This window comes from Gossypium hirsutum, chromosome A09 (genome assembly GCF_007990345.1).
Source record: "Gossypium hirsutum isolate 1008001.06 chromosome A09, Gossypium_hirsutum_v2.1, whole genome shotgun sequence".
Classification (NCBI taxonomy): domain Eukaryota; kingdom Viridiplantae; phylum Streptophyta; class Magnoliopsida; order Malvales; family Malvaceae; genus Gossypium; species Gossypium hirsutum.
In genome coordinates, this window is record NC_053432.1 from 38,198,721 (window position 1) to 38,342,899 (window position 144,179).

The 144,179-nt window shown below is 36.7% G+C and overlaps 1 protein-coding gene across 1 annotated transcript; it reads right to left on the reverse strand.

The window, feature by feature from the left end:
- Positions 1-117,419: 117,419 nt before the first annotated feature.
- LOC107940643 (protein PSK SIMULATOR 3) lies at positions 117,420-118,971 on the reverse strand. Its single transcript, XM_016874077.2, has one exon. The coding sequence runs from the start codon at positions 118,816-118,818 to the stop codon at positions 117,466-117,468; it is 1,353 nt and encodes a 450-aa protein (XP_016729566.1). The 5' UTR covers positions 118,819-118,971; the 3' UTR covers positions 117,420-117,465.
- Between the last annotated feature and the right edge of the window lie 25,208 nt (positions 118,972-144,179).

Here is a 144,179-nt window from a genome sequence, read left to right on the forward strand (position 1 = left end):
TCTTCCCCAACACTTACACGCCACCTTTATAGCTCCCTAGTGGCGTCACTTAGCCACTTTACCAGAGGATCTTTTGTGTTACATTTTACCCAAAAATTTTAATAAGGCCACCTATCCTGTAACGCCCCATACCCGAGATCGTCGCCGGAGTCGAACACGAGGTGTTAACAGGCTTAATTCATTACTTAAACAGCTCAAACAATTTATTTTTAAAATTTCCAGTTAAACTAGCAATCTGCGTCACAGTTGCTTAAAAATTATTATCTCGAGTTACGAAACTTGAAATCAAATTCTGTCAATTTTCCTTGAAAATATACTCATTTATATATATACTAATATTTTTATAGAATTTTTGGTCGAGCCAATTAGTACAGTTTATTAGTTAAAGTCTTCCCTGTTTTAGAGTTTGACTGCTCTGACCTCTGTGTATTACGAATCAAATATCTCCGTGTAAAAAGTTTCAATGACTCTACCATTTGATTCTAATAAAACTAGACTCAAAAAGGAATCTGTACATATAAATTATGACTTCTAATTATCTTTCAACAATTTATGGTGAATTTCCAAAGTCAGAACAGGGGATCCAGAAATTACTCTAGCCCTGTTTCACAAAAAATTAAACATCTCATAAAATATAACTCATATACCTGTTTTGTTCCATCCATATGAAAATAGACTCATAATTATTCAATTCCATATATTATTCATCATATAATTGTATCTCTACTATTTTTAGTGATTTTTCAAACTCACGTCACTACTGCTGTCTGAATCTATTTTATGGTAAATTTTACCTATTTCATGGTTTCCATGGATTAGCTAGCAATTTGACATACATAACACGAAATATGATCATGATTAGCCATTCCAATGGCTAATCATTACCAAGCATTTCCATACCACTCAATAACCATATGATAAGACCATATATACATAATTATTATAATGTTATACATGCCATACTCAAAATATACAAGCCATTATGCCAAGATGGTATACGGATAGTGTGAGCGAGCCTCCGACCGTTCCCGATTTCTGAGCTGGCTTGTCAAAAGTACAAGGAATGAAAAGGAGGGAGTAAGCATAAATGCTTAGTAAGTTCACATGCAAATAGCAAGTAACACAACTATATAAGCAAACATAAAACATCATTTGCATAATCATCACCGAGACATTCATATCACATTTTCATTTATCATCTTACCATATTGTTGTTATATCGAGTTTTCAACCCGAGGGTAAAGTACATACCTGTTCAAAGTATTCATTTCACAACACTTACCAATACGTCCCTTTCATCTCGAGTATTCCTCCATTTGAGTAGAATTTTACCCGTTGAACACATCGGAATATAATTCAGATACATGGAAAGTTTGCACATAAGTGCCACATATGTAGCCAAGCTACCATGTAACCCGCCCATAAGTGAACTCGGACTCAACTCAACGAGCTCGAGCGTTCACATCCATAAGTGAACTCGGACTCAACTCAACGAGCTCGGATGCCTAGTTACATCTCTCGAACTCGGACTCAACTCAACGAGTTCGGACATTCGCATCCATAAGTGAACTCAGACTCAACTCAACGATTTCGGATGCCCAAATATCCTAGTGACATGTCACTTGTATCCTAATCCACTCCTAAGGTTCAACGGGACCTTTTTCCCAGTCATGTGTCTCAACCATCTTCTACGGAATGCCGTTACCGATACTCGGTAGTATTTCACATTTTCCAAGTATATCACATAAATTGACATATTAACAAACAATTATCACGGTATAATATTTCATAATAATTATCATATCATTTAAATAACATTAAAACATTTAAAATAATAACCATGTTGCCAACATTTACATATGAACTTACCTCGTATGCGAAAATAGCTACTTTTACCATTTCGTCCACAACTTGGTATTTTCCCCATTTTAGCCCGAATTTCAGTTTTCCTTGCTCTATCATTTAAAATATAGTCTAATTAGGACTCACATTATTCAAATTGACCCAAAATCATATTTTGGAAAAATTACAAATTTGCCCCTAAACTTTTGCATATTTACACTTTTTCCCCAAAGCTCGTAAATTAAACTTCAGCCTATTTTCTTATGTTTTATGACATGCTGATCATTTTTCCCTTCTATGGCAACATCAAATTCTCACTCTAACATGTACTTATGACTATTAGGTATTTTTACCGATTAAGCCCTTTTGCTCGTTTTCATTTAAAACCGAGTAGTACAAGTTGTCTAACATAATTTAAAACCTCATATTCTATCATAAAACACCAAAATACACAAATTTCACCTATGGGTATTTTTCCAAATATGAACCCTAGGTTGAATTATTGCTAGCATAAGCTTAATCGAGCTACCGGGACTCCAAAAACGTAAAAATCATTAAAACGAGGCTAGAACGGACTTACAATCGAGATTGGAAGCTTGAAAAATCCTATCCATGGTTTCTCCTTGCTATATTCAGCCATGGGGTTGAAGATGAGCAAAATTGGCTTTTAATTTTGTATTTTAATTCATTTTACCCCTAAATGACCAAAATGCCCTTACTACTAAACTTTCCAAAAATTCCATCCATGTCCAATTTTTTGTCCATAGACTTAGAAATTGGTAAAATTCTATTTAAGACCTCCTAATTAATATTTCAAAACAATTTCATACTAGAAACTTCTAGAATGCAAGTTTTACAAATTATTCGATTTAGTCCCTAATTTCAATTTAAGCACTTTATGCATAAAATTTCTTCACGAAATTTTCACACAATCATGCAATTATATCATAGACCTCAAAATAATCATAAAATAATTATTTCTATCTCGGATTTTGTGGTCACGAAACCACTATTCCGACTAGGCCCAAAATCAAGATATTACATATCCAAGGCCCCTAACTTCTTAAGTCCAAAATTCAAAAATTCCACCGGGTTTTGGCCAGCACATAGGTCTTCCATAAGCCCATTTACCTACTCAAATTATGAATTCCACAACCAAATACCAAATTTTAAAAACTTTACCAAAATATCGAGAATCGTGAAAAAACCCGAAAATCAGGATGTTACAACTCTACCCTCCTTAAAGAAATTTCGGCCTCGAAATTTACCTGATGCAAATAGTTGAGGGTACTGCTGACGCATTGCCTCTTCGGTCTCCCAAGTAGCTTCTTCCTTGCCATGGTTCCTCCAAAGTACCTTCACTAATGAGACTAACTTCCTTCTCAACACCTTGACGCCGCGATCAAGTATTTGCACAGGTTCCTCTTCGAAAGTTAAATCCGACTGTACTTTGATTTCTGCAACTGGCACGATATGAGTTGGGTCCGAACGATATCGCCTTAGCATGGACACATGAAAAATGTCATGAATACGATCTAGCTCTGGAGGTAACTCTAGTTGATAAGCCATCGGCCCTATCCGCTTAATAATTCGGTAAGGCCCAATAAACTGTGGGCTTAACTTACCTTTCTTACCAAATCTCAATATCTTCTTCCAAGGTGAAACTTTCAAAAAGACCATGTCCCCTACCGTATATTCAATATCCTTACATTTTAGATCGGCATAAGACTTTTATCGATCCGCTGCCTCCTTTGACCGATTCCTGATCACCTTAATCTTGTCTTCAGTATCTGTTACCAACTCTGGCCCAAGTACTTGCCTTTCCCCCAATTCTGCCCAACAAGTAGGCGAACGACACCTTCGCCCATATAGTGCCTCGTAAGGAGCCATCTGAATACTTGCTTGGTAACTGTTGTTATACGCGAACTCTGCCAATGGCAAATAGTCCTCCCAGCTGCCCCTAAACTCAATAGCACAACCTCTCAACATGTCTTCTAAAATATGAATGACCCTCTCTTACTGCCCATACGACTGAGGGTGAAAAGCCGTACTGAAATCCAATCACGTTCCCAACGCCTCATGCAACTTCTGCCAAAACTGAGATGTAAACCTTGGGTCTCAGTCAGAAATTATCGATACTGGCACTCCATGCAACCGTACTATCTCTGCCACATACAACTTGGCCACTTCTGAAGTCAGTAATTAGTTCGGACAGGTATGAAATGGGCAGATTTCGTGAGCCTATCCACAATTACCCAAACCAAATCCTTCTTAGAAGGTGTCAATGGTAACCCACTTACAAAATCCATAGTTACCCTTTCCCACTTCCAAAGTGGTATCTTTACCGGCTGTAACAATCCTGAAGGCAGTTGGTGTTCGGCCTTCACTTGTTGACATGTTAAACATCTCCCCACAAATTCGGTCACTTCTTGCTTTAGCCCAGGCCACCAATATAGCTCTCGCAAGTCTCGATACAACTTACTCACTTCTGGATGCATCGCACAAGGTCCATTATGTGCCTCTTTCAACATCATCAATCTCAAGTCAGAGTCTTTCGGCATACAAATTCTTCCTCGAAAACAAAGAACTCCCTCGCTATTTATCCAAAAGTCTGGATTCTCCTCCTTCTCCACTTGTTGAAACTGAGAAACCAATGACTCATCTTCCAACTGTTGCTTCTTAATCTGTTCTATCCAAGTCGGTCTCACTTGTAACTCTGCCAATAAGCTTCCATCGTCATACAAACTTAGACGAGCAAACATTGCCTTCAACTCCGCCACAGTCCTTCGACTTAACGCATCAGCCACGATATTTGCCTTTCCTGGATGATACTCGATCGAGCAGTCATAGTCCTTTAACAACTCTATCCACCTTCGCTGTCTAAGATTCAGCTCCTTTTGAGTCAGCAAGTACTTAAGACTCTTGTGATCTGTATAGATAATGCATCTCTCCCCATACAAGTAATGCCTCCATATCTTAAGCACAAAAATCACCGCTGCCAACTCCAAGTCATGTGTAGAATAGTTTACCTCATGAGGCTTAAGCTGTCGTGAAGCATAAGCGACCACCTTACCCTCTTGCATCAACACGTAGCCCAAACCTACATGTGACGCGTCGCTGTAAACAGTGAAATCCTTACTAGACTCTGGTTGAATCAACACTGGCGCTTCTATCAAAACCTTCTTCAGCTTCTCAAAAGCCTCTTGATGCTTATTCGTCCAAAGAAAAGGTGCTCCCATCCTTATAAGTTTTGTTAACGATGCTGCCAACATAGAAAATCCTTCCACGAATCTCTGATAATAACCTGCCAACCCCAAAAAACTTTGGATCTCTGTTACTGACCCCGGTGGCTTCCATTCCAGAATTGCCTCAATCTTTCGAGGGTCCACCTTGATCCCCTCAGCAGACACAACATGCCCCAAGAAAGTGACTTCTTTTAGCCAAAACTCGCACTTACTAAACTTTGCATAAAGTTGCTTTTTCCTTAGCACTTGTAGCACAACACGAAGATGCTCATCATGCTTCTCTTTCGTTTTCGAATACACCAAGATATCGTCAATAAAAACGACTATGAACCGATCCAAGTATGGCTGGAACACCCGTTTCATTAAATCCATGAATGCTGCCGGTGCATTAGTCAAACCAAAAGGCATTACCAGAAACTCGTAATGACCATATCGAGTCCTGAATGTCGTCTTATAAATATTCACTTCTTTAACTCTCAACTGATGATATCCTGACCGAAGGTCGATCTTAAAAAATATCGAGGCTCCTCTTAGTTGATCAAACAGATAGTCGATTCTTGGTAATGGATACTTGTTCTTGATGGTCAGTTTATTCAACTGTCGATAGTCAATACACATTCACATAGTCCCATCTTTCTTCTTTACGAACAACACTGGTGCGCCCCACGGGGATACACTTGGTCTTATAAACCCTCTATCCAACAGTTCCTGAATCTGAGCTTTCAATTCTACCAACTCCTTAGGTGCCATCCTATAAGGCGCAATGGACACAGGAGCTATTCCAGGTAACAAGTCGATTCCGAACTCGACTTCTCTGCTCGGAGGTAATCCAGGAAGTTCCTCTGGGAATACATCTTGAAATTCCTTAATGGCCATAACCGACTCTACCGTTATCTCCTCCAGTTCAGTTTGACTTACAAAAACCAAGTACGCCTCACAACCTTTCCGCATCAACTTCTCAGCCCTTAAAGCCGAAACAACATTGGACAAATAATCCCTTTGTTCCCCTATGACCATTATCTCCTCATCTTTAGCATTTCTTAGTACCATTCTCTTTGCAGCACAATCCAACATTGACTTATGCTTAGTTAGCCAGTCCATTCCCAAGATAAGATCAAAATCCCCAAATGACAGCTCCATCAAATCTCCTTCAAAAATCTTACCTTGTGTCTCTAAAGGCACCGCCCTAAAGAGTTTATCTACCTTAACCGAGTGCCCTAAAGGGCTTATCACTGATACCCCACTCACTGTCTCCTCAAGAAGCACACCCAATTCCCCAGATACATCACAACCAACATACGAGTGAGTGGAACCCACATCAATCAAAGCAGAGCAAGGCGTACTATGAATGAAGAACGTATCGTTTATAACATCAGGAGCGTCACCCTCCTCACGACGTCGTGCAGCATAAACCAATGCCGGCTGTCGAGCTTCAGCATGTCCAGCACCCCTGCCAGGTGCCCCACGTCCTCATCCATTACCATTGCCACCTCTACCTTGCCCACGACCTCTCTGTGGTTGTGGTCCTCCTCGCTGTGGTTAGACATCCCTTTGCTCTGTAGCTAGTTCCTGAGCTGTTCTCCGAGAACATTCTCTGAACTTATGCTCCTTAGACCCACATCAAAAACATGCTCCAGTTCGTTTCCAGCACTCCCCCATATGCACCTTACCACAGTCCCTGCAAGCCTGCGGTCTAAAAGTATTTACTGAAACTGCTCGAACCGGTTCCTCCATCCTTGCTCTTTTAACGTTCCGATTCGTAGCACTCTAGGGTCTAAAATCCCTCTTAAATCTGGGTCGATCCTTCTCACGATTCTGCCACTCAGTCCATTTTACCTCCTCGGCTATCTTAGCCTTCTCTGCCAATGTAGCAAAAACACACTCCTTCTGTGGAGCTATTAATATCCTAAGCTCATCGCGGAGGCCATCCTCAAACCGAACACTGCGCTCATACTCAGTTGCAACTATCTCGTTGGCATATCGACTCAGCCTCAAAAACTCTGCCTCATACTCCGCGATAGTCTTATTACTCTGAGTCAGATTCAAAAATTCCTTCCGACGAGCATCCACATAACTAGCTCCAACATACCTCCCCTTAAAAGCAGTTTTGAACAATTCCCAGGTTACTCGCTCAATTAGGGTACTCTCCCTTACGTTGATCCACCATCGGTATGCCTCGTCACGTAGCAGCGACACAGCCCCTTCAACTTTTGCTCCACAGAGTAATCTAAATCGTCCATAATCCGCTCTGTTGCCTCTAGCCAATACTCCGCAACATTTGGGGCTACTCCAGATACGCCCTTAAAAACTTCTGCTCTGTTAGCCCAAAGTCACTCGGAGATGGATCCCCTATTTACTGTCCCAGTGCTAGCTCCAGCAACTCTTTCTAAAACCCTTAACATGGCTTGGGACAAAGCATCATCCCCCACAACCCGATCATAAGACCCAATCTCTGTTGCCTATGGCACAGATGCCTCCTCAGCTGGCCTATGCCCTGAGGATGAAGATTCAGCTTGCACCCTTCCGCGACCACGTCCGCGGCCACATCCACGAGTTCTTCTTGTACTCATATCGACTTATCTGATTACGAATTTTATAATATTAGTATAATGTTCAATTTTTTATTACGAGATGTCTTATGGAAATATAACAGTTCAAGGATTGTTTCTGCATCGTCGTAGCCTAGCTATAGTTTTCATTCCCACTGTTTTACAGTTCTACCCTTATCTAAAGTATCATAGTAGGGTCTCAGTTCTATTTACAGCATCAAATCATTATCACATATCGTAAAGAGAATATACTTACAGACTTGGTGCAGGGGATTCAGTGTGCCACTTTCTTCTCCAAACCAAAAACCACAAACCATGTATTTAATCACAGAAAATAGATTTTCTTAAAATTTGCAAAAAATATCTTTGTTTTGAAATTCTTGATTTTAGACCCGTTTTTAAAAACCAAAAAAAACTTAAACCATTTTATCATGTATACCTTTATAAAACATTTTTGAGAAGATCTTTTCAAAACCATTTCCAAAAAATACCCTTCTTGGTAAATTTTTTTCGAAAAGTTTTTTTTCGGACTCGATCCACAGCCGAGTTGTTGCAACCGAGCTCTGATACCACTAAATGTAACACCCCAAACCCAGCCCAGACGTTATGGTTGAATCTGACGTGCCACATTGAAGTTAAAAATCCATGTTTTGTTTTAGTGCTTTAAAAATTGACTTTTGTTAAGCTAACAAAGTGAATGGGAGCTGGGCACCAGGTAGGAATCCGTAACAGAGGAGGTGAGCCATGAAGGCTGCTTAAGTACCAAGCTCTTCGAATGGATCCAATCCTAGACATGCCCACAACCATTGCCACACTTGGTTAAATCGAGTTGTAATTTATTTAAGTTGAAATCTTTGATAAATCGAATAATTGTGGCATGGTGTTATTTTGAAAACAATTATCATTTTGAAAACACGTCCTAAGTCTAGCCCATTTATTAACAAACAGATTAAAGTTATTAAAAATAAAATAATCCCAGAAAAGAAAGAAAATCAAGTCAAAATGGCCTTATTACAACCCAAAAATAAATAATAAATAAAGCAAACTTTATGAAAACCAAACAATTATTCAAAAGCCCAAAGGCGATCACCGTGGCCACTCTGAATCCCCTCCGGCTCCAAGTCCCCAAATCAAGGATCACCTACAAGGTTAAGGAAATAGGGTGAGTTTGGAAACTCAATGTGTAACAAGCCCCTTTCAGAGCCCAAAGCAATATTAGCCTGCTAGGCATAAGACCAACTTCAATCTCAGCGTATACTGGGCCGAAGCCTTTACTGTAAACGGTATGGCCCATAGGCCCATTTCAATATCACATGTAATATCAATGAATGTATGCAAGCCCATTTGGGGAGACTACTCAACCCACCATCCGGTACTCTCCACCCGTACCAACCAACACACCATGTGGGGAATAACTCAACCCACCCAACCAACACACCACTGGCAGCATAGCTGCTTTATCATATATCTGGAGGCCTAGCCTCTTTAATAACTCGGGCAAAGCCCTTTTCGGTAAACTGGGGCAAAGCCCTTTTCAATAAACTGGGGCATAAGCCCTTTTCGGTAAACTAGGGCATAAGCCCTTTTCAATAAACTGGGGCATAAGCCCTTTTGCACTTCCTCCATCCATATAAAAACCCAACCCAATGCATTTATGAATTCATCATGTGCATTTCATACATATCATGTGCATACCATATCAATCATGTATATCATATCCCACGTATCAAATTTATAATTAAACCCTAGGGGTATAATGGTTATTTTTACCTAGGGGAAAACAGTCATTTTCATATTATAAAGGTAGTTTCATAATTTTATCAAATATTAGGGTTTTCCATGTTCATTATTAGTTACTAACCATTCATATGTTTTAAACAGTGATTCTGGCCCATTTTTCATGATACCGAGTTATTGGGCCAAAAACCCCTAATGGGCCCTACATAGCCGATTTTGTCATCTAGGCCCATTTAGCCTATATTCCATAATTTTGTTACCAGTTTTAATGTACAATTTAATAGGTTTTCATTTTCTACCAATTTATCCAAATGGGCCCGAAAGCCCATTGGGCCCAACTTCAGCCCCTCGAGGCCAAACTTACCGTAATGCCAAAAATCGTTCTCTTACCTGTTCCAACGATCCCGATCATCAACTTTGTGAATCTAACTAACCAATGAGCGTTCGCTCACTCACAAGTCCTCGAAATGCCAGAATTTCGGCATTTTGACTTTTCGGCATTTATCGTTTTAAGCTATGAAAAAGGGTTCGTTACACACATGTTTTGCGATATTCCTCGACGAGATCTCCTACACAATTTCTCCTATAATCAACAGTTAATAGATCAGCTCACAATAATTGAACCAAATCTAGAACCATCTAATATCAACACTTACACATTCGGCCACCCTCTATAATGGCCTTAAGAACCTTACCTTTGCCGAAATTGATGACTAGCTCTAGCCACTCCGATGATCCAAGCTAATCCAAGTTGACCCTATGCCTTGCTGCTCCTCCAGTAAACAAACAATAAAAAGATTAAAAGAAAAACCCAATAGATCCTATACCCACATCGGCCATCTCTTAAACTATAGGGGTTTCGGCTTTTGTCAACAGTTACTATAGGAATCGTTTAGAGTTCGAGCACTTACCACAGTCTCTCTTCTTGAATCCATTTATGCTTAAAAGATAAAGGGATTGGCCACCAAAAAGTGAAAAGAAAAAGAGGTTTGCTGGTCAACAAGAAATCTGCACCACCTAGCTTCACAGATTTCAGCTTTTGCGATATTTCGGTAGTAGTGGTGGTAAGAAAAATAATAGGTGAACGAAGGGGAGTAGTGGGCTGGTTTTGGAAAAGAAAAAAAAAGAAAAGATGAAAGGGGGGAAGGTAGATTCGGCTGGAAAAGAAAAGAGAGAAAAAGACTACACCAAAAGGAGAAAACGGCACACCCTAATTCCTGTTGCCGAAAATCCCTAATTAAAACCCCTCTGCCGAAATCCCCTCTCTAATCCCCTCAATTCGGCTAAGCTCTATCCTCCTCTCAAATACTTAAAATCTCTACCCTTATCCCTTCTTAATTCATGCATTTGACTGATTCAAACTCTCCCACAGAGTTCCATCCAGCTTTAAACTCTAGCATGCACAAGCATAAAAATAACATTACCTTTGCCATCATAGGGAATCGAACCCAGGTCTTCCCCCAACACTTACACGCCACCTTTATAGCTCCCTAGTGGCGTCACTTAGCCACTTTACCAGAGGATCTTTTGTGTTACATTTTACCCACAAATTTTAATAAGACCACCTATCCAAGGCCCCTAACTTCTTACGTCCAAAATTCAAAAATTCCACCGGGTTTTGGCCAGCACATGGGCCTTCCATAAGCCCATTTACCTACTCAAATTATGAATTCCAAAACCAAATAAAAAATTTTAAAAACTTTACCAAAATATCGAGAATCGCAAAAAAACCCAAAAATCAGGATGTTACAATTTTGGTGAAATAATTTTAGCGATTTCATGCCTAATTGTGAAAAATGACTAAATCGCATAAAGGGCAAAAGTTTTGTTTTGCTAGATAAATATGTTAAATAGCTAGAGAACCAAAATTTAGGGTGTTTAAAGTGAAAATAGACACTAAATAGGGTGGTTGGCCGGCAATAGAGAGAAAGAGTTTGAAAAGTCAAAGTTTGTGGGTATTAGGTAGCTTATTTGGCATTAAAATAAAATAAAAAAGAAAAAGATGTCATCTTTTCATCTTTCTTCCTTCCCCCACCGAAAATACCTGCAAAATAGGGGTTTTGAAAGCTGAAAATTTCAGAAACTTCCATCCCTTGCAAGTAAGTCATTTTGATGATCATTTTTGTTGATCTTTGTGTTTTTGGGACCCTTGTAGCATGAGCTAGCTAATAGGGGATTATTTTGCAAAATGGTTGAAAGTCTAGGGTTTTACCTTGTGAATCTTTATGTTGTATTTTATGGAAGAAAATGAGTCATGGTTGTGTAATAAACAACTTTTGTAAAGGGATTTTCATGAAAACACTTAAAATGGACCATTTTGAAAAGATGGAAAAATGAATGATAAGTATGAGTAATAATGAGAATTGTGGGCTGCTCCTAGTATAGAAAGAATTCGGCTAGGCTTGGGTAGTGAGAAAATTTGATAATTATGAAATGATGATTAAAATGGTGGATTTTATCATTATAGATTAAGCAAACAGGGATTCAAGCTTAAATTGGAAAACACAAGGTTATGGACTAAAATGGAATAATTGGCCGAAATTTTCCTTCGAGGTAAGTTCATATGATAATAATAATGCAATGTTATAATTTAATATTAATTGCTTTATTATTATTATCATATAAATTATATGATTGATTATACGGATATTTTTTATGAAGATTGGACAAGTAAGTACATAAGCAAATAATGTGATGTTGTAGCATATTTTAATGCTTTGATAATATGTACATTTAAATGTTTTATTTCTATCATGAAAGTATAAAATGTATGATGGAAGAATAAATGACATTATGAGCAAGTGTGTCAATATTGAGTTAAACAAGAAACCCGGTTTGAACCTCAGGAATAGTATAGGATACACGGGATATGTCATGAGAATCATGTTGGTATATTGCTTATTATTTTCATATGGACTAATTAAGCGTAAAGCTTACTCCCTTCCTTTTTATTTCTTTAGTGTTGCCAGGTCGGTGGGGTTGGAAAGTGTCGGAGCTAGCAACACACTATCAAGCTATTATTGTTGGGGTATTTATAAACCTTAGGTGTATTTGAGTGAGTGGCATGTATAGGGACTTAGTTATTATGATGTGTATTCTTCTAATTTGGTCAAGATTTTGGCTTAAATTGATTCGTTGTGTTTAGCCATGAGACGTGGCTTACAAGGGTGATGGCTTGTAAGCCTATTTATCCAAGCTATGTGTTGATGCCTTGCGATGTGGTCATGTGATTATATTTGTTTGATATGAATTGTTAGTGTTACAGTATGTATGCTTGATGAATGTCTGATGACCAAACGAAGTGGTCATAATCAGAGAATAAAAGTGTGATTTGGCAATAAGTCAATAATGCTGGAAAACGAAATTGGAGTGGAATGGCTTATGCAGGCATGTCATTTGTGAATGTGAAATAATGTCATGCAGGAGGTATAAATGTGTAAGTGATAATCAAAATGACATGCTCAATTGATTGTAAATTTGTGTGTTTAGACTTGGTATAAAATGAGTAAGCAAAACACATGTATGATAACATATGAATGTTACAATTAAGTCTTAATGGATGATGTTTAATCATTTACTTGATGCTACATTATATGTGTCTATAATGTATTTAAGTATGTGAGGTATTAATGGTAACAAAATGGCTTGGAAAATAGCCTAAGTGTTAGCCACACGGGCAGAGACACGGCCATGTGTCTCAACTGTGTGGAGAACACGGCCTAGCACACTGGCGTGTGGTCGGGCAGTGTGGTTCAATTTGTTTTGCTGACGTCATAAATATAGAGTTACACGGCCTGAGGACACGGGCGTGTTGAAGACACACGGGCGTGTCCCTGTGTCCACACGGGTGTGTGACCCTGTTTCATGAGAAATTTTCTAGGTTTTTCTAAAACTTTCCAAAGTTCTCAGTTTAGTCCCAAACCACCTTTAATGCATATTTATAGCCTCGGTAGCTTATGCAAGGGACATTATGCATGTGATTGAATATTTTAATTTAAATGAAATTTTATGGCCCGATTTCAAGAAATTGTGTACGTTTAAGTCTGGTAATGCCTCAAACCCTGTCCTGGCATCAGATACGGGTAAGGGATGTTACATTTAGTGGTATCAAAGCTATGGTTTAGTTGGTTCTCGGACTAAACTAGCATGCATGAGAGTCTAGCTATACATGCCACCAATCTGTGATAGTGCGATGTCTCCTGACGTGATTGAGAATTACCTTGTTTAGACAAAGGTACCCTCCAACCGAGCTACACCGGCCATGTTCAACATGAAGCTAAGGTATTGAGGTAAAGTACAATTATGATGAGCCTAAACTCAGGAAAGTATGAATAAAAGTCCATGATATACACGTAATAACATGTGAGATGAAAGTTCATGTTACAATGAGTACTATGCTTGTGTGATGTTCCTATGATACTTGACTTGTTTGATTAAGTGATTGTAATAAAAAGAAATTCATAAAGGTATGAATAAAGGTTTACAATATCATGTTACGGATAAAAATGTCATTGTCTCGATTGGACATTGAATGTTGATAAATTTCAATAATATCTTTAAATGAGATAAAGGAATACATTGTGATAAGCTTATCCATGTTTAGTTGAAAGTACTATGATATATATGATTGATTTGCTCTAGTCAATGTATTTATTTGAGTAACTTGCCCACCTTATTGATGGAACGGATGTTCATGTATACTTGTTTGGACAACTATAATGGGCAAACTGGTATAGCTTAAGTAAATGTGCTAAATTGATTGAATTGAGTTACATGATTGTAATGATATATATATGATGATTTACAAGATGAAAGTTTAGATTGTGATATGCTTATTCATGTTTTTTTGGCACCCATGTGATGTCATGTTTATGACTTGTTTGAGTAAATGAAGATGATAAGTAAAGTTGTTCAGAATCCATAGAATGCATGCATAAATACACTTGTTTAGATAAGATAACTGGAAAGTTCTTGTCTTACGAACGTGAATAATAATTTACCTAAAGTGAATGATATGCTTGTGAAAATGTTACTTTGATAAGGAACTAATTTTATATGTATATGAGTATGAGAAACGAGTTAGGGACCTTACGACCTCACCCCCTTACCAAAGTGGTATTTTGTAAAGGAATTTCATGAGATTCGTATTGAATAAGTTCATAAGTATTAGACCTAAGAGTTCAATTTTAGAATGATTACGAATATGATTAAAGATTGAGATGGGTTAATGAGTAGAGGCAGAATTAAAATGGTATCGGGATGGTCTAAAGAATCTCTCGAATTATGCAATATCACAGTTGGTAAAGAAGTTAGCTTCGATGAATCGATCTATTTAGAAATAGTTGAAGGAATAATATTTAAAAGATAAGATATCTGAGTATGGCTGTTATAACTAAAATAGATTTTGACAGTCTCTTTTGGGGCATTCTATGTGAATATTTATTCTCAGAGGTATTCCTGTGGCTATCTATCCTCTAATGAAATTTTATTGTATGGGAATGTTTTCTAATCATGATGTATAGACTAAGGTATTGATAGCCTGATTAGTTCATAATCAGCACTACTCTATTTCTCTTTGGCATTCTATTATATTTCATCTATTGGAACCTTATAAGAAAATACACATGATGTTATGATTCTGTTTCTTCTAACCGATGTTCGGTTAGATACATATATGGGAAGGTATATTATCCTTGTTGCATTTGAAATGGTCTTTCATTAGTATGATAAGTGAACTTTGAATGATTATATGTTGAATCGTTCTATTGACTGGAAGAGAGGATTTCTTGAAATGTCATTTATTGGTGATTAAGACTAACTCGGTGGTTCAATCGATATTGGTTACTGTTTGAAAGACTAAATGAGGTATTCATATATGGGAATAAAATTTCATTTCTTTACGGGTAAAAGACGGATAGTCTGAATGAAAAGTGTATATTCCCTAGCAGACTTTGATATGATTTAAAGTTGCTATGAATGATAAAGTTATTACCTTGTGAAAGTTGAATGAACTATTGCATGTTAGTAAAGCTTAGAATAGACGAGAACATTGTTAATCAAAACATTAGACTTGGTTTAGCCTACATCGGACAAAAGATTTTTTATTTTTTTGTTATGTGTCGTTAAACGGATTGTGATATGTTTTAGGACAAAAAGGCAATGTGATAGCTTAATGTATCCGCTGTCATAGAAAGATTTGAGTTTGAGATAGCGTAGATGGTCTGAGATTGTTGTTGTATGATCTTTGAGAAAAGGAAAATGTGGTTACAAGTGCTTGAGTAAAAAATCCAAAGCTGATATAGAAGGTCACAAGAAAACTCAAAGGAGTAATGTATTGATGTTCGAGTTTGGAACTCGACATTTTTTATCTTAGTACTTGAATAAATGAAATGTTATCATAATTAGAGTTGACTATCAGGTAATGTCAAAACGATTTTCGCCAGTGGTGGTAATGGAATGGAAATGAGAATGAGATTACTATAGATTTCATATCAGGATTATTCCTATCTTTGAAAGAGAAAGATGTTATGTAACTTGTTGTTATGTAATGGATGAATCTGCAAATCATGTCTGTATGTACTGAATTTTCGTTCATTAGACTTATGGAATTAAGTATCTTTGAAATTCTTGAATTTTTTAAACTGCTAGATTTTGTTAATCGAATTGAGATCTGGGATTTATTTCGTGAATTATAAAAAAAAATAGAAGCTAAATGAGGTTTTGAATTTTTAATGACGACTAGAGGTTGAATTAGTAAACTATCAGGCTGTATAAATGATAGAGAACTTAAGGCCATGATGATGGGGCTGGCTGCCCCATTTGGAACCCGAGAGGATTCAAGTATGATGTGTATATATATTTCTATGAGGGTATGGATTCGACCCTTATATACATGAATTTTTTTATAGAAGTTGAGATTCGATTAATGCATCTTATAACCAGAATTGTTCATGACTGTAGTAGGAGAAATTAAAGAGCTAAGTATTAAGCATAGCCTAAGTAATAGGTCTTCAGCAATGATTATGAGATAGGGGAGTTTATGTGATAACTAAACCACATTTCTGGTAAGATTTTCGGGGATGAAAATCCTTAAAGAGGGGAAGAATTATAGCAATCTGATTTTGGGTCTTGTCAGAATAGTGGTTTCAGAACCACTATTCCAGGGCCAGAGAAATTATTTTTAATCTTATTTTATATGTTGTAGCATGATTATATGAGTGCATGAAAATTTTGGTGAAATTATTTTAGTGATTTCATTCTTAATTACGAAAAATGACTAAATGCATAAAGGTAAAAAGTTTTGTTTTGCTGGCTAAATATGTTAAATAGCTAGAGACCAAAATTTTGGGTGTTTAAAGTGCAAATAGACCCTAAATAGGGTGCTTGGCCAGCCATAGAGAGAAAGAGTTTGAAAAGTCAAAGTTTGTGGATATTAAGTAGCTTATTTGGCATTAAAATAAAACAAAAAGAAAAAGATGTCATCTTTTCATCTTTCTTCCTTCCCCCACAGAAAATACCAGCAAAATAGGGGTTTTGAAAGATCAAAATTTCAGCAACTTTCATCCCTTGAATGTAAGTGATTTTGATGATCATTTTTGTTGATCTTTGTGTTTTTGGGACCCTTGTATCATGAGCTAGCAAATTGGGGGGATTATTTTGAAAAATGATTGAAAGTCTAGGGTTTTTCCATGTGAATCTATATGCTGTTTTCTAATTTTTTTTGAAGAAAATGAATCATGGTTGTGTAATAAACAACTTTTGTGAAGGGATTTTCATGAAAACACCTAAAATGGACCATTTTGTAAAGATGGCAAAATGAGTGATAAGTATGAGTAATAATGAGAATTGTGGGCTGCTCCTAGTATAAAAAGAATTCGGCTAGGCTTGGGTAGTGAGGGAATTCGATAAAAATCAATTTACGAGCCTAGGGGTAAAATAAAAAAATTGTGAAAGTCTAAGGCGAAAAGGTCATTTTTACAAAGTATAAATTATGAAATGTATTGGTTAATATAATGATTAAAATAGTGGATTTTATCATTATAGATCAAGAAAACCAGGATTCGAGCTTAAATAAGAAAGTACGAGGTTATGGACTAAAATGGAATAATTGGCCAAAATTTTCCTTCGAGGTAAGTTCATGTGATAATTATAATGCAATGTTATAATTTAATATTAAATGCTTTATTGTTATTATCATATAACTTGTATGATTGATTATACGGATATTTTTTATCAAGATTTGACAAGTAAGTATATAAGGAAATAATGTGATGTTGTAGCATATTTTAATGCTTTGATAATATGTACATTTAAATATTTTATTGCTATCATGAAAGTATGAAATGTATGATGGAAGAATAAATGACATTATGTGCAAGTGCGTCGACATTGAGTTAGACAAGAAACCCCATTTGAAGCTTAGGAATACTATAGGATACACGGGATATGTCATGAGAAGCATGTTGGCATATTGCTTATTATTTTCATATGGACTTACTAAGCATAAAGCTTACTCCCTCCCTTTTTATTTCTTTAGTGTTGTCAGGTCGGCGGGGTTGGAGAGCGTCAGAGGTAGCAACACACTATCAAGCTATTATTGTTGGGGTATTGATAAACCTTAAGTGTATTTGAGTGAGTGGCATGTATAGGGACTTAGTTATTATGATGTGTATTCTTCTAATTTGGTCAAGATGTTGGCTTAAATTGATTCGTTGTGTTTAGCCATGAGACGTGGCTTACAATGGTGATGGCTTGTAAGCCTATTTATCCAAGCTATGTATTGATGCCTTGCGATGTGGTCATGTGATTATATTTGTTTGATATGAATGGTTAGTGTTATGGTATGTATGCTTGATGAATGTCTGATGACCAAACGAAGTGGTCATAATCATAGAATAAAAGTGTGATTTGGCAATAAGTCAATAATGCTGGAAAACGAAATTGGTGTGGAATGTTTGTGTGTTTAGACTTGGTATAAAATGAGTAAGCAAAAATACATGTATTATGACATATGAATGTTACAATTGAGTCTTAACAGAGGATGTTTACTCATTTACTTGATGCTACATTATATGTGTCTATAACGTATTTAAGTATGTGAGGTATTAATGGTAACAAAATAGCTTAGAAAATAGCCTAAGTGCTAGCGACACGGGGAGAGACACGGCCATGTGTCTCAATCGTGTGGAGGACACGGCCTAGCACACGGGTGTGTGGCCGAGCCTGTGGTTCAATTGGTTTTGCTGACGTCATAAACAGAGAGTTACACATCCTGAGGACATGAGCATGTTGAAGACACACGGGAATGTCCTGTGTCCACACGGGCGTGTGACCCTGTTTCATGAGAAGTTTTCTAAGTTTTCCTAAAACTTTCCAAAGTTCTCGATTTTGTCCCAAACCGCCTTTAATGCATATTTAGAGCCTCAGTCTCTCGTGTAAGGGACATTATGCATGTGATTGAATGCTTTTAATTTAAATGAAATTTTATGGCCCAATTTCAAAAAATGCAACAAGTGAGTTTTTCACACATGAATCATATAACATTTATGACATTCCACTCTCATTTATCCAATTCAGATTCGATTTTCAACATCATTCAAACAATTTCATTATAATAATATTAGGGTCCCAATGAACTATAGCAAACACAACTCGAATACACGGTCACCTACACCACACCAGGGAGCATTGTAATGCTAACAAGGGAATTGAAAAGCGATTAGGGGCACCAAAGTGCTAACAGGGACATTAATGTGTGAACAAGGGCACTGAAGTGTGAGTAAGGGCACCGAAGAGCAAACTGGGGCACTAAAGTGTAATGTATAAGCACTGAAGTGCAAAACTATACAAGCATGTATTCTAACCCTATTGACATATCAATTGTAACCTAATTGTTTACTACGTTCAAACAGGCATTTAAACGGGATTCATAACATTTATACTTCATGATTTCAGGATAAATATCATAACCATGTCACAATCATTCCATATCTCACATGAATCATATTCTATAAAAATACATGGTTTACAAATAGATCATTAATCCTTTCTCACTTTAGTACTAATTTATAAATGTTTCAAAATTTCAAACTCTATAACTATAAACAGATTTTCATATTTCAAAAAAAAATTCAAATACATTTCAAATCATGTAATATCATCTTATGCCTCTCGTACATTTATATTGTAACACCCCTTGCTTGTATCTGTTATCGGATTAGGGTTACGAGATGCTACAACATTTAACCAGAAAAGATATGAAAATCCACTTTGATATTTATTGCAAAACAATCATTAATAAATATTCAAACAATAATCATATCATTTATACAAAAATAGGGCTTAAATCAAGCCTACAAAGCTTCAAAATCAAATTAGAAACAAGTAGGGACTAATTTGAAACAAAATAGAAAAGTATGGTAAAAACAGAAAATAGAGCTCACAAGACCGTATGGCCAGGCCGTGTGACAGGCCAAGGCTGTGTGGTGCAATGGGACTTAGCCATGTTGTTCAACCATGTGAGAGGACTAAGACTGTGTAGGTGGAGGCACATAATCGTGTCTCCAGACTGTGTAATAGGTTGTGGTCATGTAAACCAATTGACACCTAAATCAAATAGAGCACATGGTCATGAAACATGCCCATGTGAAGCACACAATCGTGTGTCAAACTGTGTGGCAGCCCGTGTGAACCTAAATGTCCCTTCAAATGCAAGTCATACAATTTCATGCTTACTTAGGCTGCAAGTATACCATTAACAAATCATTTCACTTGTTCAAATCACACCAAAAACATACCAAATCATGCCATTTACCCAATTCTAACCAGTATTCCATGAGGCACCATCACAAATAATAATCATATCATACCCATTTTCTAAAGTATTCTAGCTTACCTAACAAGATCATATAAAATGTCAAACATCATCATTTCTTGTAACAACCAACACGTCATATACTAATGTGTATCTTGGAATACATTTGACCACATGAACCAAGTCACTTAATCAACTAAACAATTCAACATCAACTAACAAGGTACAATACCACAACCAAGTATCAAATTACCAAATATGTATAAGTATATATCTTTGACAATCACCATTCCATATACCATGCTATTAACCTTTCAAAACAATTCCAACCATTATATCATCACATACCAATCCATGATCAACCACATGATTAACCTCAAACACACAACTTATATGTAACGCCCCAATTTTTGGGAATTCTGTGAGTGTTGGCAAATTTTAAATTTTGGTGTTCTGTCTGCTTGGCGTAGATTTAATCAGGTTTGTGGGTCTCTAGAAGGCTCAAGTTTAAGTTAAAATTCGGTAATTTTAGTTAATTTTAATTCTATAGAAGAAGGGGTTCTGGTTAGCTGGGCTTTAAGGTATTAACTGGGTAAAATAAAACACAGGGAAGCCCGTGGTAAGTTGGCTTGTGGAGTCACTTGGGGGCTTGAGAGCTGGCGTGTGGATGACCAAGGAGAGCAAAGGTTCGAGTCACAAGGTAAGCAAATTGGTGATATTAATTTTTATGTACAGAAAAGGTAAGCAGTGGAACTAAAGTGAAACGCTATTAGGAAAAGATTTAGGAGCTGATAAGGGAAAGGATTTAGGAGCTAATAAGGGAGAGGCTTTAGGAGTTGATAAAGGAGAAGATTTAGGAGCTGATCAAGGAGCAGGATTTGGCCGGCAAAGGGCCTCTAGCATGGGAAAATTCAGCTAGGTTAAGTGTCAGTATAAATTCGGCATGTAGGGGAAAGTTGTGCCGTTTGCTGACCATTCTCCTCTTCTTTCATTTCTCCTCTTCTCTTTAACTTTTTTCTTTTTCTTCTTTTCCTCCATAGCTGAATCTCTCTAACCACCTGTGCATCTCCATCTTTTTCTTTAGACGTTTCTAAAACCTTCATAACCATTGCCATAAAAAGTCGAAATCCTGAAAACTATACTTTCTTTTGTGCCGATTTCTCCTAGCCAATTTTATTATCTTTTCCATCATTCTTGACCGATTCTCTAGTTCTCTAAACCTCAAGGTTCTGTCAACAAGACATTAGCAAAACCCTCCTATTTCATCTTTCTTTACACAGCTTCAACAAAAGCCGAAAACCCCACTCTCTTAGGGACTTGGCCGAATAGTGAGATCACTGAAGGCTCGACTTTTGTTATCATTTGAGGGCTTAGATTGGCATCAGAATTGAGTAGAAATTAATTGGGATCATTGACCAAAGGAACCGGTGGTAAGTCTTTTCAATCTAGTCTTTATTTCGTATTTTAGAAAAGCCGAAACCCCTAAAGGTTAGGCAGGCTGTCGACTTGGACTTGTAGCCCTAAGGGGTTGTGATAACTGCTTTGCCTTGATAATAATGTGATCTAGAGGCTGCTGATCAAGGGCTTGGACAAGTGGAGCAACAAGATCTAAGTTTAGTCGCAAACTTCGACAAAGGTAGGATTGCTAGTGTCTAAGTTGTTATGGCCGAATAAGGTAAGGAGTTATTATGTAGTTCGTTTCGGTAGTTAGATTAATGTGGTAGTAATATAATTGTAGGTAGTTCGTGCATGGATCTCGTCAAATGAATCGTCATAAAATAGGTGTGTAACTGATACCCTTTCTTAGTCTAGATCGGCAAAAGTCGAAAAGCTGAAATGCTGAAAACTGGTATTTTGTAGATTTACGAGTGTGCAAATCCTCGTGTGGTAAATCGATTAATGTTTTTGGTAAGCTGCAATGTTTGGACTGCAAAGTGCATGATTTCTATGCCCTCGATATTTTGGGCTTAATGGGCCAAAATAGGAATAATGGGCCAACAGGCCCAATTCGGTAAGAACCCTCAGTAAGTGATTCTGTTAGTACGTGAAAGGTAGGAATATGCATGAAAAAACCTAAAATAGATAAATTACTGAAATACCTTTAAAAAGTGGAAAAGTTACAATTTTACCCATAGGAGATAAAGTACCGAAATACCCTTAGGAGTAAATTGACCTAAATGCAAGTTTGACTGTTGTTATTTACTGCATGCCATGTTGTTATTATCTGATGCATGGGACTGGGATATTGATGGAGGAAGTACTGAAAGTGGCTTGTCCACGTATTGGAGGCTTTGCCTCAATTTACTGTTAACTGAGCAGCTAGGCTGCAACTGTGGAGTGTAAGGCTGGGTGGGTTGAGTTATTCCCCACATGGAGTGTAGGGCTGGTACGGGTGGAGTGTAGCGGCTGGTGGGTTGAGTAGTCTCCCCAAATGGGCTTGCATATGTTTATTGATGTTGCTTGTATTTTGAAATGAGCCTATGGCCCGTACTGTTATCTGGATAAGGGGCTAAGGCCCAGTTTATTGTGATCTGAAAAGGGCTCTGGCCCAATTTCACTGTTAACTGAATGGGCTTAGGCCCAATGGGCTTGAGCTGACTTGGGCTTTGAATGGGCTTTCCTTACACACTAAGTTTCCAAACTCACCCCTTCTTTAACCTTGCAGATGGGCCCTGATGTGAGTGTCTTGGAGCCGGAGGGGATTCAGAGTGGCCATGGTGAACGCTTTTGGGTTTGAAAAAGAGACTAGTTTTCTTAAGCTATTTTTATTTACTATTTAATTTTTGGGTTGTAATAAGGCCATTTTAACTTTATTTTCTTCTTTGATTTTCTAGGATTATTTTATTTTAAATAACTTCAAATTGATGGATAATAATTCAAATGGGCTAGACTTAGGGCGCGATTTCAAAACGATGCTTGTTTTAAAATAACACGACGTCACGAATATTCGATTTACCAAAGATAACCACTCAAAGAAATTTCAATTTGTTATAACCAAGTGTGGCAATGGATGTGGGCATGTCTAGGATTGGATCCAATCGAAGAGCTTGGTACTTAAGCAGCCTTCATGGCTCACCTCCTCTGTTACGGATACCTACCTGGTGCCCAGCTTCCATTCACTTGGTTAGCTTAACAAAAGTCGACTTTTTAAAACACTAAAAAGGGAACATGGGTTTTTAACTTCAATATAACACGTCAGATACGGCCATAACGTCTGAGCCAGGATTGGGGCGCTACATTTAGTGGTATCAGAGCCCAGTTGCAACAACTCGACTGTGGATCGGGTCCAAAAAGGGGTTTTCAAAACTTTATGCCTAAAAGGGTATTTTTGGAAAAACCTGACTTTTGAAAATAAAATTTTTGTTTAAAGGAGATAATGTCCGAACTTGTTTTTTTTAACACAAATGGTTGGAAAATGGATTTCAAAAAGCCTAAATCTTTTGAGTTTATTTCAAAACTGATGAGGTGGCACACTGAATCCCCGGCACCAAGGCTGTAAGTACCTTTCTGTTTTACATACTGAACTGTACTATAGTTAGTACTAAGCCTTAGCGATAATACTATAGATAATGTAGCATAAAGGCTACAAAACTGAGACTGTAGGGTAAACTAAGCCCTAGGAAACTGAGACAGTAGCTAAACTGTGGTTATGAGAGAACAACTCTGAAACCTTATCTGTTCATAAGATATTCTGTAATAAACAGTGGAAACAGTAAACTAACTGCATAAAATTTGTAATCAGATAAATTGATATGTGTACAAGAGCTACTCGGGGAAGAGGCCGTGGTCGAGGCCGAGGTAGTACTCAAGCTGGATCTTCGTCTTCTAAGCACATACCTGCTGGGGTAGCACGACCACCACCGGTGGATGAGAATGGGCCATATGATCGGGCCGCAGGGGATGACGCTCTGTCTCAGGCCATGTTAAGAGTTTTGGAAATGGTGGTCGGAGCTAATATCGGGCCCATGAATAGGGGATCCATTTCTGAGCAACTCCGGGCCAACGGAGCGGAAGTCTTTAGGGGTGTATCTGGAGTAGCCCCAAATGTGGCTGAGTACTGGCTGGAAGCCACGGAGTGGATTATGGATGACCTGGAGTGCTCAGTGGAGCAAAAGTTAAAAGGGGCGATGTCCTTACTGCGGGACGAGGCATATCAGTGGTGGATCACTGTGAGAGAGGGTACCCTAGCTGAGAGGGTAACTTGGGAGTTGTTTAAGCAGTCCTTCAAGGCGAAGTATGTCGGAGCTAGCTACGTGGATGCGCGAAGGAAGGAATTCCTGAACCTAACCCAGGGTGGTAAGACCGTTGCTGAATATGAGGTAGAGTTTCTGCGATTGAGTCGATATGCTAGTGGTATTGTCTCTACCGAATATGAGCGCAGTGTTCGCTTTGAGGATGGCCTCAGGGATGAGCTAAGGGTGCTCATAGCTCCGCAAAGAGAGCGCGATTTTGCTGCACTGGTAGAAAAGGCTAAGATAGCCAAAGAGGTGAAGCAAGCCAAACAACGGAACCGTGACAGGGATCAAAACTGGTTCAGGAGAGATGCTGGACCGGCTGGTGCTGCAAACCGGAATGTTAAGAGAGCTAGGATGGAGGAACCAGTTCGAGCGGTTCCAGTGAACACTATTAGATCACAAGTTTGTGGAGATTGTGGTAGAATGCATCTAGGGGAATGTTGGAAACGTTCTGGGGCCTGTCTTCGTTGTGGATCAAAGGAACATAAGATCAGGGATTGTCCTAGGAGGCCAACTCAGGCTCAAGTGGTTGAACAAAGGGCTGTGCAACCTGTCCAACCAGCGTGAGGTAGATCGTCGCAACCGAAAGGTCGCGGCCAAGGTCACAGTGGTAATGGCCATGGACGTGGGGCACCTGGCAGGGGTACTGCTAACACTGAGGCTCGTCAGCCAGCTTTGGTATATGCTGCTCATCGCCGCGAGGAGGGTGACGCACCTGATGTCATAACTGGTACGTTTTTTATCTCTAACGTACCCTATACTGCTCTGATAGATGTGGGGTCAACTCATTCATATGTAGCATGTGATATTTCTGGGGCATTGGGTGTTCACTTTGAGGAGATTGTGTGTGGGGTAACTGTGATAAGTCTGTTAGGTCACTCAGTTAAAGGAGAGAAACTCTTCAGGGAGGTGCCTTTAGAGACTCAAGGTAGGATTTTCTGTGGAGACTTAATAGAGTTATCGTTCGGAGAATTTAATTTGATCTTAGGGATGGATTGGCTGACCAGGCATAGGGCAACACTGGATTGTCCAGCTAAGAGGATGGTGTTAAGGACTATTGAGGATAAGGAGGTAATGATTATTGAGGAACGAAGAGATTATTTGTCCAATATGGTATAGGCTTTAAGGGCTGAGAAACTGATGCGTAAGGGATGTGAGGCGTACTTGGCTTTTATAAATCAAGTTGAAACTGGGGATCTGACAGTGGATAAGGTCAGGACCGTAAAGGAGATCCAAGATGTTTTTCTGGAGGAGCTTCCTGGATTGCCTCCGAATCGGGAAGTGGAGTTTGGAGTCGATTTGTTGCCTGGAACAGCTCCAGTATCCATTGCACCCTATAGAATGGCACCGAAGGAGTTAGTGGAACTGAAAGCTCAAATCTAAGAGTTGTTAAATAGGGGCTTCATTAGACCTAGTGTGTCTCCATGGGGAGCACCGGTCCTGTTTGTAAAGAAAAAGGATGGGACAATACGCATGTACATCGATTACTGCCAGTTGAACAAACTGACGATAAAGAACAAATACCCACTGCCAAGGATTGATGATTTATTTGACCAACTTAGAGGAGCTTCGGTATTTTCCAAGATTGACCTTCGATCTGGATACCATCAGTTAAGGGCAAAGGAAGTGGATATTCATAAGACAGCATTCAGGACTCGATATGGTCATTACGAGTTCTTGGTTATGCCGTTTGGGTTGACGAACACACCTGCCGCTTTCATGGATCTGATGAATCGAGTGTTCCAACCTCATTTGGACCGATTCATGGTAGTTTTCATCGATGATATTCTGGTATACTCGGAAACCGAGGAGAAACATGAAGAGCATCTACGTATTGTGCTGCAAGTGCTGAGAGAGAAGCAACTGTATGCAAAGTTTAGTAAGTGTGAATTTTGGTTGCGAGAAGTGGCTTTTCTAGGTCATGTGGTTTCTGCTGAAGGAATTAGAGTGGATCCCCGAAAAGTTGAGGTAGTTCTGGGATGGAAGCCACCAAAATCAATATCGGAAATTCGGAGTTTTCTGGGTTTGGCAGGCTATAACCAAAGGTTCGTAGAAGGATTTTCTCTGATTGCTGCACCATTGACGAAACTGTTAAGGAAAGGGGTAGCATTTGTCTGGACTGAGAATCAGCAAAAAGCTTTTGACCATTTAAAAAAGGTATTGACTGAAGCACCAGTGTTGATTCAACCGAAGTCTGGGAAGGACTTCACTATGTACAGCGATGCATCGCATGTGGGGTTAGAATGTGTATTGATGCAAGAGGGTAAGGTGGTCGCTTATGCTTCGCGACAGCTTAAGCCTCATGAAGTGAACTACCCTACGCACGATTTAGAGCTAGCAGCAGTGATCTTCGCATTGAAAATCTGGAGACATTACTTATATGGAGAAAAGTGTATATGATACACAGACCATAAGAGCCTAAAGTATCTGTTAACTTAGAAGGAGTTAAACCTTAGGCAACGAAGATGGGTAGAGTTGCTTAAGGATTACGACTGTTTGATTGAGTACCACCCAGGTAAGGCTAACGTGGTGGCTGATGCGTTGAGTCGAAGGGTTGTTTCTGATTTGAGAGCCTTGTTTGTACGTTTGAGTCTGTTTAATGATGGAAGTCTGTTAGCAGAATTGCAAGTGAGGCCTACTTGGACTGAGCAGATTAAAGAAAAATAGTTGAAGGATGATTCGTTGGTTCTTCGGTTTCAGCAAGTTGAGAAGGGTGACAATGAGGATTTTGAACTGAATACTGAAGGAGTTTTATGCTTCCGAGGAAGAATTTGTGTTCCGAAGGACTCTGAACTTGAGACAGTCAATATTGAAGGAAGCTCATGGGGGACTTTGTGCCATGCATCTTGGAGGGAATAAGTTGTATCACGACTTACAAGTATTGTACTGGTGGCCTGGGCTTAAACGAGAAGTAACGGAATTCGTGGGGAAATGTCTGACATGCCAGCAAGTGAAAGCTGAGCATCAATTTCCTTCTGGATTACTGCAACCAGTGAAAATTCCATTGTGGAAGTGGGAAAGAGTCACTATGGACTTTGTGAGTGGGCTACCTTTGACACCCACCAAGAAAGATTCTGTGTGGGTAGTGGTGGATAGGTTAACAAAATCTGCCCATTTCATACCAGTTCATACTGATTACTCCCTGCAAAAGTTGGCTAGGTTGTATGTGGCAGAGATAGTGTGAATACATGGAGTGCTAGTGTCGATTATTTCCGACCGAGACCCTAGGTTTACATCTCGGTTCTGGAAGAAGTTGGAGGAGGTATTGGGTACACGCTTGGATTTCAGTATTGCCTCTCACCCACAGACAGATGGACAGTCGGAGAGGGTTATTCAGATTTTGGAGGATATGTTAAGGGGTTGTATCATCGATTTTCGCGGGAGTTGGGAGGACTATTTGCCATTGGCGGAGTTTGCATACAATAATAGCTACCAAGCAAGTATTCAGATGGCTCCATATGAGGCACTTTATTGGCGGAGATGTCGTACGCCTTCGTGTTGGACAGAGTTGGGTGAATGACAAGTGCTTGGACCAGAGTTGGTGGTAGATACCGAGAGTAAGGTTAAGTTGATAAAAGATCGATTAAAGGAGGCATTTGATAGATAGAAGTCGTGTGCGGATCTAAAGATCAAAGAGATAGAGTTTGCTGTTGGGGATATGGTTTTCTTGAAGGTTCCACCTTGGAAGAAGATCTTGAGATTCGGCAAGAAGGGCAAATTGAGTCCGCGGTTTATAGGGCCTTATCGGGTTCTTAAGCGGGTCGGGCCAGTAGCGTATCAGTTAGAGTTACCAACAGAGTTGGACAGAATCCATGACGTCTTTCATGTGTCTCTGTTAAGATGATATCGATCGGATCCCTCACATGTTGTGCCAGTGGAGGAGATTGAAGTAAGGACTGATTTGACCTTTGAGGAGGAGCCTGTGCAGATATTGGCACGAGATGTTAAGGTTCTCAGAAGGAAATCTGTTCCGTTAGTGAAAAGAGACTATGCGTCAACAATACCCTCAACTATTTGGATCGGGTAAATTTTGAGGCCGAAATTTCTTTTAGGGGGTAGAGTTGTAACGCCCCAATTTTCAGGAATTCTGTGAGTGTTGGCAAATTTTAAATTTTGGTGTTCTGTCTGCTTGGCATAGATTTAATCAGGTTAGTGGGTCTCTAGAAGGCCCAAGTTTAAGTTAAAATCTGGTAATTTTAGTTAATTTTAATTCTATAGAAGAAGGGGTTCTGGTTAGCTGGGCTTTAAGGTATTAGCTGGGTAAAATAAAACACAAGGAAGCCCGTGGTAAGTTGGCTTGTGGCGTCACTTGGGGGCTTGAGAGGTGGCTTGTGGATGACCAAGGAAAGCAAAGGTTCGAGTCGCAATGTAAGCAAATTGGTGATATTAATTTTTATGTACAAAAAAGGTAAGTAGTGGAACTAAAGTGAAAGGCTGTCAGGAGAAGATTTAGGAGCTGATAAGGGAGAGGATTTAGGAGCTGATAAGGGGGAGGCTTTAGGAGCTGATAAAGGAGAAGATTTAGGAGTTGACCAAGGAGCAGGAGTTGGCCGGCCAAGGGCCTCTAGCATGGGAAAATTCGGCTAGGTTAAGTGCCAGTATAAATTCGGCATGAGGGGGAAAGTTGTGCCGTTTGCTGACCATTCTCCTCTTCTTTCTTTTCTCCTCTTTCTTCAAATTTTTTCTTTTTCTTCTTTTCCTCCATAGCCGAATCTCTCTAACTACCTGTGCATCTCCATCTTTTTCTTCAAACGTTTCTAAAACCTTCATATCCATTGCCATAAAAAGCCGAAATCCCAAAAACTATACTTTCTTCTGTGCCGATTTCTCCTAGCCAATTTTATTATCTTTTCCATCATTCTTGACCGATTCTCTAGTTCTCTAAACCTCAAAGTTCTGTCGACAAGACCATAGCAAAACCCTCCTATTTCATCTTTATTTACACAGCTTCAACAGAAGCCGAAAACCCCACTCTCTTAGAGACTTGGCCGAATAGTGAGATCACTGAAGGCTTGACTTTTGTTATCATTTGAGGGCTTAGGTCGGCATCAGAATTGAGTAGAAATTAATTGGGATCATTGACCGAAGGAACCGGTGGTAAGTCTTTTCAATCTAGTCTTTATTTCGTATTTTAGAAAAGCTGAAACCCCTAAAGGTTAGGCAGGCTGTCGACTTGGACTTGTAGCCCTAAGGGGTTGTGATAACTGCTTTGCCTTGATAATAATGTGATATAGAGGCTGCTGATCAAGGGCTTGGACAAGTGGAGCAACGGGATCTAAGTTTAGTCGCAAACTTCGGCAAAGGTAGGATTGCTAGTGTCTAAGTTGTTATGGCCGAATAAGGTAAGGAGTTATTATGTAGTTCGTTTCGGTAGTTAGATTAACGTGGTAATAATATAATTGTAGGTAGTTCGTGCGTGGATCTCATCAAACTAATCGTCATAAAATAGGTGTGTAACTGACACCTTTTCTTAGTCTAGATCGGCAAAAGTCGAAAAGCCGAAATGCCGAAATATCAATCCATACCATTCATCATTTCACAAATTTACAATGAACTTTTACTACAATTACAAAGAAGCCCTTAAATGACATTTTTATCAAAAAATCACTTTAAAGAACTTGTTTATTTATCAACAAGGACCCATAATCTTTCATAAAAGATCAAGAATCACACAACAGTATTCATGGCACAACCCTAAATCTTTAACAGTTTTGCAAACTGATCCTCGGGCTAGCTAGATTAAGCTACAACGATCTCGAAAACATAAAAATCATTAAAAACAGGACCTAGAATCACACCATGCAAAGACTTGAACTTGCAAAAATTTCAAAGCTTGAATATGGCTTCTTTTTTCCTTAATTTTGATGGATAAAATCTTAAGGAAGATGATACTACACTTTTATTTGTTTTAATTTTAAGTTGACTTATAAATTTACCCTTTTAACCTTGGTTATTTACTTTAATATTCACTTAAACCATGTCTAATATCGTCCACTAACCATATGAATGGTATTATTACCATTTAAGTCACTCACATTTAAGTTTCATAGCTATATAACACCTTTAGGTACTAGAACTTCACTTTTGCACATTTTATGGTTTAGTCATTTTCAAATAATTAAACATGCAAACATCAAATTTCTTAACGAAATTTTTATACAACCTTTCTAATATTCCATAAACATTAAACTTATAATAAAATAATAATTTACTCATCAAATTTGTGGCCTCAAAACTACTATTTTGATTTCACTAAAATCGTGTTGTTACATTATCAATTAAAATGTTTGAATGTATATACAATATATATAATTCAAAAAAATATCATCAAAATACATAAAACAATACTGCATGAACTTTCCAGGGCTAAACAACAAAGATGGAAATATCAGGGACTAGCCAACATTTCTCTTTTCCGCTATCATCTACCAGTTCCTGATCTATACAGTAATTTTGTAACAACCCGTTTTTATTCAAATCGGAACAGTGGTTTTGGGACCACATATCTGAAGTTGAAATAACTTTTTTATTATTATTTTAATGTTTACAGCATGATTGAATAATTGTGTGAAAATTTCGTTTAGAAATTTTATCGTTTGGGTGTTTAATTCGACAAAAAGGACTAAATCGCATAAAGTGTGAAAGTGATGTTCTATTAGTTAAAGGTATTTAATAGATAAGGAATCTTAAATTAGAGGTCCTTATGTTGTAATTAGACCATGATTAGTGTTAGTGGACAAATATGGACATGATTAATGAATTTTAATGAATTAATAACAAGGTTAATTTGGTAATTTGTAAATATAAGTTAATTAAATGAAACAAACATAATTTTAAGGCTTCCATCTTCTTCTAGCTGAATTTAAAGAAAAAAAAGATGTCATTTTTGTGCTTTGAAGGTTCGACCATGGTATCTTGAGCATGTAAGTGATTTTTTACTCTATTTTTAATGATTTCTATGTTTTTGTGATCGTTGCAACTAGGTCTAGCTAGCCCAAGGACTAATTTGCAAAATTTTTAAAGATTTAGCATTTTTCCATTGATGAATACATGTGTGTTTTGATGTTTGATGATAGATTATGAATGGTTTTTGATAGATAAACAAGATTTGTTAAGTGATTTTTAGTGAAAATGCAAATTAGGGACTTAAATTGTGAAATATGGAAACTTTGTGGTTAAAATGTAAAAAAAATGGAAAATATGGGCTGATAGGGACCTAATTGTAATTCAGCTAACATGGGTTGTGGTTGAATTGCATTAATTTGTGTTTTTTATGAAATAAAGACTAAATTGTAAAAGATGTGAAACTTCACATTGGGGCAATTGTGTAAAATGCCTTAAAGTGAATTTTGGACTAAATTGAATAGAGAGATGATTAAATAAGTTAACTTTGATTATATATAGATCAAGAAAACTAAAACTCGGATCTAGATCGAAGGAAAAACAAAGTTCTCGACTAATGGACCAATTTAGCCGTTTTTTACATCCGAGGTAAGTTCGTATGTTATAAGTATTGTTATAATTATGTTTTAAATGCTTTGATATTGTATAAACTGTGAACACGAGATTACAGACATTTCAACAATGATTCAACGATGATTTGGTACTGAAAATCCTGGTTGAACCTTAGGAATAGATTAGGATACGAATGACATGTCATTACGGAATACATTGATTTGGCTTCGGGCCATGATATCGGCACTTTAGGTGCAAGTTACATTGATTTGGCTTCAGGCCATGATATCGGCACTTCGAATGCGAGCTACATTGATTTGGCTTCAGGCCATGATATTGGCAATTAGGGTGTCAGACTCCTAAGTATCCAAATTTTATTTCAAATGGTTCAACGGGTATATTTGAATATGTGAATTGTTGAGAAATAGATATGTACCAGTACAGGTATGTACAGAAAACTATTCGAACAATGAGTAAAAGGAAGTTGTTAGCCTGTGATTAATTATGTGATTAAATTTCATGTTAACTTTGTGATTAATGCTTTGATGCAATTTATGTCATATATTTTTAAATGTAAATGAATGGTGAGACTTGCTTATTTTTTTTATACGAGCTTACTAAGCTATAAATCTTACTTTGTTTATTTTCCAATGTTTTATAGTGAATTCAAAGCTAGCTCAGACTTGGGGATCGTCGGAGACATCGTCACGCTATTCTATTATCACTTCGGTACCTTTTGAGCTTATGTTTTAAGTATATGGCATGTATAGGGACTTTGGTCATTTTGGTTGTGTTGGTAATGAATTTAGCCATTTGAATTGGCTTGTAAATAAATGTTTTAGATTGTATATATAGCCATGAGTGATGGCTCATTCTTGGTTATTTTGGTATATTTGAATCATGTATATATATGTGTCTATGTCTTGTGAAATGTGTTGAATGATGGTTGTGTGATGCTTAATGGTAATAGCCATTATGAGTATCAAATGATTGATTTGTGTATATTGGTTTGCTTATGAAATTAGGCTAAATGATGCATATTTGGAAGTGTATATTTTGTTGAATGGCATATGTGATTTTGATCCAAACGGTATGGTATATTTTGTGTCTTGTGTGTATTGAGAAAAGTGGTATAGATTATGCATGAATTGGTTGGTTAAAATGTAATGTTATGCTATGTCTTGGTGCCAATTGGGTTGATGTAGGTGTGCACAAATTTGGGTGGCAAATTGGCTTGGTAAATAGCCTATTTTTGTCCACACGAGCAGAGACACGGGCGTGTGTCTCAGCCGTGTGTGATACACGGTTATGTACACGGCCGTGTGTCCCCTAGTGTTGAAATTAGAATCAAGTCAATATGCTCCACACGGCCTCACACACGGGCGTGTGACTTGGCCATGCAGCATAAGTTAGTATACCCTACAGGTTTGGCATGGCCTAGCACACAGCCTGGCACACGAGCGTGTATGGCAATTTTTAGGGCAAACAGGCTAGTCACACGGGCATGTGTGTTGGCCGTGTGACCCAAGTCAGAGAGTTACACGGGGTCGGACACAGGCTGGGACATGGTCATGTGCTCCCATTTCGAATGTCCACACAGCCTGTGACACGGGCGTGTCTGTTGGCCGTGTGAGAGACACGGCTAGGCCACACGGACGTGTGTCCCCTATTTTTGAGAAAATTTCTAACTGTTCAAAAAGTTTCCAAAGTTATCGGTTTAGTCCCGAACCACTCCCAATGCATGTTTAGGGCCTCGTAGGCTCGTATTAGGGACAAAATGTTTGGTTGTGAATAGAACGTATATGATTTGATTAATTGTATGTTTAAAATGTGGTATAAGTCCGGTAATGCTCTGTAACCCTATTCCAGCGTTGAATACGAGTGAAGGGTGCTACAAATTTTATTTTAATTATCAGTTTCAAATGTTTTATAACAATTCATTTTATGCATATGACTTTTTATTGACATATTTCACAATTACCCTAAGCTTCTTCATTTTATTCAGTTTAGCCTCTAAAATCGAAATAAGTTTATTTTTCACAATTAGGCCCAAATCTATTATGACGAATTCATTATCATCCCTATAAAGCCCTCAAGTTTTAAAATTTATAGAATTTTCAAGGTAATTTCAATAATTTAATAATTTAGTCCCTAAACTCAAAACTATTCAAAATTACTTTACAAAATAGTCTTATTTCATCATCAAGCTTTAAACTCAAACATAAACATCAAGAAAACTTCAAGAACATCAATAGAAAGTTTTCAAAACTTTTAACAATTTCACAAAATAATCCCCGGCCTAGCTAGATTAGCTACAACAATATCAAAAATATAAAAATTACTAAAAACGGGTAATTGATGGACTTACATGCAAAGAAATAAAGGGTAGAACATTTAATGTAACAACCCATTTTTCAGTGAAAATCAGAACAGTGGTTTTGGGACCACAAATTATTTTCAAAAATAAAATTTATTTTTATTTTATTACATGGTCCGTAATATGTTAGAAATTTCATGTGAAAATCCCGAGAAGAAAATTTTATTGATTATGTGCTTAATTAAGGAAAGGACTAAATCGCATAAAATGAAAAGGTTGAATTCTAATAGCTAGAAGAATTAAATATCTATGAAATTCAAAACTTGAGGTCCTTATATGGTAATTAGACCATTAAAGAATAGTATCTAGATATTTTGGTGACTCATCCATGGAAATTTAGAAAAAGGGCAAGGACTAAATTGGAAATTGAATTAATTTAATTAATTAAAAAGATGATAAAAGATATAATCTTATATTTCTCATATTCTTCCCCAAAAATACATGGAAACCCTAAGAGAGAGAGAAGAAACTTTCATGGCTTAATTGGGTAAGTTTCCTTGTCCCGTTTTTAGTAATTTTTATATTTTTGAAACTGGAATAGCTTAATCTATTTGTTTGGGGGATCAAATTGAAGAGTTATCAAAGTATGGAAATTAGGTCATCGATGTATATGTTGAAAATTTGAAATTTATGGTAGAAAATGAAAGGTTGTTGATAGATAAATAACTTTTACAAAGTCATTTTTTATGATAACATGATTTAGGGACTAAAATGTAAAGTTGTGAAAATTGATGAAAAATTTTGAAATTTATAGAAAATATGTGCTGTAAATTTTCTGTTGAAATTTTGGTTAGGCTTGGAATAGGGAGTAAATTGCATAAATTTCATTTTCCGAGCTTAGGGACAAAATTTAAATTTATGGAAAAGTTAGGGGCAAAATGGTAATTTTTCCTAAGACATAAATTAAGCCAAATGAATATGAAATGTGTGAAATTGATGATTAAATTTATTTATATAGATCCGGACAACAAATTTGAGGTTAGATCGAGGGAAACAAAAGGTTTCGGATTAGTAGATTTTATATGCGAACCAGTGTCGAGGAAAGCTCGTGTAACTTAATTGAGCATGTAAATATGTTGAATTGAATGTTGTATTTGTATAGAATGTGATTCATATTTATGTGAATTAATTGGATGTTATAATATAAGAATTGAATACATGTTTGATATAGTTTGAAAAGGGTTAAGTTCTGTTTGAATATCGAATTTCGATGGACAAATGTGATTTCCCCTATTGAATGAGGTCTTGCATTTGTTGCTGATGGGATTTAGCTCAGACGAATAATTCTATTGACCTCATTACAGAAAGGGTTTAGTCTGGACTGGTGATCCTATTATATGATATATGGCTCGAGAGTGTGCTTTATGATTAAGTGCCTTAATAGGTAATCCTGAATATGAACTGACGGGTTATTGAATTGTACACCTTAAGTGTACTATTTGAGCATCCATCGGAATTTCAATGGTTCAACGGAAAAAATACTTGACATGATATTAGAATTATGATATGAAATGAATAATGTCTTGAAATAATACAGCATGATGAGCTCATCTATGTTTACTTGATGTATATGAAAATTTTGTGACTAACATGTTTGATTGAGTGCATGTGTTTAGGAAATTTTGCCAAGTTGATGGAAAACATGATTTTGTATGCTTAGATTTAACAAACGAGATTGGTAAATTTAGTTTTCATTATACGAACTTACTAAGCCTATAATGCTTACTCTGTTTTAATTTCCCCTACTTTATAGTGCTGCGAAAGTTGGAGATCATTGGTGTAACACCCCTTACCCGTATCCGACGCCGAGACAGGGTTCGAGGTGTTACCGGACTAACACATAAACATTCACACAAAGCTGGGCCCTAAAATTTCGTTCAAAATTAAAAAATTTCAATTGCATGCAAATTGTCCCTTATAAGGGCCTACGACGCCCTAAACATGCATCGGAAGCGATTCAGGACTAATCCGAGAACTTTTAGAGTCTTTTCGACACTTAAAAAATTTTCTTGTTTTGGAGAGTCACACGCCCGTATGGGTACGCCGTGTGGTCACACACGCCCCTATGGCTTGAGACACGTCTGTGTCCTCAACCCATGTAACTCTCTGACTACGACGTCATCATAAAAATAGAGTCACACGCCCGTGTGCTTAAGCCGTGTGCGAATTAAATTCTTGAAATTAAGTGTAGACTTCACACGGCCTGGGCACACGCCCATGTTCTAAGGTCATGTCCTCCACACGGCTGAGACACAAGACCGTGTCTCTGCCTGTGTGTTTTCTACTAGGCATTCTGTTTAACATTAATTAGGGTACAGGGGACACACTGCCAGAACACACGCCCTTGGGGCAAGCCGTGTGTCACACACAGTCTAGACACATGCTCGTGTGTCTACCCGTGTAGACAAATTTAAGGCTATTTTCCAAGCCAATTGCCACCCTTATTTGTAAAACGCATTCATAGTAGTCATCATCATTCAACCATTAACAACCAATAGCCATATCATAAAGGAATTGGCATATACATGTATAGATGAATAGGTTTACAACCCAATAATCATTGTGAGCCATATCTCATGGCCTTATACAAAATGAATCATAATACCGTCAAAAGCCAACACATTGGCTAAAAAATATGACATATGACAAAATAACCAAGTTCGTATACATGCCATACTCAAATTAATGCGACTAACTACTCCCAAAAAATCTAATTGATAGTGTAAGCGAGCCTCTGACGTCCTTTGATTCCTGAGCTAGCTTGGTGATACTCTAAGAAAATGGAAAAGAGAGGGAGTGACCATGAAGCTTAGTAAGCTTGCATGTAAATAATAAGCAATAAAAATATGCATTTTCATATACATACATAACATTATTTGATTCCTCACATTCTCAATAATCATTGTAGTCATATCCTATCTCATTCGATTTACATAATATTCAATATAATTCATGATCATAATTCCTTCATTCTCATCTTACAAAAGTTTTATCATTTCGTAATCTCAATAACTACGAGCTTGGCGTACATACCTATACTCTCCCAACATGATCATACCTCATCATTTCTTTGACAACTCCTTAGGCTACCCGTTGTGCAACGCCCAGAATTTGGGCCTAGAAGTATTGGGCCTTGAGTATGCGTCCGTAAGGAGGTTGTATATAAGCATTTAACTGAGCAAGGAAATGACACAATTAAATGTCTGCTTTGGTGGTTAATGGCACTAAGGAGTGGTGGAGAAATCATGGGTTCAAACCCGGGCTTTAGCAAAAAAATTTGGCTTTAAGTGAATAAAACCCTGGGTGTTTGGATGAAGGCCTTTTAAATTATTGTGGTAAATAAATGACATAAAGAAGCATGTGGTCTAGTGGTTGTAGCGTCATTAAGGTTGTAAGAGAGCCTGGGTTCAAGTCTTGGCTCTTGTAATTTATTTTGGTTTTTCTTTTAAAGGAACCTAGACTTTGGCCTATAGACCTTATAATTAATTGAGGATATTTTGTGACACAAAAAGAGCCTGTGGTGGAGTGGCAAGGTGGCGTGTTGTGTTACTATGAGGTCTGAGGTTCAAGCCCTGAGATGCGCAATGGAGTATTTATTTTGTTGTTTGAGCTATGTAGGAGGTGGAGTTGGACTGGAACTCTGTGGTTGAAGTAGTCATAAAAAAATAACGAATTTTCCTAATGGTTGAAAGTAATCCCACATCGGGAAGCTAACATGAGCATTGGTGAGAAGCTGGCTTTAAATAGAGCGAACAAGATGAGTTGGTGGGGGGGAAGTGATTAAGACTCAATACAGAATGTGCCACAATTGGTGATCGTGGACTTCGGCGTGTTCTCATAAACAGGTGTGTATTCACGCCCTTCATTGTTGGAAGTCGGAAAAAGCTGAAAAGTCGAAACTAGCCATTCAAGGCCTCACAAGCGTGCGAACGCACAAGGGGCGAATCGAGCCCACAAATCATGGGCAATAGACAACAGATGCACGGGGTTGGGTTATTATTATGGACGGAGGAAGTGCACGGTGTAACACCCTAATACCCATGTCCAATATTAATTTAAGTAATTACAACAACGTTTCCATGAATAACTTCTATAGTAAGCACATACTAAAACAAGGGTAAAAATGTAAGGTGATTTTTCTCCTCTTGACCGAATATACATACATAATGTATCTCGAATGCTTAACATGTTAGTTCAAGCATAACATAATCACACTCATATCACAATATGGATTCATATGTCAAGTTGATTTCACTTCAAGATTTATAATTAAACCATTATCACATCCATACATAGAACTTTAGCTATATTCACATGGCCTTATATATATACAATACTATCAAAATAGCAACCTCCCAAAATATTATTCTATACATGCCATAAAGTCTATTTGAGTTTTAAACAAAGATACCAAAAAGGGGTTGTCAAAAGATGTGATGACTTCGTAATGAATCCAAGCTTTTCTCGACAAGATGATCTATACAAAACTAGTAAACACACCAAGTGAGTTATTAACTCAATAAGTCCTAAGAAATTTTAAAAAAAATGTAATGATCCAATTATCTTAACAAAAATTTAAAATTTCAATCCAATATTAGCCAAATTCAAACAGGATATCACAAGGAAATCTTATGTCACATGTGTACATTATGAATTTGGTACATACTTACCTGAATTCACTATGTACTCCTACACCATTTAATCGCAAATTGAAAGGACCATGGTAAATATCATATGCATATCATTGGCATATATATATAAATGACAAACAATGTCCAATTAATCAAATAAAGCACAAACCAGGCCGCTCCATCTATAAATCAATCTCCAATCCATTTAGATTCATTTATCATTAATTTATATCTTTATTCAATTATATACTAATTGAGCCAATTACCTTTCTCTTCTTTCTCTCTTCCCGAGCATTATCTATTAATATACAGATATAGATGAAGTCCCATGTCTAATATCCATGCACATTTCATTACTCCCAGTTTAAAGTTTTAAACTTTTTCATTTGCACAAGCAATTCTCTACGGTCGATATCGCACACTTAGTGCTTGATTTAAAGGTCCACACGCATAGTCCTCTTACTCATTCGCACACATAGTGCCGCGTTTCCTCGCACACATAGTGCTATATAATCTCACACACATAATGCCATGTAGTTTTTGCACACATAGTGTCGCATAACCTCGCACACATAGTGCTGAAATTTCTTATCTATAGCTACCACTATGTCATAGATAGGTTGATAAATCTCGTCAGGTTGTACTAAAACTGAAGCCTCAGTCATTAATACCTTTAGTTTCTCAAAACTCTGTTGGCATTTCTCTATCCATTCAAACTTGACATCTTTCTGTAATAACCTTGTCATTGGAGTAACAAACATGGAAAATGTAACGCTCTAATTTTATGTGCAATATTAACCGTAACTTAAATTACTTAGGAACTTACCTTTTTAGTCGGATGAGCAACTCCAATCAGCTACTCAACCGCTTTCGCTTTTCCTTTGGCCGAACTTGGCTCCCTTTGATTTTGAGCTCCAACTAAGCAAATAAATTAATTCAATCATTGTAGCCCCAATTTATATTCATTCCTCATAGACACACACACATATTCGGTATTCTATCTAATATTAACCATAGCCGAAAACCTATCATACAATTAAAACCCTTGTTCAAATTATTATTCACTAAAATACTATGGCCGAATCCCTCAATTAGCTAACATAGCCTCTTGTATTCAATCTAATCACGTATATACAACCTAAATCCCTCTTTTAACACATAATTCACTATCTTGGAATTCATTTTCTAACTAATTTAACTTACTCCAAAGCCGAATACTATTTGAGCATTAAGCTCATGTTCTTTTCATTATTAAGCAAGTATTATAACTCAACTAACATCCATTTTCAATTTGAAACATCAACATTCAAAATTAAACACGAAAATTCATAGCCGAATATATATATACTTTGTCCCAAACTCATAAATTCATCCATTCTAAGCTCAATTTTCCAATTAAACAAGTACTACTAATATTAAACATTATTTCACAATTTATCTTAAATTACCGAATGGACTCATGCTCCTAATTCATATACTTAACTTCATTAGCCACCTACTCAAGCTCATTTGAGCCACATATAGTAATTTAGTTTGTTCATACTCAATTAGAAACATTTCTCCTTACAAATTATCAAAACATACACAATGTAACCCATTGAGCTCATGACCGAATGCTTCATGCATCACAAACACAAAATCATACACATGGGTCATGTTAGGAGCTTCAAAACCAATTTAAATTTCTCAAAATCCAAAGAAAAACATATGAAATCATACCTTAACTCCTAACACAAGATGGCCGAATGCCTTAGGTGTTTTGTCTTCAATTTCTTGTTTAGTTTCGACAAAAGGGGAGACAAAAGTGAGAAACTTTGTTTTTATCACCCTTTTTCTATTATTAATTCATGGTTTTCTAATATAAAACTATTTAATATTATCTCACTAATATAAAATACACAAAATGCCAAATTTTTCATCATCATTACCGTCCACTATAATCATAGTGGTCCATTTGACATGCAAGTCCTCTATGATGCTATCCAAATACAATTTGGCCACTTCAACTTTTACCTATCACATTTTTATGGTTTCTCAACTAAGTCCTTTCAAGTAAAATTCCCATTCATAAGACTAAATTAAAACATAAAATTTTCACACATGCACTATCACACATAGAAGTTATGCAAATAAATTTTAAATAAATTTTATGACTCAGTTTTGTGGTCCCGAAACCACATTCCGACTAGGGTCAAATTAGGGCTATCACAACCCTCCCTCACTTAAAAATTTTCGTCCTCGAAAATCTTACCAGCGAATAAATTCGGATAATGTTCTTTCATAGAGTCTTCGAGCTCCCAAGTACCCTCTTCTACTCCATGTTTGACCCATAATACTTTTACTAAAGAAATCTTCTTATTCCGCAATTCTTTCATTTCTTGAGCTAAGATACGTATCTGTTCTTCTTCATAGCTCAAATTCGATTGAATCTCAACTTCAGATAAACCAACCACATGTGAAGGATTCGATCTATACCGTCTAAGCATCGATACATAGAACACATTATGAATCTTTTCGAGTTCAGGTGGCAGAACCAATCTATAAGCAACCGGCCCTATCCATCCTGCTATCTCGTACGGTCCAATAAATCTTGGGCTCAATTTGCCCTTACGGCCAAATTGGAGTAACTTTTTCCTGGGTGAGACTTTCAAAAATACTTTATCACCAATTTGTTACTCAATATCTTTGCGTTTCAAATCTGCATATGATTTCTGACGATCCGATGCTGCCTTCAAACTATCACTAATCACTTTCACTTTTTCTTCAGCTTCTCTGATCAAATCAACCCCGTATATCTTATTTTCACTGAGTTCGGTCCAATACAATGGTGTGCGGCATTTGCGACCGTATAAAGCCTCGTATGGTGCCATCTTGATACTTGATTGGAAGCTATTGTTGTATGCGAATTCAATCAAAGGTAAATATCGTTCCCACGAACCACTAAACTCAAGAATGCAACATCTCAACATATCTTCGAGTATCTGAATAACTCGTTCAGATTGACCATCTGTCTGGGGATGGAAAGCAGTGCTAAAATGTAGCTTAGTACCCAACGCTTCATGCAATTTTCTCCAGAATCAGGATGTAAATTTGAGGTCTCTATCAGAAACAATAGAAGTAGGTACTCCATGTAGTCGAACAATTTGAGAAACATATAATTCTGCCAATCTATCGAGTGAAAAATCTGTACGAACAAGGATAAAATGAGCGGACTTCATCAATCTATCAACAATAACCCAGATTGAGTCTTTCTTGCTCTGTGTCAATGGTAAACCAGATACAAAGTCCATCGTTACTCGATCCCATTTCCACTCAGGTATCATGATCGGCTGTAATAATCCCGAAGGCACCTGATGTTCCGCTTTCACTTGTTGACATATCAAACATTTAGAAACAAAGTCGAAAGTGTCTCTTTTCATACCATGCCACCAATATTGTCTTTTTAGATCGTTGTACATTTTCATGCTACCAGGATGGACCGACATTCGGCTACAATGGGCCTCACTCAAAATCATCGAAGTAAGTTCTGAATTTCTCGGAACACAAAATCGACCTCTGAATCTTAAACAATCATTGTCGTCAATTTGAAACTCTGAACCCATATTAGAATCACATTGAGCTCGCTTAGCAACCAATTCTTCGTCAATTTTCTATGCTTCACAAATTTGTCGTATTAACACTGGTTCTGCTTTTAATTCCGCTACTAGCACATCATCAGCGGAAATAGACAGATGTACATTCATTGCTCGAAGAGTAAACAGAGATTTTTGACTTAGGGCATCAGCCACCACATTTGCTTTACCAGGATGATAATCAATGACAATTTCGTAATCCTTTAATAATTCAAGCCATCGTCGTTGTCTCAGATTCAAGTCTCTCTGAGTCATTAAATATTTTAGGCTTTTGTGATCAGTATAAACATGGCATTTCTCTCCAAACAGGTAATGACGCCAAATTTTAAAAGCAAACACAATCGCAGCTAGCTCAATATCATGAGTTGGATAATTTTTCTCGTGAGGCTTTAGTTGTCTCGAAGCATATGCAACAACTCTACCTTCCTACATCAGCACACAACCCAAACCGTTCAAAGAAGCATCACTGTAGACTACGAACTCTTTACCAGACTCTAGCTGAACTAACACAGGAGCCTTCGTCAAAAGGGTTTTCAGCTGGTCGAAACTTGTCTGACACTTCTCTGACCACTCAAACTTGATATCTTTCCGGAGTAGTTTCATCAACGCTGTTGCGATCATCGAGAAACCCTTAACGAATTGTAGGTAGTACCCCGCGAGTCCCAAAAAGCTCCAAACTTCAGAAACATTCCTCAGAGGTTTCCAATCGAGAATGGCTGAAATTTTGTTCAGATCAACTTTAATACCCGAAGCGGATATAATATGTCCCAGAAAGCTGACCTCCCTTAACCAGAATTCATATTTACTGAATTTTGCATACAACTGATTATCTCGTAAAATCTGTAGTACAAGCTCACGTGTTCGGCATACTCGGACTCGTTGTGAGAATAAATTAGAATATCATCTATGAACACCACTAAAAATCGACTAAATACTGTCTGAATACCCGATTCATCAAATCCATGAAAACCAGAGGGGCATTAGTGAGCCCAAACGGTATCACTAAAAACTCATAGTGTCCATATCTCATTTTGAAAGCAGTCTTAGGAACGTCTGAATCTCTAACTCGCAACTGATAATGGCCAAATCACAAATCAATCTTCGAAAACACGGAAGCTCCTTTCAACTGGTCAAATAAGTCATCTATCCGCGGCAACGGATATTTATTCTTTATCGTCACTTTATTGAGCTGACAGTAATCAATACACATTCGCATAGTTCCGTCTTTCTTTTTCACGAATAGAACTGGAGCACCCCAGGGTGAGAAGCTGGGTAGTGCAAAACCTCTGTCAGTCAACTCTTGCAATTAAGCTTTCAATTCTTTTGACTCAATCGGTGCCATTCGATACGAAGCGATTGAAATCAGTGTCGTACTCGGAACCAATTCTATGCCGAACTCTACTTCTCTAACAGGTGGCAATCTCGGTACTTCCTCAGAAAACACTTCTGGATACTCACAAACTACAAGCACAGTCTCGAGCTTTAGTTCCGATACCTTGCTATCCAGTATATATGCAAGATAAGCTTCATAACCCTTCCTCACATATTTCTGAGCTAACACAGAAGATATCACTGCTGGTAACCCACTCAGATCACTAGACTCAATTCGAATCATTTCACCACTTGAACATCGCAAGTCTATAGTCTTTCGCTTGCAATTTACCACAGTATCATGTTCGGTTAACCAATCCATTTTGAGAATAATATCGAATTCGTCAAAGGGTAATAGCATCAAATCCACCAAAAAATAGAAATCTTTAATTATCAATGAACATCTCTTGCATACTTTATCAACTAACACAAACCAACCCAAAGGGTTTGACACTCGTATCACAAATTCAGTAGACTCAACAGGTAGAGTCTTACTGGACGCTAATGTTTCACATACGTAAGAATGAGTCAAACCAGGATCAATTAAAGCAAGTACACTAGTACTATAGAGAGTGAATGTACCAGTGATAACATCAGGGGAGGATGCCTCCTCTCATGCACGGATGGCATAAGCTCTGGCGGGGGCACGAGTCTCAGATCGAACTGCCATATCAGAAGTCCCTTTCTGATTACCACCCCTGCCTCCAGTATTTCTCGGTGGTCTACCTCTAGTTGTTGCACCACTCGATCTCGCACCTTGCATCTTATTTCTCTCATCAGGTTCCGTGCAATCTCGAATGAAATGATCCCGCGAACCGCATCTATAACAGGCTCTGTTAATAGACTTACCCCAACATTCAACTACATGTTGTCTTCCACACTGTGGACATTCGTGTTTTTCTTGCCGATTGTTGCCAACACTAGCAACCGGAGTAGCTCGAGAGTCCATTGATGGTTGCTCCTTAATAGAAATTATTGCAGTCGTCTTTGATCTGTTAGTATCATCTCTGAACTTCTTTGCAGCCGAAAAAAAATTTTTACCCATCGATCTTTTGCGAAAGTCCCTAGCTTCATATTCAGCTTTCTTTTTCTCCTTTCCAAGCTCTTCAGCCTTGCAAGCTCGTTCAACCAGTGTTACGAATTCCTTTATTTCTAAAATACCCACTAGCAGCTTTAAATCTTCGTTCAATCCCTCTTCATATCTTTTACACATGGAAATTTCATCAGTTACACACTCCCGAGCATAACGACTGAGTCTTACAAACTCACGTTCATATTCAGATACCGTCAAACGACCTTGTTTAAGCTCCAAAAATTCTTTGCATTGTTTATCGATGAATCGTTGACTAATATACTTATTACGAAACTCCGTCTGAAAGAAGTCCCAAGTAACTCGTTCCTTTGGAACAATTGAAATCGGGGTTCTCCACCAATAGTAGGCTGCATCTCGTAATAAGGATATTGCACACTTTAGACACTCATCGGGTGTGCAAGATAGCTCATCGAAAACGCGGATGGTATTATCAAGCCAAAACTCAGCCCTTTCAGCGTCATCAGTAGCTGTGGCTCGAAATTCTTCGGCCTTGCGCTTTCTAATCAAATTAACAGGAGGTTTACTCAGCCTCAAGGGATCAGTAGTTGCTGGTATTATAGGCACCAGAGGAGGATTATTTAAATTCAGAAATGGTTGAGCAGCCGGGTTTGTTCGGGCATATTGTGCAACCCACTCATTCATCATGGTAAAGAAGGCTTGCTTAGCCCCATCATCTTGATTACTCGCAGATGGTTGAGGTTCAACAGGCGTTGTCCCTTGCGCGGGAGTAGGCGCTACACTCTCAACGTCATCCGCTTAGGCTCTCTTTGGAGTGGATTTCATGTACTAATCAAAACAACAATTTCAATCGTCAGAAGTCATCACACTATCATATACTAGCATTATGGCATGTATAGCTAGACTCTCACGCTCTACGGTAGTCCTAGAATCGACTAAATCGTAGCTCTGATACCAATAAAAATGTAACACCCTAATACCCGTGTCCAATATTAATTAAGTAATCACAACAACGTTTCCATGAATAACTTCTATAGTAAGCACATACTAAAACAAGGGTAAAACTGTAAGGTGATTTTTCTCCTCTTGACTGAATATACATACATAATGTATCTCGAATGCTTAACATGTTAGTTCAAGCATAACATAATCACACTCATATCACAATATGGATTCATATGTCAAGTTGATTTCACTTCAAGATTTATAATTAAACCATTATCACATCCTTACATAGAACTTTAGCCATATTCACATGGCTTTATATATATACAATACTATCAAAATAGCAACCTCTCAAAATATTATTCTATACATGCCATAATGTCTATTTGAGTTTTAGACAAAGATACCAAAAAGGGGTTGTCAAAAGATGTGATGACTTCGTAACGAATCCAAGCTTTCCTCGACAAGATGATCTATACAAAACCAGTAAACACACCAAGTGAGTTATTAACTCAATAATTCCTAAGAAATTTAAAAAAAATGTAATGATCCTGTAACACCCCGAACCCGAGACCGACACCGGAGTCGAACACGAGGTGTTAACAGACTTTAAACCCCTTATAAAAAAATTTCCCAGACACTGCCAATCTGCGTACTAGTCGCTTTAAAAATCATATCTTGAGTTTCACTACTCGAAAATCAGTTTCGTGATTTTTCCCTGAAACTAGACTCATATGCCCATCTACATATTTTTTTCTAGAATTTTTGGTCTGGCCAATTAGTACAGTTTATTAGTCAAAGTCTCCCATGTTACAGGGATCGACTACACTGACCTTTGCGCATTACGACCTGGATATCTCCCTACACAGAGCTTAAATACTGATGCCGTTTGTTTCTATAGAAACTAGACTCAGAGAGGAATCTATACATACATGGTATGACTCCTAATTATCTCTGGTTAATTTATAATGAATTTCCAAAGTCGGAACAGGGAATCCAGAAACCGTTCTGGCCCTGTCTCACGAGAACCTGAATATCTCTTAACATACTGTCCGTATGATTGTTTCGTTACTTTCCTATGAAAGTAGATTAATCAAGGTTTGTTTACATAATTTATTCACTATTTAATTCCATTCCTACTATTTTTAGTGATTTTCCAAATCTACATCACTGCTGCTGTCAGCATCTGCCTTTAAGGTAGACTTTACCTATTTCATGGTTTCCATGATTCAACTAGCCCTTTTTGCATAAATAGCACAATTTATGAAAGTGATTAACCATCCCCGTGGCCAATCCTTGTCAAGCATATCCACACCAAATGATTATAACATTATACTCAAACACATATAAGCCATTTTCGCATGGCTATCCAAAATTTATACAAGTCCAAAGGGTCCACGACCCACAACAAACGGGTAGTCCTATACATGCCATTTCGAAGTTCAACCAAAATTGTACCAAAAGGGGGCTTTGATAGTGTGGGCGACTTTGACCTCAAGATCCCGAGTCCGATAGCTGGAGAACCAAATCTATAAAACAGAGGAGCAATGAAACGGAGTAAGCAATTTATGCTTAGTAAGTTTTGAGCAAGAAATTCCAGCACAACAAAAGTATAGCATTCATATAGCTAAACGGGTAATTTCATATGCACAAATTTACGATATCGTACTTGCTTCACATTATCAACCCTTATGTACATACACAAAAGATCAACTCAGCCAAAGGCCGGTAGCTCGTTTATCAACTGAGCGAATACTTATTTGTAAGGGCTCAACTAAATTCAAGCACATACGAAACATACCTCAATGTTGGGATGTTTCGAGAGTATTAATTGGAATTTTACAGCAAGTTCATTCATTCCCAAATCACGTACCTTCGGAATTTAACCGGATATAGCTCCTCGTTCAAATGCCTTCGGGACATAGCCCGGTTATAGTAATTCGCACAAATGCCTTCGGGACTTAACCCGGATTTAGTAACTCGCACAAATGCCTTCGGGCTTAGCCCGGAATTAGTATCTCGCACAAATGCCTTCGGATCTTAGTCCGGATTTAGTATCTCGCACAAATGCCTTCGGATCTTAGTCCGGATATGGTCACTTAGCACAAAGCCTTCGGGACTTAGCCCGGACATCATTCAAATAACCATGCACATTTAACAATAAATCATGGCACATTCGTATTTCATTTTCGTTAGCAAAACTCGAACACAAGACACTTATCATTCTTGTAATTTCGGCTCAATAGCCACACACAAAGAGCATGATTTTGATTTGCTTAAAACATGATCTAATCAAATCTTAATTTAAGCTCTCTTACTCAAGAACTTACCTCGGGTGTTGTCGAACGATTCCGATAGCTATTCGACCACTTTTTCCTTCCCTTTATCGGATTTAGTTCCCCTTTGCTCTTGAGCTTAATTAAACAAATAAATTGATTTAATCATTTGAGCATCGAAAAGAGGAACACAAGGCACTTAGCCCATATTTATACATTAGACATTAAAGTCACATATGTACGGAATCATGAATCAAACTCAACATTTTAGCTAATTTTTCCCCCTTGGCCGAATATGCATGTCTATTTTGGGGCCGATTTCAACACTTAATACATTCTACAAGTATGGTCACTTGTATTGACTAAACACCCTTTTGTTTCAAGTTCAAAACTTGGCTAATACACACATATACACACTAGTAAAGCATCCTCTCCCTTTCCATCAATTTAACACATGCATTGCTCATTAACATGCAAAAGTTATATTCGGCCTTAGCACACAACTTGCTAGCCGATTCTTCTCCATTTAGCAACCAATGCACATATGTGCTCACTCAAAAATGCTAAAAAGGAGGTTCAAGAATCATCAAGCCACCATCACATGCATCATTAACAAGCTTCATATTTAGCATGCAATGGCATTAACACAAACTCCACCTAGGCCGAATCTTAACTCATCCTCATGCCTCATCACCACAACATCAAACATCAACCAAGAATGATGCATCCATGGCCGAGTGTCATTTTCATCACATAGCAAGATTTAGACCATGGGCTAGGTAGAACTCAAGCTAACAACTAAAACATGCATGCATCTCATGGAACATCATCAAACATACCTTAGCCTAGCTACATGCATGGCCGAACCTCTTCAACCTTTCTTCTTCCTTCCTCCTTAAAATTTTTGGCCAAGGATGAACCAAAGGATGAGCATTTTTTTTCTTTGTTTTTTTTTTCTTTCTAGTTTCGGCTAAATGAAGATGAGAAAGGATGAACAAAAATTTTCTCCTTTCTTTTCTTCAGCTCACGGCAATGGGGGGGAAAACAACTACACACATTTTTTTTTGTATTCATCATACTCCTTTTCATTATTTTATGCCCATGCCCCTTATTTTATTTTTTTCCTACATACCTCACTAGGCCAACATGTTCCCAACATGTTTCCACCCATAGCATGGCCAACCACTAGCTCAAATTTTGGGTAATTTGACATGCAAACCCATCATTTTCACAACATGCATTAATAGACCATTTTAAATTAGCCTATCATATTTTCACCATGTCTCATATCAATCCCTATTTAATAATTTCTCATGCAATTGGCAAAATTGGAGAATGAAACTTCCACATACTCATGTACACACATAATAAGCATAGAATATGGAAATCAATTATTTTTATGACTCGGTTTTGTGGTCCCGAAACCACTTCCTGACTAGGGTCAATTTTGGGCTGTCACAACTCTCCCCCACTTAAGAAATTTTCGTCCCCGAAAATCTTACCGGTAAATAGGTTTGGGTATCGTTCTTTCATCGAGCTCTCGATTTCCCAAGTAGGTTCCTCAATCCCGTGTTTGAGCCATAACACCTTAACTAACGGAACCCTTTTGTTTCGCAACTCTTTAACTTCACGAGCTAGGACACGCATCGGTTCTTTTTCATAACTCATATCGGCTTGAATTTCAACCTCTGATGGGCTAATTATGTGCGATGGATCAGATCGATAGCGTCGAAGCATCGAAACATGAAAGACGTCGTGAATCTTTTCAAGCTCAGGGGGCAAAATCAATCTATACGCAACCGGACCAACTCGTTCGGAGATTTCGTACGGTCCAATGAATCTCGGGCTCAACTTGCCCTTACGGCCAAACCTGAGTACCTTTTTCCAAGGCGAAACTTTAAGGAACACTTTATCTCCCACCTGATATTCAATATCCTTTCGTTTCAAATCCGCATACGATTTTTGACGATCTGTGGCTGCTTTCAGACTTTCACGGATTACCTTTACTTTCTGTTCGGCATCCTTAATCAAATCAACTCCGAAAATTTTACTTTCACCGAGCTCGGTCCAAAACAATGGTGTACGGCATTTACGACCGTACAAAGCCTCGTAAGGTGCCATCTTAATACTTGATTGAAAACTATTATTGTAAGCGAATTCAATCAAAGGTAAATACCGTTCCCATGAACCACTGAACTCGAGGATGCAACATCTCAACATATCCTCAAGTATCTAAATTATCCGCTCAGATTGACCATCGGTTTGGGGATGAAAAACAGTGCTAAAATGCAGCTTGGTACCCAAAGCTTCTTGTAATTTCCTCCAAAATCGCGAGGTGAATCTCGGATATCTATCCGACACGATAGAAATAGGTACCCCGTGTAATCTCACAATCTAAGAAACGTACAATTCAACTAGTCTATCCAATGAAAAATCCATACACACGGGGATAAAGTGAGCCGACTTAGTCAGTCTATCGACAACAACCCAAATCGCATCCTTCTTACTTGTTGACAATGGCAGTCCAGACACAAAGTCCATTGTGACTCGATCCCATTCCCACTCGGGTATCATGATCGGCTGAAGTAATCCTGAAGGCACTTGATGTTCCGCTTTCACTTGTTGACATATTAAACATCTCGAAACAAGGTCGGAGATGTCTCGTTTCATACCATGCCACCAAAACCAACGTTTCAAATCGTTGTACATTTTCGTACTCCCCGGGTGACTTGACATTCGGCTACAATGGGCTTCGTTCAGAATCATCGAAATGAGTTCCGAACTCCTTGGAACACACAAACAACTTCTGAACCTCAAACAATCATCATCAACTTTCTGGGCTTTACGAATTTGATGAATCAATAATGGTTTGGCTTTTAATTCAGCAACTAACACATTGTCAGGTAGAACAGACAAATGCACATTCATTGCTCGTAAAGCAACCAATGACTTCCGGCTTAAGGCGTCCGCAACCACATTAGCCTTTCCCGGGTGGTAATCAATGACAATCTCGTAATCTTTCAACAACTCAAGCCAACGTCTTTGTCGCAGATTTATGTCTCTTTGAGTCATCAAATATTTGAGACTTTTGTGATCCGAAAATACATGGCACTTTTCACCAAATAAGTAATGTCGCCATATTTTTAAAGCAAATACGATGGCAGCTAGTTCAAGATCATGGGTCGGATAATTTTTCTCATGTGGCTTTAATTGTCTCGACGCATAGGCCACAACTCGACCTTCTTGCATCAATATGCAACCCAACCCAAGTAGGGATGCGTCACTATAAATGACAAACTCTTTGCCTGATTCGGGTTGCACTAAAATTGGAGCTTCAGTCAAATAAGTTTTTAGTTGATCAAAACTTTTCTGACATTTCTCCATCCATTCGAACTTAACATCCTTTTGAAGTAGCTTCGTCATTGGTGTGGCTATCATCGAGAAACCTTTGACAAATCGTCGGTAATAACCGGCGAGTCCCAGGAAGCTCCGAACTTCGGTAATATTTCTTGGAGGCTTCCAGTTAAGTATGGCTGAAATTTTGCTCGGGTCAGCTCGAATACCCGATGCGGATACCACATGACCCAAGAAGCTAACCTCTCTTAACCAGAACTCACACTTACTGAACTTAGCATATAACTGCTTATCCCGCAAAATTTGCAACACTAGCCTCAGATGCTCAGCATGTTCGGTCTCATCTCTTGAATAGACCAAGATGTCATCAATGAACACAACTACGAACCAATCCAAATATGGTCTGAAGATCCGATTCATCAAATCCATAAATACCGCAGGGGCATTTGTGAGCCCAAACGGCATCACTAAGAACTCGTAGTGACCATATCTCGTCCTGAAGGCAGTTTTGGGTATGTCTGATTCTCGAATTCGTAACTGATAATAGCCCGATCTCAAATCTATTTTTGAGAACACTATGGCTCCCTTCAGTTGGTCGAACAAATCATCGATGCGCGGCAACGGATATTTGTTCTTTATCGTCACTTTATTCAGTTGACGATAGTCAATGCACAACCTCATGGTTCCGTCCTTCTTTTTCACGAACAATACTGGTGCACCCCAAGGTGAGAAACTTGGTCGAGCAAAACCTCTATTCGTCAATTCTTGCAACTGAGCTTTCAACTCTTTTAACTCGGTTGGTGCCATACCATACGGAGCTATCGAAATTGGCGTAGTCCCAGGTACAAGCTCAATACCAAACTCTACCTCCCGAACAGGTGGTAAACCCGGTAATTCTTCAGGAAAAATATCTGGGTATTCACAAACCACCGGCACAGATTCGGGTTTCTTTTCTAATTCTTTGTCATCAAGTACATACGCAAGGTATGCTTCGCACCCTTTTCTTACATATTTCTGGGCCAACATTGCTGATATTACAGCTGTCATCCCCTCCAAGTCCGTAGACTCAACTCGGATTACTTCGTTATTTGCGTACCTCAAATCAATAGTCTTGCTTTTGCAATTCACAACCGCATCATGCGCGGTCAACCAATCCAAACCAAGAATAACATCAAATTCATCAAACGGCAAAAGCATCAAGTCCGCCGGGAAACAGGAACCTCGAATTTCTAGGGGACATTTCTTACACACTTTGTCGACAAGCACGTAACGACCCAAGGGGTTTGACACCCGAATTACGAACTCAGTAGACTCAATAGGTAAAGTCTTACTGGATGCTAAGGTTTCACATATATAAGAATGAGTAGAACCGGGGTCAATCAAAGCAATTACATTAGTATCAAAGAGTGTAAAAGTACCGGTAATAACATCAGGCAAAGAAGCATCCTCGCGGGCACGTATAGCATAAGTTCTAGCAGGCGCACGAGCCTCAGATCTGGTCGTAGCATCTCTAGATCCTCTCTGACCACCACCAGCATTGCCCGTATTTCCAGATGGTCTACCTCGAGCAGTGGTAGCACCCGGTTTCCCACTCTGATTTACATTCTGTTCAGACAACCTCGGGCAATCTTTAATGAAGTGGTCAACCGATCCGCACTTGTAACAGGAGCGGTCAGGGAATCTACAACTCCCCGAATGCCATTTACCGCAATATCGACATTTCGTTCTGTCTCTACGTTCATCCCCAACACTGGCGACCGAAGTGCCTCGTGTACCCACAGGGGGTCGATCACGATCTCATCTAAAAAGGCCCAAAGTGCCTTTCGACCAGTCCACATCATCTCGAAATTTCTTCGATGCCTGTTGAAGAGACTTTCCCGAGGATCTTTTACGAAACTCTCCAGTTCCCTCATCAACTTTTTGTTTTTCTTTTCTAAGCTCTTCGGCTTTACAAGCTCGCTCGACAAGTACTACGAACTCTCGTATTTCAAGAACGCCAACGAACATTTTTATATCTTCATTCAGCCCATCCTCGAAGCGTTTACACATGATAGCCTCGGACGAAACACATTCCCGAGCGTATCTACTAAGTCTAACAAATTTTCGCTCGTAATCAGTAACTGACATGGAACCTTGCTTAAGCTCAAGAAATTCCTTCCGTTTTTTATCAACAAATCTCTGACTGATATACTTTTTCCGAAACTCAGTTTGGAAAAACTCCCAAGTTACTTGCTCTCGGGGCACAACAGAAGTCAGAGTACTCCACCAATAGTAGGCAGAATCGCGTAGCAAGGAGATAGTACACTTTAGGCATTCATCGGGTGTACAAGATAGCTCATCGAGTACCCGGATAGTGTTGTCCAACCAAAATTCAGCTTGCTCGGCATCGTCGCTATCCGTAGCCTTAAATTCAGTAGCCCCATGTTTTCGAATTCTGTCAACTGGGGGCTTATTTGACCTTATTTGGTCAGTTACCGGAGGTATTGTAGGTGCGGGGGTGGTATTAGTCGGGAATGGAGGTTGTGGAACAGCCGTATTAGTTCGAATGTATTGGTTGAACCAATCATTCATCACGCTATAGAAAGCTTGTCTAGCTTCATCATTCGGGTTACTAGCATTAGGTTGAGAGTCCACCGGTGCTGTCCCTTGTGCGGGAGCAGGCGCTACACTCTCAAGATCATCAGCTACCTCTCGGTCGGGATCGGGATCCATTACTATAAATAAACACATTTACAATTGTCAGAAATCACCACACTATCAAGTAATCACATAAAATGGCATGTATAGCTAGACCCAACGCATTACGGTAGTCCTAGAATCGACTAAACCGTAGCTCTGATACCAATCAAATGTAACACCCCGAACCCGAGACCGACACCGGAGTCGAACACGAGGTGTTAACAGACTTTAAACCCCTTATAAAAAAAATTCCCAGACACTACCAATCTGCATACTAGTCGCTTTAAAAATCATATCTTGAGTTTCAAAACTCGAAAATCAGTTTCGTGATTTTTCCCTGAAACTAGACTCATATGCCCATCTACATATTTTTTTCTAGAATTTTTGGTCGGGCAAATTAGTACAGTTTATTAGTCAAAGTCTCCCATGTTACAGGGATCGACTACACTGACCTTTGCGCATTACGACCTGGATATCTCCCTGCACAGAGCTTAAATACTGATGCTGTTTGTTTCTATAGAAACTAGACTCAGAGAGGAATCTATACATATATGGTATGACTCCTAATTATCTCTGGTTAATTTATAATGAATTTCCAAAGTCGGAATAGGGAATCCAGAAACCGTTCTGGCCCTGTCTCACGAGAACCTGAATATCTCTTAACATACTGTCCGTATGATTATTTCGTTACTTTCCTATGAAATTAGATTCATCAAGGTTTGTTTACATAATTTATTCACTATTTAATTCCATTCCTACTATTTTTAGTGATTTTCCAAATCTACATCACTGCTGCTGTCAGCATCTGCCTTTAAGGTAGACTTTACCTATTTCATGGTTTCCATGATTCAACTAGCCCTTTTTGCATAAATAGCACAATTTATGAAAGTGATTAACCATCCCCGTGGCCAATCCTTGTCAAGCATATCCACACCAAATGATTATAACATTATACTCAAACACATATAAGCCATTTTCGCATGGCTATCCAAAATTTATACAAGTCCAAAGGGTCCACGACCCACAACAAACGGGTAGTCCTATACATGCCATTTCGAAGTTCAACCAAAATTGTACCAAAAGGGGGCTTTGATAGTGTGGGCGACTTTGACCTCAAGATCCCGAGTCCGATAGCTGGAGAACTAAATCTATAAAACAGAGGAGCAATGAAACGGAGTAAGCAATTTATGCTTAGTAAGTTTTGAACAAGGAATTCCAGCACAACAAAAGTATAGCATTCATATAGCTAAACGGGTAATTTCATATGCACAAATTTATGATATCGTACTTGCTTCACATTATCAACCCTTATGTACATACACAAAAGATCAACTCAGCCAAAGGCCGGTAGCTCGTTTATCAACTGAGCGAATACTTATTTGTAAGGGCTCAACTAAATTCAAGCACACACGAAACATACCTCAATGTTGGGATGTTTCGAGAGTATTAACTGGAATTTTACAGCAAGTTCATTCATTCCCAAATCATGTACCTTCGGAATTTAACCGGATATAGCTCCTCGTTCAAATGCCTTCGGGACATAGCCCGGTTATAGTAATTCGCACAAATGCCTTCGGGACTTAACCCGGATTTAGTAACTCGCACAAATGCCTTCGGGCTTAGCCCGGAATTAGTATCTCGCACAAATGCCTTCGGATCTTAGTCCAGATTTAGTATCTCACACAAATGCCTTCGGATCTTAGTCCGGATATGGTCACTTAGCACAAAGCCTTCGGGACTTAGCCCGGACATCATTCAAATAACCATGCACATTTAACAATAAATCATGGCACATTCGTATTTCATTTTCGTTAGCAAAACTCGAACACAAGACACTTATCATTCTTCTAATTTCGGCTCAATAGCCACACACAAAGAGCATGATTTTGATTTGCTTAAAACATGATCTAATCAAATCTTAATTTAAGCTCTCTTACTCAAGAACTTACCTCGGGTGTTGTCGAACGATTCCGATAGCTATTCGACCACTTTTTCCTTCCCTTTATCGGATTTAGTTCCCCTTTGCTCTTGAGCTTAATTAAAAAAATAAATTGATTTAATCATTTGAGCATCGAAAAGAGGAACACTGTAACACCCCGAACCCGAAACCGACACCGGAGTCGAACACGAGGTGTTAACTGACTTTAACCCCTTATAAAATTTATTTTCCAGACACTGCCCAATCTGTGTACCAGTCGTTTTAAAAATCATATCTTGAGTTTCGTAACTCGAAAATCAGTTTCGTAATTTTTCCCAGAAACTAGACTCATGTGCCCATCTATTTATTTTTTTCTAGAATTTTTGGTCGGGTAAATTAGTACAGTTTATTAGTCAAAGTCTCCCATGTTGCAGGGGTCGACTACACTGACCTTTGCCCATTACGACTTGGATATCTCCCTGCACGGGGCTTCAATACTGATGTCGTTTGTTTCTATGAAAACTAGACTCAGAGAGGAATCTATACATATATGGTACGACCCCTAATTATCTCTGGTTAATTTATAATGAATTTCCAAAGTCGGAGCAGGGAATCCAGAAACCGTTCTGGCCCTGTCCCACAAAAATCTGATTATCTCTTAATATACTGCTCATATGATCTTTTCGTTACTTCCTCATGAAAACAGACTCATCGAGCTTCGATTACATAATTTATTCATCAATTAATTCCACTCCTACTATTTTTAGTGATTTTTCAATCTCATGACACTGCTGCTGCCAGCATCTGTTACGAAAGTAACTAGGTCCATTTCATGCCTACCCTTGATCCAACTCAATCGAACATTCGTGCCATTTTCGCATGGCTTAAAGTTTACATGCCAAAGTTCAAACACAACGTAATAGCTTATACATGCCAAAATGTTCTTCTAAGCCAACTAAGAAGAAAGTACCAAAACTTGCTATCCGGTGTGATGACTTCGATGACGGCCCGATCACGCAAAAAGAGATGTGTCCAAGAAACCTAGAATAGGTGACAAGGAAACACCGAGTGAGTTTATAACTCAGTAAGTCATAAGCTATGCACTACCATCCATCAATAACATTATCACAAGAGAAAACAAAATGGAACGAGGCTAATTACTCCATCCATTCCGAACCATACCATAGTTCCTCCAACCTATCGATTCAATTTCATATCAATTCATGCATTCACATTCCATATACTCATCAATAGGACATTGAAGCATTTTCATAAATCAATTTATTTTCGTTACAATCAAACGACTAAACGGCCTTTCACCCATCCTACGATAAATTTTATGTACGTGACTTCAAGTATAGTTGTCACATAGGTTCAAACTTACCGAGCTCAACACCAAGTATAAGCATAGCACCTATTAGCCATGTACTCAAGACACTTACCCGATCCGCTGTCCGCGATCGACTCAATAGTGTCGCACACATAGTGTCCATAATGATTCACGAATGTATATTGAGTCCGCACACTCAGTGCTATATAATCAACTCGCACACTTAGTGCTACGTAATCAAATCGCACACTTAGTGCTACATAGTCAAACTCGCACACTTAGTGCCGCATGGTCAATTCGCACACTTAGTGCATCATATTCATTTCGCACACTTAGTGCAACATAGTCAAATCGCACACTTAGTGCTGTACAATTTAATCCCGCGCACTTAGCGCCAATCTCATGGTCATAAATGGTTATACCCGCACGTTTAGTGCCGAGATCAACAACTCAGTACATCTTACCTCTTTTCTTTTCATTCAACAATTTCATCATCACATACGTACATGCATATATATATGTATATTTATTCATTCCATTCAGCATCAATACATAAACATTATGACCATTTGAAATAATACCAACTACATGCTTAATGACTTACCTTGTGTTGGGTAAGACGGTTCCAACTCAACTACTCAGTGATCTTTTCTTTGCCTTTATCGGATCTAGTTCCCTTTTGCTCTTGAGCTTAAGTTCAACAAAATTTAAAATAGTCATTAATCGACTATTCAAGTATTACTTTCAGAATAATATATATATTGATTTGACCTTCACACACATAGATTATAGTAAGCTTTATAATAGTCAATAAATAACTCATTGGCAAATTTTCATTAATGTTTACAACAAAATCACATATTCACTACGAGCTGTTTTCCTGAGCAGTAGTCGCTAAATTGTTTATAACTGGAGCTACAAAACTCCAAATCACTAGCCGTTAATTTTCCCTGAATATAGACTCGTATATCTTCCATCCATAAAATTTTCAGAATTTTTGGCTCGGCCAATCAATACCAGATTTTTCTTAAAGTTTCCCCTGTTTCACTGTTTGACTATTCTGACCACTCTTCACTACGAATCAAATTTCTCATTTTACAGAATTCAAAATGTGTTGTATTTGATCTCATTTGAAACTAGACTCATTAAGGAGTCTAAGCATATAAATTTTATATTATAATCATTTTTGTACAATTTATAATGATTTCCTAAAAACAGAACAGGGAATCTAGTAGTCATTTTGACTCAGCCCCACAATACTTCAAATATCTCAAGATCGGTAACTCTTTTGTTTTTATAGTTTCTTTTGTAAGAAAATAGACTCTTCAAGCTTTAATGGCATAATTCACTCAGCTTCTAATTCAACTCCTACAAATTATGGCGATTTTCCAAAATCACCTTACTGCTGCTGTCCCCAAACAGATTATTACCAAATCAAATACTAACATTAGCATTTCACCTTAATAGCTAGCTTACCAAGCCTTAATTTAACATATTAATCTTTAACATATCTTTCACTTTTCATCAACAACTATCAAAAAGCTCAAGCACTCATCAATGGCAAAACACAAAATCATCATCAATCCACAAAATTGAACCATGGGTTTTTAGAACTCAAGTCAACTACTAAAACATGCATGCATCTCAAGAACAACATCAAACATACCTTAGTCTAGCAAACCACCATAGCCGATTTTCTCAAGCTCTTCCCCTTCCTTTCTTTCCTCTATTCGGCCAAAGGTGTTCAAGAATGAACACATTTTTTTTTTGTTTTCTTTCCTCAACTCACGGCAACAAGGGGGTATGGATGAGACCATTTTTTTTTTCATCACCCTTCCTTTTCATTGTTTAATTACCATGCTCTTTATTTTATTTTTCTTAGCATACATCACTAGCATAACATGTTGGTGACATGTTTCCACCCATAGCATGGCCAGCCACTATGCTTTAATTTGGCTAATTTGACATGCAAGGACAAACACTTTCCCACATATATTAATGGGCCACTTGAACACTTGCCTAGCATATTTCTAAATTGTCTCACATAAGTCCCTACTAATAAATTCCACATACACTGACCAAATTAAAGTATGGAACTATCACACAAGCATTTACGCACATCATAAACACAGAATATAATCTTTAATTATTTATAAGACTCGGTTTTGTGGTCCCGAAACTACTTCCCGACTAGGGTCAATTTTGGGCTGTCACAACTCTCCCCCACTTAAGAAATTTTCGTCCCCGAAAATCTTACCGGTAAATAGGTTTGGATATCGTTCTTTCATCGAGCTCTCGGTTTCCCAAGTAGCTTCCTCGATCCCGTGTTTGAGCCATAACACCTTTACTAGCGGAACTCTTTTGTTTCGTAACTCCTTCACTTCACGAGCTAGGATACGCATCGGTTCTTCTTCATAACTCATATCGGCTTGAATTTCAACCTCTGATGGGCTAATTATGTGCGATGGATCAGATCTATAGCGTCGAAGCATCGAAACATGAAAGACGTCATGGATCTTTTCAAGCTCAGGGGGCAAAATCAATCTATACGCAACTGGCCCCACTCGTTCGGAGATTTCGTACGGCCCAATGAATCTCGGGCTCAACTTGCCCTTACGGCCAAACCTAAGTACCTTTTTCCAAGGCGAAACTTTAAGAAACACTTTATCTCCCACCTGATATTCAATGTCTTTTCGTTTCAAATCCGCAAACGATTTCTGACGATCTGTGGCTGCTTTCAGACTTTCACGGATTACCTTTACTTTCTGTTCGGCATCTTTAATCAAATCAACTCCGAAAATTTTACTTTCACCGAGCTCGGTCCAAAACAATGGTGTACGGCATTTACAACCGTACAAAGCCTCGTAAGGTGCCATCTTAATACTTGATTGAAAACTATTGTTGTAAGCGAATTCAATCAAAGGTACATACCGTTCCCATGAACCATTAAACTCAAGGATGCAGCATCTCAGCATATCCTCGAGTATCTGAATTATCCGCTCGGATTGACCATCGGTTTGGGGATGAAAAGCGGTGCTAAAATGCAGCTTGGTACCCAAAGCTTCTTGCAATTTCTTCCAAAATCGCGAGGTGAATCTCGGATCTCTATCCGACACGATAGAAATAGGTACTCCATGTAATCTCACAATCTGAGAAACATACAATTCGGCTAGTTTATCCAATGAAAAATCCGTACGCACGGGGATAAAGTGAGCCGACTTAGTCAGCCTATCAACAACAACCCAAATCGCATCCTTCTTACTTGCGGACAATGGCAGTCCGGACACAAAGTCCATTGTGACTCGGTCCCATTCCCACTCGGGTATCATGATCGGCTGAAGTAACCCTGAAGGCACTTGATGTTCCGCTTTCACTTGTTGACATATTAAACATCTCGAAACAAAGTCAGAGATGTCTCGTTTCATACCATGCCACCAAAACCGACGTTTCAAGTCGTTGTACATTTTCGTGCTCCCCGGGTGAATTGACATTCGGCTACAATGGGCTTCGTTCAGAATCATCGGAATGTGTTCCGAATTCCTTGGAACACACAAACGACTTCTAAACCTCAAACAACCATCATCATCAATCTGAAACTCCGATTCCTTGTTCGGAACACACTCAGCTCGTTTTGCAACCAATTCATCATCGACTTCCTGAGCTTCAAGAATTTGATGAGTCAATAATGGTTTGGCTTTTAATTCAGCTACTAACACATTTTCAGGTAGAACAGACAAGTGTACATTCATCGCTCGCAAAGCAAACAGTGATTTCCGGCTTAAGGCGTCCGCAACCACATTAGCCTTTCCCGGGTGGTAATCAATGACAAGCTCGTAATCTTTCAACAACTCAAGCCAACGTCTTTGTCGCAGATTCAAGTCTCGTTGAGTCATCAAATATTTGAGACTTTTGTGATCCGAAAACACATGGCACTTCTCACCAAACAAATAATGTCGCCATATTTTCAATGCAAACACAATGGCGGCTAGTTCGAGATCATGGGTCGGATAATTTCTCTCGTGTGGCTTCAATTGTCTTGACGCATAGGCCACAACTCGACCTTCTTGCATCAATACGCAACCCAACCCAAGTAGGGATGCGTCACTATAAATGACAAACTCTTTACCCGATTCGGGTTGCACCAAAATTGGAGCTTCAGTCAAATGAGTTTTCAGTTGATCGAAGCTTTTCTGACATTTCTCCGTCCATTCGAACTTAACATCCTTTTGAAGTAGCTTCGTCATTGGTGTGGCTATCATCGAGAAACCTTTGACAAATCGTCGGTAATAACCGGCGAGCCCTAGAAAGCTCCGGACTTCGGTAACATTTCTCGGAGGCTTCCAGTTAAGTATGGCTAAAATTTTGCTCGGGTCAACTCGAATACCCGATGCGGATACCACATGACCCAAGAAGCTAACCTCTCTTAACCAGAACTCACACTTACTGAACTTAGCATATAACTGCTTATCCCGCAAAATTTGCAACACTTGCCTCAGATGCTCAGCATGTTCGGTCTCATCTCTTGAATAGACCAAGATGTCATCAATAAACACAACTACGAACCGATCCAAATACGGCCTGAAGATCCGATTCATCAAATCCATAAACACCGCAGGGGCATTAGTGAGCCCGAACGGCATCACTAAGAACTCGTAGTGACCGTACCTCGTTCTGAAAGCAGTTTTGGGTACGTCCGAATCCCGAATCCGCAACTGATAATAACCCGATCTCAAATCTATCTTTGAAAACACCGATGCTCCCTTTAATTGATCGAACAGATCATCAATACGCGGTAACGGATACTTATTCTTTATCGTCACTTTATTCAGTTGACGATAGTCAATGCACAACCTCATGGTTCCGTCCTTCTTTTTCCCGAACAATACTGGTGCACCCCAAGGTGAGAAACTCGGTCGAGCGAAACCTCTATCCGTCAATTCTTGCAACTGAGCTTTCAACTCTTTTAACTCGGTTAGTGCCATACGATACGGAGCGATCGAAATTGGCGTAGTTCCAGGTACAAGCTCAATACCAAACTCTACCTCCCGAACAGGTGGCAAACCCGGTAACTCTTCAGGAAAAACATCCGGGTATTCACAAACCACCGGCACCGATTCGGGTTTCTTTTCTAACTCCTTGTCATCAAGTACATACGCGAGGTATGCTTCGCACCCTTTCCTTACATATTTCTGGGCCAACATTGCTGATATTACAGCTGGCAACCCCCTTAAGTCCGCAGACTCAACTCGGATTATTTCGTTATTTGCGCACCTCAAATCGATAGTCTTGCTTTTGCAATTCACAACCGCATCATGCGCGGTTAACCAATCCAAACCAAGAATAACATCAAACTCGTCGAACGGCAAAAGCATCAAATCGGCCGGAAAACAGTATTCTCGGATTATTAGAGGGCATCTCTTACACACTTTATCAACAAGTACGCATTGACCCAAAGGGTTTGATACTCGAATTACGAGCTCAGTAGACTCAACAGGTAGAGTCTTACTGGTTGCTAAGGTTTCGCATACATATGAATGAGTAGAACCAGGGTCAATCAATGCAATCACATTAGTATCAAAGAGAGTGAAGGTACCAGTGATGACGTCGGGGGAGGATGCCTCCTCTCGTGCGCGAATGGCATATGCTCTAGCAGGAGTACGGTTCTCGGCTCTATCGGCCGTATCAGAGGCCCCCCTCTGACTACCACCCCTGCCTCCTAAAATTCTCGGTGGTCTACCTCTAGATGTCACTCCACTAGGTCTTGCACCTTGAATCTTATTCTTCTCATCCAGCTCCGTGCAATATCTAATGAAGTGGTCCTTCGAACCGCATCCGTAACAGGCCCTGCTAGTAGACTTGCCCCAACATTCACCTAGGTGTCGTCTTCCACATTGGGGACATTCAGGTTTCTCGTGACGATTATTGCCCACACTAGCTACCGAAGTAGCTCGGGAGCCCATCGATGGTCTTGCCCTGATGGAAATTCCCGCAGTCGCCCTCGACTTATTAATGTCCTCCCTGAACTTCTTTACAGCTGAGAACGGAGCTTTACCCGTCGATCTTTTACGATAATCTCTAGCTTCAAATTCAGCCTTCCTCTTCTCCTTTCCAAGTTCTTCCGCCTTGCAGGCTCGTTCGACTAGTGTTACGAATTCTTTTATTTCCAAAATACCCATTAGTAGCTTTAAATCTTCATTCAATCCTTCCTTGAATCTTTTGCACATAGCAACCTCATCAGCTACACACTCCCGGGCATACCTACTGAGTCTTACGAATTCATGTTCGTATTTAGATACAGTCATACGGCCTTGCTTGAGTTCCAAGAACTCCTTACGCTTCTGATCAATGAACCGTTGGCTAATAAATTTCTTTCGGAATTCCGTTTGAAAGAAGTCCCAAGTTACTCGCTCGTTCGGGACTATGGAAATCAAGGTCCTCCACCAATAGTAGGCTGAGTCTCGCAACAAAGATACAGCACATTTTAGACATTCGTCAGGTGTGCATGACAATTCATTGAACACCCGAATGGTGTTATCAAGCCAGAACTCGGCCCTTTCGGCATCATCAGTTACTATGGCCTTGAACTCCTCGGCCCCACGCTTCCTAATCAAGTCTACAGGTGGCTTACTCAGCCTCACAGGATCAGCGACTGATGGCATTACAGGCTCTTGGGGTGGATTATTCAAATTTGGGAATTGTTGGACAGCCGGGTTGGTTCGGGCATATTGCGCGACCCACTCATTCATCATGGTAAAGAAGGCTTGTTTAGCCCCCTCACCTTGATTATTCGCAGATGACTGAGGTTCAACAGGCGGCGTCCCTTGTGCAGGAGCAGCCGCTACGCTCTCAACGTCATCCGCTAGGGTTCTTTCTACACCGGGATCCATTTACTAATCAAAACAAAAACATTTCAACCGTCAGAAGTCATCACCCTTTTAAACATTAACATTAAGGCATGTATAGCTAGACTCATACGTGCTATGGTAGTCTTAGAACAGACTAAACCATAGCTCTGATACCAATCAAATGTAACACCCCGAACCCGAAACCGACACCGGAGTCGAACACGAGGTGTTAACTGACTTTAACCCCTTATAAAATTTATTTTCCAGACACTGCCCAATCTGTGTACTAGTCGTTTTAAAAATCATATCTTGAGTTTCGTAACTCGAAAATCAGTTTCGTAATTTTTTCCAGAAACTAGACTCACGTTCCCATCTATGTAATTTTTTCTAGAATTTTTGGTCGGGCCAATTAGTACAGTTTATTAGTCAAAGTCTCCCATGTTGCAGGGGTCGACTACACTGACCTTTGCCCATTACGACTTGGATATCTCCCTGTACGGGGCTTCAATACTGATGCCGTTTGTTTTTATGAAAACTAGACTCAGAGAGGAATCTATACATATATGGTACAACCCCTAATTATCTCTGGTTAATTTATAATGAATTTCCAAAGTCGGAGCAGGGAATCCAGAAACCGTTCTGGCCCTGTCCCACAAAAATCTGATTATCTCTTAATATACTGCCCATATGATCTTTTCGTTACTTCCTCATGAAAACAGACTCATCGAGCTTCGATTACATAATTTATTCATCAATTAATTCCACTCCTACTATTTTTAGTGATTTTTCAATCTCATGACACTGCTGCTGCCAGCATCTGTTACGAAAGTAACTAGGTCCATTTCATGCCTACCCTTGATCCAACTCAATCGAACATTCGTGCCATTTTCGCATGGCTTAAAGTTTACATGCCAAAGTTCAAACACAACGTAATAGCTTATACATGCCAAAATGTTCTTCTAAGCCAACTAAGAAGAAAGTACCAAAACTTGCTATCCGGTGTGATGACTTCGATGACGGCCCGATCACGCAAAAAGAGATGTGTCCAAGAAACCTAGAATAGGTGACAAGGAAACACCGAGTGAGTTTATAACTCAGTAAGTCATAAGCTATGCACTACCATCCATCAATAACATTATCACAAGAGAAAACAAAATGGAACGAGGCTAATTACTCCATCCATTCCGAACCATACCATAGTTCCTCCAACCTATCGATTCAATTTCATATCAATTCATGCATTCACATTCCATATACTCATCAATAGGACATTGAAGCATTTTCATAAATCAATTTATTTTCGTTACAATCAAACGACTAAACGGCCTTTCACCCATCCTACGATAAATTTTATGTACGTGACTTCAAGTATAGTTGTCACATAGGTTCAAACTTACCGAGCTCAACACCAAGTATAAGCATAGCACCTATTAGCCATGTACTCAAGACACTTACCCGATCCGCTGTCCGCGATCGACTCAATAGTGTCGCACACATAGTGTCCATAATGATTCACGAATGTATATTGAGTCCGCACACTCAGTGCTATATAATCAACTCGCACACTTAGTGCTACGTAATCAAATCGCACACTTAGTGCTACATAGTCAAACTCGCACACTTAGTGCCGCATGGTCAATTCGCACACTTAGTGCATCATATTCATTTCGCACACTTAGTGCAACATAGTCAAATCGCACACTTAGTGCTGTACAATTTAATCCCGCGCACTTAGCGCCAATCTCATGGTCATAAATGGTTATACCCGCACGTTTAGTGCCGAGATCAACAACTCAGTACATCTTACCTCTTTTCTTTTCATTCAACAATTTCATCATCACATACGTACATGCATATATATATATGTATATTTATTCATTCCATTCAGCATCAATACATAAACATTATGACCATTTGAAATAATACCAACTACATGCTTAATGACTTACCTTGTGTTGGGTAAGACGGTTCCAACTCGACTACTCAGTGATCTTTTCTTTGCCTTTATCGGATCTAGTTCCCTTTTGCTCTTGAGCTTAAGTTCAACAAAATTTAAAATAGTCATTAATCGACTATTCAAGTATTACTTTCAGAATAATATATATATTGATTTGACCTTCACACACATAGATTATAGTAAGCTTTATAATAGTCAATAAATAACTCATTGGCAAATTTTCATTAATGTTTACAACAAAATCACATATTCACTACGAGCTGTTTTCCTGAGCAGTAGTCGCTAAATTGTTTATAACTGGAGCTACAGAACTCCAAATCACTAGCCGTTAATTTTCCCTGAATATAGACTCGTATATCTTCCATCCATAAAATTTTCAGAATTTTTGGCTTGGCCAATCAATACCAGATTTTTCGACTTACATCCTTTGAAGTAGCTTCGTCATTGGTGTGGCTATCATCGAGAAACCTTTGACAAATCGTCGGTAATAACCGGCGAGCCCTAGAAAGCTCCGGACTTCGGTAACATTCTCGGAGGCTTCCAGTTAAGTATGGCTAAAATTTTGCTCGGGTCAACTCGAATACCCGATGCGGATACCACATGACCCAAGAAGCTAACCTCTCTTAACCAGAACTCACACTTACTGAACTTAGCATATAACTGCTTATCCCGCAAAATTGCAACACTTGCCTCAGATGCTCAGCATGTTCGGTCTCATCTCTTGAATAGACCAAGATGTCATCAATAAACACAACTACGAACCGATCCAAATACGGCCTGAAGATCCGATTCATCAAATCCATAAACACCGCAGGGGCATTAGTGAGCCCGAACGGCATCACTAAGAACTCGTAGTGACCGTACCTCGTTCTGAAAGCAGTTTTGGGTACGTCCGAATCCCGAATCCGCAACTGATAATAACCCGATCTCAAATCTATCTTTGAAAACACCGATGCTCCCTTTAATTGATCGAACAGATCATCAATACGCGGTAACGGATACTTATTCTTTATCGTCACTTTATTCAGTTGACGATAGTCAATGCACAACCTCATGGTTCCGTCCTTCTTTTTCCCGAACAATACTGGTGCACCCCAAGGTGAGAAACTCGGTCGAGCGAAACCTCTATCCGTCAATTCTTGCAACTGAGCTTTCAACTCTTTTAACTCGGTTAGTGCCATACGATACGGAGCGATCGAAATTGGCGTAGTTCCAGGTACAAGCTCAATACCAAACTCTACCTCCCGAACAGGTGGCAAACCCGGTAACTCTTCAGGAAAAACATCCGGGTATTCACAAACCACCGGCACCGATTCGGGTTTCTTTTCTAACTCCTTGTCATCAAGTACATACGCGAGGTATGCTTCGCACCCTTTCCTTACATATTTCTGGGCCAACATTGCTGATATTACAGCTGGCAACCCCCTTAAGTCCGCAGACTCAACTCGGATTATTTCGTTATTTGCGCACCTCAAATCGATAGTCTTGCTTTTGCAATTCACAACCGCATCATGCGCGGTTAACCAATCCAAACCAAGAATAACATCAAACTCGTCGAACGGCAAAAGCATCAAATCGGCCGGAAAACAGTATTCTCGGATTATTAGAGGGCATCTCTTACACACTTTATCAACAAGTACGCATTGACCCAAAGGGTTTGATACTCGAATTACGAGCTCAGTAGACTCAACAGGTAGAGTCTTACTGGTTGCTAAGGTTTCGCATACATATGAATGAGTAGAACCAGGGTCAATCAATGCAATCACATTAGTATCAAAGAGAGTGAAGGTACCAGTGATGACGTCGGGGGAGGATGCCTCCTCTCGTGCGCGAATGGCATATGCTCTAGCAGGAGTACGGTTCTCGGCTCTATCGGCCGTATCAGAGGCCCCCCTCTGACTACCACCCCTGCCTCCTAAAATTCTCGGTGGTCTACCTCTAGATGTCACTCCACTAGGTCTTGCACCTTGAATCTTATTCTTCTCATCCAGCTCCGTGCAATATCTAATGAAGTGGTCCTTCGAACCGCATCCGTAACAGGCCCTGCTAGTAGACTTGCCCCAACATTCACCTAGGTGTCGTCTTCCACATTGGGGACATTCAGGTTTCTCGTGACGATTATTGCCCACACTAGCTACCGAAGTAGCTCGGGAGCCCATCGATGGTCTTGCCCTGATGGAAATTCCCGCAGTCGCCCTCGACTTATTAATGTCCTCCCTGAACTTCTTTACAGCTGAGAACGGAGCTTTACCCGTCGATCTTTTACGATAATCTCTAGCTTCAAATTCAGCCTTCCTCTTCTCCTTTCCAAGTTCTTCCGCCTTGCAGGCTCGTTCGACTAGTGTTACGAATTCTTTATTTCCAAAATACCCATTAGTAGCTTTAAATCTTCATTCAATCCTTCCTTGAATCTTTTGCACATAGCAACCTCATCAGCTACACACTCCCGGGCATACCTACTGAGTCTTACGAATTCATGTTCGTATTTAGATACAGTCATACGGCCTTGCTTGAGTTCCAAGAACTCCTTACGCTTCTGATCAATGAACCGTTGGCTAATAAATTTCTTTCGGAATTCCGTTTGAAAGAAGTCCCAAGTTACTCGCTCGTTCGGGACTATGGAAATCAAGGTCCTCCACCAATAGTAGGCTGAGTCTCGCAACAAAGATACAGCACATTTTAGACATTCGTCAGGTGTGCATGACAATTCATTGAACACCCGAATGGTGTTATCAAGCCAGAACTCGGCCCTTTCGGCATCATCAGTTACTATGGCCTTGAACTCCTCGGCCCCACGCTTCCTAATCAAGTCTACAGGTGGCTTACTCAGCCTCACAGGATCAGCGACTGATGGCATTACAGGCTCTTGGGGTGGATTATTCAAATTTGGGAATTGTTGGACAGCCGGGTTGGTTCGGGCATATTGCGCGACCCACTCATTCATCATGGTAAAGAAGGCTTGTTTAGCCCCCTCACCTTGATTATTCGCAGATGACTGAGGTTCAACAGGCGGCGTCCCTTGTGCAGGAGCAGCCGCTACGCTCTCAACGTCATCCGCTAGGGTTCTTTCTACACCGGGATCCATTTACTAATCAAAACAAAAACATTTCAACCGTCAGAAGTCATCACCCTTTTAAACATTAACATTAAGGCATGTATAGCTAGACTCATACGTGCTATGGTAGTCTTAGAACAGACTAAACCATAGCTCTGATACCAATCAAATGTAACACCCCGAACCCGAAACCGACACCGGAGTCGAACACGAGGTGTTAACTGACTTTAACCCCTTATAAAATTTATTTTCCAGACACTGCCCAATCTGTGTACTAGTCGTTTTAAAAATCATATCTTGAGTTTCGTAACTCGAAAATCAGTTTCGTAATTTTTTCCAGAAACTAGACTCACGTTCCCATCTATGTAATTTTTTCTAGAATTTTTGGTCGGGCCAATTAGTACAGTTTATTAGTCAAAGTCTCCCATGTTGCAGGGGTCGACTACACTGACCTTTGCCCATTACGACTTGGATATCTCCCTGTACGGGGCTTCAATACTGATGCCGTTTGTTTTTATGAAAACTAGACTCAGAGAGGAATCTATACATATATGGTACAACCCCTAATTATCTCTGGTTAATTTATAATGAATTTCCAAAGTCGGAGCAGGGAATCCAGAAACCGTTCTGGCCCTGTCCCACAAAAATCTGATTATCTCTTAATATACTGCCCATATGATCTTTTCGTTACTTCCTCATGAAAACAGACTCATCGAGCTTCGATTACATAATTTATTCATCAATTAATTCCACTCCTACTATTTTTAGTGATTTTTCAATCTCATGACACTGCTGCTGCCAGCATCTGTTACGAAAGTAACTAGGTCCATTTCATGCCTACCCTTGATCCAACTCAATCGAACATTCGTGCCATTTTCGCATGGCTTAAAGTTTACATGCCAAAGTTCAAACACAACGTAATAGCTTATACATGCCAAAATGTTCTTCTAAGCCAACTAAGAAGAAAGTACCAAAACTTGCTATCCGGTGTGATGACTTCGATGACGGCCCGATCACGCAAAAAGAGATGTGTCCAAGAAACCTAGAATAGGTGACAAGGAAACACCGAGTGAGTTTATAACTCAGTAAGTCATAAGCTATGCACTACCATCCATCAATAACATTATCACAAGAGAAAACAAAATGGAACGAGGCTAATTACTCCATCCATTCCGAACCATACCATAGTTCCTCCAACCTATCGATTCAATTTCATATCAATTCATGCATTCACATTCCATATACTCATCAATAGGACATTGAAGCATTTTCATAAATCAATTTATTTTCGTTACAATCAAACGACTAAACGGCCTTTCACCCATCCTACGATAAATTTTATGTACGTGACTTCAAGTATAGTTGTCACATAGGTTCAAACTTACCGAGCTCAACACCAAGTATAAGCATAGCACCTATTAGCCATGTACTCAAGACACTTACCCGATCCGCTGTCCGCGATCGACTCAATAGTGTCGCACACATAGTGTCCATAATGATTCACGAATGTATATTGAGTCCGCACACTCAGTGCTATATAATCAACTCGCACACTTAGTGCTACGTAATCAAATCGCACACTTAGTGCTACATAGTCAAACTCGCACACTTAGTGCCGCATGGTCAATTCGCACACTTAGTGCATCATATTCATTTCGCACACTTAGTGCAACATAGTCAAATCGCACACTTAGTGCTGTACAATTTAATCCCGCGCACTTAGCGCCAATCTCATGGTCATAAATGGTTATACCCGCACGTTTAGTGCCGAGATCAACAACTCAGTACATCTTACCTCTTTTCTTTTCATTCAACAATTTCATCATCACATACGTACATGCATATATATATATGTATATTTATTCATTCCATTCAGCATCAATACATAAACATTATGACCATTTGAAATAATACCAACTACATGCTTAATGACTTACCTTGTGTTGGGTAAGACGGTTCCAACTCGACTACTCAGTGATCTTTTCTTTGCCTTTATCGGATCTAGTTCCCTTTTGCTCTTGAGCTTAAGTTCAACAAAATTTAAAATAGTCATTAATCGACTATTCAAGTATTACTTTCAGAATAATATATATATTGATTTGACCTTCACACACATAGATTATAGTAAGCTTTATAATAGTCAATAAATAACTCATTGGCAAATTTTCATTAATGTTTACAACAAAATCACATATTCACTACGAGCTGTTTTCCTGAGCAGTAGTCGCTAAATTGTTTATAACTGGAGCTACAGAACTCCAAATCACTAGCCGTTAATTTTCCCTGAATATAGACTCGTATATCTTCCATCCATAAAATTTTCAGAATTTTTGGCTTGGCCAATCAATACCAGATTTTTCTTAAAGTTTCCCCTGTTTCACTGTTTGACTATTCTGACCACTCTTCACTACGAATCAAATTTCTCATTTTACAGAATTCAAAATGTGTTGTATTTGATCTCATTTGAAACTAGACTCATTAAGGAGTCTAAGCATATAAATTTTATATTATAATCATTTTTGTACAATTTATAATGATTTCCTAAAAACAGAACAGGGAATCTAGTAGTCATTTTGACTCAGACCCACAATACTTCAAATATCTCAAGATCGGTAACTCTTTTGTTTTTATAGTTCCTTTTGTAAGAAAATAGACTCTTCAAGCTTTAATGGCATAATTCACTCAGCTTCTAATTCAACTCCTACAAATTATGGCGATTTTCCAAAATCACCTTACTGCTGCTGTCCCCAAACAGATTATTACCAAATCAAATACTAACATTAGCATTTCACCTTAATAGCTAGCTTACCAAGCCTTAATTTAACATATTAATCTTTAACATATCTTTCACTTTCATCAACAACTATCAAAAAGCTCAAGCACTCATCAATGGCAAAACACAAAATCATCATCAATCCACAAAATTGAACCATGGGTTTTTAGAACTCAAGTCAACTACTAAAACATGCATGCATCTCAAGAACAACATCAAACATACCTTAGTCTAGCAAACCACCATAGCCGATTTTCTCAAGCTCTTCCCCTTCCTTTCTTTCCTCTATTCGGCCAAAGGAGTTCAAGAATGAACACTTTTTTTTTTGTTTTCTTTCCTCAACTCACGGCAACAAGGGGGTATGGATGAGACCATTTTTTTTTCATCACCCTTCCTTTTCATTGTTTAATTACCATGCTCTTTATTTTATTTTTCTTAGCATACATCACTAGCATAACATGTTGGTGACATGTTTCCACCCATAGCATGGCCAGCCACTATGCTTTAATTTGGCTAATTTGACATGCAAGGACAAACACTTTCCCACATATATTAATGGGCCACTTGAACACTTGCCTAGCATATTTCTAAATTGTCTCACATAAGTCCCTACTAATAAATTCCACATACACTGACCAAATTAAAGTATGGAACTATCACACAAGCATTTACGCACATCATAAACACAGAATATAATCTTTAATTATTTATAAGACTCGGTTTTGTGGTCCCGAAACTACTTCCCGACTAGGGTCAATATTGGGCTGTCACAAACACAAGGCACTTAGCCCATATTTATACATTAGACATTAAAGTCACATATGTACGGAATCATGAATCAAACTCAACATTTTAGCTAATTTTTCCCCCTTGGCCGAATATGCATGTCTATTTTGGGGCCGATTTCAACACTTAATACATTCTACAAGTATGGTCACTTGTATTGACTAAACACCCTTTTGTTTCAAGTTCAAAACTTGGCTAATACACACATATACACACTAGTAAAGCATCCTCTCCCTTTCCATCAATTTAACACATGCATTGCTCATTAACATGCAAAAGTTATATTCGGCCTTAGCACACAACTTGCTAGCCGATTCTTCTCCATTTAGCAACCAATGCACATATGTGCTCACTCAAAAATGCTAAAAAGGAGGTTCAAGAATCATCAAGCCACCATCACATGCATCATTAACAAGCTTCATATTTAGCATGCAATGGCATTAACACAAACTCCACCTAGGCCGAATCTTAACTCATCCTCATGCCTCATCACCACAACATCAAACATCAACCAAGAATGATGCATCCATGGCCGAGTGTCATTTCCATCACATAGCAAGATTTAGACCATGGGCTAGGTAGAACTCAAGCTAACAACTAAAACATGCATGCATCTCATGGAACATCATCAAACATACCTTAGCCTAGCTACATGCATGGCCGAACCTCTTCAACCTTTCTTCTTCCTTCCTCCTTAAAACTTTTGGCCAAGGATGAACCAAAGGATGAGCATTTTTTTTCTTTGTTTTTTTTTTCTTTCTAGTTTCGGCTAAATGAAGATGAGAAAGGATGAACAAAAATTTTCTCCTTTCTTTTCTTCAGCTCACGGCAATGGGGGGGAAAACAACTACACACATTTTTTTTTTGTATTCATCATACTCCTTTTCATTATTTTATGCCCATGCCCCTTATTTTATTTTTTCCTACATACCTCACTAGGCCAACATGTTCCCAACATGTTTCCACCCATAGCATGGCCAACCACTAGCTCAAATTTTGGGTAATTTGACATGCAAACCCATCATTTTCACAACATGCATTAATAGACCATTTTAAATTAGCCTATCATATTTTCACCATGTCTCATATCAATCCCTATTTAATAATTTCTCATGCAATTGGAAAAATTGGAGAATGAAACTTCCACATACTCATGTACACACATAATAAGCATAGAATATGGAAATCAATTATTTTTATGACTCAGTTTTGTGGTCCCGAAACCACTTCCCGACTAGGGTCAATTTTGGGCTGTCACAACTCTCCCCCACTTAAGAAATTTTCGTCCCCGAAAATCTTACCGGTAAATAGGTTTGGGTATCGTTCTTTCATCGAGCTCTCGGTTTCCCAAGTAGGTTCCTCGATCCCGTGTTTGAGCCATAACACCTTAACTAACGGAACCCTTTTGTTTCGCAACTCTTTCACTTCACGAGCTAGGACACGCATCGGTTCTTTTTCATAACTCATATCGGCTTGAATTTCAACCTCTGATGGGCTAATTATGTGCGATGGATCAGATCGATAGCGTCGAAGCATCGAAACATGAAAGACGTCGTGAATCTTTTCAAGCTCAGGGGGCAAAATCAATCTATACGCAACCGGACCAACTCGTTCGGAGATTTCGTACGGTCCAATGAATCTTGGGCTCAACTTGCCCTTACGGCCAAACCTGAGTACCTTTTTCCAAGGCGAAACTTTAAGGAACACTTTATCTCCCACCTGATATTCAATATCCTTTCGTTTCAAATCCGCATACGATTTTTGACGATCTGTGGCTGCTTTCAGACTTTCACGGATTACCTTTACTTTCTGTTCGGCATCCTTAATCAAATCAACTCCGAAAATTTTACTTTCACCGAGCTCGGTCCAAAACAATGGTGTACGGCATTTACGACCGTACAAAGCCTCGTAAGGTGCCATCTTAATACTTGATTGAAAACTATTATTGTAAGCGAATTCAATCAAAGGTAAATACCGTTCCCATGAACCACTGAACTCGAGGATGCAACATCTCAACATATCCTCAAGTATCTGAATTATCCGCTCAGATTGACCATCGGTTTGGGGATGAAAAGCAGTGCTAAAATGCAGCTTGGTACCCAAAGCTTCTTGCAATTTCCTCCAAAATCGCGAGGTGAATCTCGGATCTCTATCCGACACGATAGAAATAGGTACCCCGTGTAATCTCACAATCTGAGAAACGTACAATTCAACTAGTCTATCCAATGAAAAATCCATACACACGGGGATAAAGTGAGCCGACTTAGTCAGTCTATCGACAACAACCCAAATCGCATCCTTCTTACTTGTTGACAATGGCAGTCCAGACACAAAGTCCATTGTGACTCGATCCCATTCCCACTCGGGTATCATGATCGGCTGAAGTAATCCTGAAGGCACTTGATGTTCCGCTTTCACTTGTTGACATATTAAACATCTCGAAACAAGGTCGGAGATGTCTCGTTTCATACCATGCCACCAAAACCAACGTTTCAAATCGTTGTACATTTTCGTACTCCCCGGGTGACTTGACATTCGGCTACAATGGGCTTCGTTCAGAATCATCGAAATGAGTTCCGAACTCCTTGGAACACACAAACAACTTCTGAACCTCAAACAATCATCATCAACTTTCTGGGCTTCACGAATTTGATGAATCAATAATGGTTTGGCTTTTAATTCAGCAACTAACACATTGTCAGGTAGAACAGACAAATGCACATTCATTGCTCGTAAAGCAACCAATGACTTCCGGCTTAAGGCGTCCGCAACCACATTAGCCTTTCCCGGGTGGTAATCAATGACAAGCTCGTAATCTTTCAACAACTCAAGCCAACGTCTTTGTCGCAGATTTAAGTCTCTTTGAGTCATCAAATATTTGAGACTTTTGTGATCCGAAAATACATGGCACTTTTCACCAAATAAGTAATGTCGCCATATTTTTAAAGCAAATACGATCGCAGCTAGTTCAAGATCATGGGTCGGATAATTTTTCTCATGTGGCTTTAATTGTCTCGACGCATAGGCCACAACTCGACCTTCTTGCATCAATACGCAACCCAACCCAAGTAGGGATGCGTCACTATAAATGACAAACTCTTTGCCTGATTCGGGTTGCACTAAAATTGGAGCTTCAGTCAAATAAGTTTTTAGTTGATCAAAACTTTTCTGACATTTCTCCGTCCATTCGAACTTAACATCCTTTTGAAGTACCTTCGTCATTGGTGTGGCTATCATCGAGAAACCTTTGACAAATCGTCGGTAATAACCGGCGAGTCCCAGGAAGCTCTGAACTTCGGTAATATTTCTCGGAGGCTTCCAGTTAAGTATGGCTGAAATTTTGCTCGGGTCAGCTCGAATACCCGATGCGGATACCACATGATCCAAGAAGCTAACCTCTCTTAACCAGAACTCACACTTACTGAACTTAGCATATAATTTGCAACACTAGCCTCAGATGCTCAGCATGTTCGGTCTTATCTCTTGAATAGACCAAGATGTCATCAATGAACACAACTACGAACCAATCCAAATATGGTCTAAAGATCCGATTCATCAAATCCATAAATACCGTAGGGGCATTTGTGAGCCCAAACGGCATCACTAAGAACTCGTAGTGACCATATCTCGTCCTGAAGGCAGTTTTGGGTATGTCTGATTCTCGAATTCGCAACTGATAATAGCCCGATCTCAAATCTATTTTTGAGAACACTATGGCTCCTTTCAGTTGGTCGAACAAATCATCGATGCGCGGCAACGGATATTTGTTCTTTATCGTCACTTTATTCAGTTGACGATAGTTAATGCACAACCTCATGGTTCCGTCCTTCTTTTTCACGAACAATACTGGTGCACCCCAAGGTGAGAAACTTGGTCGAGCAAAACCTCTATTCGTCAATTCTTGCAACTGAGCTTTCAACTCTTTTAACTCGGTTGGTGCCATACGCACACATAGTGCCACGTTTCCTCGCACACATAGTGCTATATAAGCTCGCACACATAGTGTGTAATATCCCGAATTAAGGCCTAATCAAAATAGTGGTTTCGTGACCACAAATCCGAGATAGAAATAATTATTTTATAATTATTTTGAGGTTTATGATATGATTGCATAATTGTGTGAAAATTTCGTGAAGAAATTTTTGGCATAACGAGTTTAATTTAAAGTTAGGGACTAAATCGAATAAGTTGCAAACTTGCATTCTAGAAGTTTTTAGTATAAAATTGCTTTGAAATATTAATTAGGAGGTCTTAAATGGTACTTTGACCAATTTTAAGTTCATGGACAAAATTAGGGCATGGAAGGAATTTTTTTGAAAGTTTAGTAAGGAGGGGCATTTTGGTCATTTGGATATTAAATGAAATAAAAAGGGAAAAATAACACAAAATTGGTTATCATCTTCCTTAGTTGCTGTCGAATGCTCCCTCTCTCCATAGCTAGGGTTTCTTCAACTTTCAAGCTTCATAGTAAGTGATTCCAAGCCCCATTTTTAACGATTTTTACGTTTTTGAAATCCCTGTAACTCGGTATAGCTTATGATAGTAATATTTTGAGTTAGAGTTCATATTTGGAAAAATACCCATAGGTGGAATTTGTGAATTTTGATGTTTTATAATAGAATATGAGGTTTTAAATTATGTTAGACAACTTGTGCTACTCGGTTTTGAGTGAAAACGAGTAAAAGAGCTTAATCGGCAAAAATACCTAATAGTCATAAGTACATGTTAGAGTGAGTATTTGATGTTGCCATAGAAGGGAAAAGTGATCAGCATGTTATAAACATAAGAATAAGGAATTAAGTTTAATTCTCGAGATTTGGGGCAAAAGTGTAAATATGCAAAAGTTTAGGGGTAAAATTGTAATTTTTCTAAAATTTGAATTAAAGACTAATTTGATAATGTGAGTATTAAATAAGCTAAATGTGTTATTTTATATCAAGAAAGACATGGAATCGACCCCAATCGAGGAAAAGAAAAGATTGTGGACTAAATTGCAAAATCATTATATTTTGGTACCAAGGTAAGTTCATGTGTGAATAATGTAGCATAATTGTTATTTATAAGTTATTGATGTTAATTATACGATATGCTGATTTTTATCATGAAATATATGCTTTGTGGTTATTTTCGAATAAAATGCAAATTATGTGTATTATTTGTTAAATATAAAGTGCTACCGAGTATTGGTTTCGGTATTTTACGGAAGATGGCAAGGATATGTGTTCTATGAAAATCCCCTTTGAACCTTAGGAATAGATTAGGATACAAGTGACATGTCACTAGGATGGTTGAGCATCCGAACTCGTTGAGTTGAGTCCGAGTTCACTTACAGATGCGAATGTTCGAACTCGTTGAGTTGAGTCCGAGTTCGTGAGATGTAACTAGGCATCCAAACTCGTTGAGTCCGAGTTCACTTATGGATGCAAACGCCCGAGCTCGTTGAGTTGAGTCCGAGTTCACTTAGGGGCGGGTTACATGATTTCTTGATTACATATCTGGCATTTATGTGCAAATTATCCATGTATCCGAGTTATATTCCGATGTGTTCAACGGGTAAAATTTCTAGTGAAATGGAAGAACACTTCAGATGCAAGTGACGTTTTGGTAAGTGTTGTGAAATACACACTTTGGACAGGTATGTACTTAACCCTCGGGTTAAAAATAGATACAACAACGATAAGGTGGTAAGATGATGAATTATGTTTAGAAATGTGATATATGTTTTGGTGATACTATGCTAAGGTTGTTTGGTATAATTTTATTGTTATGTTACTTGTTATTTGCATATGAACTTACTAAGCATTTATGCTTACTCCCTCATTTTTATTCACTGTAGTTTTGAACAAGCCAGCTCGGGAATCGGGACAAGTCGAAGGTTCAATCACACTATCCGAAGGACATTTTTTGGTAAATGGCTTGTAAAACTTAAGTATGGCATGTATAGCAATATATCTATTTCGTGTAAATAATTTTGTGATATGGCGGTGATTTGGTTGAGAAAATTCTTGATAATGATAGGTCATGGAAATGACTAATTTAGACCATGTTTGATGTCATGGAAAGTTAATAGGTTATCTAGTCCATAAAAACTCATGAAAAGATGAAATTTGCCATAAACAGAACATTGCAGCAACACTGACGTGAGTTTGAAAATTTACTAAAAATCATATAAATCGAATTTAGTGATGGATTAAATATGAAATTGAATCCCAATATGTCTATTTTCACATAAAAAAAACGAAACAGGTAAAGGAATTATATGTTAGAAGATATTTGAATTTTTGTAAAATAGGGCCAGAGTGATTTCTGGATCCCCTGTTCCAAATTTAGGAATTCACCATAAATTGTACAAAAATAATTGTTTTATTTTATATTCTTGGAATCCTTATTGAGTCTAGTTTTAGGATACACAAACGGCACAGTCATATAAGTGTTTCACAAAGATATATATGGTTCGTAGTAAACAGAGGTCAGTCCAACCAAGTCCTGTAACAGGGGTAACTTTAACTAATAAACTGTACTAATTGGACCAACTAAAAATTCTAGAAAAAATTTAGTAAATATATATATGAGTCTATATTTAGGAAAAATTTACGGATCTTCATTTCGAATTTCATAACTCGAGATATGATTTTTCTTGTAACTGTGACGCAGGTAACTAGAAAGCTGTGAATGTAGAAACAAATGATTCAAAGTTCTTAATTTGATAAATTATGTTCGGTAACACCTCAAGCTCGACTCCGATGATGGTCTCGGGCATGGGGGCATTAAATTTAGTGGTATCAGAGCAGGTTTAGTCAGTTCTCGGACTACATGTTGTATGTACGGATTTTGCTATACATGCCATATGTATAAATTGTGATAGTGTGACGACTTCTGACCTTTTTAAATGATTTTTTTATATAGTAAATGGATCACGATCCAGCTGTGGCAAATGAAGTTGAGAGTAATGCGCCAGCTCCGGCTGAAGGGGCAGCGCCGACTGAAAATCCACCCCCTACTGTTGGTCAGGGAAGAGGAGAAAGGGATCGGGAAGCCTTTCTCCAAATGATGAGTGCATGGTATATTGAGTTCGTTCGTACGAACCCAAACGTACGACCTCCCCCACCTCCCCCAATTCCTCAACCTACACCCCTGATGCCTCAGGGTGTGGATATGATATAATTTCACAGAACTCCAGTTGATAGAATTCGTAAACAAGGGGCCAAAGAATTTAGGGCAAACATTGATGATGATGCCGAGAAAGAAAAGTTCTGGCTTGAAAATTCTATCCGGGTATTTGATGAATCATCTTGTACACTTGAAGAATGTTTGAAATGTGTTGTATCTTTGTTGAGGGATTCAGCCTATAATTGGTGGAAGACTTTGATTTCGGTGGTACCAAAAGAGAGGGTAACCAGGGAATTCTTTCAAGAAGAGTTTCGGAAGAAATATATTAGTGAAAATTTTATTGATCAGAAACGTAAAGAGTTTCTTGAGCTGAAGCAAGGTAATATGACAGTCACAGAATATGAAAGAGAGTTTGTTCGATTGAGTAAGTATGCCAGAGAATATGTTCCTACAGAGGCCAAGATGTGCCGACGATTTGAAGACGAGCTCAACGAAGACATCAAGGTATTTGTTGGGATCCTTGAACTAAAAGAAATGGTGGTACTTGTCAATCGAGCTTGCAAAGCTGAAGAACTACTTAAGGAAAAGAAAAAGGTAGAATCTGAGACACGGAATTGGAAGAAAAGACCAATGAGTAATGCACCCTCATAGCAACCTGGAAAGTCAAGAAATATGAATCCTCGTCCCTAAGTTTCAGCTGGGCAATCATATGGGAATTTTAAGAAGCAAAATGTGGGTCCTAAGTCCTAGACTACTTCGGCAGCGAGTGTAGGGAACTCGAGATTTGTTAAACTTGAGTGGCAGCGGTGCAGTAGAAATCATTTTGGTCCGTGCAGAGCAAATGAATGTTTTCGATGTGGTTCTCCGGATCATTTTATTAGAGACTGCCCAGAGAGAGCTGAGAAAGAAAAATTTCAGTATACAAAAGCAAGTGGTGCGGATTCGAGGGGAAGGTATCCAAGAAAAGCTGGGAGTGAAGCAAGCAGTAAGAATGTAGCCAGAGATGCAGCAGTTAGACCTGAAGGAAGGGCTCCGGCTAGAACTTATGCTATTAAAGCGCATGAAGATGCTTCCTCACCCAATGTGATTACCGGTATATTTTCTCTTTATGATGTTAATGTTATTGCTTTGATTGATCCCGGTTCTACTCATTCATATGTATGCATGAAACTGGTGTCTAGCATGAATATACCTGTTGAGAACACAGAATTTATGATTAGAGTGTCAAATCCGTTAGACAAATGTGTGATAGTTGATAAAGTATGCAAGAAATGTCCTTTAATTATTTGGGGTCATTACTTTCCGGCCAACTTGATGTTGTTGTCGTTTGATGAGTTTGATGTTATTTTGGGTATGGATTGGTTGACGTTGCATGATGCTATAATAAATTGCAAAGAAAAGGTTATAGAATTAAAGTGTGACAATGGTGAAACTCTGCGGGTTGAATCAGATAAATCAGAGGCATTGTCTAGTGTGATTTCTTCAATGTCGGCTCAAAGATATTTGAGAAAGGGTTATGAAGCTTATTTGGCGTATGTAATTAATACAAAAGAAGTTGAAAAGAAAGTTGAATTAGTGCCGGTTGTGTGTGAATTTGCGGATGTATTTCTAGAAGAATTGTCAGGTTTGCCTCCAGTCAGGGAAGTAGAATTTGGTATTGTTTTGATACTGGGAACAACTCCGATCTCGATTGCTCCATATAGAATGGCACCAACAGAGTTAAAAGAGTTAAAGTCGCAGTTGCAAGAGTTGACTGATAAAGGCTTTATGAGACCGAGTTTTTCACCTTGGGGTGCTCCCGTGTTATTTGTGAAAAAGAATGATGGTTCTATGAGGTTGTGTGTTGATTATCGGCAGTTAAACAAGGTGACAATCAAAAACAAGTATCCGTTGCCAAGAATTGATGATTTGTTTGATCAGCTAAAAGGAGCTACATGGTTTTCAAAGATTGACTTGAGATCTGGGTATTATCAGCTGCGAGTAAAAGAGTCGGATGTGCCTAAAACTGCTTTTAGAACAAGGTACGGTCATTATGAATTTTTAGTTATGCCATTCGGGTTGACAAATGTTCCTGCTGTGTTTATGGATTTAATGAATCGCATATTTCGGCCATACTTGGACAAATTTGTTGTAGTATTTATAGATGATATTTTAATTTATTCAAAAGATGAGACAGAGCATGCTGAACATTTAAGGATAGTTTTGCAAACTTTGAGAAATAAGTAGCTATATGTTAAATTTAGTAAAAGTGAATTTTGGCTCTGGGAAGTTGGATTTTTGGGTCATATTGTTTCAGGTGATGGTATACGGGTTGATCCTAGTAAAATTTCAGCCATTGTTGATTGGAAACCACCAAAAAATGTAACCGAAGTTAGAAGTTTCTTGGGGCTAGCTGGGTATTATCGGCGGTTTGTAAATGGATTTTCTATAATTGCTGCTCCTATGACTAGACTACTCCGAAAGAATGTTAAATTTGAATGGACGGAAGAATGTCAACAAAGTTTTGAAGAATTGAAAAAGTTATTAACAGAGGCACCAGTGTTAGTACAGCCCGAATCAGGTAAAGAATTTGTGGTGTATAGTGATGCTTCTCTAAATGGTTTGGGGTGTGTACTTATGCAAGAAGGAAAGTAGTGGCTTATGCTTCGAGGCAGTTAAAACCTCATGAGAGGAATTATCCTACTCACGATTTGGAATTGGCTGCGGTGGTGTTTGCTTTGAAGATTTGGCGACATTATTTGTATGGTGAAAAGTTCTGGGTATATATCGACCACAAAAGTCTTAAGTACTTGATGTCACAAAAAGACTTGAATTTGAGACAGCGAAGATGGTTGGAGTTATTGAAAGATTATGAGCTTGTTATTGATTATCATCCGAGAAAAGCGAATGTGGTTGCCGATGCTTTAAGCAGAAAGTTGTTGTTTGCTTTGAGAGCTATGAACACTCAGTTGAAAATGTCAGATGATGGTTCGATTCTAGCAGAGTTAAGAGCAAGACCGATTTTTTTACAAGAGATTTTTGAAGCTCAGAAAAATGATCAATATTTGCAAGCCAAGAGAAAGCAGTGTGAAGCTGATACGGGATCAGATTTCAGAACCGGTTCTGATGGTTTCTTGATGTTTAAAAATCAGATTTGTGTACTGAAAAATGATGAATTGATTCAAAAGATTTTGCATGAAGCACAAAATGGCTGTTTGGCGGTTCATCCGGGCAGTACGAAAATGTATAATGACTTGAAGAAAATATACTGGTGGAGTGGAATGAAAAGAGATATTTCCGAGTTTGTATCAAAATGCTTAATTTGTTAATAGGTGAAAGCTAAACACCAAGTGCCTTCGGGATTACTTCAGCCTATTATGGTTCCTGAATGGAAATGGGATCGGATTACTATGGATTTTGTTTCAGGGTTGCCATTGACTCCAGGAAAGAAAGATGCAATCTGGGTAATAGTTGACAGATTAACTAAGTCAGCTCATTTTATCCCGGTACGTATGGATTATTCTCTTAACAAGTTGGCTGAACTGCATGTTAGAGAAATTGTTAGACTACACGGAATACCATTGTCGATCATTTCGGATAGAGATCCAAGGTTTACCTCACGGTTTTGGCAAAAGTTGCAAGACGCGTTAGGTACGAAGTTAAATTTTAGTGCTGCTTTCCATCCACAAACTGATGGGCAATCAGAGAGAGTAATTCAAATTCTTGAAGATATGCTTAGATGTTGTATATTGGAATTTCAAGGAAGTTGGGAAAGATATTTACCGTTGGTAGAATTTGCTTACAATAATAGTTATCATACGAGTTTGAAGATGGCACCTTATGAAGCATTGTATGGTCGTAAGTGTCGAACGCCTTTGTATTGGACTGAACTCAAGGAAAATTTGATCTATGGAGTTGATCTAATAAAAGAAACTGAAGAAAAAGTGAAGATAATTCGAGATTGTTTGAAAGCTGCTTCAGATAGACAGAAATCTTATGCAGATTTAAAACGAAAAGACATTGAATTTCAAGTTGGTGATAAAATATTTTTAAAAGTGTCTCCGTGGAAGAAAGTTCTCAGATTTGGACGGAAGGGCAAATTAAGTCCGCGTTTTATCGGGCCATATGAAATAATTGAAAGAGTTGGACCGGTAGCCTATCGATTAGCATTGCCATCTCAATTGAAGAAGATTCATAATGTATTCCATGTGTCTATGTTACATCGGTATCGTTCGGATCCTTCACATGTGGTTTCATCGACAAAAATTAAACTACAACCAGACATGACCTATGAAGAAGAACCGATTAAGATTTTAGCTCGAGAGGTCAAACAGCTAAGGAACAAAAGTATTGCACTTGTGAAAGTGTTGTGGCAAAAGCATGGAATAGAAGAAGCTACATGGGAACCCGAAGAAACTATGAAGAATCAATACCCACATTTGTTTACCGGTAAGATTTTTGAGGACGAAAATCTTTAAAGGGGGGAGAGTTGTAATATCCTGAATTAAGGCCTAATCGGAATAGTGGTTTCGTGACCACAAATCCGAGATAGAAATAATTATTTTATAATTATTTTGAGGTTTATGATATGATTTCATAATTGTGTGAAAATTTCGTGAATAAATTTTTGGCATAACGAGTTTAATTAAAAGTTAGGACTAAATCGAATAAGTTGCAAAACTTGCATTCTAGAAGTTTTTAGTATGAAATTGCTTTGAAATATTAATTAGGAGTCTTAAATGGTACTTTGACCAATTTTAAGTTCATGGACAAAATTAGGACATGGAAGGAATTTTTTTGAAAGTTTAGTAAGGAGGGGCATTTTGGTCATTTGGATATTAAATGAAATAAAAAGGGAAAAATAACACAAAATTGGTTATCATCTTCCTTAGTTGCTGCCGAATGCTCCCTCTCTCCATAGCTAGGGTTTCTTCAACTTTCAAGCTTCATAGTAAGTGATTCCAAGCCCCGTTTTTAATGATTTTTACGTTTTTGAAATCCCGGTAACTCAGTATAGCTTATGATAGTAATATTTTGAGTTAGAGTTCATATTTGGAAAAATACCCATAAGTGAAATTTGTTAATTTTGATGTTTTATGATAGAATATGAGGTTTTAAATTATGTTAGACAACTTGTGCTACTCGGTTTTGAGTGAAAACGAGTAAAAGAGCTTAATCGGCAAAAATACCTAATAGTCATAAGTACATGTTAGAGTGAGTATTTGATGTTGCCATAGAAGGGAAAAGTTATCAGCATGTTATAAAACATAAGAATAAGGAATTAAGTTTAATTCCCGAGATTTGGGGCAAAAGTGTAAATATGCAAAAGTTTAGGGGTAAAATTGTAATTTTGCTAAAATTTGAATTAAATACTAATTTGATAATGTGAGTATTAAATAAGCTCATTGTGTTATTTTAGATCAAGAAAGACATGGAATCGACCCCAATCGACGAAAAGAAAAGATTGTTGACTAAATTGCAAAATCATTATATTTTGGTAGCAAGGTAAGTTCATGTGTGAATAATGTAGCATAATTGTTATTTATAAGTTATTGATGTTAATTATATGATATGCTGATTTTTATCATGAAATATATGCTTTGTGGTTATTTTCGAATAAAATGCAAATTATGTGTATTATTTGTTAAATATAAAGTGCTACCGAGTATTGGTTTCAGTATTTTACGGAAGATGGCGAGGATATGTGTTCAATGAAAATCCTGTTTGAACCTTAGGAATAGATTAGGATACAAGTGACATGTCACTAGGATGGTTGAGCATTCGAACTCGTTAAGTTGAGTCCGAGTTCACTTACGGATGCGAATGTTCGAACTCGTTGAGTTGAGTCGAGTTCGTGAGATGTAACTAGGCATCGAACTCGTTGAGTTGAGTCAGAGTTCACTTATGGATGCAAACGCCCGAGCTCGTTGAGTTGAGTCCGAGTTCACTTAGGGGCGGGTTACATGATTTCTTGATTACATATCTGGCACTTATGTGTAAATTATCCATGTATCCGAGTTATATTCCGATGTGTTCAACGGGTAAAATTTCTAGTGAAATGGAAGAACACTTAAGATGCAAGTGACGTTTTGGTAAGTGTTGTGAAATGGACACTTTGGAAAGGTATGTACTTAACCCTCGGGTTGAAAATAGATACAACAACGATAAGGTGGTAAGATGATGAATTATGTTTAGAAATGTGATATATGTTTTGGTGATACTATGCTAAGGTTGTTTGGTATAATTGTTTTGTTATGTTACTTGTTATTTGCATATGAACATACTAAGCATTTATGCTTACTCCCTCCTTTTTATTCACTGTAGTTTTGAACAAGCCGACTCGGGAATCAGGACAGGTCGAAGGTTCAATCACACTATCCGAAGGACATTTTTTGGTAAATGGCTTGTAAAACTTAAGTATGGCATGTATAGCAATATATCTATTTCGTGTAAATAATTTTGTGATATGGCGATGATTTGGTTGAGAAAATGCTTGATAATGATAGGTCATGGAAATGACTAATTTAGACCATGTTTGATGTCATGGAAAGTTAATAGGTTATCTAGTCCATAAAAACTCATGAAAAGATGAAATTTGCCATAAATAGAACATTGCAGCAACACTGACGTGAGTTTGAAAATTTACTAAAAATCATAGAAATCGAATTTGGTGATGGATTAAATATTAAATTGAATTCCAATATGTCTATTTTCACATAAAACAAACTAAACAGGTAAAGACATTATATGTTAGAAGATATTTGAATTTTTGTGAAACAGGGCCAGAGTGATTTCTGGATCCCCTGTTCCAACTTTAGGAATTCATCATAAATTGTACAAAAATAATTAGGTGTTGTATTTTATATTCTTGGAATCCTTATTGAGTCTAGTTTCAGGATACATAAACAGTACTGTCATATAAATTTTTCACAGAGAGATATATGGTTCATAGTAAACAGAGGTCAGTCCAGCCAAGTCCTGTAACAAGGGTAACTTTAACTAATAAACTGTACTAATTGGCCCAACCAAAAATTCTAGAAACAATTTAGTAAATAGATATATGAGTCTATATTTAGGGAAAATTTATGGAACTTGATTTCGAGTTTTGTAACTCGAGATATGATTTTTCTTGTAACTGTGATGCTGGTAACTAGAAAGCTGTGAATGTAGAAACAAATGATTCGAAGTTCTTAATTTGATAAATTATGTTCGGTAACACCTCAAGCTCGACTCCGGTGACGGTCTCGGGCGTGGGGGTGTTACATAGTACCATGTAGTTTTTGTACACATAGTGCCGCATAACCTCGCACACATAGTGCTGAAATTTCTTATCTATAGCTACCACTATGTCATAGATAGGTTGATAAATCTCACATTCGATTTTCACAAATTCATACATACCATGATTTCTTATCCAACCTATTTTATGTGCAATATTAACCGTAACTTAAATTACTTAGGAACTTACCTGTTTATTCGGATGAACAACTCCGATCAGCTACTCAACCGCTTTCGCTTTTCCTTTGGCCAAACTTGGCTCCCTTTGATTTTGAGCTCTAACTAAGCAAATAAAGTAATTCAATCATCATTGCCCCAATTTATATTCATTCCTCATAGACACACACACATATTCGGTATTCCATCTAATATTAACCATAGCTGAGAACCTATCATACAATTAAAACCCTTGTTCAAATTATTATTCACTAAAATGCTATGGCCGAATCCCTCAATTAGCTAACGTAGCCTCTTGTATTCAATCTAATCACGTATATACAACCTAAATCCCTCTTTTAACACATAATTCACTATCTTGGAACTCATTTTCTAACTAATTTAACTTACTCCAAAGCCGAATGCTATTTGAGCATTAAGCTCATGTTCTTTTCATTATTAAGCAAGTATTATAACTCAACTAACATCCATTTTCAATTTGAAACATCAACATTCAAAACTAAACACAAAAATTCATAGTCGAATATATATATACTTTGTCCCAAACTCATAAATTCATCCATTCTAAGCTCAATTTGCCAATTAAACAAGTACTACTAATATTAAGCATTATTTCACAATTTATCTTAAATTGCCGAATGGACTCATGCTCCTAATTCATATACTTAACTTCATTAGCCGACTACTCAAGCTCATTTGAGCCACATATAGTAATTTAGTTTGTTCATACTCAATTAGAAACATTTCTCCTTACAAATTATCAAAACATACACAATGTAACCCATTGAGCTCATGACTGAATGCTTCATGCATCACAAACACAAAATCATACACACGGGTCATGTTAGGAGCTTCAAAACCAATTTAAATTTCTCAAAATCCAAAGAAAAACATATGAAATCATTCCTTAATTCCTAACACAAGATGGCCGAATGCCTTAGGTGTTCTTTCTTCAATTTCTTGTTTAGTTTCGGCAAAAGGGGAGACAAAAATGAGAAACTTTGTTTTTATCACCTTCTTTCTATTATTAATTCATGGTTTTCTAATATAAAACTATATAATATTATTTCACTAATATAAAATACACAATGCCAAATTTTTCATCATCATTACCGTCCACTATAATCATAGTGGTCCATTTGACATGCAAGTCCTCTATGGTGCTATACATATACAATTTGGCCACTTCAACTTTTACCTATCACTTTTTTATGGTTTCTCAACTAAGTCCTTTCAAGTAAAATTCCCATTCATAAGACTAAATTAAAACATCAAATTTTCACACATGCACTATCACACATAGAAGTTATGCAAATAAATTTTAAATAAATTTTATGACTTGGTTTTGTGGTCCCGAACCACATTCCGATTAGGGTCAAATTAAGGCTGTCACATACGGCCTGTAGCCGTTCTGTATAAGGCTTTTAGCCTTTCTGTGATACTTTTGGCTTATAGTCGTTCTGTTAACTGGAAGCGTTGCTGCGATATCTACAGCATTGAGCCGTCCTGTCTACGGCGTTGAGCCGTCCTGCTGACTTAGTGCCTCAACCGGTGGTAAGCTTGGTGTGTTGGCTGGGTGGGTCGATTTTATCCCCACATGGTATGTTGGTTGGTACGGGTGGTGTGTTGGTCGGACTGGGCTGGGAATCTGTCTGCATATCTGCATCTAATACTGAGTCTATACTGAGCTTAGGCCAACCTAATTCTGTTAATGGGCTCGGCCCAACTATTGCTGAATTTGAGAATGGGCTAGGCCCAATTGATTCTACTGAGGGATGAAACCCAAGTCAAATTGTACTGGGCTTTGGCCCACACACATTGTTCTGTTACTGTAATGGGCTCCAGCCCAGACTGATTCTGAATTCTGTCTGTTTACTAACTGTTTTAGTTTAGGAGGGGATTACACACTGAGTTTTCATAAACTCACCCCGTTTATTAACTGTACAGGTAATCCCCGGCATTAAGAGGATCGGTGCTGCAAGGGACTCGGAGCTGGCCACACAACTACTATTGTTTCTGCCTTTCTTTTAAGTTATCTATTTACATGTACTTATATTTGATCTGGGTTGTAACAAGGCCTCTTTTAATTTCTGGTTCTAAATTTGGAATTTTATATATTGTTTTATAACTGCTGGAGTAGAACACAGTTTTCTTTTCTAAACCAATAACTGTTTTTTAAAATATCACATTTCCGTAAAACTTTAAATTAAGCTTTCACAGCAAATAAAGTGTTAAAGGTAATAATGTTTTACAAGAGAATGATTTTTAATAAACCAACGGAAACTGAGGTTTTCACAAGTTTTAAAATGGCCAGAGGTTTTAAATAGTAAGAATGCTTTTCAATGAGAACATGGTTTTTGAAAAACACTTCAATGTCATACGCCAGATTTCGGCCATAACGTCTAGGTCGGGTTTGGGGTGTAACATTTAGTGGTATTAAAGTCAAGTTGCAAAACTCGGCTGTGGAATGGGATTTAAAATTGAATTTTCAAACGAATTATTTCAAAAAGGTTTGAAAAGATTTGAAGTATTTGAAATGTTTTTCTAAATATTTCCCTAAAAGTGTGGTTATCGAGTCTCCAACACCGAATCCGTAAGTTTTCTGTTAGACTATACTTAAGGTTAGATTTTGTATTTATTCAGTGTATGTTCTAGAAATTAGATTTTTTTTTAAGTTAGCAACAGTACTGTGATGGATTCCAAAGGCAAGAAAGGTTGCGAGGAGTTACCTGTCTCCCTAGAACATGAGATGGTTCAGGAAACTGTAGTCAAGGAAAGTCTGCCAACTTCAGGTAACAATAACCTAGAGCTTGGTACAGAGGCACTGACCCGGTTGGTAAGGGAAATGCTGGAAGAAGTGTTCGAGGTAAGAATTAGGCGTATGGTGAAACACTTCAGGCTAGGTGCTTAGAGTGCAGCAGGAAGAGGGATCACAGTCCTCTAAAATAGGAGCCTCGTTCTGTGAAATGCGTTAAGACGTGTCTGAACTTTTCAACCTGTGAGTGTTGCAAAAGGCGTCATCTAGGCTAATGCTGGAGGAAGTCAGGAGTGTGTCTCTGATGCGGGTCTAAAGAGCATCGGTTTCAAGATTGTACAGTTCCTTTTAAGTCAGGTGTGTTTTGTTTGGATGTGATGTTTGAATATAGAAATTGTATGCATGTATAGTAAATATCTATTTGCTTCTATGGTTAGATGTTTGGTTGGGTGTGAGAGGTTTTGAGACTAAGTTAAAAGTGTACTAGTGTAGTTTGGAACTAGAGTGCGCAGTGGGAGCGTAGTGGTGTAGATTGAGCTAAGCGCTTGTTCAGATAGTTGAAAATTTTGAGGACAAAATCTCTTTAAGGGGGTAGAATTGTAACGCCCCGAATTTGGGCCTAGAAGTATTGGGCCTTGAGTATGGGTCCATAAGGAGGTTATATATAAGCATTTAATTGTGCAAGGAAATGACATAATTAAATGTTTGCTTCGGTGGTTAATGGCTTTGAGAAGTGTTGGAGAAATCTTAGGTTCAAACCTAGGCTTTAGCAAAAATTTTGGTTTTAAGTGAATAAAACCCTGGGTGTTTGGATGATGGCGTTTTAAATTATTGTGGTAAATAAATGACACAAAGAAGCATGTGGTCTAGTGTTTGTGGCGTCATTAAGGTTGTAAGAGAGCCTGGGTTCAAGTCTTGGCTCTTGTAATTTATTTTGGTTTTTCTTTTAAAGGAACCAAGACTTTAGCCTATAGAGCTTATAATTAATTGAGGATATTTTGTGACACAGAAAGAGCCTGTGGTGGAGTGGCAAGGTGGCGTGTTGTGTAACTGTGAAGTTCGAGGTTCAAGTCTTGGGATACGCAATGGAGTATTTATTTTGCTGTTTGAGCTGTGTAGGAAGTGGAGTTGGACTAGAACTCTATGGTTGAAGTGGTCATAAGAAAATAAGGAATTTTCTTAATGGTTGAAAGTAATCCCACATCGGGAAGCTAACGTGAGCATTGGTGAGAAGCGGGCTTTAAATAGAGCGAACCAGATGAGTTGGTGAGGGGGAAGTGATTAAGACTCAATGCAGGATGTGTCAAAGTTGGTGATCGTGGACTTCGGCATGTTCTTTTAAACAGGTGTGTATTCACGCCCTTCTTTGTTGGAAGTCGGAAAAAGCTAAAAAGCCGAAACCTTGACATTAGGGGCCTCACGAGCGTGCGAATACATGAGAAGTGAATCGAGCCCACCAATCATGGGCGATAGACTGTAGAGGCCGCCACGAGCGTTCTCGTGTGCTGGGGCTATTTTGGGCCTCGATGGGCTCGATGGGCCTGTAGGTCCGCTTGTGTAAACTTCACTATTAAGTAAGATGTAGATAGACTTGTCATGTCGCGCACACAACTTAGGTAGTTCTGGGTCACGTTGGGCCTAGATGGACAGTGTGGGCCCAATGGGCTCGTGGGCCCTACACGGATTAAATCTAAAATTTGAGATAATTATTAGACTAGGCTATGTAGGTCACATAACCATATCAAAATTTGGGCTAAATGGGTCACATGAGGGTGTGGGCCCACTTGGGCCAAGTAATGGGCCTTAGGCCCATTCGCACCGTTTTGTCTGTTTAGGTTACTTAAGTCACTCGAGGCAACGGTGGACCTTCTGTTAGGTTGTTAAGATCGCGATTTGTAAAATCACCGAAATACACTTATAGTGTAAAATAACCGTAATACCCCTGTATGGTAGAATGACGATTATGCCCTTATGTTCTGTATGATTGATGTGCCTATGATTTACATAAATGATTGTACTGAGTATGACTTTGCATACACGTATTATTTATGACATGACATACTACATGGGGTTGAGTTATTATTATGGACAGAGGAAGTGTACGGCCTATAGCCATTCTGTATAAGGCTTTCAGCCTTTTTGTGATACTTATGGCTTATAGCCGTTTTGTTAACTAGAAGCATTGCTGAGATATCTACAGCATTGAGCTGTCCTGTGTACGGCGTTGAGCCATCCTGTTTACTTAGTGCCGTAACCGGTGCTAAGCTTGGTGTGTTGGCTAGATGGGTCGAGTTTATCCCCACATGGTATGTTGGTTGGTACGGGTGGTGTGTTGGTCGAACTGGGCTAGGAATCTGTCTGCATATATGCATCTGATACTGAGCCTGTACTGAGCTTAGGCCAACCTAATTGTATTAATGGGCTCGGCCCAACTATTACTGATTTTGAGAATAGGCTAGGCCCAATTGATTCTGATGAGGGCTGAGACCCAAGTGAAATTGTACTGGGCTTTGGCCCACACACATTGCTCTGTTACTAAATAGGCTCCAGCCCAGACTGATTCTGAATTCTATTTGTTTACTAACTGTTTTAGTTTAGGAGGGGATTACACACTGAGTTTTCATAAACTCACCCCGTTTATTAACTATACAGGTAATCCCCGGCATTAAGAGGATCGGTGCTGCAAGGGACTCGGAGCAGGCCACACAACTGCTATTGTTTATGCATTTCTTTTAAGTTATCTATTTACATGTACTTATATTTGATCTGGGTTGTAACAAGGCCTCTTTTAATTTCTGGTTATAAATTTGGAATTTTATATATTGTTTTATAACTGCTGAAGTAGAATACGGTTTTCTTTTCCAAAACAATATCTGTTTTTCAAAATATCACGTTTCCTCAATACTTTAAATTAAGCTTCCGCAGCAAATAAAGTGTTAAAGGTAATAATGTTCTACAAGAGAATGGCTTTTAATAAACCAATGGAAACTGAGGTTTTCACAAGTTTTAAAATGGCCAGGGGTTTTAAATAGTAAGAAGGGTTTTCAATAAGAACATGGCTTTCGCAAAACACTTTAATGTCACACGTCAGATTTTAGCCATAACGTCTAGGCCGGGTTTGGGGAGTTACATTTAGTGGTATTAGAGCCAAGATGCAAAACTCGGCTGTGGAATAGGTTTTAAAATTGGATTTCAAAAAGAATTGTTTCAGCAAGGTTTGAAAAGATTTGAAGTATTTGAAATGTTTTTCTGGATATTTCCATGAAAGTGTGGTTACCGAGTCTCCGAAATCGAATCTGTAAGTTTTCTGTTTGACTGTACTTAAAGTTAGATTTTTTATTTATTTAGTGTATGTTCTGGAAATCGGATTTTTTTTAGTTAGCAACAGTACTGTGATGGATTCCGAAGGCAAGCAAGGCCTCGAGGAGTTACTTGTCTCCCCGGAACATGAGATGGTTCAGGAAACTGTAGTTCAGGAAAGTCTGCCAACTTCGGGTAACAATAACCCGGAGCTTGGTACAGAGGCACTGACCTAGTTGATAAAGGAAGTGCTGGAAGAAGTGTTCAAGGCAAGAGTTACGGCATATGGTGAAACACTTCAGGCTAGGCGCCTGAAGTGCAGCAGGAAGAGGGATCGCAGTCCTCTGAAGCAGGAGTCTAGTTCTGCGAAACGTGTTAAGACGCATCCAAACTTTTCAACTTGCGAGCGTTGCAAAAAGCGCCATTCGGGCGAATGCTGAAGGAAGTCAAGAGCGTGTCTCAGATGCGGGCCTAAGGAGCATCAGGTTCGGGATTGCACAGTTCCTTTTAAGTCAGGTGTGTTTTTTTTGGATGTGATGTTTGAATATAGAAATTGTATGCATGTATGGTAAATATCTGTTTGCTTTTATGGTTAGATATGTGGTTGGGTGTGAGAGGTTTTGAGATTAGGTTAAAATTGTATTAGTGTAGTTTGGAACTAGAGTGTGCAGCGGGAGCGTAGTGGTGTAGATTGAGCTAAGCGCTTGTTTAGATAGTTGAAAATTTCGAGGACGAAATCTCTTTAAAAGGGGTAGAATTGTAACGCCCCGAATTTGGGCCTAGAAATATTGAGCCTTGAGTATGGGTCCGTAAGGAGGTTGTATATAAGCATTTAATTGTGTAAGGAAATGACACAATTAAATGTCTGTTTTGGTGGTTAATGGCTCTAAGAAGTGTTGCAGAAATCTTGGGTTCAAACCTTGGCTTTAGCAAAAATTTTGGTTTTAAGTGAATACAACCCTAGGTGTTTGGATGAAGGCCTTTTAAATTATTATGGTAAATAAATGACACAAGGAAGCTTGTGGTCTATTGGTTGTGGCGTCATTAAGGTTGTAAGGGAGCCTGGGTTCAAGTTTTGTCTCTTGCAATTTATTTTGGTTTTTCTTTTAAAGGAACCTGGACTTTGGCCTATAGACCTTATAATTAATTGAGGATATTTTGTGACACAGGAAAAGCCTGTGGTGGAGTGGCAAGGCGTCGTGTTGTGTTACTATGAGGTCTGAGATCCAAGTCCTTGGATGCACAATGGAGTATTTATTTTACTGTTTGAGCTGTGTAAGAGGTGGAGTTGAAATGGAACTCTTTGGTTGAAGTGGTCATTAAAAAAAAGGAATTTTCCTAATGGTTGAAAGTAATCGCATATCGGAAAGCTAACATGAGCATTGGTGAGAAGCTGGCTTTAAATAGAGCGAACCAGATGAGTTGGTGAGGGGGGAAGTGATTAAGACTCAATGCAAGATGTGGCAAAGTTGGTGATCATGGACTTCGGCGCGTTCTCATAAACAGGTGTGTATTAAAGCCCTTCTTTGTTGGAAGTCGGCAAAAGCCAAAAAGTCAAAACCTCGCATTCGAGGCCTCACGAGCGTGCGAATGTACGAGGGGCGAACCGAGCCCACAAATCATGGGCGATAGACTATACAGGCCGCCACGAGCAATCTCGTGTGCTGGGGCTGTTCTGGGCCTCAATGGGCCCGCTTATGTAAACTTCACTGTTAAGTGGGATGTAGATAGACTTGTCATGTCGTACACACGAATTAGGTAGTTCTGGGCCACGTTGGGCCCAGATGGACCGTGTAGGCCCAATGGGCTCGTGGGCTCCACACGAATTAAATCTGCAATTTGTGATAATTATTGGACTGGGCTATATAGGTCACATAGTCTTATCTAATTTTGGGCTAAATGGGCCAATCGAGGGTATGGGCCCACTTGGGCTAAGTAATTGGCCTTAGGCCCATTTGCACCGTTATGTCTGTTTAGGTTACTTACGTCGCTCGAGGCGACGGTGGACCTTCTGTTGGGTCGTTAGGACCCCAGTTTGTAAAATCAATGAAATACCCTTGTAGTGTAAAATGACTGTAATACCCCTGTATGGTAGAATGACGATTATGCCCTTATGTTCAGTATGACTGATGTGCCTATGATTTACATATATGATTGTACTAAGTATGACTTTGCATACACGTATTATTTATGACATGACATACCACATGGGGTTGAGTTATTATTATGGACAGAGGAAGTGCACGGCCTATAGTCGTTCTGTATAAGGCTTTCAGCCTTTTTGTGATACTTATGGCTTCTAGTCGTTCTATTAACTGGAAGCATTGTTGCGATATCTACGGCATTGAGCTGTCCTGTCTACGGCGTTGAGCTGTCCTGTTGACTTAGTGCCGCAACCAGTACGAAGCTTGGTATGTTGGCTGGATGGGTTGATTTTATCCCCACATGGTGTGTTGGTCGGACTAGGCTGGGAATCTATCTGCATATCTGCATCTGATACTGAATCTGTACTGGGCTTAGGCCCACCTGATTCTATTAATGGGCTAGGCCCAACTGTTACTGATTTTGAGAATGGGCTAAGCCCAATTGATTCTGGTAAGGGCTGAGACCCAAGTGAAATTGTACTGGGCTTTGGCCCACAAGCATTGTTATGTTATTGCAATAGGCTCTAGCCCAGACTGATTCTATATTCTATATGTTTACTAATTGTTTTAGTTTAGGAGGGGATTACACACTGAGTTTTCATAAACTCACCCCGTTTATTAATTGTGTAGGTAATCCCCAACATTAGGAGGATCGGTGCTACGAGGGACTCGGAGGTGGCCATACAACTTGTAACGCCACCGTACCCGAGACCATCGCCAGAGTCGAGCACAAGGTGTTAACGGACTTAATTCATTAATTAAACAGCTCAAACAATTTATTTTAGAATTTCTAGACAAGCTGGCTAACTGCGTCACAGTCGCTAAAAATCCATATCTCGAGTTACGAAACTCGAAATCTAATTCCGTAATTTTTCCCTGAAAATAGACTCATATATCTACTTACTAAATTTTTTCTAGAATTATTGGTTGGGCCAATTAGTACAGTTTATTAGTTAAAGTCTCCCCTGTTTCAGGGTTCGGCTACTTTGACCCCTATGTATTACAGATCAAATATATCCCTGTCCAGAATTTCAATGACTATGCCATTTGTTTCTCATAAAACTAGACTCAATAAGGATTTGTACAATTTATGGCGAATTTTTAAATTTAGAACAGGGGATTCAGAAATTTCTCTAACCCTGTTTCACTAAAACGTAAATATTTCATAAAATACAACTCTTCGATTAGCCACTCCAATAGCTAATCATTCTCAAACATTTTCATGCCATCCATGAGCTATATCATAAGATTATATACACAAAAGGATTATCATGCTATACATGCCATATTCCCAAAATATGCAAGCCACCATACCGAGATGGTCCGTTGATACTGTGAGCGCGCCTCCGACCGCCCTGATCTCTAAACCGGCTTGTCAAAACTACAAGGAATGGAAGGAAGAGTGTAAGCATAAATGCTTAGTAAGTTCACATGCAAATAACAAATAACTTAACAAAGAAATTATACCAACCAACATTAGCATAATATCACCAAAACATATATCACATTTCTATTCATCATTCATCGTCTTACTACATTATTGTTGTCGTATCAAGTCTCAACCCGAGGGTTAAGTACATACCTGTCCAAAGTGCCCATTCCACAACACTTACCAATACGTTACTTGCATCTTGAGTATTCTTCCATTTCACTAGAATTTTACCCGTTGAACACATCGGAATATAACTCGGATACATGGAAAGTTTGCACATAAGTGCCACATAGGTAGCCAAGCTACCATGTAACCCGCCCATAAGCGAACTCGGACTCAACTCAATGAGCTCGAGCGTTCACATCCATAAGTGAACTCGGACTCAACTCAATGAGCTCGGATGCCTAGTTACATCTCACGAACTCGGTCTCAATTCAACGAGTTAGGACGTTCGCATCCATAAGTGAACTCGGACTCAAATAAACGAGTTCGGATGCCCAAATATCTTAATCTATTCCTTAGGTTCAACGGGACTTTCCTCGTTCGCACTCCTTTACCATTCTCCTTGGAATACCAATGACGATACTTCAGTAGTCTTTCACAATTTTCACATAATTCATAAAATTTTTGCATGTTGTCCAACAATGACCACAAAGCATAGAATTACATGATAACAATCATAATATCGTATAAATAGCATTAAATCATTTAAAATAACGGTTATATTACAATATTTACATATGAACTTACCTCGATACAAAATGAGAATAGTCGAGCCTATTCCTCGTAAACTTTATTTTTTCCCTGATCTCGACTCGAATATCTTTTCTCTTGATCTATAATACCAAATTAATTTGTTTAATACACACATTCATCAAAACAGCCCTTAATATGAACTTTAGTAAAATTATCATTTTGCCCCTAAACTTTCACATATTCATTAAAACATCCTGATTTTCGAATGTATTCGCGGTTTTCAATATTTTGTAAAGATTTTAAAATTTTGTATTTGGATGTGGAATTTATATTTTTGAGTAGGTAAATGGGCTTATAGAAGGCCCATGTGTTGGCCAAAACCTAGTTGAATTTTTGAATTTTTGGACTTAAAAGGTGAGGGGTTCTGGCTAAGTGGCCTTAAATGGAGTGATGGGCAAATTGCATCACAAAAAGAGCCTTAGTAAAGTGGAAAGGGTGACGCCACTAGGCTCCTAAAAATGTGGCGTGTGGAGCTTTGAGGGAGGCATGGGATCGATTCCCTGTGTTGGCAAATAGGTGCATTTATTTTTAAGTGCAAGAGGGGTAGTGTTGGAGTCCAGGTGGATTTTGCTAAAGGAGAGTTTGGATTAGTCCAAACGCTTGGATTAAGGAGTGATAAGGGGAGAGATTTAAGGGATTAGGAGAGAGGATAGGAGTTGGCCGAATATTGGGAATTGAAGAGGGAAAAATCGGCAGGGGGTTTTGAGGTTAGTATTTCGGCACTTAGGGTGGAGTGGTGCCGTTTTCTTTTGCTGAAACACCTTAGGGTTTTTCTTTTCTCTCTTCTTCCTCTCTAGCCGAAACTACCACCTCCCATATTCTTCTTTTTCTATTTTTTCTTCAAAACCATTCATCAATTCTGCTGTTCATCAATACTTTTGCCGAAGTCGCAAAAGCCGAAATCCTGTGATCACTGCTTGTGCCGATTTCTTCAAAGCCAGGTCCTTCTATGTTCTTTGTTTTTATTAAATCTACGATTATCTTTTCTTAATCCTAGATACCTGACGGCAATTCTACTTCAAGGTCATAGTCTCATATCGTCATCTCCTTCACCACCCAAAAGCCGAAAGTACCATTGGTTTAGGGGCTTATAGCCGAAACTTCTTCAACCCTTGGATTCAGGTTTTACCATTGTTCTAAGGATAAATTTGCACCGGATTGCGTGGAAATCAAATAGGAGTAAGGGGTAAGTACTTATCATCTCAAATCTATTCTTATTTTACGATGTTAGGAAAAGTCGAAATCCCTAAAAATTAGGGAGGCTGTCGATTTGAGCATAAGGCTTTAAGGGATTGTAACTGATGTTTTCTTTCGGTGATTAGAGTCTTCTTAAGTGTTGGATCGAAAGCGTGAATCATTGGGACAATCGGATTCGGAGCTAGCTATCGATTTTGGCTAAAAGGTAAGGGTTCAAAGGCTTTTTAGGGATATGGTTCGATCATGGATAAGTAAGTTTTGGGGGTTTAGTGATTATGGTTTGTAAATAAGAACTGTGCTAATCAATTGTAGGACACCGAAAGTGATCTCAGTAGCAGTCGTCGCGAATCAGGTGTGTACCGAACACCCTTTCTTAGTTCAACTCGGCAAAAGCCGAAATGCCGAAATTCTGGCATTTCATAGGCTTGTGAGTATGCGAATGCTCTCAAGACATAGAGTAATTGTTAGATCTAGCACCGCAAAGTGGTAAGTAAGTTCCTGTGACGTTTTAGCGTATTTCGAAAAAAGGGGCCTCGATGGGCCAAAACTGGGCCCAATGGGCTTACGGACCAATATGGGTAAGAGATGGGCAAAGTAGCATGTTAGTTAGATGGTGGAACCAAATTGCATAAAACGGCTAAAAATTTCTGAAATAACGTGTGTAGTTGCGTAAGTATGAAATTACTCCTAAAGAGCATAATTACTGAAATACCCCTAGGGTTTAAAATGGCTAAACTGCATGATTGATTAATACTATACTGTACATGATATGCTTTATTAATATTTATTGCATGGGATTGGGGGTATTGATAGAGGAAGTATTGAAAGTGGTTCATCTACGTACTAGAGGCTTTGCCTCAACTTACTGATATTTGAGCAGCATTGCTGCAACTGTGGAGTGTAGGGCTGGATGGGTTGAGATATTCCCCACATGGAGTGTAGGGCTGGTACGGGGCAGTGTAGCGGTTGGTGGGTTGAGTAGTCTCCCCAGATGGGTTTGCATGCATTACTACTGTTGTTACTTATGTTACTGAACTGGGCCTATGGGCCACACTGTTATTAAAAAAGGGGCTAAGGCCTTGCTACTGTATTCTGAAAAGGGCTTCGGTCCACTGTGTACTGTTATCTGAATAGGGCTTAGGCCCAATGGGCTCGAGCTGATTTGGGCTTTGGATGGGTTTCTGTATACACTGAGTTTTCCCAAACTCACCCCTTCCTCTTCCATCTTTGCAGGTGAGCCCTAGATGGTGGACTTGGAGCTGGGCGGGATTCAGAGTGGCCATGAAGATGGATTGCCGATTTTAAATAAGTTTAGCATTTAATTTGGATTATTTTATTATGCTTAAAGTTGTAATAAGGCCGCTCTTTTTAATTAATTTTATTTTGGGGATTATTAAACTGGTTAGCACTAGGGTTCGTTTTATAAAAACTACTCGTTTTTAAAAGATCACGATGACGCGCAAAGTTTCCGCAAAGTAAATGTTTTTCCAAGAAAATAAATATTTTAAGCAAACGTTTTTCAACCTTAATCATTTTCTTAAGATGGACATAACCAAACGGTTTTCTCAAAATTATACGAGATGTTAGAGTGTGGCAATGGCGGTGTGCATGTCTAGGATTGGATCCGAAGGGAGCTTGGTACTTAAGCAGTCCGACGGACTCACCTCCTCTTCTTCCTGGTTTCCTACCTGGTGCACAGCTTCCATTCACTCTAACCTACTTTTAAAAGTGTCTTTTACAACACCAACTAAGTTTTCCAACTAAGTAATACGGAATGTTTTGAACGCTTCGATGTGGTGCATCAGATCCGGTCATAACATCTAGGCCGGGTTTGGGGTGTTGCATACACTTTTGCCCCAAGGCTCGTAAATTAAACCTCATCCTATTTTCTTATGTTTTATGACTTGCTGATCATTTTTCCCTTCTATAGCAACATCAAATTTACACTCTAACATGTACTTATGAATATTCTGTATTTTTACCGATTATGTCATTTTACTCGTTTTTACGAAAAATCACTTTGCAAAAGTTGTTTAACACAATCTCAAACTTCATATTCTACCATAAAACATCAAAATTGATACATACCATCCATGGGTAAAATTTTAAATATAAACCCTAGCTCAAAATATTGGTAGAAATAGTTAAACCGAGTTACGAGGATTTCAAAAATGTAAAGAACATTAAAAACGGGCATAGAAATCACTTACAATCCAGGTTTAAAAGTGTTGAAACCCTAGCTATGGTGGAGAGAAAAATTTGGCAGCAACTTATAGAGAAGATGATCATTTTTGTGTTATTTTTCCCATTTTATTTCATTTAATATTCAAATGACCAAAATGCTCTTCCTTACTAAACTTTCAAAAATTCCATCCGTGTCCAATTTTTGTCCATAAACTTAGAAATTGGTCAAATTGCTATTTAAGACCTCCTAATTAATTTTTCAAAGCAATTTCATACTAGAAAATTCTAGAATGCAAGTTTTGTAACTTATTCAATTTAGTCCCTAACTTCAAATTAAGCACTTTATGCATAGAATTTCTTCACGAAATTTTCACACAATCATGCAATAATATCATAGACCTCAAAATAATCATAAAATAATTATTTCTATCTCGGATTTGTGTTCCTGAAACCACTATTCCGATTAGGCCCTAATTCTGGATATCACACAACTACTATTATTTCTAACTTTCTTTTAAGTTATCTATTTACAAGTACTTATATTTGATCTGGGTTGTAACAAGGCCTCTTTTAATTTCTAGTTCTAAATTTGGAATTTTATATATTGTTTTATAACTGCTGGAGTAGAACACGGTTTTCTTTTCTAAACCAATAACTGTTTTTCAAAATATCATGTTTCCATAAAACTTTAAATTAAGCTTTCGTAGCAAATAAAGTGTTAAAGGTAATAATGTTTTACAAGAGAATGATTTTTAATAAACCAACGGAAACTAAGGTTTTCACAAGTTTTAAAATGGCTAGAGGTTTTAAATAGTAAGAAGGCTTTTCAATGAGAACATGGTTTTCGAAAAACACTTCAATGATTTTGGGGTGTTACACATTGAACCACTTGGAATACTAAGGGATACTTAGGGAACCATATCACATAGTAGGCTGCCAATGCCATATCCCAGATATGGTCTTACATAGGGCCACATACTGATGCCAATGCCATGTCCTAGACATGGTCTTACATGGGATCACACATATCGAAGTCGATAGCCCAGCTATGGTCTTACACGATGTACTCATATCGATGCTAATGTCATGTCCCAAACATGGTCTTACATGGGATCATATATCGAAGCCGATGCCATATCCCAGATATGGTCTTATACGGGATCTCATTAACCCAAATTTTATGATATGTACGCCCTAAGTATTCCTAAGGTTCAACCAGCTTTCATCTCCTCAAACTTTCGTCGGACAACATCAATAATTCTCACGAAGAAAATATACAATTCAAGCAACATTAAGTATTAAACGTATAATAAAATACTATATCAATTACACGCAAACTTACCTTGGTACAAAATATGGACAATTAGTTTGATTTAGTCCAAGATCTTGCTCTTTCCCCAGTCTAGGACCGAACTTCGTTTTTCTTGATCTATAATATAAAATTTTACTCATTTAATTATCACATTATCCAAATCAGTCCATAAATCATACTTTGTTAAAATTACAATTTTGCCATAAACTTTTACATATTTACACTTTGGTCCCTAAGCTCTAAAGTGAAATGTGTCCAATTTCTTTGTTACCCAAGACTAACCAATTCATATTTCCTCTTATAAAAGCCTACATTTTTCATCAAATCACATTTTTAACATCTATTTTTACATGTTTTACAAACAAGTCCCTTTAGGTGTTTCCATGAAAAATCACTTAGAAAAAGATGTTCATTTAACACCAAACTTCCATATTCCTCCATTAATCATCAAAATACATGCATGAAACACATGGGTACTTTTTTAACATAAACCCTAGTTCAAATAAAGGGTAGAAATAGCTAAATCATGCTTCTAGGATCTCAAAAATGCAAAGAACATTAAAAACGGGGCTAGGATTGACTTACTTTCAAGCTTGATATGGAGAGCTTGAGAATTTTCGCTATGGCATTGAGAAGATGAGCAAATTTTGCTTGATTTTTCCCTTTTTATTATTTTATTAACCAAATGACCAAAATGCCCTTTTCACTAAACTTTCAAATTTTATCCATGCATGCCCCTTTTTGTCCATAAATATAGAAATAGGGCAAATTACTATTTAAGAACCTCTAATTAATAATCCAAAGTTATTTCATACTAAAAGCTTCTAGAAACACATGCTTTGTAACTTATTCAATTTAGTCCCTAAAGTCAAATTGGACACTTTACTCATAAACTTTCTTCATGAAATTTTTACACAAGCATGAAATCATATCATAGACCTCATAATAAACATAAGATAATGATTTCTACTTCAGATTTGTGCTCTCAAAACCACTGTTCCGTCTAGGCCCTAATTCGGGATGTTACAATTGGAGCATCATCACACTATTCTCTAGCTTATTTTGGGTATATATAGTAAAATCATTTTGGTATAATGGCATGTATAGGCTAACTTGGCCATTGATGGCTTAAATATGTAGTTTGTAATCTAGCCATTGGAATGGCTAGTAATGGGTGTTTTTTATGTACTAGTAAAGTCATACTATGTGATGAGATCCCGGCCGTATCATGTTTCGATACACCTTGACGACATCAAAATTGGCCCAAGCATGAAAGGCCCAAATGCAAAATGAAGTTTTTAATTTCAGTTTGTTAATTTGGTTGTTGGAGAATAAGGACTTTGATTCATTTATTTTAGTTACTTTAGTTAAAGTTTGCATCATAAATTATGACATGCATTATGTAACCCCCATGTTAGTTAAAGTTTGCATCATTAAATTAAGTCATGCAATAAGTAACTCATTTGTTCATTTAGTTTACATCTTAAACCATGCATTTAAGCATCTTTGTTGTTAAATATATTTGATTTTGTTCATATAAGTATGCTATTTAATTTGGCTGTTACTTTTTACGACATGAATTAAAAGTGTGTTTATTTTCATTTTAAATAAGGTGATTTGAGTTCCATGTTCATTAATAAATTTGTGTATGAGTGTTTAAAGTGTGTTGATTCTTATGAGTGTCTTTAATGCTTAATTATCTACCTTGTAGGTGACTATTCATATGGCTAATTGACTTTTCAAGTTTGGACATTTTTCAAGCCTTCAAAGATCATCGTGGTGGCTGTTCAAATGGTCCAAGAGTGTCTCTTCAAATCTGTTCAATTTTAAAGCATTCAAAGTTAGTTAAGGAGCCAATTAAAGAGATGAATGCACAAGTCTTTTAACATTCAGTTTAAGGGAGATAAAGGGACACCAAACAGCACATTAAGGGTTCGTTAAGTCATCAATAAAGTGAAGAGACATGCATTTTCTTCTACATCAGAATCAAGTGAAGAGACATAACTATTGGCTTCCCTACATGAGTTTAAAACGAAATTAATGCTTGTAATAACCTTAGTTAATTGCTAAAGATAAAAGGTCTCACATAGGCATTCGAATAGCCATAATATTACCTATAAATAGTTTTTAAGAAAACATTGTTTCGGATAGACAATTTTTTCTCAATTTATGAATTATTTGATACTTGTAAGAATTCAAATCTCCTTGTTTCTCTCTAGGATTGATCTAACTTATCAAGCTAAGTCTTGTGGCATCATTTCCATCCTTGTTTATCGAACTTACCACTTCTAAGTGTGGCGTTCAACATACCTCTAGTCCCTACCTAGCTAGATAGTGGGTCAAGGTTTCTTTGCTATATTCCCAACCATTTTTACCGAAGAGATATTTAAGACTCGGTTCAACAATTTCCTATAATGTTGGTTCTATTTTAGCCCTTAGCCGATCCTCATCCATTTTTCATCTAAACCATCTTTGTTACCTTTGTTTGAACCTATTTCTCAACCTCTTCCAATTTATTTCAAAAACAATCCAAGCCTTACTTAATTTCACGATCGGGCAATCTAAACAACTCGAATCAACACTGAATCAAGCTCGTATCATTTGGTATCAGAGCTAGTGAAATTGAAGTAAGTATTGATGTTTGTAGCGATTACGGGATTGTAATTTGATCAAAAAAATTCATAAATTTTTTTCAATATCAATAGTATTTCAAAGTGTAAAAATCAAGTTTGAGAGTCCAAAATTCGTTTGAAAAAAAATAAGCTAGCTTGGAGTTTTACTTGCTGCCCAAATTGTTTTTGTTTTATTCACCTTCCTACCATTCAGCCACACTAAAACCATTTTATTTTTGTTTCTAGCCTACCCTCTTTGTTCTAACATCATTCCCTACCTAAAATCGATCATTACTTTTGTAAGTTGACTCTATATGACTTCTGTTAAGTCTAAATAGTTCATTGAGAACTTGGAGAGGTGAATTGGGAGGAAAAAGGCAAGAGTGAGATGGGACCATTTGACTGAGTAAAAGCCATTAAAGAGTGCAAACAGGAGTGGGAGTGCCATTTACTTTTTCTTTTTGGGTGAAACGTGAGGATTTTATGGCGAAGTTCAAACAATATGTCTCTAAGTTTCGAAAGGAATGTTCCTGCCAATTGTGGTTTGTCCAATCCATCTTATCAAGCATCCAATCAAAGCGAAAGGTGACACGTTCATAGAAACCAAGGCTTTAGAGAGCGTGAACTTGTTGATGACAGTTTGAAGAATATCAAGTTAGCTCTTCCACCATTTTGAGGTAGATTCGACCCGGAGGCATACCTTGAATGGAAAGGAAAATCAAATTGGTCTTCGAGTGCCACAACTACTCAGAGAGGAAAAAAGGTGAAACTTGCATCGAACGAGTTATCTGATTATGTTATGATTTGGTGGGATCAATTCACCACGAGTCGAAGACGAAATGGAGAGTGTCTGATATTAACTTGGTCTAAAATAAAAGCTGTGATGTGCAAGCGTTTCATCCTATCTTACTACTATCGAGAGTGAATTTTTCCAAGTCAAAGGACGGAAACAAGATCGTCAAGGAGTCTAACATCTAATGACTACGTGAAAAGAGATCCCTATCAAGATTCCTTTTCAATGAGGACTTCAAGTCGAAATAACTCAAGCTTTGAGTTTGAAGCCTATTACGGTGACAAACGAGAAGGTCCAAGTAATTCTTCATATGCACCAAGGTATTTATCCCTGAAAATTCAATCTCGAAGAGATTATCGTATTTCGTATGTAGATTCTTCCTCTTTTTCCCTAAGAAAATATTTTCATTCTAAATATGTCCTGTTATCTTCTTCCTGTAATGAAAGAAAAATAAACCGAACACGCATGTGAACCAGAAAAAGAAATTGAAAAAGAGAAAGAGATTGAAGAAAGAAAAGAGAGTGTGAAAAAAACGAGTGTTGTTGTTGAAAAAGAAACAAGTGAAAAAGATGAAAGTGAGCAAGAAAAAGTAAGGAATTATTTTACTAACCAACATACGAATTGTCCTCGTATTGTTCCTGCTTTTCAAGTTTCTGAAAATTCGATTGACAAGCTTCAACTTTAATACTTTTCCAATGAGAGACGATTTCATTTGATCGAGAAAGGTAAGGTTGAAGGTAAACTTATTCCACAAGTGCTTAAAGGTAAGCAAGGTAAGGAATTTTTATCAATCGAGTCACAGCAAGCTAATTCGAATGTTGTTACTAAAATTACCGGTGACTTAGTTTTCAAAAGATCTCATTTCGATTTGGATAATTGTCATTCTCTGATTGTTGATGATGATTTCATTTCAATAATTAGCCTGAAGAGTTTTTCTCATGTTGTTTATTGTGTTGGTAATTCTGTTTATGAGGATAGATTAAATCGAAGTATACAAAATTTGAATAAATAATTTTCATGTAAAAATCCCAACTTGTTTGATTGTGATGGTTATGTGGATTCTTTACATCATTGTGCGAAATCTTCAAGTATGTGCATTCTTGTTCGGATTAATTTTAAAAGGTTTTATTGTTTGAACATGTGTATGCTAAAATCCTATTTGTTTAGCATGTGTAATTTATTAGTGAAAAAGAAACTTTTGCTGCATTTTGGAACGAGTGATCAAAACCATGTGTTTTAACCTGGAGCATGTTTCCCTAAGCTGTTGATAAGTGAAGGTGAGCATCATAATTTTATTTTGAATAAATGTGTTGCACCCTTCCATTTGCTCCGAGTTTTATCATTATTTTTGAAAACAAAACATGTGAATTCTGATGTCTTACGAAGTCAAAATCAAATTTTTGATTCCGGAGGTTGTTCTATATTATGGTTTAAAGAATTTGAGCGTGTTTTGCATGGTTATAATTTTCCATTACTTCGTGTTCCTACCATGTTGCCGGTAATGAAATGTTCAACACAAATGGAAATGGTAAGAGAGAACCTTATTTTTGATCCCGGTGATTATAATTCTATATTATTGTTCAAGGGACTTGAGCCATGGAAATTTGTTTTCCAAGATTATATCTTTCAAATACTCTGTGATTTTGGTTTGTTGCCATCGATGAACTTCTTGAATCATTATGGTAAGGTAAGACCAATTTCTATTTTTGATCCCGGCATTAGTTTATGCATCTCAATTTTTAATAAGATTCTACAAATTTATTTTGTGTTTATAATTCAAAGTGTCACTAATTTGTTTCATTTTCGTGTAGGTGACAACTTGAAATGGTATCCTTCCAAAGAGGGAGGGTATCTAAATAGCCTTCTTTCTTCTCGAACCATTTGTGATTCTCACATTTTTGGAAGCGACTTTGTCAGGTTTATGAATAAAGGGGGTCGTGATCTAGAAAAGTTTTTCGTGAACAAATGGCCCGATTTGAGGATAAATTGTTTTCAAGGAGGGAATGATACGATCCCGGCCGCATCATGTTTCAATACACCTCAACGACATCGAAATTGGCCCAAGCACGAGGAGCCCAAGTGCAAAATGAAGTTTTTAATTTCAGTTTGTTAATTTGGTTGCTGGAGAATAAGGACTTTGATTCATTTATTTTAGTTACTTTAGTTAAAGTTTGCATCATAAATTATGACATGCATTATGTAACTCCCATGTTAGTTAAAGTTTGCATCATTAAATTAAGTCATGCAATAAGTAACTCATTTGTTCATTTAGTTTACATCTTAAACCATGCATTTAAGCATCTTTGTTGTTAAATATATTTAAGTTTGTTTATATAAGTATGTTATTTAATTTGGCTTTTACTTTTTACTGCATAAATTAAAGTGTGTTTATTTTCATTTTAAATAAGGTGATTTGAGCTGCATGTTCATTAATGAATTTGTGTATGAGTGTTTATAGTGTGCTGATTCTTATGAGCGTCTTTAATGCTTAATTATCTACCTTGTAGGTGCCTATTCATATAGCTAATTGACTTTTCAAGTTTGGGCGTTTTTCAAGCCTTCAAAGATCATCGTAGTGGATGTTCAAATGGTCCAAGAGTGTCTCTTCAAATCTGTTCAGTTTTAAAGCATTCAAAGCTAGTTAAGGAGCCAATTAAAGAGATGAATGCACAAGTATTTTGACAGTCAGTTTAAGGGAGATGAACGGACACCAAACAGCACATTAAGCATTCATTAAGTCATCAATAAAGTAAAGAGACATGCATTTTCTTCTACATCAGAATCAAGTGAAAAGACATAACTATTGGCTTCCCTACATGAGTTTAAAACGAAATTAATGCTTGTAATAACCTTAGTTAATTGCTAAAGATAAAAGGTCTCACATAGGCATTCGAATAGCCATAATAATGCCTATAAATAGTTTGTAATAAAACATTGTTTCGATTAGACAACTTTTGCTCAATTTATAAATTATTTGATACTTGTGAGAATTCAAATCTCCTTGTTTCTCTCTAGGACTGATCTAACTTATCAAGTTAAGTCTTGTGGCATCATTTCCATCCTTGTTTATCGAACTTACCACTTCTAAGTGTGGCATTCAACCTACCTCTGGTTCCTACCTAGCTAGATAGTGGGTCAAGGTTTTTTTGCTATATTCCCAACCATTTTCACCTAAGAGCTGTTTAAGACTTGGGTCAACAATTTCCTATATTATTGGTTCTATCTTAGCCCTTAGCTGATCCTCATCCATTTTTCATCTAAGCCATCTTTGTTACCTTTGTTTGAACCTATTTCTCAACCTCTTCCAATTTATGTCGAAAACAATCCAAGCCTTACTTAATTTCACGATCGGGCAATCTAAACGACTCGAACTAACACTGAATCGAGCTCATATCACTATGGTAGCTATATACATGTTAAATGGTTGTTCAAATTATGCCTATCATATGGAATATACTAAGGTAAGATTATAAAATGTATGCATGTAATGATTTGCCATGTTAGGGGTGTTACATTCAAGCTAGCTTAACAATAGAGTTTCATCAATGGAAAGATGGAGAAGGAAATAAAAATGGCTTTAGTGGTTTTCATTTTTTATTAATATTATTATTTTCATATCATTTATTTAATATAATTTTAACGTATAAAAACAAGTGGAAACCAAGTGTTAACCGTCCATGCCACACTAATATGGTCTAATTGCAACATTAAACCTCTTCCTTTTACCTTTTAAGTCATTTAATTAATAAAATTCCAATAGTTAGTAACTTTTGCAGGTTTTATAAATTAGTCATTCTTCCTTAATTAACTATCTAAATGTCAAAATTAATGGACCAAACTTTAACACAACACTTTACTGACATCGTAAATATTAAATAAATAATATTTATATACTCACACATCGAAATTGTTGTCCTGAAACAACTATTTCCAACAATATTGAAAAACTGGATGTTAGATATATAACAACTTTGCGTTCAATTGATACAACACATCTATTCATATTTTTCATATTTTTACGATTAAATCCATTCGATGTCAATTCTAAATCCATTCTATGCCAGTACTTTATGTATATAAAATTTCTAACTAATAATAAAACAAAATAACACAACATATCAAGAATTAATAAAGTTCATACGAACTTACCTAACCAAACCAGCAACAAATATGATATCAATTTTTATTTCATAATTTTTCTTTTTTCTACGTTTAAGCTCCGATTGATTCAATCATTGATCCATGAAAAAGTTGGAAGCTTAGTCGAATGTTTTTTTAGTTCATCCATGGAGAATTTGGTTGGGAAGACAAAAATGAGAAAAGATGATGACTTATTTGTTTTCTTTTATGGTTTATCTTATTTTATTACTAATTAAATATTATAATTAACATATTTCCACTTAAAACCATGCTATGACCATCCACTATAATGGAATATGGCATAATTTCCATTTAAATCCCTTTAATAATACTATTTGACTCATTTAGCTAATAAAAATTAATAGTAATTAACTTTTACAGTTTTTATAGTTTAGTCCTTATACCTCAATTAGTCATTCAATTATTAAAATCTCCAGACCAAAATTCAATTCACCTATAAAATAGTTTTATAAATATTTAATAAAAATATTTACGAGCTCAGTTTATCGAAATGAGGTCTCAATGCCTCTTTTTCTAAAATCACTGACTTTTGAATCAATGCAGAAAGGTTAGGAAGCTTACCAGCTTGATAAATCATTAGTTACTTTTACACAAACTTTAACTTCTTTACTCCATGCAGACTATTCTCAACCTTTCTTTCTTACAACTAGACCAATGAAGAAGATGGAGAAAAAACAGAAAAATGAAAGAATAACACCAGAGAATAGAGGTGTTCATGGGCCGGGTCGGGCAGGGTTCGGGTCGGGCTGAACTAAAAAATTATGCCCATTTATTGGGCTCAGGCCGGGCCGGGCCCAAAAAATGGGCCTAAAATTTTGTCCAAGCCCGACCCGGATAAAAATACTAAAACCCGGCCTCGGCCTGGCCCGCCTGTATTAATTTTTATATTATTTTTAAATATATATAATACATCAAAAATACGAAAAATATCAAAATAAATATTTCCCAACAAATTAAAAATAAATTTTAAAAAATATGTAGACTTAAATAACACTAAGATAAATGCAACTTAACAAGCAAATGCTTCTAAAACAATAAAAAATTAACAAATACCTTTAAAATAATAAGAAAATTAACAATAAAATAAATTTTATACAATATCCAAACAATAACAACAAAATAATAGCAATATAATAGTAAAATGGTAGCAAAATAGGGAGAAAACAACAAGAAAATAACATTAAAAAATATATATATATGCAGATTTTTTTGTCCTTTAGTGATTCGGGTCGGGTCGGGCCGGGCCGGGTCGGGCCCGGGCTAAAAATACCTTACCCGAGGCCCGGTCCATTTTTTAAACGAGCCTTATTTTTTTGTCCAAGCCCATTTTTCGGGCCTATATTTTTGCCCAAACCCTCCCACATTTCGGGCGGGCCTTCAGGTCGGGCCGGGTAGTCCGGCCCATGCACACCTCTACCAGAGAATAATGTCTCTCATTTATATAATACTTTCTCACTCCCTTCACCGATCTCAAATTCAATAGCCTGGTGTACATATCCATAATCATCATGTCTCCCACTAAGACATTTTTCTAGTTCAATTGCAATGAACCAAGGTTGAAATCCAACATTTTCACAATGAACCCGCCAATTCCCCTGATTTCCACTAGAACCCGCTCAATTTATAAGCTTTTCAAATTAATACTCAAAGTCATGATTCCAATGTAAACTTAACATTTTAGGGTGTGACATAGACAATACAAGGCCAAGGGTTGCTCACCTTTCTGGCTAGTTCTCATGTCGCCATGTGTCTCTATCGGGGGTAAGGGTATAACAAGTATGTTATATTATTTTGAATAGTTTTGGATGAAAGATAAATATATTAATTTTAATATTTTATTTTTTTTAAAATTTATTTTTGTTAATTTTTTTAATAAATTAAAATAACTTTATATTTTCTACATTAAGTGATAAATAACTGACCTAGCTATTTATCTTATTCAACACATTTTTATTGAAAATTTTATATTAGGTAAAAAATTTAAAACAATTATAAAAAACATTTAAAATAATAAATGCTGAAATAAAAATTTTTAATCAAATGAAAATTTTCAATAATTTTATCAAAACACTTTTTTCTATTCAAAAAGTAGCAGTGGAAAGGATTTCGTTATTTGATGGGCTGCTAGTTGGCTTTGGTTTAGGAGTTAAACGAGTAAAAAAGGGAGTCCTCAAGACTTTCTTTTTGTCAATACGAACTTTTATGGGCTTTTCATGAGCAAACAAAATTTGGGATGCCTCTCAAGTCCAAGCTCCATTGTTGTGTAAAAGGCAGAAAGACAGAAGCGCATGTTAAAGTAGGTTTTGGGCCAAACGTAGACTAAACTTGGCAATGATGTCACGGGCACTGCTCTATGTCTCAGGGCATTAGTAAGCATTATTATTACTGGCATCTATTTCTAACCCTACCAACTGTGCTGATTGGTGTTGGTGATCAGCTAAGATATATCCGCATACACCAAAGGGACCTAAATAAAGATTCATTCCCCAGCTAGCTACTCTTCCAAATTATACTCAACTATTTGAAAGCAAAAAAAAAAAAAATCAAATCAAATATTGTATCATGTTGATGCTGCAAGTTGCAACTTACTTTTCAACTGAGTTGGTTGTAAATTGCCTATTTTGTAGACATATTTTGACCTGATGAATGTATTTGATTTTGTACATATTTTTAAGGGGTTCTATGCAACGGAATTCGAGGTTAATTGGAAAAAGAAATTCTGTCAAGGATAACTTAAAGTGATTTATTGTGATAAACTTTTTTTATTTATTTAAGATATGTGATCAATATGTTTAATTGAAGAGGACCTCTACTGTATCGCATTCCTTAATAAGAAGACTGATTGGAGGTTAATATCAATCACAGTAACTTGATTAAGAAGCCTACAAAACATCTATATAAAATAGACTTGTTTTTATCTTTTGTGTGTGCAAATAGAGAACTCAGTCAATTTATTGCCCAGCACATTTATGAGTGACTTTATATTGTAAACAAAATGTTCTATCAGTTTGGACTGGACAAATATTTCACTGGAAAAATTTTGGTGAGAGAGTTGAATGTTTATAATTGCATAGGAGTGAGGCTATAAGAAGTGTGAGTTAAGCTTAAATTATCTTTTTAATAGATTTTTCTCTAAAAAAGTCTTTAAATGTAGCATTGGATTCTAACTACGGAATTAATTGATTGTGTTGTCTATTTTACATTTCTATTTTTTATTTTTTTATTTTTTTATTTTTCTAGTTTTTATTGTACTTGCAATTCTCTCTTGTACTTTTTAGTTCCTCTTTCATGATTTTCATTAATAATAACCTATCTGAGTAGCTTCTTGATCATGTAATGTCGCACAATCCCCTTTGGATATAAGAACAACAAAGTTTTGGATCAGTTATGGTTGGTGTTAAATATGACTCCTATTTTGAGTCAAATTTGAAAAATAATCTTTCAGTTAAATTCTGTTTACTTGTTTCAATCAAACATTGATTAGTTTAGATTATTTTATTATTATTTGACCTATGAATTTAGCCTATAAATAGTCTCTTTTACAACCTTAGAAAAATACACCCATTAGAGATTAGAACTCATAACACATTTAGAGAATTTTCTGTTTACGTTTTGAGGGTTCTTTGTTTTCGGGTTTTCGGGGTTTAATCTTAATCTTAATCTTTTGTACTCTTCATTCTTTTGCCATTATAGTAAAATTATCTTTGCCCGTTGTTTTTTATCCTCATTGGAGGGGTTTTTCTATGTTAAATTTGTGTGTTCAATTTCTCAATTTATTCCGTTATTTTCTTGTTCGTTGCTTAATTGGGTCGATTCCTAACAAGTAGTATCAGAGTTAGTTCAATTTTCATAGATCAGCTCATTCAGAGATGACAACAACAAGGTTTGAAATTGAGAAGTTCAATGGTGAGACAAATTTCAATCTGTGGCAAGTTCGGATGATGGCAATTCTAGTTTAATCCGGTTTGAAAAAGGTTGTTACCGGGAAAAAACCAGAGAATCTAAATAAAACAGAATGGGAAGAGCTTGATGAAAAGGCTTTGTCTGCAATCCAACTATGCCTCGCGAATACGGTATTGCAGGAGGTATTGATGGAGAAGACCTCATCTGCCTTGTGGAAAAGGTTAGAAACTCTTTGTGCGACTAAGTCTCTGGCTAAACATTTAGTATTGAAACAACGTTATTTACGTTTCGCATGAACGAAGGTAAGCTTCTTAGAGATCACATCAGTCAATTCATTACTCTTTTAAATGATTTAAAGAACGTTGAGGTTCATATTGATGATGAAGATCAAGCTATGCTATTATTGTGCTCTTTACCTCCTTCATACAAGTCTTTCAAGGAGACCTTAATTTATGGAAGAAACACACTCTCGTTTGAAGATGTGAAGGGTCATTTGTTGAGTAGAGTCAAACTCGACAATGAGCTTCAGTTGGATAGCAAGACAGATAGGCAAGCTTCCGTTTTGGTAGCATCAAAGAAAAGAGACAAAAGGTGTCGCTATTGTAAAAAATTAGGGCACGTCAAAGCAGATTGTTATAAACTATGAAATAAAAGAGCTGCTGAGAGTAACAAGGAAGATGTAGCTGGTGCTAATTTGGCCGATGAAAATGGTGATGATTTCTTGTTAGTGTCAACAAGCGATAACTCCAAGTTCACATCCGAGTAAATCCTAGATTCAGGATGTTCTTTTCACATGTGTCTCAATAGAGAATGGTTCTCCACATACAGTTCGGTTGAAGGTGGCGTTGTGCGCATGGAAAACTATTCATCTAGTAAGGTAATTGATATTGGTACTGTTAAAATTAAGATGCATGATGGGACGATTAGGACACTCTCAGACGTCAGGTATGTACCTGATTTACAAAAGAATCTCATTTCCTTGAGTATTTTAGACTTGAATGCAGAATCAACATCGAGTCGAACGGCATTAAAGTATCTCGTGGAGCTCTCATTTTGTTAAAAAGTAAAAGAACCGACAGTCTTTATATTCTGGAAGGTTCTACAGTGACCGGTGAAATCGGACGTCCCTCGTTCGTTACGGAGTTGAAGTCAACTCATTTGGAGCGGAGGCAACTTAGTCATAAGAGGGAAAAAGGTATGACTGTTTCGTTGAAGAGAGGTTCTCTTTTGGATGCAGGTTTTGAAAGGTTAGGGCACTGTGTTCGTGAAAATCATACCCGGTTTAGTTTTGATTTGATAGTGTACAAGTCGAAGGCTAGAAGTCTTTCAGTTTCTAAGCACAAATTCGACTGAGTTAATTCCCTGCATAGTTCAAGATAGGCTCGTGGCGGGCTTTGGCAAAGATGGCGTTGTGGAAATATGAGTCAAGATGGAGATTTGTTAAATATGACTCCTATTTTGAGTCAAATTTGAAAAATAATCTTTCAATTAAATTCTGTTTACTTGTTTCAATCAAACACTGATTAGTTTAGACTATTTTTTTATTATTTGACCTATAAATTTAGCCTATAAATAGGCTCTTTTACAACCTTAAAAAATACACCCATTAGAGATTAGAACTCATAACACATTTAGAGAATTTTGTGTTTACGTTTTGAGGGTTCTTTGTTTTCGGGTTTTCGGGATTTAGTCTTAATCTCCATCTTTTGTACTCTTCGTTCTTTTGCCATTATAGTAAAATTATCTTTGCATGTGGTTTTTTATCCTCATTGGAGGGGTTTTTCCAAGTTAAATTTGTGTGTTCAATTTATCAATTTATTCCACTATTTTCTTGTTCGTTACTTAATCGAGTCGATTCCTAACAATTGGTACCAATCATATACCGCCCAAAATATCACATACTGATAACTTTTTCTAATTAATATCTTGGTAATCGATTATGCATAGCATATTTTACTTTCAAAGCATATATTAAACAAATTTAATTAATATACATCAATTACGTGTAGATTATTTATATAAATGAATAGTATTTTATATTAATAAATTCTATTAGCATCTTTATGCTTCCTTGATCGATGACATTGCTCTCCCATTACCTCTATATACAAGTTTATGGTAGTAAAATTATTGTGAAAGTTTTTGTATTAAGAATTAAATTGTATTTTATTTATTTTACTTAATAAATAGATAAATTAATCTTTATACGTTAAATAAAAAATACTTTGATCATTTTTTTAAAAAAATTTATCATTTTATACTATTAAAAACTGACATAACTAACAGAATAACTAAATAGTCACACATGACATGCAACGTGTACCTCTTGTTAATGTATAGGGAGCCGGTTTTAATTGTAAAAATAGATAAAAAAATTTAATAAAAAGACTAGTTTTCTTTTTAATGTAACGTATAAGGATTGATTTACTCATTTTTTAATATAAAAATTAAAATACAATTCAACTTTTAGTATAAATACCTCTACCATTCTTTTACCACTTTTATCTACTATGCTAAGCTTGATGTTGTTAACTTATTCCTTCCCCTTCTGCCTTAAAAGACAATTTAGCTTGTACTCCTACACAGAACCATGAAATTTATATTGCTGTACATTAAGATTTTAATTGGTTTTACTAATGTTTATATCATCCTCTCACTTAATAAATCACAACAAGCAGATAATTCCATGACATATATATATTTAAAAATATATGTATGTATTTTACTAAGCGGGGTCCATGAACCTCAATTGGAAAAATAGAACTACGGACAGCTAGCCTGCTCGGCCGCTCCTATCGGCGAACAACTATTTTAAAAACCATTTCATAAAATCAAGTAATCAAACCTTTAAATTATGAGCTAATGAATCTGGATCCACTGGTGTGATTCTAATAACCCAAAAAATCAAAGTAACACAATAAAAAGGATATTTTCACATGATTATATATAATAATGGTAAAAGTATAATGTACTAAGCTATATTAGAAGTTGGGATTATATTTTGGTTTCTATGCTAAAAAAAAAATTTAGTCATTATATGTTAGATAAAGAGTAAATTGATCCTCCTATTAAAAATTTTATTTATTTTTATATTAGAAAACTGGTCTTTGTACATCAAAATATAATACACGTGACATGCCATATATCACTATCTAATTATTCTGTTAATTACACTATCTTTTAAAACTACAAAGGAATGAAATTTTTAAAAGAAATGAACATTTTATTTTTTGATCTAATATTGAGGACTAATATATCAATTTTTAGAGTAAAGAAAGCGAAAATCAATTTGGATTCCCAATACAAATGCTTCACCTTATTGCCATGAATATGCATGAAATTTCAAGTCCATCCAATATTTGAGATTCTACTCGGTTCATATCGTTTACATACATCTATGCTATACCATATACAAATAAGGGATTAGAATTGAAGACAAAACCTTGAAAGATCTGAAACTCAGTTCAATCTAAACAAAAAAACATGATGGTAGTATAGAAGTTGCAGAAAACAAAATTAAATGTCATTAAAGTTCGTGCAGTGGAAAAAGGCTTTTGCAGTCATTTCCCTTTCGAATCTCCAAATATAATTCAACCCCACAAGCAGCTCGGTGATAGCTGCTTCGGTCTTTTCTTTATTCGCAAAGAAAAGAGTTTGGAAAAGAAGAATAACATTTGTTTTGGGCAACAAATTCTGGTGCTCAAAGCTCCTTTCACTTTGCCATTTGATCGTGTTGTGTGCCAATGGCGATAACCAACCCAATATGCTTCTCACAGCTGTTCTCCATTCTCCAGCAAGGACTGGATCACTCGCTGATGACAACCCTCTTCCTTTTAATCTACCCCTTAAACACGAACTAATACTGCTAGGAAGCATGGAATAAAGATCGTCTCTTGCATCAATGCCTACTAATTGTGGTGACTTGATCATCTTCTCCATAATGATAATCAAATTCGCATAGTGTAGAGCTAAAGCCGCCGCCCCTAACGTACTTGATGGAGGCTTTAAAAGCTTCGAGTTCGACTCGAAAAAACTTACCGGCTTCGAAGAAGTCTTCAATGGACCTGATACAAAGTGAAAAGTGTCGGGGTTTTGAGTTGGATGGACAGTTGCAGAAGCTGAGAGACTTCGTGGTAAACAAGAAGGATACCCAAACTCAAACCCGAAAAAAACAAGCTTCAACCTTGCTAAAATAGTGAAAATCGATCTCACAAGTATGGAAACAACCATGTCAAAGCTTTTGTTCCATAAACATCTCTCTTTCAAATACTTAACTTCTTGTCTTTGCCAAAAAAGCTTTGTTTGCAGATCAACAATCTTTTGTTCTTTGATTGAAGATGGTTTATATTCTTTACACTTTCTCAAGCAGTTCTCAATTGTAGATAACTCCTCCATTTCTTTATACAAAGTTACCGTAATGGTGACGTACTTGTCCATCTTCTTTCTTTTAGCTTCCATATCTTTAGAACTCAGAACCCAGCCATGTCTATCATGACCCGAGTTAGCGAACTCATCGAACCACCCACCGAAACCTTGAAGATCCGAGTCTTGGCACCTTTTGCTTATCCTGGAAATGGATTTTGCTACTACCCTTATATTTTCAGCCATTTCAGCACACGCCAACCCTAACAGGAAAGACTCATCGTTAGAAACAATCTTGTGGACTCCTTCGAGAGATAAAGATTCATCACGAAGACGAATTATAGTCGTATCTGAAAGACAATTCCAGAGCTGTAGAAGCTTTGACATATGTCCAGCGATTTCAAAGGATAAAACCCCAACGTTGGCTTTATGATTTGAAGATCTTGCAGTATCAAGGGTGTTGGATATGGTTTTTTTGAGTTTTATGAGCCATGTTTCAAGAGCCATGAGGCAAAGAAGAAAGGAATGGATCCACTGAAACAAATGGAATGCAAAGAGAAATAATTGAAGAGTGGAAGTTTGCAGAGATAAAAGAGATAGTGAATGAAATGGGAGGAGTTGAAAATTTTTGCAGATTTGAAGCTCGTGGGATGTTGATTGAGCCCATTATAGAAATAGCAACTCCATTATAAATTGTTCCATTTTTCAAAATTAAATAAACAAAGGGAAACTACAATTTTTTTTTTTGCCCAATTATAAAAAGCTATAAAATAACTTTTAATTATTTATTTTTTCCTTTAATCACCAGTCAATTGTTAAAAAAATGAAACTTTAAAAAATAAAAGATAATTTGAGTGATAAAAAAATAAAATTAAATAGTTAAATAATTTTTTATGATTAAATGACCACAAAACAAACAAAACTATAATTGAGTAACTAATATGATATACCTATAAATAAATAAAAATAAAAGAGAGCTTGGGGAAGAGTTCCATTTCAAATAGATGCAGAGCAGCGCGTGATCGATGGAGTAACCGGATTGCTTATTTGTCTTTTTTGGATTTGAAAAACAATGACTTTAAAAGCGAGTGGGGCATATTTAATGGTTTCAATATTTGTAATAAAAAGGGGAAAAAATATTTTGTGGTTTTCTTTTTTCTTTTTGATTCATTTAATCAAATAAAATGATCTAAAGTTAGATGTTATTAAAATTGATGACTCAATGAGTTGGACTGATATGAATTATTGTAAATCGATAAAATTGATAATAACAATTTAATCAATTCAGTTAATTATGATTTTTTTTCTATTTTTGTTATTTTTATAAATTTATTTATTTTTATCTGATTAATATTAAATTGATGGTACAACACATTAAACCGAAAATTAATGAATTAATGGGTTCAACTATAATTTTCAGTTAGACCACCACTCTAAACTCTTATAACAGTGACAATATCTGATCATTTCACTTGTGTTTGGTAAAAGAAACTTTACTTCCTTTTCTGGTCTGTTTTTTTCTACAATGACGAAAGTCCATATTTATCCTCTTCATATTTTGATTGATATTCAGGATACGTTTGATTCACTATAATAGAATAAAACTGTAATTGAATAGAACTGTAATAAAATAGAGTTGTAATCAGTAATTCAACTGTTTAGTTGAATGGAATGAAATAGAGCTGTAATAGTATTCTTGTGTTTGGTTGAATGGTATGATGTTGTAATAGCATAAAGAAAAAAACTAAAATGACCATAATACCCTTAGCAGAATTTTTTTTAGGCAGATGATTATTGTTATTATTATTAATTTTAATAAGATTATTATTGAAAATAATTTAATAAAAATAATAAATAATTTAACCATATTTTAACATAATTATTATTAAATATAATTTAATAAAAAATATAAATTAATAACATTCTTAATATAATTATTATATGAATTAAAAAAATCAAAATATATAATACTATAAAAATATATATAATCTACTTTATTATTTTTAAACTGCAATACATATTTAATGTGCTAAAACATCATTAGTGAAATAAATAATTTAATTATTCTACAATTAAAATAAAATATTGAAGTAATAAATAACTTGAGAATTATATTTCACATCCAAGCATAATATTCATATATTAACAAAAAGTTACATGATTTCATTAGTTTATATGTCATAATCCATATGTTTTAAAATTTTATAACATCAAAAAGTTGCAACATTGTAATGACATCCTATCATGTCATTATACCATCCAAATATTACAAACACAAAAAGTTACCAAAATATCATCAATACAACCATGATTTTTAATGGACAGCAAGAAATCTTCTGACCTATTCCAATCGCACAGTAGAAGGTAAACTAAAGAAAACGAGCATTTGTGTTGGATGATCTGGAATTTTGTTCAATGCTCGATAATGCTCATCCTCAGTTAAACCTTCTACTTCACGTAATGTTGGATATAATTTCAGCGCACTTTTTTTGAATGGTCATTTCTGACTTTTGTTGAATTAGCACTTCAAAGGCAATACACTTACAGATTTCAAGGCCAACGGTCTATATATTTTCCGCCAATAAAGTGGCAGCATCATTAAATGAAGTAGAATAATCACTTGCATCAGAAATCCTTTTTATCTTCTTTGAAAATGTGGAATCACCTTGGTTTTTAGCTAGTTGCGGTTGTGTAGCTGAAAGATCCATGTCATCCAAAGAGACATCATTTTCGCATCAATGGAAATCGTTTCTTTCTTCATGAGTATTTGTAGTAGCCACATCCTCAACATCTATTTCTTCAATAATATCAGCGACCGTTTGAGCATCTTTTCTAGTGGCTCGATCTTTTGCGTAGATGGCAGTAAGTTGGTCATAATAAGGGAAAATCTGATGTTTGAATTGAGCAGCTTCTTTATGACTCTATAAAAATGAGGAATTCATATTAGATATAAGTTTGGTCAAAATAAGATAATAAAGAATTGAAATAATTCTTACATTTATATATGAGTTCCACACCGCATCTTCAACAACAACAAGCTACCTATGCTCATCCCAACCAAAGCCGTTATTGTTTTTTTCACTAAGCATGTCATAAACGATTGACCAATACCTTTTCAATGTCCTAATCCTCGATTCAAGATTAGGTTTAGCCTTCAACATGGCATGGGGTAAAACTTTTTCTAACATTTTTTCCAACTCATTTAAATAACCAGCTTTGAATCCCGTATCTGCATTAAAGGTTCCAACATTGTGCAGGTCGACCATACAAGCAACCAACACAGCATCTTCTTCTAGAACCCATTTCCTTTTGGTTCCTCAAGAATTTTGGGAAGAAACACTTGATTGTGAAAAACCTGACATAACTACCTTAAGAAAAAAATGCAAATTAAAATTAAGTTCAATATTATGCATCAAAAGATCAACACTTTATAAAATTATAACACATGATGAATCAAAAGAAAATAAATTATCATTCAACAAGTCTAGTACAATACAAAAAAATAATTCAAACACCACCAAAGTTTTATGAACTAGATACATGAAATAACAGAAACAATTTAACGTTTACTATTTTTACCCTAAACCTAACTAATTTCTAGATGTTTGCCATTCATCAAACATTTGATTGGCTAGGTCCATCCTCCAAGTAGCCCTTGCATCCGATGGATGAATATTTACGATATTCGGTTCATCATCATCTAACACATTACTAGGTAATCCTTTTCCCAACTCCACTTCAATAAGATCAAGACTCATATAGATTCGAATAAAATTATGGAGCAAACAACATGCAATAATGATTCTATTATGCACCCTTACAGGATAGAATTATGGACTCCTAAGTATTCCCCATCTAAGTTTTAATAACCCAAAACATCTTTCAATAACATTACGCGCTGAAGCATGTTTCATATTGAAAAATTCTTCCAGAGTACTTGGCTGGTAACCTTGACGCCACTCATTCAAATGATATCTTGGTCCTCTAAAAGGCACAAGAAATCCCTCACAATTTGTGTATCCAGCATCAACTAGATAATAATAACCTATAAAAAGAAACTATTTGTCATGGTTAATTTCCTAAAAAAGTATGAACTTAAAAATTAATTCAAATTCCTCTAATTTTGCACTTTACCATGAGGAACTTTTAATCCATGTTTCCTACTAATGGCATCTCGAAGAACTCGTCCATCAGCAAAAAAACCTTCCCAACTAGGAAGAATATAAACAAAATGTATATCAGGTGTACAAACACCTAACATATTTGTTGCTATGTCACCTTTTCGCGTTCGATATCTAGATTTATCAACTGTTGGAACCCTAATCTTGATATGGGTTCCATCTAAAGCACCTAAGCAATTCTACATCACATATATAAAACCTTGAGTTAGGATACTATATTTAAATGTAAATGGACTAAATTATGTACGAGCTATATATAGAACTCACTCCAATACCTTAAACCATTTCCACATTGGGTCTGTAGAATTAGCTGTAATTGGCTCTGCCTTTTTAAATAACACATCTTGTAAGCGTATGATAGCATTTAAAACATTGTGAAATGATCTGCTAACGGTTTCCCCAGACCTATTAAAGTGATGCTTGATAACTCTATTTTTAAGGTGATGAGAAATGATATGTAAAAACATTGCCACTTGCTCATCAATAAGCATGTTCCTTGACGACTTCAATCCCCCTAAAGTTTGTAACATCTCACATAATTTAAAAAAGGTAATTCTATTCATCCTAACTTGTTCAATACAGGTCTCGTCACTACCATATACAAGTTTTTTCACATAATCTCATTTTGCAAAAAAATCTAAAATATAGGATCTAATCCTTGGTCTATAAGTATCTAGGCTATGGATGGCACCCAATGCAACTAAGAACCAACTCGCAACTGTACACATTTGCAACCATATTGTAATAGCAAGACCAATTCTTTTACGCCTCTCACTTTGTACAATTAAAGGCTGACGAGCCATTACTGCAAGATATTAAAGTGTTACATATCTTCAAATTATAGTAAAAGGGTCACATTTCTTCAATACTAATTTCAATAACAGTAAAACAAAATCAAAGAATTTAATTTGTAAAGAACTTACAGTGGTCATTGAATACAAGAAGCTCAACTGTGGGTGGAAGAAGCAATCAAGTAAACCAAAGAAGAAGAGGAAGCAATAACACACTATCAAAGAAAAATGAACAATACATATTTATCAAATTTCATTCAACAAAATCGACTCTTTGTTTAGCAAATAATAATGTCTTGAACATTAAAAAAAATTAATAATAAACATCTAATCTTGAAATACATCCACACTCAAATTACATAATTTCCAGTGTTATAGAAATATACATATATTATATGAAACTTTTTATAATGTACTGGGAAAGATGAATTCATAAGTACTTTTATTTAAAAGTAAATAATCCTAATTATGCGCATAAGGTTAAAATACTTTTAACCTTATTCAATAATAATAATAAGATTATTAAGATTATTTAAAAGTAAATAATGTTAATGGATTAGATTTATTAAGATGTTTAGTAATTATATTTGTTTATATATTGCATGGATGTTATTTAACATAATGCTAAACAAAAGTATTACTTAACATAACAATGGAAGATAGGTAGAGGCAGGGTAAGGGGGGAAGCAAGGTTTCTAGTTTGCTTTGAAACATAACAATGGAAGTTACATGGTATTGAGTCGACTTTCTTTCAGATGGAAAATTTTTTATTTTATTTTTTTAATTTATAAAAGTTTAAATTAATAATGATAAAATTACATTTTAACTCTTAAAATAATAAAAATTTAATTTAATTTTTTAAAAGTTATAAATATATGAATAATGAAATTATATTTTTATTATCGTAAATATATATAATTTAATTCTGCCCCTTAAAAAGAATTTACCCTTCATTGTAGAAAATTTGACAAAGTTAAATGAGGTTATTTTAACATTTATTTATTTCAATTATTACATATTTAGATATGAAGATTTCAAATATCATATATGATATGATACAATTTGAAAAACATACAGTAAGGAGACAGTCCCAAATTGCGGATTGCTACCACCGCATTAGCAATGATGATAATAGGCACAAAAATAAAAGGAGTGGAAGCAACACAATGGTACCAAAGTCGACTGCTCTCCTGCTCGATGAGCGTGGTTCTTCCCCTAACTTCAAGTCCCCGAAATATAGATGAACCCCTGAATAATTGAAAAATATAACCAAAACCTACATTTAAATTATTATACAATTAGATTAAACATGATAAATTAAGTTATATATTATTATATGTAAACAAATAATCTTAATAATCTCAAAATACTAATAAGTTTAGTATGATGACATTATTTTTAGTATGATGACATTATCTTTTTAAATAATGTAATTATGTTTTATTTAAAAACAAATTATTTCCTTTAAGTAATTCCTATATATATCACACATAAACATTACTTCCTTTTTTTTTTAAAGTTTAATCTATAAGGGAAACTAAATAAAATACAAATCCCCAAATATTAAAAACATCTGCAAAAACAAATGAGAGGTAGATAATGAAACATCTCAAAAACAAACAGACAATATATGCTTAGTTTACTTTCGAGGTCAAAAATTGTTTTCAATTACAAAAACAATGTAAAGCTAACATTAAAATCATGGTTTGACAAATCAAACAAAAAAAAATGGTAAGAAAATGGTGCTTTTGACTTTTAGAAATTGAGTTTTAAATGAAACAGTTCTATTATTCTCTCAAAGTTAAACTTCATCTCTTTTTTTTCAATGCCAAACAGTTATATAAATTTTCAAAACCAAATTCTTTCTTTATTAATTTTTGAATTTACAATTAACTCTATCAATAATTCCAAGCAATATCATTTATTATAAGTACTAAACTGAATAACTAACTAATCCACTGAGATCATGATCCCCAAGCCCTATTTGCTTTTTCTACACTTTTTTCTAAACCAACCTATATCTAACTGTAACAACCCGGTTTTACCTAAATCAGAACAGTAGTTTCAGAACTATAAGTTCGAGGTAGTAAAATTATTTTAATATTATTTTATGTGATTATAGCATGTGAATTTTTATGTGTGAAAATTTCATGAGCTAATTTTATCATTTAATAGCTCAATTTGAGAAAAATGTCTAAATCACATAAAATGCAAAATTGCATTTTATTTGTTAAAGGTGTTTAATTACTATGGTTGATTAAAGTAAATGTCCTTAAGATGTAATTAGACCATTATAGGGTTAGTGGATGATGATGGCTTGGTATAATTGTAATTATTAGAGCTCATTAAGATTAAATTTGTAAATTGGTTATTAAAGGTTAATTAAAATAAACAAACAAAATCATAATTTGTTTTCATTTTCCTAAACCGATTTTGAGCAAAGGAAATCAGACATTTTTACAGCTATATTCGGCCAAGCTTCATTTGTTGATTAAGGTACGATTTTAGCTCGGTTTTTAATGATTTTTACGTTTTTGATCTCGTTGCAGCCTAATCTAGCTAGCTCGTACCTTCATTTTTGAGATTTTTATAGATTTTGAATGATGCCATTGTTGAACGCTTGAGTATTTAAATGTTTAATGATAGTTTATGAAGGTTTAATGATAGATATGCAAGTTTTGAAAAGTGATTTTTGATGAAATTACCTAAAAAGGATTAAATTATGAAATTTGTAAATTTAGGGGTTGAAATGTGAAATAAATGTGAAATATGGGCTGCAAGGGGCACTATGGTATTTCGGCCAAGCATGAGTTAAATTGAATTTTGTGTATTTGTGAAATAGGGACTAAATTGAATAGATGTGAAAGTTTAGGGGCTAAAGTGCAAAAATGTCCAAATGTATATTTTTGGATGAAATTGAATGAATAGGTGATTAAATGAGTTAATTTTGAATACATATAGATCAAGAAAAGAGGAACTCGGACTTAGATTGAGGCAAGAACAAAGTACTCGATTAATCGGCTAGTTTCGTTGTTTTTACAACCGAAGTAAGTTCGTAGGTGTTAATTTCATTATAAATGAATGTTATATGCTTTGATATTGCATAAACTGTATTTATGAGATTGTGAATAATGTTTGAATTGTGAATATGACTATACAAAAGTGTTCGACGATGAAATTGACAAGCGAAACTTCCCAGTGAAACCTTAAGTACAGTTATGATGATAATATAATGTCATTAAGTTAATGCATTGGCTTCGGGCCATGATATCGGCACTTTGGGTGTTAATAATACCTTGATTTGGCTACGAGCCATGATATAGGTATTTTGAGAGGAGTTACCTTGATTTGGCTATGGGCCATGGTATAGGTATTCCAGGATAAGTTACCTTGATTTGGCTACGGGCCATGGTATAGGTACTTATCGATTGTGATTTTTGAGTATCCGACTTCTATCCCTAATGGTTTAGAGGATAAATGAATGCCGTGGTTGAGAAAGAGGTTTGTACGAGGTGATATGGGTACATACGGAACCTATTCAAGTATTACATTGAGAAAGTTTTAATGAAATTGTATTTAATCATGTTTGAGACATGAATAAGGTTTGTATTAACGTAATGTTGATTTGGTAATGTGCAAATAGTTGAGCTATATATATATTATTTTATGAATTGAGTTATTTACTTACGAACTTACTAAGCTATGAAGCTTACTGTATGTTATTTGTCCATGTTTTATAGATAATCAAAGCTAGCTCAGATTTGGGGTTCATTAGGAAACGTCATCACACTATCGATCATTTTGTTGGTACTTTTAAAACTTGTATATATGGTATATGGAATGTATAGGCTATCTTTGTGATATTTTTGGAGACTTGATATTAGCCATGAGATTTGGCTTGTAAATGTGGTATGTATAGCCATCTAAGTTAGCTTGAATTATATGTTTGGTAAGTATTATATGTGATGTATATAATGCTTTATGAATTGGTTTGGTTTGAGATGATGATATTATGAGTTTTGTGATATGAAATAGATGATATTATGATGAATTAGTGAATATGGAGTATATCCAAGTTGTGATGATTTTGACACAATGATTTGGTATATTTTGAATATGGAATTGAGTAGTTTAAATGGTTGATGATAGATGGTATATTATGTGTGTGAATTTGGTATATTTTGGGTTGCCTATAAGTGTATGGAAATGGTGCTAAATTGGTTGTTATTTGTGTATGAGAGTAGGGTGGCAAATTGGCTTTGCAAATGGCCTATTTTTGTCCACATGGGTAGAGACACGGGCATGTGTCTCGGCCGTGTGTGACACACGGTCATGTTACACAACTGTGTGTCTCCTAAGGTACCCTTCGAATTAAAGTCAGTATACCCTACAATTTTGACATGGCCTAGACACACGGGCATGTCTATTGGCCGTGTGAGGCATACGAGCTAGCACATGGGCGTGTAGCTGGCCGTGTGACCGAAGTTAGTAACTTTCCTAATTTTTCCCATGGCCTGGCACACGGGCATGTCCTTGGCTATGTGGTACAAGTTAGTATGTATGTCCTGTTTTTACATGGCTTGTGACACTAGCGTGTCAGGTAGCCGTGTAAGGCACACGACCTGTTTACACGGACGTGTGACCCTGAAATCAAAGAAAATTTTCTAAGTTTTCTAAAGTTTGCAAATGTTATCGGTTTAGTCCTAAGCCATTTCTAAGCATGTTTTAAAGTCTCGTAGGACCTTATAAGGTACAATGTGATCGAGATGAATGAACTTTGATTATGATTGCTTAAATGTATACGAATAATGTGTACTATTTGATAATGCCTCGTACCCTATTCCGACAACGGATACGGGATAGGGGTGTTACATTTTATTGGTATTAGAGATACAGTTTAGTCGATTCTAGGATTAATGTAGCGAGTAAGAGTCTAGCTATACATGCCATATATATAAATTGCGAGAGTGTGATGATTCCTGACTATTAAAATGTGTTTTTATATAGCAAATGGATCCCGAACGAACCATAGCTGATGATGTGGAAAGCAATGCGCCCGCTCCTGCTCAAGGGGTAGCGCCCACCGGTTCTAGGCCTATTTCTAGTAGTCAGGGAGGAGAGGCTAAGGAAGCCTTCTTCCAAATAATGACTGAGTGGTTCATGGAATTCCCACGAACGAATCCGACTGCTCAACAACCTTCATCCCCACCTGTTCCTCAACAAGTTCCAATTGTGCCGCAAGTGATAGATCTTATCCAATTGAGTAAGCCACCTATTGATAAGATTCGGAAACATGGGGCTAAGGAATTTCAGGCTACAGTTGATGATGATGTTGAGAGAGCTGAGTTCTGGCTTGAGAACACTATCAGAGTATTCGATGAATTATCCTGTACTTTGAAAGAATGTATTAAGTGTGTGATATCTTTACTCAGAGATAATGCATATCACTGGTGGAAAATGTTGACATCGGTGGTTCCTAGTGAACGGGCTACCTGGGAATTCTTTCAGATTGAGTTCCAAAAAAAGTACATAAGCCAAAGATTTCTCAATCAGAAACATAAAGAGTTTCTAGAGTTGAAACAAGGCCGAATGACTGTGACCGAGTACGAAAGAGAATTTGTACGATTGAGTAAATATGTTTGGAAATATGTTTCTACCGAAGAGATTATGTGTAAACGGTTCATTGATGGGTTGAATGAAAATATAAAGCTATTAGTTGGAATTCTGGAAAATAAAGAATTCGTTGTTTTAGTTGAAAGAGCTTGTAAAGCTGAAGATCTCAGCAAAGAAAAGAGGAAAGCAGATTCAGAAGCTAGAGACACCAAAAAAAGATTGATGAATAAGTCATATCAGTCTTTATCAAAGAAATCCAAGAATTCGTAAAATCGTCTGAATACTTCAATGGGATATTCGAACAAGGATTGTGCTAAACAACACTCTGGTTCTAAAGCTCAATCTATATCAGTAGCTAGTATTGGCAGTGTGAGAGACAATAAACCTGCATGTCAGCACTGTGAACGACGATATTTTGGAGAATGCTAGAACAAAAGAAATAAGTCTTGTTACAAATGTGGATTGTATGCGAGACTGTCCAGAGTTGATGGAAAAAGAGGATGTTCAGAACACAAGGCTGAGTATCATTGCAGTTAGAGGTAGACCACCCAAAAACACGAGAAATGTAAGTGGTGGTAGAGGTATGACACGAGATACTACTGTGAAATCTAATGCTAGAGCACCTACCTAAGCCTATGCTATTTACGCTTGCGAAGAAACATTATCGCCAGATGTTATAGCTGGTACTTTTACTCTCTATGATACTAAAGTTATTGCATTGATAGATCCAGGATCAACTTATTCGTATATATGTGTGAATTTAGTATCTAGTAAGACTTTGCCTGTGGAGTCTACTAAATTTGTAATTAGAGTATCGAACCCCTTAGGCAGATGTGTCTTGGTTGATAAAGTATGCAAGAACTGTTCGTTGATGATTCGAGATTCATGTTTTCTAGCTGATTTGATGTTGTTTCCATTCGACAAATTAGATACAATTTAGGGTATGGATTGGATAACATTGCATGATGCTATTGTGAATTGCAAAAGAAAGACGATTTATTTGAGATGTCAGAATAATGAGATTATTTGAATTGGGTCAGATGATTTGAATGGATTGCCATCAGTGATTACGTCAATGTTGCCTCAGAAATATGTGAGAAAAGGTTGTGAAGCTTACTTTGCTTATGTACTTGATACGAAAGTGACTGAAAAGAAGATTGAATCAGTACCCATTGTGTGCAAATATCCAGATGTGTTTCCTGAAGAGTTACCGAGTTTACCACTGATCAGAGAGGTTGAATTTGGTATTGAGTTAGTTCCTAGAACAACTTCGATATCGATAGCTTTGTACAAAATGGCACCGACTGAATTAAAAGAGTTGAAAGTTTAGTTTCAAAAGTTAACAGATAGATGTTTCGCACGACCGAGTTATTCTCCTTGGGGTGCACCGGTATTTTTTTTAAAAAAGAAAGACGAAACCATGAGGATGTGCACCGATTATCGACAGCTCAATAAAGTGACGATCAAGAAAAAATATCCACTACCACGAATTGGTGATTTTTTTGATCAGTTGAAAGGGGCTACAGTGTTTTCAAAGATAGATTTAAGATCAGGTTACTATCAGTTGAGAGTTAAAGACTTTGATGTGCCGAAAACTGCTTTTTGAATGAGGTACAGACATTATGAGTTTTTATTTATGCCTTTCGGACTAACGAATGCACCTGCTATTTTTATGGATTTAATGAATTAAATTTTTAGACCGTATTTAGATCAATTTGTTATTGTGTTTATAGATGATATTTTGATTTATTCGAGAAATGAAACTGAGCATACCAAGCATTTGAGAATTGTATTGCAAACTCTGCGTGATAAACAACTTTATGCAAAGTTCAATAAATATGAATTTTGGTTGCGTGAAGTTAGTTTTCTAGGACATATTATATCAGCAACTGGTATCTGAGTCAATTTGAGCAAGATTTCTGTGATTATGGATTGGAAGCCTCTGAAAAATGTATCTGAAGTTTGCAGTTTTCTGGCACTTACTGGTTATTAAGGCGATTCATAAAAGGTTTCTCTATGATTGCAACCCTGATAACGAGACTGCTACAGAAAGATGTTAAGTTCGAGTGGTCAAAAAAGTGTCAGAAAAGTTTTGATCAGTTGAAAGCCTTCTTGACCGAAGCTACAGTGTTAGTTCAACCAGAATTGGGTAAAGAATTTGTAATTTATAGTGATGCATCGTTGAATGGTCTGGGTTGTGTTTTGATGCAGGAAGGCAAAGTCATAGCTTATGCCTCGAGACAATTAAAGCTAGATGAAAAGAATTACTCGACGCAAGATTTGGAATTAGCAGCTATCGTATTTGCGTTGAAGATTTGGCTCCATTATTTATTCGGTGAAAAATGTCATGTTTATTCTGATCACAAAAGTTTAAAATGTTTGATGACACAGAAAAATCTGAATTTGCAACAACGAAGATGGTTGGAATTGTTGGAAGATTATGAGTTGGTGATTGACTACCATCCGGGAAAGGCTAATGTCGTTGTTGATGCTTTGAGCCAAAAATCCCTATTTGTTGTACGTGCAATGAATACTCAGCTATCTATTTCTAATGATGGCTCAATTGTAGCTGAGTTGAAAGTGAGACCGTTATTTATTCAACAAATTTGCGAAGCTGAGAAAGTCGATAATGAATTGTTAGCTAAAAGAGCTCAATGTGATTTGAATTCTGATTCAGAGTTTCGAGTTGATGATGATGACTGTTTAAGATTCAGAAACCGAATATGTGTTTCAAGAAATTCAGAGTTCATTCAGATGATTTTGAACGAAGCACATAGAAGTCATTTATCTGTTCATACAGGAAGTACAAAATGTATAATGATTTGAAACAGCTTTACTGGTGGCCTGGTATGAAGCGTGATATCTCTGAATTCGTTTCGAAATGTTTAATCTGTCAACAAGTTAAAGCGGAGCATCAAGTACCGTCTAGTTTATTACAGCCGATTATGATTCCCGAGTGGAAATAGGATAGAGTGACTATGGATTTTGTTTCGGGTTTGCCCCTATCTCCGAGTAAGAAAGATGCAATCTGGGTTGTTGTTGATAGACTGACCAAAGAAACTCATTTCATTCCAATACGAACGGATTATTCGCTCGATAAGTTAGCTGAGTTGTACATTTCTGAGGTTGTGAGACTGCACAGAGTACCTATTTCTGTTGTTTCGGACAGAGATCCGAGGTTCACATTGAGGTTCTGGAAGAAACTACAAGATGCGTTGGGTACAAAGCTACATTTTAGTACAGTATTTCACCCCCAGATGGATGGTCAATCCGAACGGGTTATACAGATGCTCGAGGATATGTTGAGATACTGTATTCTTGAATTTGAAGGTACATGGGAACGATATTTGTCATTGATTGAATTTACGTATGACAACAGTTTTCAATTAGCATTAAAATGGCTTCGTACGAAGCTTTATACAGTTGTAAATGTTGAACACCGTTATATTGGACTGAGCTAAGCAAGAATAAAATTCACGGGGTTGATCTGATTAGAGAAACAGAAGAAAGAGTGAAAGTGATTCGTGAAAGTTTGAAAGCAGCATTGGATCGATAGAAATCATATGCAGACTTGAAAAGAAATGATATTGAATTTCAGATTGGGGATAAAGTGTTTTTGAAAGTATCTCCGTGGAATAAAATACTTTGTTTTGGCAGAAAAAGCAAGTTAAGTCCAAGATTCATTGGGCCGTATTAGATTATCGAGCGCATTGAGCCAGTTGCTTATGGATTGTCGTTGCCACCTGAGTTAGAAAAGATCCATAATATATTTCATGTATCGATGCTTCAACGATACAGATCAGATCCCTTACATGCCATTTCCTCGACTGAGGTTGAAATTCAACCAGATTTATCGTACAGTGAAGAACCGATCCGAATTCTAGCTAGCGAGATTATAGAATAAAGAAATAAGAAATATCATTAGTGAAAGTCTTATGGCATCGACACGGGGTTGAAGAAGCTACATGGGAGCCCGAGGATGCTATGAGAGAACAATATCCAAACCTATTTGCTGGTATGATTTTCAGGGACAAAAATCCCTAAGGGGGGAGAGTTGTAACAACTTGGTTTTAGCTAAATCGGAACAGTGGTTTCAAAACCACAAATCTGAGGTTGTAAAATTATTTAATATTATTTTATGTGATTACAGTATGTGAATTTTTATGTGTGAAAATTTCATGAGCTAATTTTATCGTTTAATAGCTTAATTTGAAAAAAAGGACTAAATCGCGTAAAATGTAAAAATTGCATTTTATTTGTTAAAGGTGTTTAATTGCTATGGTTGATTAAAAGTAAAGGTCCTTAAGATGTAATTAGACCATTATAGGGTTAGTGGATGATAATGGCTTGGTATAATTGTAATTATTAAAGCTCATTAAGGTTAAAATTGTAAATTGATTATTAAAGGTTAATTAAAATAAACAAACAAAATCATATTTGTTTTCATCTTCCTAAATCGATTTTGAGCAAAGGAAATCAGCCATTTTTAGGGCTATATTCGTCCAAGCTTCGTTTGTTGATTAAGGTATGGTTTTAGCTCAGTTTTTAATGATTTCTATTATTTTGAACTAATTGCAGCCTAATCTAGCTAGCCCATACTTCGTTTTTGAGATTGTTATAGATTTTGAATTATGCCATTGTTGAATGCTTAAGTATTTAAATGTTTAATGATAGTTTATGAAGGTTTAATGATAGATATACAAGTTTTGAAAAGTGATTTTTGATGAGATTGCGTAAATAAGATTAAATTGTGAAATTTGTAAGTTTAGGGGTTGAAATATGAAATAAATGTAAAATATGGGCTGCTAAGGGCACTATGGTAATTCAGACAAGCATGAGTTAAATTGAATTTTGTGAATTTCGTGTATTTGTGAAATAGGGACTAAATTGAATAGATGTGAAAGTTTAGGGGCTAAAGTTTAAAAATTTCCAAATGTATATTTTTGGATGAAATTGAATGAATAGGTGATTAAATGAGTTAATTTTTAGTACATATAGATCAAGAAAAGAGGAACTTAGACTTAGATCGAGACAAGAACAAAGTGCTCGATTAATCTGTTAGTTTCGTTATTTCTACAACCGAGGTAAGTTTGTAGGTGTTAATTTCATTATAAATGAATGTTATATGCTTTTTTATTGCATAAAATGTGTTTATGAGATTACGGATAATGTTTGAGTTGTGAATACGACTATACAAAAGTGTTCGACGATGAAATTGACAAGCAAAACTTCTCGGTTAAACCTTAAATACAGTTATGATGATAATATAATGTCATTAAATTAATGCATTGGCTTCGAGCCATGATATTGGCACTTCGGGTGTGAATAAATCCTTGATTTGGCTACGGGCCATGGTATAGGTACTTACCGATTGTAATTCTTGAGTATTCGATTTCTATCCCTAATGGTTCAATGGATAAATGAATGTTGTGGTTGAGAAAGAGGTTAGTACGAGGTGATATGGGTACGTACGGAACCTATTCAAGTATTACATTGAGAAATTTTAATGAAATGGTAATTAATCATGTTTGAGACATGAATAAGGTTTGTATTAATGTAATGTTTATTTGGTAATGTGCAAATAGTTGAACTATATGTATATTATTTGCTGAATTGAGTTATTTACTTACGAACTTACTAAGCTATGAAGCTTACTGTATGTTATTTGTCCATGTTTTATAGATAATCAAAGCTAGCTTGGATTTGGGGTTTATCGAGAAACGTCATCACACTATCGATCATTTTGTTGGTACTTTTAAAACTTGTATATATGGTATATGGCATGTATAGGTTGTATCTTTGTGATATGTTTTGGAGACTTGATATTAGCCATGAGATTTGGCTTGTAAATGTGGTATGTATAGCCATCTAAGTTGGCTTGAATTATGTGTTTGGTAAGTATTATATATGATGTATATAATGCTTTATGAATTGGTTTGGTTTGAGATGATGATATGATAAGTTTTGTGATATGAAATAGATGATATTATGATGAATAAGTGAATATGAAGTATATGCAAGTTGTAATGATTTTGACATAATGATTTGGTATATTTTGAATGTGGAATTGAGTAGTTTAAATGGTTGATGATAGATGGTGTATTAAGTGTATAGAAATGGTGCCAAATTGGTTGCTATTTGTGTATGAGAGTAGGGTGGCAAATTCGCTTTGCAAATGGCCTATTTTTGTCCACACTGGCAGAGACACGGGCGTGTGTCTCAGCCGTGTGCGACACACGGTTATGTTACATGGTTGTGTGTCCCTTGGAGTACCCTTCGAATTAAAGTCAGTATACCCTACAGTTTTGCCACGGCCTAGACACACGGGTGTGTCTATTGGCTATGTGAGGCACACGGACTGGCACTTGGGTATGTGGCTGGACGTGTGGTACAAGTCATTATGTATGCCCTGTTTTCACACAGCTTGTGACACGGGCGTGTCAAGTAACCATGTGAGGCACACGGCCTGTTCACATGAGTGTGTGACCCTGAAATCAAAGAAAATTTTCTAAGTTTCCTAAAGTTTGTAAATGTTATCGGTTTAGTCCCGAACCATTTCTACGCTTGTTTTAAGGTCTCGTAGGACCTTATAAGGGACAATGTGATCGAGATGAATCAACTTTGATTATGATTGCTTAAATGTATACGAATGATGTGTACTATCCAGTAATGCCTCGTACCTTATTCCGATAATGGATATGGGTTAGGGGTGTTACACTAACAGCAATTCTAAATTAAACCTTATACCTACTGATGCAAAATGGTAGAAATAAATGAAAAAAAGCAACCACATAAGCTGAAAAAAAGAAAAGAAAAAAACCAATGGATGAACTGGAAATTAGGCAATCTAACAGAATGTTTCTAAAAGTGGCAAAACAATCAACAAGAAACCTAATATTCCACCCTGTTTAACCCCAATGATTATCTTGCAATGGAAGAATATGACAACCAAATAATAACACAAGAATTCCAAACAATAATAAGCAGCCAAGCCAAAAAATATGGAACTTTTCCTTTTTATATTTACCAGTCTCCAGTATTAGACAATAGATAGAGATATCTAACTACCAAGGCTAAATCTAAACTATATAGTAACTTTTTCAAATATTAATAGAATTAAAAGAGCCCATAAGCCAAGCTAAAGAAAAGCATAGTAAACAATAAACAAAAACATGGAAGGAATTCATGATATAACAACATTTCAGCCAACATGGATTTGAGCAGCATATTGTTTCTTTAAATCTACTTCTATATATAATTTTTCTTTACCAATCTAAGTACTTCCAAAAATATGAAAACTTTTAGCTCGAAAAAAAAATAGCACACACAACCTTTCACTTAAAACGTGAAACACGTGCTTAAGATGAAATTGATAAAAGGAGTAATCGCTCCCTGCCAACCCACATACAAAAAAAATGGCAAACCATAAATTAACATAAACGGTCATTCATGTTCCTTATCTCATTGTTCATTAAATTAAAAGTGTTCCATGCAAAAAATGGGCATACACATCAAACAAAAATGCAGGGACCATAATTCATAAATGTATTAACTCTCAATAAATCATGATTGTATAAGTTTGTGCAATCATCACAACCACCTTTACCTAGCATAGGAAACATTGAATGATAAAATAACCTAACAGGCAGAGCTTTCTGCATCAAATACTACAGAATGAAAAAGGAAATAATCAAGGAAAAGAATCACTCAGATCACGATGAAGAACAGTTTAAGTCAATAAACCAACACGTAGTTTAAATCCAAAAGTAACAAGAACCCTAGAAAACCTAATTAGATAATGGCGCGATAAAAAAATGAGAACCACAATTAAATGGACAGGAGAAGGAAGGAAAACATGTATTGTGACAACATGCAACAACATAGATTAACTCAGAGTGCCAAATAGATGTTCATAAAGGGGAGATTATAGTTAAAATTTACCCTAGGCGCGGAAGCTTAATGCATATCCACCATCAAACAACTATAAATTAAAGGTTCCATACATGTTTCTTAAACTAATCCATAACTTTGAACCAAATTTAGCTCCAACCATAAGAAAGCTAGGCACACACTTACATATATTCATATCTTTAACAAATAAAAGAAATAAGAAATGACCTAATTATCAACCCTAAAAATGAAATTTACAGTAACCTTAAAGTCTTGGCCAAAACAATAACCTTAAAAAAACCCCTAAATCAAATTTACAAAAACTTTGATAAGGGTGTGCTAAGGTAAACAAGAATAAGAAAACGTAAAGCAACAAGGGTGTGCTAAGGTAAAATTAACTTACCAGTACTTTTCTGGTAAAACTAACTTGGAATTTAGTGGTATTACCTTAAAGTCTTGGGCAATTTCACGAATGAGCCTTTGGAAAGGCAGTTTCTTGATGAGGAGTTCAATACTTTTCTAGTACTTCCAGATTTCACTGCATCCAATGGAAACTTCATAAGTTCAATTCGTGTAAACAAGAATAAGAAAACGTGATTTGATGACTAACCGCAAAGCTATAGTTCCAGGGCGATATTGGCGAGACTTCTTCAAGCCTCCAGTTGTCAGTGCCGACCTGCGAGCAGCCTGAGAAACACATAATAAAAAAAAAGAAATTAAAGAAGATTGAGCAAAAAAAGTCTCAATTGAACTTAGGATTGAAAGGGGAAAAGAAAAGTTGAAAGAGGTGAAAGAACTTTAACTAAAACGAATCAAGAAAAAAAAAAGAAAAAGAAAACGTACCCTTTGCAATATTTGGGGAGATGAAGATGAAGGGCGAATGGATGCTTGATTTGGGGAGGAAGAAATTTGGAGAGAATTTTGGAAGAAAAGAGGCAGGCTATTTTGGTTCAAAAACCTAAACGGTGCGGTGTTGAATAGGTATTCAAACCCCCAACCCCTAAATACCTAAACTGTGAGATAAGGGAATGAGACTGTAATAGCAATTCCGTGGAATCACCTAAACAGTGAACCAAACGGCTGCTTTACTGTAGCGCACGGAATTAGGGAGGAATGGAATAGCAATTCCATCCAGCCAAACGTAGCGTCAATGTATTACCTATGCATAAAACTACATACTATCAACTTTGAACCTAAGAAAATCTTAATATATATAGTATTAATGAATTACACCAGGCTATCCATCTATGCTATTTATAAAATAATTTTTTATTTTGTGTAATCCATCAAGTTTCAATTCAGCTAAAAATTTATTTTAATGTCTATTTATATTTAAAATAAATTATTTTAGTTATGGTATTTTAGTTTTTTATTTTAAAAAAACCAAAAAAAATATGCATACTATGATATTTAAACTCATGCCGTTTGGGTTAACAAAATTTAAAATTTACCACTCAACCAAAATTTTATTTTAAATATTTTTATACATTTTAATTTTATTATGTACATTTTATTTCTTCCATCTAGTGTGTATATATATATTAATAATGTTGTTAATTATATGATGTCATAAATTAACTCGACATAAACTTGGGATTGATGAAAACACTATGATAAATAATTGTATTCATTTAGTAATCTCAATATGATGTATTTATGTGTTTAAATTTCGTTTTGTTTACAATTTAATCTATTTTTTTATTTTTATCATACATATTTCATGTGTTATTACTTATTAGTTTCAAATCAAACATTTCATTATTTATAAATATAAATATGTGTTCTAAATACGTGGTATTAATTAAGTAGAGTACTCTCAAAAAAATTTAATTAGCTTTATTTATAATTATTTTTAATAAATTTGATGTTTTAGTATTTATTTTTCAATAAGACTAGATTTGGTATTTTGTGTTTTTTTTTCTGCTATTATGTTTAAGGGTTTATAAATAATGACATGTTACTAATTCAGATTATATAAAATTACAAATTTGTGTATTTTATCGTATTTCATTTTGTGTTTATATTATATAATAGTGCATTAGTATTATATTTTCATATATTGTGTTTATACCATATAATAGGGTGATGTTTAATATTACCAAACCCTTGAATTTTTTACGAGCATCATTTGTTTGCTAGTTGATTTGTTGTTGTGAGATTGCACAAATTGTGCGCAAGGTTTATAAATTCATATATTCATTTAACAACAAAATGTGTATAATAATTAATATTGTTATGAAATATTTATGTGGATGTCATTATCAACCCCATAAGTTATAAAACTCTTCCTATACCCCATAAGTTATGAGACTTTTCCTATACCTCATTAATATGGGAGATAAAAAGTCATGACCCTTTACATGCCCTATAATAATTAGAGAGTTACTTTTAACCCCTATATATATGGGGCTCATGTACTCAAGAAAAATATATATACAAAAAGAAGATACACTCTCTCTTCTATATTCTCTCTACACTCTTTCTTCTATCACATTTTAGTTTATTCTTTCTTTATTATTTCACAACACGTTATCAGCACGAGTCTCTAATACAAGAAATCAAGGCCAACAAATTTTTCCTTAAAGATTGCCGAAGGACTCTTAGGTGAAGTAAGGGTAACAAGTTGATCTATTTCATTTGCATATGTGTTATTTCATTTGCATATTAACATGCTTTATTTTACATTATTGACTTGTATATTTTGTCTTATAGTTTATAATGTCAAATCTTACAAAATTCGAATTTGTGGCTCTGGACATCACTGGAAATAACTATTTATCATGGGTACTAGATGCTAAAATTCACTTAGATGCAAAGGGTCTTGGTGAGACTATTAAGGAGGGAAATGAAGAAAGTACACAAGATAAGGCCAAGGCCATGATTTTCCTTCGCCATCACCTCCATGAAGGTCCAAAGTTCGAATATTTGACTGTTAAGGACCCTCAAATTCTTTGGACCAATCTAAAGGAAAGATATGACCACCAGAAAACTGTGATTTTGCCTAAAGCTCATTATGAGTGGCTGAATTTAAGATTGCAAGACTTTAAGTCTGTTAGTGATTATAACTCGGCCATGTTCAGAATCACTTCACAATTGAATTTATGTGGATAGAAGATTACTGATGCAGAAATGTTAGAAAAAACATACTCAACTTTCCATGCAAATAATGTTGTCCTGCAGACACAATATCGTGAAAAAGGCTTCCAGAAATATTCTTAATTAATTTCTTGTCTCCTAGTGGTGGAGCAAAACAACGAGCTGCTAATGAAAAACCATGAATTACGCCCAACTGGCTCTGCTCCATTCCCTGAAGCGAATGTGAGTTTACACAATGGGCAAGAATTAAAAGAAACACACCATACAAATAGTAGTGTGCGTGGCCGTGGTCGTGGCCGAGGGCGAGGCCGCGGACATAGATATGGATATGGTCGAGGTGATCGTTTTAAAAATTCACATTCCTACCAGAAGTGGGATCAAAAAAATGGTAACAGGGAAGAGAAAGAAAAAGGAAAAAATGTGACTAATGTATGCTATCATTGTGGAGGAAAAGGACATTGGTCTCGTGTGTGTCGCACACAAAGCATCTAGTTGATCTTTATCAGCAGTCCATAAAACAGAAGGGAAAGAAAGTAGAAACCAATCTTGTGTATAAAGATGGCGAAGGTGATTTTGATGATGGCAACGCAACCCACTTAGAAGTGGCTGATTTTCTTTCTACCCCTGAAGGAAATTATTAAGGCCACAAATTTCGATAAATAATAAAATAAACCTCTACTACTCTATGTTTCATTTAGCAACTTTAATAATGATGTTATGACCTTTACTAGTGCGATGTTTTATGTGATAATTTTGTTTTATAGACCTTTTAGTAATTTGAACTTTGAATACCTGTTTTCACCATTATGTGTGACATTTTGTGGTTATTTTGTTTCTTTGAAGAACATTATCTTGCAAAGACAATCAGCTATGAATGGTGAAAATATATGTCTAGCAAACAGTGCAGCTACTCACACCATATTGAAAGACAAGAGATATTTTTCTCATTTAATAATGAAAGAAGAAAGTGTGAGTACTATATCTGCTAGTACAACCATTATAGAAGGCTCCGGAAGAGCAATTATTTTATTACCAAGGGGAACAAAAATTGAAATTATTAATGCATTATACTCCTCTAAGTCTCAAAGAAATTTATTGAGTTTTAAAGATATTCGCCAAAATGGATATCATATTGTAATACTCCTACCCGCATTCATTGTCGGAATAGGGTACGAGGCATTACCGGAGTTTACGAATTAAATTTTTTTTATATTCAATATAGCCCCTTTATAAATATCTAACCTTCCCTGCAATATTAAATCGAGACCAATCCACATCAACCAAATCAATTCAACATATTTTCAAGATAAATTCATGCATATTTATAAGATAACGTCATCACATATCTAAAACCAGGTTTGTTAACCATACTAATGGCTAACTTTACATTCATTTCACGTTAACATTTACTTTGTTAGCTTATACATGCCATTGATTTCCAAAATAAAGTTTCTTTATATACCGAAATCCTGAGGTTGACAGTGTGATGTGTCTTCGACCAAATCCGACCTCCGAGCTCTTAACACTACAAAACAGGGAAAAAGGAAACAAGGTAAGCACTTCGTGCTTAGTAAGCTCATGTAACAAGAATTATACTTACCTAATATTTTCAATAAAATACAATAAACATCCATATATCCATTCAATGCATTATTACCCTAATATGCACAAACTCAACATTCAAGTTAGTACAATAATTTCCATGTACCAATAATATATACCATGATTGATGAGCTCATCAATATCATAATTTCCATTTCCTTGTTATTTTTTTATACTTATCCCATTGAATTTATTGGAATTTCGATGGATTTTCAGAGGTACACTTTTAGTGTACAATTCCGGGTCCGTCAATCCATATTCATGTGCGCACATTTCCATTTCAGAGAGCATACTCCCGCGAACCTGAACCTTGCAGCGGGATTACCAGTCCAGGCTAAATCCCCTGCAATATAAACTCATAGAGTATTGACAGGATTACCAGTCCAGGCTAAATTCAGACCCTAATTCGGATTACCCGTCCGGGCTAAATCCATTTTACACATATTCTTCGGAAGGGCTATATCAGGATAGGATCACCCCTCCAGGCTAGATCCTTTTTACCGTCAATTCCTTTTCAGAGATCCATCGAATTTTCCTTTCATTCAACTGGGATTTCTTCCCATTTTATCAAATAAATCAATGTTTCATTAATTTTCATACAATGAACACTCAAATCATATTCACATCAATAACATACAATCTCAAGCATTTAAGAATATAATTCAAGTTACACGAACTTACCTTGATACTTGTTTGTAAACAATAAAAATCTACTAATCCCGAACTTGTTCCTTTCCTCAATATAGCTTCGTATTTGAATCTTCCGGATCTAAATAAATAAATTTAATTATCAATTTAATACATTTCATGTTCATATGCAACATTCTCTATAATTCAACTATTATTTATAGTTCATTCAAAGCTGTCTACTTGAGTCATAGTCACTAAATTATTTATAAATTGAGCTATGAAACTCAAAATTAAGATCCGTTAATTTTACCTGAAACTAGACTCATATATATTTTTACCATAAAATTTTTATAATTTTTGGTTTATCCAATAAGTACAGTTTATTCTTTAAAGTCACCCCTATTCTGCTGTCGATAGTTCTGACCCTTCTTCACTAAAAATTAATTATCTCTTCATACAGAATCAAATAATGTTATGATTTATTTCTCTTAAAAATAGACTCATTAAGGATTCTATACATATAAATTTAAGCCCATAATTGTTTTTATTTAATTTTTTATGATTTTTCAAAGTCAGAACAGGGGAACCCGAATTTATTCTGACCTTGTCTCACAAAATTCATTATATCTCAAATTTTACAAATCCATTGCTTACATTATTTCTTCAATGAGAAACTAGACTCAATAAGATTTAATTCCATATTTTTTTCATCTTCTAATTCGATTTATAAAATTTATGGTGATTTTTCAAAGTTAGTCTACTGCTGCTGTCCAAACTGTTTTTGTGCAAGCTGTTTATTACCATTTTTCCCCTAAGCTTTTAATAAATGATAATTTCGTCCCTACTCAATTAGCCTCTCAATTGAGCTGATTTTTCTCAATTAACATTTTATTCTATCACCTTAAACTAGTTTACAACCTTTAGGAATCAGAATTTCAGCAATAGACTTTAATTCCAAGCATTTTCACAATTAGGTCCTAAAAATCAATTTCTATTGAAATTACCTAATAAAATCATCTCATAAACAAATTAAAGCTTTAATTTCATTCTATTTCATCATAAAATTACAGCACTCAACCATGGTGACTTTCAATTTCATCCATGAAATCAAAAACTAATGAATTTAATAGTAGGACCTAGTTGTAAAAGTCTTAGAAACACAAAAATTACAAGAAAAAGGCAAGGATTAACTCACTTGGTGAAAACATTATGAAATACCAGCTTAGATAACCCTCCTATGGCATTTTTAGCTGCTGGAATTGAAGAGAAATGAAGAGAAATCTAGATATTTCCTATTTAGTCCTAGTTTTATTTAGTTAATTTTGCAATATTCTAATTTTACCCTTAATTTATCAATTTTTCTGCTGATTTCATACCCTTGCCGTCCAGCCCAAATAAATTTTGGGTCTAACTGCCTTTTAAATCCTTTCTCATTAGACTTTTAAGCTATTTAATCATTCTAGCAACTTTTACACCTATTACGATTTAGTCCTTTTCATTTAATTGACTACTCAAACATTAAAATTTCCTAACGAAATTTTAATACCACATTAATAACATTTCATAAATATTTATAAAATTATTTTTGACTCGGTTTTACGAGATAGAGGTCTCGATACCTTGTTTTTACCCAATTTCTTCAATAATTTCTTTTTCTATCTAATCACTAAATCGGTGAAATTTTTCTATCAATATTTTCATACAATTTTCCTATCATATCAATTTTCATGCAAAAATATTTAAATAAATTTCACTTTAAATCGGATTTGTGGTTACGAAACCACTGTTCCGATAATTTTGAATTTAGGCCATTACACATATTGAGACTTTAAACGAAGGAAATTGTGAATTCCTTCAAATTACGAGTATTGCTCAAGGTAATAAACAAATTGTTGAGAACTTACCTGCATTCTTTACTGGTTTGTACTACACAAAGATCAGTTCTATAGAAACACATGCTATAGTAAACTAGAAGTTTACTAATGACTTTGTTCTTTGGCATGACCGATTAGGCCATCCCAGTTCAATAATGATGCGAAAAATAATTGAAAATTCATGTGGACAT

What these genes read in the sequence shown, in the direction of transcription:
- LOC107940643 (XM_016874077.2), bottom strand. Translation starts at nt 118,818, where the DNA reads ATGGCTCTTGAAACATGGCTCATAAAACTCAAAAAAACCATATCCAAC.